Raw genomic sequence first — 102,911 nt, 5'->3', positions numbered from 1 at the left:
AACTCTTTTTTTTTTTTTAAATATCTATTTCCATTTTCGACTAACGGTGTTAACTGTTAATGCCTTTTTGCTGTAAAATATGATAGATGCTGGGGGTAATTTAGTAAAATCGGGGTTCACGGAGTTGCTCATCTCCCGCGCTGGGTGTTCCCGTAGTTACACGTCAGCAATTAGTCATTTTTTACATCAACATTCCATTCCTCTGAATCGAATTTCTCTCTCTCTCTCGCCGTCGCCATCTCTGTTTTTTCTTTTTCTTTTTTTAACAGAAATATATACTCTCTCTCTCTCTCTCTCTCTTTTTTTTTTGGTGGGGGCAAATGAAATAGAGGTCGAATATTTTGTTGATTACTTGGAATTTGGAAGTTTATTCTTGATTAACTGAGACAAGAGAAGAGAAGAGAAGAGAAGAATCAGATGCTTGAAGAGGAGCGAGAGAAGCGTCAATAGGAAGACGATTCGAACTCTCTGCAAATTTGGGAGTCCTTTCGTAGTTCTTGTTGTGCCTTCTTCTTGCTTTCCCAATGGGCAATTGCCTCGGAACTCGCTCCAAAGTTGATAACTCTCTTAGTTCCATGCCTAATTCTGGTAATTTCTCTTCGTCATTAATCCCATCTATTCTTCTTTTCCTTTCTCTCCAGCTCTTGGAATTTGGAAATGGTCGCTTTGTGGAAATTTTGATTTATTTGGGTGTTTCTGAATTGGGTTTTCTTAGATGCCTTCAAGGGATATTGTAGGGTTTTTTCCCCCTTGTTCGACATTTTGTAGCTTGGATTCTTTTTCTTTTTCAGTCTTTCCCTAACTTTAGATGAATAGTTTCTTTTAGCTTTTCGAGCTATATTATTGGATGTTGTAGAGCGTATTCGATAATATTTTAGCTTTTCGAATCGAGTAAACAACCCTTGGTACTGTGATCTCAGTGTTCCCTCTACTCGTAATGCCCATGCAACAGTTGAGTTCTGTTTAAGTATGAACTGTTCTGGTCTCTTGAATTTCATGTTAATAAAGATCACTGAAGAAGATTTTAGTTGTCATTGGAGCTGTGCAACATCGCGAGTTTATTACCATATAAATTGAATGATTATTCATGGAAACTATATAATTAAACACATTGAATTCTGTGTTGTAAGAGAATAGATGCATCTCCTGGCGGGTCAAGATTCTTTTTTTTTTTTTTTTTTTTTGAGAAAATAATATCAGTAGAAAAATGCGTTGGTGATATAATATTTCATTTTATGAATGTAATCTAAGGGAACATGGAACAAATACGCTTTAAGCACCTTGAGATTTCTTATTGATCATGAGCCTGATCTAGAGCGCCCTGGGTATAATGGTATGATGATTAAAATAGGGTGGAATAAATTGGGGATTGGGTTTGAAGATCATCATGAATATAGGAGGGTTGCCCGAGAGACAGGTAGATGGTGGCTGTTGGAGGTATCCCCTGTTTGTCTGGTGTATAAAATATATAGGAAATCATATTCCTTTCTTATCTATACGAAAATTTGCTAAACTTAGGGTTAATTACGGTAGGCTATGGAATGGACTTGTTTCACGTGTCTCAACTTCCACAGGGTCAACCTTAATTTGTTTAAATTTTGGCATGTTGTCAATATTCTGGAGTTTGAGGGATGAGCGAGTATATATTGACCTCTGTATGAATCTTTCATTAAACTAATGTGATATTGACCGTAATATACAGTATACTGCAAACATTCAAACCAAGTGGAATTGGACTGCATGATTGGTTGCAGAGTCCTGATGTCTGCAAGAGTGAATGGATCTAATTTTTTATTTTGAAAACTGAATGGGTCTAATTTGACTGCTTCCTTTTTCTCTGTTGTGGTGGCTTTGTGTTACAAAATACAATGTAATGATCACAAAAATAAAATTAAATGTACAAGATGTGCACAAGGAAACTATATGCTTGTAAACGAACTGCAGCTTAAATATCATTCTTTGAACTTCGGCCTTAATTGCTGCTTGTCAGCCTAAATAGGATTAGTTTGTTTCCTCACTCTTACTTTGTTATTAAGTCATTGTCACTCTCATCCTAGAAGAACCAAAAAAATCTGAGATGAAAGACCATTCATCGGCTACTTTGAAAGCTCCATCACTTGGGGTGAATGTTCCATCTAGAAGTCTTCAGGCTCATAGATCTGAAGGTGAAATATTGTTGTCCCCCAATCTGAAAGCCTTCACATTCAGTGAGCTTAAGAATGCCACTAAAAACTTCCGCCCTGACAGTCTCATTGGAGAGGGAGGTTTCGGTTATGTGTACAAAGGATGGATTGATGAACATACACTTGAAGCTGTGAGGCCTGGAGCTGGAATGGTTATTGCTGTCAAGAAGCTTAAACCTGAAGGTTTTCAAGGGCACAAGGAATGGCTGGTAGTTTTCTCTTTCTTTCTGATGCGTCCCTTTATCTTTCTGGCTTAATAGTTTGCTTTATAAATCGGGTTGCTATTGATTGCAGTCTGAAGTAAATTATCTCGGTCAGCTTCATCATTCAAATCTTGTGAAACTAATTGGATTCTGCCTTGATGGGGATAGCCGACTTTTGGTCTACGAGTACATGTCCAAAGGCAGCCTTGAAAACCATCTATTTAGAAGTAAGTCTAATGTTTTGGCTAACTGTAACTGAAAGCCTGCTGCAACCATTAACCATTTTGTGGAAATGTTACTGTAATTAAGTAGGCATGATAAATCCATTAAGTAATTAATTAGGTTCTGAACCTCTGTTCTTGGATGTGCAATGACATTGAATTCTTTTCTTAACCATATCTATTGTCACAATTTTGCAGGGGGTGCCCGACCACTTTCTTGGGCAATAAGGATTAAAGTTGCTATAGGTGCTGCTCGAGGGCTTTCCTTTCTGCATAACTCTGAAGAACCAGTTATCTATCGCGATTTTAAGGCATCAAACATCCTTCTAGATTCTGTATGTCAATTAAGTCCTTCACATCAAAGACTTCTGTAAACTCTTTTAACTAGATCTTATGGAAAACAAAATAGATGCAAGTAAATAAAGTACTAATGGAAAAAGTGAAGTAATAGCAAGGAGAGAGGAGATAAAACACTTTTCCCCCGTTGTCCTTCCTTTTATTATTAAATACAAAGAATCAAGAATTTAGGTCCACAAGCACTGTATAATTAAAACTCGCCTGTCTGACTAAGTATGAAATTATTTTGTACGCAGGAATTCAACGCAAAACTTTCAGATTTTGGCTTGGCAAAAGCTGGCCCAACTGGTGATCGGACTCATGTGTCCACTCAAGTCATGGGTACTCAAGGCTATGCTGCTCCAGAATATATTGCCACTGGTTTGTTTTCTGCTCCATTTTGAGAATCTTCGTTTTTCTGTCAGTAATTAGTAGAACAAACGTGAATTTCATGTTTTCCAACCATGAACGACATAGGAGAAGCATCCCTGAAATCTGAAGATGACCTCTAGAGGGAAGAAAAGGTTAAATTTTGCGTAGATATATTCCAAGTTTATTTTTTTATATCAGTCTGATGTGTGGAATTAGTGTAGGGCTATTACATAACAATAAATGCAACTTGAAGTTTAAAATAGTCAGTGATGGGCATTCTAGATCATGGGATGTCCACTATCCATTCCCTTTGCCCAAATATTTATTCTCAAATCTCAAATCGGCCAGTTTGTCTGGTAACATCTAATTTCCGTAAATTCTATTAATTGGTATCTATATTACCTTTTCTTTTGATGTGAACTGGTTGGCAAATCCTTGAGAAGTTTTCCAGTTACTAGAATAAGATTAAAACTACTGAACTTGTAAGCTGGCATGGCTAGAGATTTCTAAATGTCTGTGTTTTAGAGATGAGGCAAAATGTCTAATATTAATAAATAATTAAATGTATCATAACTAATCAACTTAAACTTTTTAGTTGAGTAATGATTTAACACAAAACATCTACATTTCAGAACTTCCCATTAGAAATTACATTTCTAAAATCATATTGTAGTAGTTGATAGATATATCTCTACCTTTGCAATTGCAGGTAGGCTAACGGCCAGGTGTGATGTGTATAGCTTTGGGGTTGTGCTGCTGGAGCTCCTCTCAGGACGCCGTGCAGTCGATAAAACTAAAGTTGGCGTGGAGCAGCATCTTGTGGATTGGGCGAAACCTTACTTGGCTGATAAGCGCAAGTTATTTCGGATAATGGACACCAAGTTAGAGGGTCAATACCCTCAAAGAGCTGCTTACATGACTACGATTCTTGCATTACAGTGCATTAGGGAGGCTAAATTCCGACCACAGATGTCCGAAGTCTTATCCGCTCTCGAGCAGCTCCCCCTCGTTAAGCATGCCGATAATCAAAGAGAAAGAGAAAGAGCCCCCAGTCCAGGGCCGAAGTCCCCGTTAAGACACAAGTACCCTTCACCTGTAAATTCCACTGCATCTAAAGGAGGAGGCTCTCCATTACCATCATCCAAATGAAAATGAAGACCCTAGAGAGGGACATGTTCTTTTAACAATGACCCAAGTAAATATTCTTGACTCTCTCGTTTGGCCTGGTAGATTCTAGTCGAAAATTTCGCCCGCCCCTCGGTGTTCGGTCTTCGGTCTTCGGTCTGCATATGAAGAGGAATTGCTGTTGGATGTGGAGTTCTTGTTAACAGCACAGCACAGCAGAGCAGTAGATGAAATGGAGCTGATTTTTGTTTGGGAGGTGGGAAGATGTTGGGTAGAGAGGAGCCACAATAATTTTGCAGAGAATATTACCTTTAGCTGTAAGGGATGGAAATATATATGATGAGTAGCGTCAATATCATTATAAAGTGAGTTGCTTTACCCTGAGGGATTGTATTCAGAATTTGAGATTGAGAACCAAACCTTCAAAAAAATATTTATATTACGGAAGCTTTCTTTTGGTTTTTGGCTGTCCTTTACTCATAGGGACAGATACAAAAGAAAAAGGTAATCACAATTCACAATGATTTTAGGAGATTGTGACATCTGATCTAAAGTTGTTTATTAATTTGTATAAATTTAAAGTATTTTCTACTTTTTTTCTTTTTTACTTTTAAAATGTAGGTTAAATTAATATTTTTAGTTTTTATGGTTTAAGTTGGGGTTGATTTTGTTTCTTCAACTATACTTGTTTTAATTTGGTTAAATTTTCTGAAATATTTAGATGTTTATAAAGATAGTTGTGTTTTTGGGTAAAAGGATAAAGGAAAAAAATGGGCTTAGGGTTTAGGAAGACGTGCAATAAGAACCTATGGGGTTAGAATTCGAACTCACGACCTCTCACTCAAAAAAACCTAACAATTAAATTTCAATAATTTGCAACAAATACAAACATAATTTAAAGCTATTATTGTATTGAAAAAATAAAGCGTCAACTTTCATTTTTAAATACTTTTTTTTTCTTTTGTTGGGTTTATATCTTTTGATGGGAGATATATACCTTGGATTAAATATAATTATAAAATTTACCATAAAAATACAACATTTTAAACACAAATAAATCCAAATATGAAAGTATATAAATCAGAATCAAAGGCAAGCATATTTTGATTAGTTAAGCCATATAAGGTAAAAAAAATTGTTTTGGTCCCTTGATTTTATTTTTCTCATTTTTTTCAATCACAATTTTAATACAATACTATACTTAATATAATTATTGAAATGTAGTCATCATAACTTTATATTAAAATATTTCCATTGTGTATAAAATTTGTGTTAATTTTTGTAAATAAAGATCAAAAAAGTAATTTTTAAAAAATACCAAAACTAAGACAAATGAAAATTAAAAGTACATGAACCAAAATAAGATAAGAGTCGAAATTAATAGGGATCAAAATAATATTTTAATATTTATGGGAAAAAAAAAACATACCTCGTTTAATCAAGTTAGTTGGGGAGAGGGGGAGAGGGAGAGGGAGACAAAATCCAAATCCAACAAAGAAAAGGACATGGAAAGTGAAATTTGAACAAAACAAAAAAAGAAAATTATATATAATTATATCCGAATTGCGTTGATTTCTTAGCTTCAAAGGCACGCCATTGGCTTCCCTAATACTCCAATCCCCCGATTCCATTCCTCTACATCATCTTCTTCTTCAGCTTCTTCTCAGGAATTACAGATTCAAGATGTCGGCCGCCGGCCTCCACTGCGAGGTGTGGCAGCCCCAAGAGTGGGCCGAATCAGACTGCTCCTCCTCCTCTTCCGAACCCCCCGAATTCTTCATCGATCTGTACGTCTCCTCCTACGCAAATCAAGGGGGCGAAACAATCAGCAGTCTCCGATACAAGAATTTCCGCCGGCGACGCGACGTTTTCACCCAAGATTCCTTGTCCTGGTCCGCAATTTCCACCATGCTCTCCGAAACCAGCGTGCCCTACCATCTCCAGCCCTTCTTCATCCAACACATTTCCCTTAGGGCTCGCCGAATCGCCGCCCAGCCCACCAACGCCCTCTCCCGCACCATCCCCATCGTCGTCGAGCTCGTCCTGCCACTGCCGGAGGAGGAGGAATCCGGTTCCGGGTCGGATCCCCGGGTTCCGAACGGGCCGGGCCGGGCGAGTAGGGCTTCGATTGAGGAGATGGAGAGGGCGGAAATCGAATTGGGGATTTGTGGCGGTGATTGCGCCATCTGTTTGGATGAGATTGAATGTGGCGCCGTTGGGATGCCCTGTTCGCATATTTACCATCGGAATTGCATTGTGAAATGGCTGCAGCAGAACAATCTTTGCCCCTTGTGTCGGTTTCAGATGCCACTGGAAATGGAAGAACAAGAAGAACAATAAATTTAAAGGTTTGGGTTTCGGGTCTTTTCTTCATTGGATTTTATATGGAATGACTTTACAAGTTCAAACCTTGTGGCTTTGCGAGGGTTATGAAACCGACTTTCAGAAGATTTGTAAAGTAAAATACTTTTTCTTTATGGGTTAATGCAATGGAACTGGGTTTCTTTTTCTTTTTCTTTAATGGAGATGCAAGAACATGAGTAAAATCTTACTTGTACATATATGAATATGACTAAAGTAATTTCTTCCCATTTTTCTTTTTCCTTCTCTCTTTCACCCACTAATCTTTTATAATTTCTAGAGAGAATATTGAGAGTGTAGAAAAAAGTAAAATTATATTTTCCTTTTTTTTTTCTCAATGGGTGAAGAGGCTCCTCGCCCCTATCAAGAAATTCAAAAAAGGAAGAAAAAAAATCATGTACAAAAAGGGGGTGGGGTCGGGGAAATCATTTATATTTTCAAAATATCAATTTTAAATGTATACCATTTTATGAAAAATTGTTTTAGCAAATAACATGCTCTTGAGTTTTGAATATAATAACAATAATCCAATCATTGAAATTTCTCATAACTTTATTATAAGACAAGTCAAAGAACAAGTAAACAAACAATAATTACGACAGACATACGACAAAACCTACCTTTTGATTCTGTTAATATTAATATGTTTAAATATTACATAGTATAAACCTTGTATCAATTAGACAATATAATAGTTATTTTCAATATGTTAATCTTAGCATAACTCATCAATTGATCAAAGCATAGATTCCAGACCAAAATAAAAGGCAATTCATTTTCTTTTTCAGGAAAAAAAAAAGGTTTAATCCTACAATTTTCAGAGAGAAGATTAAAAAGAGTACAGTGAGGGAAGGCAGAAAATTTTGACTCTAGGAAAAGGATGCTGAAGTATAAAGTTTAAACTAAGGCAGTAAACAACATTAGCAAAATCATATACTAATAAGAAATATCCATGAGACGAACGTAATTAAGCTGTCATTGAACATGATAATCACAATCAGATACAGTATAAACAACCTGTATTAGAAACACAGAGTACCTTAAATAATGTGTAATTGCACCACAGAAAACTGAAGAAGAAGAAGAAGAAAAAGAAAGAAAAAACTTGAAACCTATGATGTACATGCACTCAAAACAACCCAGATGAAAGGATAATCAGATAAGACCATATTGGCCTCAGCAGCCAGCCCCTCTTCAAGAAGATGGACCCAGTCACTTGAATAGGTGATGCTTTATCACAAATGTATGAATCAAAAAAAGCCTTTAGATGAAGAAAATCACCCCCTCAATAGTTGACATCTGGCAACGCGATTTTTTCTACCTTCTCCAGTCTGCTTGGATTACCTTACCTGCAAAACATATGGTGTTCCAGCAGACAAATTAACTTGGATTCTAAATGTTCTTTTCAAAATGACAGAGATGTAATAAATATCTTATCTACCGTGCTATGATTGGATCGGATCAAAATGATGCAAAGGGTTAGTGTGAGAAAAATATCCTTATGTTCTAGTTTGGAGGAAATTCAACAGCCATATTAATGCTAATGCTTTCATGTCATATGAATTTCTAAGATGAGCATGAATATTGTATCATTGGAATAAGTTAATTGATCTCTATGGGAACACACTCGGTCATTAAAATCATGATGCTCAAAGCTGTCAGGCTAATAATTCTAAGGAAGGTATGAAAAATTCTCTCTTAATTGAACAGTATGCTTACCATTTCCATCTTTTGATGCCAGAAGTGCCTTGTCATTTTTATTTCCTCCTTTCCCACCTGATTGAACAAATCTTTGTGTCCGTGGCGACTGCGAGCTAATTTTCGCATTAGTGGATGATGGTAAAGAATGTCGTCGATTGAGGTTATTTCTTTCACTATCCTGTCCAAGTCTTGGAGATCCTTGTGCTCTCAGTTTTGCCTTTGCAGATTCGGTTGCTGCCATGTAGCTAGGTATGGTTGGACTGTGTTGCAACCCATTCTCGACTCGCTCTTGCTTCGCTGGAGTAGAGGCTTTTCTGCCAGATTTCGGGTTCTCAATGCTACTGTAATCTTCCTTGTGGTTCAGTTCCCCATTTGATAATGGGTTAATTTCATCTTTAGTGTAGCTCTCAGTCAAAGGCTTGGTCTCCATAGCAGCCTCATCACCAACTATGCTTTTATCTTTGTCACTGCTCTCAATCAAAGGCTGTGGATCTACAACTGAATCACCATTAGATACATTAAGTACCTCTTTTATCGGTACTGGCTCAGGAGTTGTTTCCAAATCAGGCTGGACGGGTATTAATAAGAGTGTCGTCTCTTTTTTCATCTTCTCAGAAGAATTACTAGTACCTCTTGCCAAAAGGTCGCGGCCTAGACCATTAGAAGCCTTGTCCAAACTTTCCTTGGGCTTCTCAGCAGCATCCACTTCGGTTTGGGCAGAATTCTCAAGGACAGGGTTGTGGACCTTTCTCAGACTGCGCTTGACCTTTTCGAGTTCCATCTGGGGATTCTCCTGAACCTGTTCTGCTGCTGAATGACTTGAGACTTTCCTAAAATTGCGTTTGGGTTTCTCAATTTCCGTAGATGTTTGGACCATGGCACTGTCATTGTTTACAGTAGGAACTCTCCTTGTGCGTTTCGATCTAACGGTATGTGCCTCTCCAGATTGACCGGTGCTCACCTTTCTTTGAGATTTTGACTCTGGAACTTTCTTTGTTTGAGGAATTGGTTTCCAAAATCTTGAATTTGACCAGCGTTCTAACCACCTCAGGACTGAATTATCTTCCCCGTTATCAAAATGGATTTGCAGAGGTTTTGCAGTAGTAGACGAAGCAAGCTACAAAAACAAATCACATAAGGGAGAAAAAAAACCGTGTGAAATCATACTTTAAATTTTGCCATAATTAGTTAATATGCCTTGGATAAGAAATGAATAAATTCTTGAACTATTCATATTGAAAAGAATGAACATATAAAAAAAATATGGCTTCCAGGAAGTATATTCATGGGCTTCAGAAAGAGAGAGAAGGTAAAAGTATAACAAGCCATACATTTCTTACATTCTAATGGCAATCATAATGGTCATTTAGAAAAGAGAAGAAAAATGCGGAGATGGGTACTAGGAAGATCCCCCCATCGGGCAAGAGTTCTACTCATTGCCAATTTAGCTGATGAACATAAATGGAACCACAGTCAGGAGAAAGATGTGATGGTAAACTTACCTTGATGATGAAAGTATTTGCTGAAAGCTTTGCCATTCGTGTAGAGAGATTTACTGCAGCAGGATCCACTAAAGGTTGCTCCTGATGTGAAAGAAAAATTGAAAATCATTAGAAAGATAGATTTGATAACTATTCTTCCATGTAATAACAATTCTGACATGCAAAAGAGAATCATAGGGCATCTCCCTTTTCAAATATACAAATACTAGATTGTTCTACAGTCACTTGGGAAGTTAATTTCCCAATGAAGTCCATAGACATAGCTAGGAAACATGTAAAGCGCATCAAATCTGGGATCAAGATGATTTTTAACACAATACGAAAATTTAAACAACAATGCGCTGGATAAAGGTGTATGTCCAACCTATATGACATATCAAGTTCATTACAAAGGTATTGGAGAAAAAGTAAAAGAAATTGCAGAGGGCATACAAAATAATTTCGTCAAACCGTACACAAAAAGAATGTCGATAACGATAACAGTGTACTTTTCTGAATTACCTGTGGCTTTATTAATCTACATTTGTTTTGCACTTCAAACCCTACATCAGAAAGCCTCACTTTTCTTCCCCTAGCAATAGCCTGAAACTTAACAATTCCAAGCATACAACATAGAGTAGCAACAGCCTGTCTCCTTACCAAGTGACCACGAATGAGTGCCTGCAACCTAATAATACCTTTGAGGGCCCGGAATGCTCGGCGAGCCTTCAAACAAAATTTGTGTCAGTAAAAAAAGTTTACCAAATAACTCCTAAAAGCAGCTTGAACCTCAGTTTCACCCTCCTCTTTACTTACCAAATAGCCCCTAAATGCAGCTTGAGCCTTAGTTGCAGCCTCCTCTCTACGCATTCTCTCGGGATCAGATGGTGCATCTGGGCAGATAGATCCTTGAATTTCTGCATCTTGGTTTCCTGGAATTGACGTTGATCTTTCATGCAACACATTAGCTGCCTCGTTTTTAACTTTTGACGGCCCTTCATTTGCATCAATGGTATTTGGGGTTTGATGTGAAGTCACAGCCACAGGATGACTAATGGCTGAACTAGGCTCTGATGCCTTGGCAGAAACCAACACTTCTTTCTCGTTTCCATTTTTCTACACAGTATCCAAGAGAGAGGTATTCAACATTTGACACTTCAGATCTTACATTGAAGCGTTAGCTCCGTTCAATTTTCTAAAGACAGGATCAACAATCGAGAGTTGAATGTTCAAATCTGCAGCCTTGAAAGTTCAACTCGTTTACTTCAAGTCAGCGACTCAGCATGTAGCAAACAGCTACTGATTTAACTTTTAATATTTTCATGTACACATTCACATAATGATTTAGGTGTTCAAGTTTCTAGGTTCTTAAAATGAGGAAGTGATTAAATGGGTGGATGCTAGATTTCCTTTTTATACTTCAGAATTAAGATATAGACTCAGCGCACATACAGCTCACAGAGCATAGAGTAAGATCTAAAATGTGCACTGCACAAAAGTACATAGAGGAGGCGAAACAAGAAAAAGAACAGATGGATCTAAAACTCAAGCCATAAAAGAAAATTGGCGGTCAGAACCTACATTAAAGGAAACGTTTATACGATAAAGATCACTATTACCTCTCTGCCTTTGGAAAGATTTGATTTGGAAGACTTCTTCCCGAACAAGATGGTCTTAATCCATTTAGCTGGCGACTTCCCCATTGCTGAAAGCTTAAAAGCCCTGCAAACATAAAATCTTTGTGAACAATGACAATAAAGAACTCTCAGTAGTAAATATGTGGAGAGATTTTATAAATATATATATACGGGCTACAACGACTACTGACTGCTTGCCCGACTTTGTAGAAAGAGACATCTTAAGACTGTTTCTCAAAGAGGAAAGTTTCCTAGACTAAAGTTATAGCCTTCAAACTTCCTCCAACAAAAATTTGAAAATGCTACAAGTCTACAAGAAGAATATCTATCTGGATATGAGAAGTACGTTGCCAACTTGTCCACTACAATATTTTCAACCCTCCAGTCATTCCTTCATGTTTTCCACATAAACATCAAAAACTTCAAGCATTTATTCCAAACAAGAAAATTTCAATTACTCACTCGAACTTCACCACATCAAATCAAACATAATCAGGTAGGCATTACAGTTGATATACAGTAGATATTCTACTAGATCATCCCTTAAAACAACATTATACAGTAGATGTTTTCCTTTCACGAGATACCAAATTGAAAGTAGAACTAGTTGTTCAATCCTCTCACATTCCTACTTAGTGGTCTCATTTTACTTTCCTGACCCAGCAACGAATACGAAAGTGACTTCAAGCATTTCCCAGCACACGGATCAAACCATCCAAATCCAAAGTCTCGGCGGGTCCAAATGCTCAAGGACCCATCACAGAACAAAACGAGTTGTCGGGAAAAGAGAACAGAATATCAAAACTCCACAAATCACATCAGAAATGAGCGTATCAAACAAAACCCAATTCATATGGATCATGACCAATGGAAGAAGAACAACAAAAACAGAAACCCAAAATACAACATTCTAATTTAACCCATGAAGAGAATAAACTAAACTAAGAATCAAAGAAACCCTACCGACAAAATCTCCAGTTTCAGTAATCACTACATTAAAAAGAAGAACACAAAGCAAAAAAAAACACAACCCAGGAAGCAAACGAACTTCCACATCCACGGCATCAGATCTGAAACTTACCCACCAACCACACTCAATGTACCCACTTCAAAAACCCCTATTCCACCATTCCTGAGAAAACCAAAACCCCAGAAGAACAAGATCACCTTACCCTGCAAACTAAGCTTGCAGACTGCTGTAAGAAGCAGCTGGAGAAAGAGAGAAAGAGATAGAGATCTACGCAGTAGCCAAGGAAGTAGAGAAAGAAAAAAATTTGAAAAAACCAAAAAAAAAAAAAGAGAGAGAGAGAGAGAGCAATAAAGGAAAGAAAGCGCGAGAATGAAAAATGGGATGGAGAAAACGGAGCTTACAAACTAGGAAAAACGTGAACTTGAAAGCTCCATCAATTTTTCCTTTGCTGCCCTGGATTAGCTTCCGTTGCTTTACTCTGCTCCCTCACTCTGTCATTGGTGAGCCCAAAAATTGAAATTTTTACCCAACCCTGAAAAACCCCCCTGATAAACAAAAATTAAATAAATAGAACCGCCACGGTGCGGTGTCGTGTACTGTAATACGGTGGGGGCTACGTTTGGAGCCGTTGGATTGGAATATTTTGAGAGTCAACTTGATCGGACGGATGGAAGTGGAGGATCGGGTGGGAAAGAACAGTTGCGTTAATTAAAGGGGGGTGTGGTGAGTGGTCCCCGGGGCAGTTACTTCGGAACCAAGTGTCCGGCTTCTTTATTCCGAAGCATGGTGAAATTACGACTCTAGCCTTGGAGCGGTGGTTTGGAGTTGACGCGCGGGAGAATCGCGTGGAAGAGTAGGTGGCGGTAGTGACCGTGAGTCACAGACATCGTACCCACGACGCGCGTGAGATTGGCGGGAGGATGTCGGGTAGCGCACGTGGAAGTTGGAGATGGTTGCATGCGGGTCACGCTGGAAGGAGCTCGTACGGTCATTCGGGCAATGCCCACTATTCTCCTTTTTTCTTTTCTTTTTTTTTAAATCTTCTCGTTCGTTTCTAATTTTAGTGGGGCGTCGCATTCACCAATCAAAAATTTTTTTCTTTATCATCTAATATGTTTTGATATTTTCAAACGATAGATTTAAATTTTATGTTGTCCTTTCGTTTAACATTTTGCTTTCGAGTGTACGTATTAATATATTAGCATTGACAATATACATTAATTGAGATGATCAAAACGAACATAGCTCAGCGATAATTGGTATATATCTCCAACCAAAAAGTCGATAATTTTTAAAAATTCATATGACAAAATAATTAAAATGTTAAAATCTAGCACCCGAAATACACCTATCAAAAATTACAAAACCAAAACTATTAAATTTTTTAACCAAACTTTATTTTGGGCAAAGCACACTTTAGACTTTTAATATTGTGTCTATTTGGTTGATGAAATTTTTAAAAATAATATTTCTGATCTAAAATAATTCTAAAAGGTCTGTTATATACTTTGATCATTAGGTGACTAAAATTAAAGTATGACTGCTAAGTTGCTAGACTGTATATTGTTGATTTCCCATAATATTTTAATTTAATAGTTTTTTTTTAATTGGATCTTTGTCAAACGAGCAATATATAGTACTAGTCTAGTTCCTTTTGAAATTATAGAGACCAAATAGACATAATTCTTATGGACCAAAAGTGTATTTTACTCTATGTATTGCCTTTATTTATGTTCTTCTTCAATATCCTGTTAAATCACAAACAAAATTAAACTTTGTATGAGTTGGGTGTGTATATACTATTAACAAAATTATCATTTTAGGGATCAAACTTCCTTTTACTACAAATGTACTTTTTTGTGTTGCTTGGTTTTTAGAAAATATGATGTAATTTGCCAATTGTGGGGGCAAAGATTCTATCATAAAGATTGAACCATTCAAAAAAACCTAATTGGTATGGGTAAGGTGTTGGTTGCAAGTCAATAATGCAAATAAGAGGAAGAATAAACAATTTGGTTGTTTTGGTTGGTGAATAGATTTCTATATTATTCATAAAATGAAGCGTTAATTATACTGTTTGCATGGGTCCTAATTTTATTACGTGTTTCTTAATGCCAAAATGAGAGAGTTTATGGTTGAAAGAATTCATTATATAAAACCACAACTCTTAAAGTTTGGAGATAAGTAGATATATATTTAGTTGTGAACCTAAAATATCTTGTTGGGAGGAAGTTTGTTGATGAAAATGACATGTTTCGAGAAGATAGATGTGTTTATTGCTTGTTACGCTTTAAGCCCATTAAAAACACATTTAAAAACGCTCATGATGTTATGTTAGATAGTCAAAACACTTAATCCATGCTTCCTTAAGCGCGAACTCGATACAACTTTTGAAATGATTTTTTAGCTCCGTACAAATAAAATAAAATAACTTAAAGTGTTCTTAGCGTTTCTCGAAGGGTGTGTATATTTGGATGCTAAAAAATGATTCGAAAAATTGTTAAATCACTTAAGCTACTTTTGGATGGAATAGGTCGAAAAGTCCTCAGCTTGACCACCTAATTAATATTTAATTTCTTATGTGTTTTTTTACAACCAAATGTAACAAGGAAGTCGAGCGAGATAAAAAAAAATCACTCAAAGCTACTTTTAAGAGAATTCATTTAGTTAGAATTTCTTTTTCTTTTATTTTTTTTATATAGTGGAAAGCATTTTTGTGTTTAAATTAAAGATTATCCAAAACTTAAACGTAAATTTATAAGTTAGAGTGGAGTGTGCAACTGCAGATTGCAGAAGCAGAACGTGGAGTGTCAGTTTTGTGTCGGCGAGCTCTCCTTTGGGCCTACTCACTAGGCCCATAATCCCAGCGCGTGTCCCTCACGTGCTCCATTTATTTCCCAACATCAATTCTCGTGACATTATCAAACTTTGCAAATAAAAGAAAAATACTTATACACCTTTAATTATCGTTTTTATTCCTTATTTTCCAGTACATGCAAATAAAATTGCATTTGATAATTTTTTTTCTTAAATAGAAATAATTTGGTAACTATTTATTTATTTTTTGTTATCTAAATTCGTTTATAAAAATTATTTTTTTAAAATTAAATATTCCAATTTTTTATAAGTCAAAATGATAAAGTAATAATTTTAAGTTTATTTTATTATTTTCAAAATTCATATACAATGTTAGAAATAATTTTTTAAAAAGTAAAAAATGATAAACATAAATAGTTACAAAATACTTGTGTTTCTAAAGAAAAAACGATAAATAAAGAACACGAAAGGTGAACATTATCAAAAAAAACTCTTAGGTACATATTTTCCTACTAATTATCTTATATTTTTTTTCTAGTTTTTCTAAAGATAAAAATTATATTTCTTTTGCCAACTTGAACTTAATTCAATCCTCTGCTCTTAGTATAAATAAATACATTTCTCTCCCTAAAATTTTTCCTAAAAAAAATATGAGTTGTGACAAGTAAATTTACCTTTAAATATTATTACAAAAAAATCTATGGGAATAACCAATTTGAGGTGCGGCCAATATCAGATGTCCAAATTCAATGCCGACACTTTGGAACTATACTTTATAACTACTTCAATAAAAAACAAAGTATATGTAAATTTTAATTTAACGATATAGAAATTAAACATATGCTTGTAATGGAAACAATAAAGTTGGATGAGATGTCACTGTCCACAAAATTTTGTGAATTCAGCAATTTATTTGTATCGGACAACCAAACCTCCTGGGGAGAGGGAGCTATACTATGAATCCAAAACGTTACTTTTTCAACTCCACTCAACGTCAATATGCCAAACAATTAATAATTATAATAGGTTCAAATTTTCACTTTCTAATTATCTCAACGTTTTTTTTAATGTAATTATAAGAGTAAATGGGAACCAAATCCGTTGGAATGAGAATATTATTTATTTGATGAAATTTCTATAACCAAAATAAAAAATTATTTTATTTGTTGTTTACTAAAACGGTCTGAAATCTTAATAAATGTACTTTTTTATATCATCCATAGCTAATTACAATACATTATTGAAAATAAATAATAAAAAGAACCTGAGAAAAGTAAAATCATTATTGGATATTGTAAATTTAAAGATTGTAGTTAATTTTTAGTAATAATTAATGTTTTTCTGTGTACAACATGGTAAGAGTAAGAGTAAAGATTCAAACTCATAGATTTTTTGATCAGACATTGATGCCTTAATTATCGGTGGAACTATACTAATGAAGTTGGTGTAATAATTAATTAACATGTTAACTTTTCAGATTTTTTTTAGTATAAGCTTCCATGAATTTTATGTTTCATTTTATTTTAACTTTGATTTGGATTTTAATGTCCTTGTAAAATTTTAAACCTTCTACTATATTTGATAATACATCATTATTTTGGTAAATGTCTCTAATATTAATTGATTAACAAAATTATTACTATCCTTCATGTAATTTATCTTTTACATTATAATTATTTATATTTTTAAAATAAAAACACGTAATAATAGTAAAGTGAAAAAGAAAAAAAAAAGATAACAAATGTTTCTAATATTTTAAAAAAATCAATGAAAAGATATTTTTAGTAATCCAATTAAAAAAAAAAAGTTTAGTTTGATCCTGGAATATTCCTCAATTCGATCAAATCCAACTTATACGAATAAAACTATTTTAGTGATATTTATAAACTAAAATGGTGCCATTCTATAATATTTCTCATTTCAATCAAATCCAACCTATGAATACCCAAACAAATACTTTAAAATATATATATATATATCAAAAGGAAACAGTGGCATTAAGAAAAAAAAAAAGTGCAAATTATCATGAATTTACATTTTCCAAAGACTTTGGAATTACAATTAAGGATCATTCCCAAATCCCAATCTCTAAATCTATCAACAAATTCGAAAATGTCAAGAAAAACTACAAAACAAAAACAAAAGGGGAAAAAACTACATACAGCTAATTAATTTACAGTTATCTTCAAATCCAACGAGCCGATCAAGCAATTAATTAATTTAATTAATCTCTCTCAAAGGTTTAAATACGTCGCGAGATCCTCGTCAATTGGTGAGGTCTATGTGGTCACCTGGAGACGCCGACGCGCTCTTCGGACTCGAAAACGGCAACGTCGAATTCGCCGGAACAAACACCATATTCCCCGCCGGCGGCGAACTGCTCGGCGCCCCCGCCGCCGCGATATTGCTCAAAAAGCTGCTCCCACATCCATTCCCTTTCGCCGCACTACTCGACAACTGAAACGCCGGCTGATGATTCGCCGACGAAGACGACTTGATCAAACCGCCGCCGCCGCCGTTACCGATGATCGAAGTGAGAGCCGCGGCCAAAACGGACTGGAAGCTCGGGTCGGCCGTGATGGCCTTGGTGGCGGCGGCGATGGTGTCCGGCAGAGGAGCCGGCGCCGGTAACGACCCGACGGAGTTGGATCTCTGGATGTAATTATGAAAAATATTATTGGGCGCGATCGCGGTGGAATTATTACCATGATTATTTCTGTTATTGTAACCGCCTTGATTGGCGTAGCTCAGGAGGCCGTTACTCCACGACAGTACATTATTCCGCGAAGATCCGAAATCCAGCTGGCTCGTAAAAGGGTACCTGGAATTTGCGAAATTGGAAGCGAATTTACCGAAATGGGCCTGGGAATTGTTAGCGGAAGAGGAAGGATTTGAGGTGAGGTCAAGAGTGATGGTGGGGTGAGTTGGGGAAGTGGAGGGATTATTTGGTAAATAAAAGTGTTTGGAATTTGAATTGTTATTGGAGGAGAGGTGGAAGTTGAGGCCGTGGAGATTGGCGGAGGTGGAGGAGCAGGAGCCGGAGAGGAGCATGGAGGCTGCCGCGGAGGTGGTGGAAGCCATGGCGGTGGCGGAAACCGGTAGTGGGTGGTTGTGGTTGCCTTCGTAGGTGGAGATGAGGATCGACATGTCGTCGGCGCATCGCTGGACTTGTTTTCTAACGGGACATGTCTGGGAGCCTGTGCAACGGTAGTACGCCCGTGGACATGGGTTTCCTTTGGCGATCTTTTGCCCATATTTCCGCCATTGACACCCGTCGTTCATCTGCATCCAAAATTCATTTCAGATTCGAAAGAAAAAAAATTGTAATATAAAATTATAATTAATAGTAGGGAGAAATACTCGTCCTTTTAATACGTGGAGGAAGAATTTTATTTTTGCCGAGAAAGAAATGCAAACTAGCGACTTTTTGTCAAAATAATTTCAATGGTCGTCGTGACAAGATTTGGTGTCGAAGAACTCAGTATTTTGCTTATAATAATACTAACCGTTGCAGTGTCGCAGCGGGCTCTAACACAAACCCTAGCTCGCTTGGGCGGATTTTGTGGCGTAACATCATTATCATCTCCACTTCGCGCGGTCTTGGACCCTTTACTCGCCGGCCATGTCGTCTCTCCAGCCTCCTCCTTGTCCTGATCACGATCGGAGCTATTCGCCGGAGAATTATTAGCACCACCTAGTTCTAGTTTGGGCGTGGATTCGTGATCTAATTCTTGGAATTTGGTGGAGCTCAAAGCAAGGGATAGGGTTTTTTTTACGGCCTGTTGATGGTGTTCGTTAGCCGCCCTGATCTTCTTCTCCGCCGGCGCCGGAAACCTGCCGAGCGTCAGCGACACCAGTTCCGTTTCCTCCGTCGTTGTTGTTTGGTGACATAATTTCTTCCCCATGAATTGCATCCGAAGGGCCTCGTAATCCTTCATCATCCGACTGAGACTCATCTTCAGCCTCTCGTTTTCTTCTCTCACTTCTCCCATTTCCGCTCGCGCACATTCCAGTTCATCTTCCTGCAATTAATTAAACAGATGTAATCATCTTATTTACTTTCATAATTAAATACATTCTTTTCTTTGAAATTTTATTAATTAATTTTTTGTTTATGATCCTTAATTGTGTTTATTTATGCATAAATATGGTTGATTTATTTTGGGTAAAATGCATTTTGCTCCTTAAATTTGAAATTATAATTTCTGTTTGGTTTCTAATTAGTTTAAAAGGTCGTTATTTTGGTGTCTGAGATTTCAATTTAGTTTCATTTTTATCATTCAATTTCAAAAGTGATATATTTGGTATTTGGAGTTTGAATTAAAACATGGTTGAGGTTTGAGTTTGATTTCTAGTTGAAATTTGAGCTGTATGGTTTTTCTACTTGTCCCTAAATTGAATCGATGGATGGTTAGTTGACCTAATAGAATTATGATGTACAATTAACATATGTTAAGTATATATTTTTTATTTTGACAAAAAGAGAAAGCTGAAAAATACTATTACATCAACTAATGGTCAACATAACTTGAGAACCAATCGGAAACAAAATTCAAATTTTAGGAACCAATTAAAAACTAAATTCATTAACTTCAACCACCAAACATATCACATTTGAAACTCCTACGATTGAATTGAAACTAAATTTAGATCGTCTCAAGGGATCAAAAATGATGGTTTTTTTAAACTCAAAGACGAAATAGAAACTAAGTCTAAATCTTAAAGATCAAAAATATATATTACCCTTTATTTTGTCATGTTACCATAGTTAAGTCAACCTCAATATAATTCAAGTAGTACAACTGGTTAAGATATATTTTTTCGTCGAAAAATTGTGAGAAAAAATGTTACACATGGTTAAGGGATTTTAGTTTCTCAATAGTTTAATAATTATTAATGGTAGAAATAATGGAATCCTATTGCCAATACAACCTGATTAATAAAATGAACAGAGATCCCCAAATCTAGGAACTTCAAACTTTTTATTTGTTCTTGATTTCTGATGGTTGCCATATGAAGAACATGTCTTCATAATAAACATGGATTGAACTAAATAAACCATAATCAGAACAAATCATAATTAAGACAAAAAAAAGGGTACCTGAAGTTTTGTGCAGGTTAAATCTTTTTGTTCAGATGAGCTGCGTGTCTTATCTTCTGCTTCATGTTGATCTTGCTTCCCATAATTCTCCATCTGATAGTTAATTAACCACCCAAAAATATAAATCATAGGTATAATTACAATATTTTGAACTCAAAACTTAATCCAATTAAAAATCATGTATAGAAACAAAAAATTAGAGATGTGCAAGATTTTACCAGTATAACTCCTTATGAAAACTGATAAAATTCTAGATCTTATGGGAAAGGAGAGAGGGGATTGATATTTAATTACCTTAAGGAGGAGACGTTGTTTAGAGGACGGAGAATTGGCTTCACCGTCGCGGTCGGGGTCATGGTCAGGTTTCTCGGTCTTGAGCACAGGCCTCAAACGGCCAATTAAAGCAGCAGCAGCAGGAGGCTCCATTAAAGAACAACGGCGAAGCTCTTCTTCTTAATAAAATTGCAAGCTTTTGTGGGAGTGGTAATGGAGATATATATAATGAAAGAGCAGAGAATTGAAGAGGGTGGCTGTAAAATTTAGGCTACCAAAATTCAACGCACCCCCACTTGCTAAATATTTTTCTTATTATCGGACGTAGAGAGGAGACTTTATTTTAATTTTGCTGAATTTTATTTATTTAAAATTTGAAGAACTGCCCTGGATCCTAAGAATTCAAACGTCAACTCTTTGGATAATATGTGCCCAACAACGACTCTCTTAAATTCAACCTTTTCTTCTCCTTTCTTTTTCTATTCTAATAATCCACATATATATCTCCAAAACTAATCTTTTTATTTTATTTTTTTTCCTTTTTCTTCTCCGACAAGTAAAGACGGGCATTTTGAACAAATCCATCCGCTGATCAGTTGTTGAATTGTAATTTTTGTTCGGATGCGAATATAATCTCACATATTGGTGATGATATAGACGACGTTTTTCATTGGTCACATGTTCAAAAGTAAAACTATACGGAGTTAGATAAGTATTGTTGTTATATAAAAGATTATATGTACGAATAAAATTGGGTTAAAAAAGAATTTAGTTGGTAACGATTTAACTAGTATTTGTATTTTTAAATTAATAACAATTAATTAGTTATTGAAAAACAATTTAGTCCAGGTAGTGTTTTAGGCATAATCCATATAGTATATGGTTTATAAACGATTTAGTCAATAAATTGATGAGAGACTAAATGTGTTTGTAAATTACAAATACTAAATTGTTACATAATAATAAGCAATACTTAGTTTTGATGCAGTAGGGATTAAATTGTTACAATTTTTAAAACTACTTGAACTAAATTGAATGTTCCTTGTTAACAATTTAAAACAACATGACTAACTCTCTATTGGGGAGGAGAAATGAATTTGCCACGTGAAGAGCTAGAAAATATCAGTATATTAAGATACCCTTCTTCCTCGAAACCTCTAAGGCACAATGGCCAACCTTGAAGCTCAACCATAAGATGATCGATAAGCTCTCGGTAAAACTCTATACTTTGTTGAAGGCAACATCATGTTCCGACTTTAGAGACCTGTGCAACTAATTTTCCGACAGCACGCAACTGAACAGTTCAGACGTCATTATCACCTAACTCCCTATAAATAGAAGTATCATTATCCTTACTTCATGTAAGGCAATCCAACCTCGATTTGTAACATTAGATTGACCATCTTACTAACTTGAATGTCCGGGTATCTTTCTTTATGTCACCCAGTTTAGTCCTAACTAAATCTTCTCTCACTTCTCAAGCTAAGTCAAAAATCACTATGAACAACTCATTACGGACTAAATTCAAAAACTAAATCGTTATTTCAACAAAAGTACGGAACAAAATAACCATAACAAAATGTAACCATATAATATATTAGAAAATGAAAGTTGAAGAGAGAGAGAGAGTTAGGTTTAATAAGCCGCAAGATTAGGGAACAGAGGGAGGGTGGAAGTTTCATATGTGAAAAAATGCAATAAATTAAATTAGAAGTGGATTATTTTAAATTTGAAGGGTCAAAATTCTCAGATTAAGCCACCGGCGTGCCACCGCCGTCGACCTATTTTTCTCCTCCCCGTCTCTCTCCCTCTCTCTCTACCAATTTTAATAACGGTGAGGTCAAATTTTCAGTATTGGGAACCCTACTGATTGGTCCATGCATTTGACTTTTATTTATTTCTAAAACAATAATAATAAACAACACATCAAACTTAAAATAATATAATGCCTTTAAATTCTATCTTTAATCCTTTTATTTTCCAAAAACAACTATTCTTATTTTAAAGCCCAACTAATTAATTTTATTTAATCGTTAGAGTGGAAATCATTAATCAGTTCCGATTTTTAAGTACTTTTTTTTCTTTTTTAGGTACGATTTATAATTAATTTCGGTAGCTATTTTCAGGAAATATTTTTCCTCGTGTGTATACTTCAAATTTCAAATTTCAACGTAGAATCGTATATGCGTACACACGAGTTATACAAGAGAGAGTATATATCCATGCAAAATATGAAAATAAATAAAAATAATTTTATTATGAGAATTAAAGTGTTATTCAACTTAAAGCCACTGTATATATGTATATTTAAAATAAAGTCAATATATATCATTATAACATTATTTTATTTTAGCTTAAAGTTTGGGATTTTGACTTTAAAGCCAACTTGCCCAACATTTACCTTTTTTTTTTCTTTTAATAGCAAAGTAGCAAGTGAATTGAGAAGACTTTTAATTAATCAACGTACATATATGTATGAGTTGTATATATTAATCATATAGTTATTCCATCCCCATAAAGTTGAATTTATTTAACACTGTTAATTAGGATTCATTCAAATCCCTCCCACTTTCAATTTTTAATTAAGTTGTGAATTGTATTATTTAGTAGTAAATTTCTTTCCATTATAGGATTATAGTTGAAAACAATTTATATGCTCGCGTGTCAATTAAACTAATGTTAAATCATACCCTTTTGTCTCTATATTTTCATATATTTCAAATTTTTATCAATAAATTTGCGAGCTTTTTTGGGTGGGAATTCAAATCCATACTAAAAGTAAAGGAAAATTTTATCAATAAATTCGATTATATTTTTCAAAGGTTGGAAAATAATAAGAAATTTGTTGAACAAAATGCAGATGATCTTGATTTTCGTGTGTTCAAATTACCAAAACACATGGAAAACAAAATAATATAGAAAATTGAAGTCGGCTGTCAAAGTTCAATGATTTAGGTCAAATTCATACACTGAGAGAGACTTTTGGGAGAACTTATGGTATAGTTTTTATGAAACCATATGGCCCAATTTCAAATAAATTTTAAATTTTAAAATGAAACGACATGCCCCAATTTTTCATAATGTAGGGAAAATAAAAATCAACGGCTCGGTCCCATTAAACTAAGGTTAAAATTAATCAAATTTAAATTATTTGGATGTAACATGCATGTTCGTTGGTTCTAAATATTTTGATTAGGTCAATTTAATACGTATTATAGATCGGCTTGCTTTCAATTATTGATTAATATAATACTCATTAGGTTGACATGGTAATATGAAAAATAAATCGTGTGGTAAATCATCCTAAAAAATGGGTAAAAGTGATGATGAAGTAATTTTTTGCTTGAACTATTCAAATTCTTTAATTTTACTTCAAATCAATTAAACATCAAAATATACTTTATTTATTTGACATAAAATTAATACGTATTTTAAAATTTTAAAAAATATTCATTTTTAAAGAGCATAAATGTGACTTTTATTAATGAGTTAGTGAATTTTAGTTTTGAGTTTTATTTAGATTATACTACTTTGATAAAACGAAAGTAGATCTTGCCAAACAGAGAAAAAAAGTGTCAAGAACTTTTTGATCTAGCCAAAATTTATGGAGCTCCCAATATTAGTATAAATTAATTGTTTTATCACAAAGTTTTTAATTTAGAGGGAGGGAGAGAGTTGAAGGTTTTCACAAGGCACCCTACTTAGGTCAATGTAATATAATAAATAATTTAATGTCAATGATGTTATTGCTACCATCATCTTTGATCTCTTAGATTGTCTTACTTTAGCAAATTGTTTAGTTTAATAAGAACATGATCTATACAAATTAATTAAAATAATAAGTGGTCAATAGCCTTCAATTTCATTACCAATCAGTCATGCAAACTACAAACTTTATATTATATATATAAATTACTTTAATACTAATGAATCAATCAACTGTATTTCAAAGTCACTGCATTAAATATTCACAACAAAATATTAAAGTTGAAATCGTACACCTAAATACCTTTAATATTAAATACTGTTTCTCCTTTTAGGATTTTATTTTATTAATTGTTGTTTAATTAAATAATTAATTGATCGCTAGTTGTCATTAACATTACATTTTCTTTCGTTTGTTAAAATAACGAAAATGGACGATTTCATTTAATCGGTAATTTGTTTGAGTTGATTTAAATTTATTACCGAGGACATTTGTATAACATATGGGAGTGATAATTAAATTGGTAATAATCATCCTTTGGACTTTGGATTAATTTACTCCATCTTAATTAAGGTTGATCACACTAACAATTTCATCATTTTTGACTTTGATTAAGTAATTATTTAACTATAAACCTTAAATATATCTAACAAAAGTTTTACTTAATTGTCGTTTAAAGAACCAGAATGGATAATTTTCAAAGGAGACAGATTCTATGTTATGACTTTTTTTAGATTAGTAGCCATCACATTCCCACGTCATAAATTCGATTAAAAAAATTAATGACAAATCAGACTGGTAAGCCAATGCAAATAAAATAATTACTACAGAAAAAAAATTCAAACTTCCTTCATCAACTTGGTATTTATTAGACTCGTTTGTCTCAAGACTGACCTGACCCCTTGGAGGGGGTTTTAAGCCACTCAAATTATTGACAAAAATAAATAGTTGTATTTTATTAACATTAACGTAGTGGAAAAAATATTGCTCATAACAAAAAAAGAATAATTTTCTTATAAGTACGGCTGGAACCTCGACCCCTTGAGAATTGGTCTCGGAATATTCTGAGACAATTAACAACTTGATATTTTTATTGTATGAAAATAATAAACGGATGGTTGTTGATTACGTATATTCTTTACGCGTGAAATAAATTATAGATAATTAGTTTGAGCTTGTTTCAATAAATTTGACGAATAATTTAAATATGTCAAAATTAGTATGATCGAGGGGGTATAAATTGATACTAAAGTATAAAATTTTGAGTTTTAATGTGAAAATAAATGTTAAGAATAAATTCACCAAGTAAAACTAATGTATGGAGTGGACAAGTCGATGAGATAGGGTTAATAATTAGCTTTATAGAGATGATGGGCATTTTAAAATAAAGAAAAATAAAAAGTCAGAGATAGCCAATTTGCTTAATTTTATAATTTTAATTTTTAGACAGTTTGGAAATAAAATAAATTTTTTAACTCTTGTTTTCTTCAGAATATATATTTGGGTTGGTTTCAAGTGGAATAAAAACAGAAACAATTAATTATATGAGATTATTGGAAAAAGGGAATGGGAAGGGAAATGGGGGAAGGTTGTCGTTGAAAAGGTGAATTGATATATTATTTTATTTCTGGAATGATGAAAAATATCAGTCAAAATTGTTTTCTTTTTAGAATAATTTAATACTCGATAGAAAATTGGAAAAATATAAATATAATTATAGACCTGGTTTAGATTTTGGTACAGTGAAGAAACTGGATTTGTTTTTAATTAATATTAACTGTCAATTAAAAAAATTGTTGAATTATTTGTGTTATTTATGTTTTTGGGAACAGTGCTAAATTTAGAATGCCTAGGGGCATTACACAATTCTACATAAAAAAAATTAATGCTATTTTCTAAAATAAATCGTTAAAATAATGGATATTTAATACTTAATTGTAAATTGAAACAAAATTAGAATCACAAACATTCTTTTTTCATTTTCCTTATTTTTGTTTCCATTTTTTCTTTTTTCTTGATTTAGACAACATTGTTCTCTAATATGACATTTATTTCATTACTATAATTTATGTTACGCTTTTGTGGTTAGCTTATCAATAAAAAGTTAAATATAAGATTGACTATTAATGCTAACAAATAAATAGCAGCTATGTTATTTGTATTTTATCTATTTTGACATGTACATATATAAATTTAATATTTTTATTAAAATTTTAATTAATTTATTATCAAATAAAATAAATAAAAACAAATAGTGTTGTTTCATATGGAACCACTGCATAACGCCATCATTCCCCCAGCCCATTCACTACTGGCCCAAGTTTGAGGAAGTCCAACTTTAGAGGCCCATAAACCAATTTAACATTCTAATACTTTTATTATCGATATTTTGAACAAATAAATAGCAACTAAAGTCCATTTTTTCTTTTTTTCCTTTTGAAATTAAAAAATTTAAACAAATTTGTTGTCTTGATGCGATCTTGTTCTCTAATATGACATAACATTTATTTAATTACTATAATTTATGTTATGTTTTTGTCAATAAATATAAGATTGACCATGAATACTAACAAATAAATAGCAGCCACGTTCTTTGTATTTTATATATTTATTTTGCATGTAGATATATAAATTTAATATTTTTAATTAATTTATTATCAAATAAAAAAAATAAAAAGAAATAGTGGTCCAGTCCATTATAATGCCATCCTTACTCCAGCCCACCCAAACTTGAGGAAGTCCAACATAGAAGGGTCATCAACCAATTTAACATTTTTTAATGCTTCTATTGTCCGTATGGAAATGGAGGCAGTTTTCTCTGTGGCAATACAAAAATCAATCAACATATGCCACACAAGTCTTGGTAATTGACATGTTCTTTTTTCCTCGATAAGGGATAGAGATGAGGTTAATTGATTGGAGCGTTGATGTGGTATTGTTGGAGTGGATGTAGATGTGGACATGAGGAATTCTTCGATATACATCATTGGACTACAAAGACTGTTCTGATACCAATAAAATATTTAGGTTAAAACTCAAAACTGGGCAACAATTATTTTCGAGCGGTAAGTCTGGAATGTTTACTAAAAAAACCAATAAAATAAATGAAAATTTTCCACCTACACCCAATATCATTTTTGTAGTAAGTTTTTTAAACCTTGTTTCTAATCACCACTAATCTTATGAATTCAAAATGCTTAATTTTCTACCCATTTTAAACTTGATTAAAATCAAACCTTAATCAGATGTGCATGAATAAGGTCCGGACTAGGCTTAGGTTGTAAAATCTATGGAATGAATTGCAAAATTTAGTTCATTAAAATATAAATCTAGGGTTTCACACTTAAAATTCAAAACTATCAACTATTACAAATAATTAAATAGTAATTTATTTAAGTTATATAATCCAGATTATATAAAAATCAACACATGTTACATTTTTTCTTTAAATTTAAATATGATCTGACACAACCTTCTATTAGGTGATTTTAAATCAAATAATAATTCACAGATTAATGGAAATTGCAACCCGTGATTGAATCCCAATTATAATAGTTTCAAGAATTTTATTTATTTATTTAATATTTTAATTCAAATTTGGAAAGTGAAAAAAAAAATATACCTAAACAAAATTGGGAGTAGTAGTGGGAGTGGCCTCCATTTCTGTCAAGTTGGAAGTCAGAATCCCTATTTCTCTTTTTTCCATCGAACAAAACTCTCCATTTTGCTGCGATCTCTCAATCTCAATCTCTCAGGATGCGGATAACTTCGCCAGGTTTATCTCAGTTTTTGTATCGACAGACACGATTTTTCCGCACATCCGCCAGCCTCCGGTAAAGATCTATCATGATTCACCCATCCAATCTCCAATTGTTTTTGCCCAAAATGGTGGGGATTTCATTGTGCCTTTTATTAAGAACTGATTGAATCTAATCGAATCGAATCGCTCCCATTTTCTGGTGATTTTTCTGTTGATAGCCACATGCAAAGTACTGTCTGTATAAATTCAATCAATTTTTGTAATCCAATTTCAAAACAGTTCCCAAAACATCTATCCATTTATAAGTGGGATGGGTTTAGAATAAATATTCAGTTTTTGAAAAAGCAAGAGATCCAAGCATGCATGAAGCAGAATTGGTACTCTTATTTTATTATTTTTTTTTGTGTAGAGTTCATTTGCTGCTTTTTTTGTTTATGGCATCAGATTGTTTTTTTTTTTTTTAACTCCATTTTTATTCTTGAAGCTGTGAATTTCCTTGGGAACGTCCTTTTGATTTTTCAACGGTAGAAGCAGTAGATAAAATTTCAGGCTCTAAGCCAGCAGAAGTGTCCAACTTGGGTGGGTAATGTTACTGTTATCATTTCTCCCATTAGTATATGGATTTGATATGATAAGATTGTAATGCTCAAGAGTTATTTTTTAGCCGTTTTCTTTGTTTTCGTTGACCCGTTTTTTAATTTTTAAATACTCAGTTCATGTTAACTCACAATGTATCATGAATTTCAAGCACAATAACAGGAATGTTGATACAATATATGTTAATTTTAGTGCAGGGTAGATGGATTGGATCTTCAAGTTGGAATACTATTCTGGATCCTTTAAATGGAGAACCATTCATCAAAGTTGCCGACGTGAATGAAACAGAAATTGATGTACGACATTTATGTCCTGTGTTTCAGTCTACCAACCATTTATTTATTTTTTTTCTTAAAACAACTTATTCTTGGTGTACTACCCCTGCTTCTTTCCTTAAAAATCTGCTTGCTTTAACTTTGTCTATTGCTTTTGCAGCCATTTGTGGACAGCCTGTCCAAATGCCCAAAGCATGGCTTACACAATCCTTTCAAATCGCCTGAGAGGTCTTTATAAATAAATCGTTCTTATTCAGTTTATTTTTAATTGTTCCCTCGTTGCCTCTTTGGTTGTGCTAAATTGTCATTCAATATTATGTTTTGTACGGATTAATGTAAATACTTTATTTCATTTGTTAAAAAAGATGTAGTAACTGCCATTTTTGCAGATATCTTTTGTATGGAGATGTATCTTCTCGGGCTGCTACATTGCTCTCCATGACTGGGGTGAGATAATTTTTTTTAAGGATTTTTATTCTTGCTTTTTTTTTTTTTTTTTTCTCTCTTGCTTTCTGGACATAAATGACATTCCATGGTTTGCAGGTGTCTGACTTCTTCGCTAGGTTGATTCAAAGAGTTTCTCCGAAAAGTTATCAACAAGCTCTTGCTGAAGTAAAGGTTACTGCAAAGTTTCTAAAGAACTTCTCTGGCGATCAGGTAAGGTTCAAAATGTTCCGGCCATATTTTCAAACATAATGTGCGGGAAACTTGAATAGAGACTCTTCAAAGACTTCTCTAGAGGATAAAATATTTAGGATATTTTCCACTTGTTTTTTTCATTTTTTCTATGGAAGTTATTATTATTATTATTTTTTTTTTAAGCTCCTTAGCTTTATTAGTGTTGAATCCTTATTACATGTGTTGCAGTTGTTTTTATATACATCTATTATTATATAATTTATATATAGTAGCAAATAAATAAGGCGACTATGACTAATAAAATTATTGTAGTTTACTTTTCACAAATATGATTTTAGGCATCCATTCGATAGCTACCAATATTTTATTGCTTCTATCATAATGGATGAAATGTACTCAACCAAACGAGTTCAGATGACAAATGTCATCAACTAGGAATTTGTCACATAGAATGCTTGATTAGTGAGGTATTATGGTGAAGGTTTGCTGTTCCTGTTTCATTTATTTGCAGGTTCGCTTCTTGGCAAGGTCTTTTGCAGTACCTGGAGATCATCTTGGACAACAAAGTCATGGTTTTCGTTGGCCCTATGGTCCTGTAAGGAAGCATTTTTAGACATCTCTTACATAAAAAGTTGAAAATTTAGATCAATATATTGGACTTCCTTTTATTTATTTCATTTGATGCATTATGTTGTTGTATGATGATTAATATTTAAGAAGGTTCACTTTAATTTTTTCAATAAAAAAAATTAAAAAAAGTTATTTCAACAAACTAAAACATACATGGGGATATATATATATATTCTTTTTGGAGAAAAAATGATACTTTCATTAGAAAACCGAAAATCAACTGTTGTACCTTTGTATCATCCACGTGAGAAAGCAGCAATATCTTGATCGTATACTTTAGGCTGCCCAAAATATAAATACTATTGTTTAACCAATGAGAGGGTTTACTCCGTGGCGTTTTATGTTATAGACAAATGAGGCAAGACCTTATAATTTTATAGGATCCATTATCTACCAAAGCTCCAAATTGGTTTAGGCCAGTCCTTTATATAATAAAATTGGTAGTAAACTGTAAAAGTTTACTAACGGAAAATAAATATAGATGAATATAAAATGACAAGGACACATGGTTAAGAGATATAAAATTAAAGTAAATATAAATTTTGTTTAAAATATTAAAGCTAAATATAGATTTCGCATAAGGTCTTAGGCCGGCCTTGAGTTTATTTATATTTATAGCAATTATGTTTAATTTTAGAGGTTGATGGTAAACTCTTGATTCATGTTCGTATTTCTCTAGATTGTGTGTTGTTTTTCCAATGTTATTATTTTCACTTACAATTTGTGATCTCGCCTATAATTGGAAGATATTTTTGTAATCCAGCCTCTGGAACTTTCTGTAAATCTCATTATCATCAATGAAATAGAGGTATCTTACAGAAAAAAATTTGTAATCATTTGCAGGTTGCAATCATCACTCCTTTTAACTTCCCCCTAGAAATTCCACTACTTCAGCTGATGGGTGCACTTTACATGGGCAACAAACCCGTTTTGAAAGTTGATAGCAAGGTACAATTGCAACATTAACTATATCTGCAGAATAAGAAAATAACATTATGCTTGTGTAAGAGAGGTATATAGATTAAGAATTGTATAGTTTGAACATATAAAATAAAGTAATTACGAAAGGAAATATTAATATTTTGTAGGTGAGCATAGTTATGGAGCAAATGATTCGATTGCTTCACCATTGTGGCCTACCTCTGGAAGACTTAGATTTTATAAATTGTGATGGGAAGACAATGAACAAGTTACTGATTGAGGTAAATTTTTAAGCTTACACCAAACATTGTCACGAAATATTTTATAGTTCGATGCAGAACTTTGTTGCTGGGTTCTATGGTTTGAAAGTTTTATTGGCTAATATGGTTTGAAGGTTTTATTTTCTCTAACCATATTCGACCACCCTAGATGAAATTTTCTTTTATATAAATTTTACATTTTTCCATCGTTAAAGATGGTTTAGACATATTAGATTTATGGCCTGGCCTGAGTGATCCTAAAAATTCTTTAGGCAAATCCATCGATGACTCTTTTCACTGGTAGCTCAAGGGTGGCAGATAAGTTGGCCGTTGACTTGAAGGGCCGCATTAAATTGGAAGATGCAGGATTTGACTGGAAAATCTTAGGGCCAGACGTTCAAGAGGTCATTAGCTATACGGTTTGCGATAGTTTTTCCTGCATCCGTGTAAAACATCAATTTTATTTCTTACTTTTTTTGGTTTTGAACTGCAGGAGGATTATGTTGCATGGGTTTGTGATCAAGATGCATATGCTTGTAGCGGTCAGAAGTGCTCGGCACAATCAATACTGTTCATGCATGAGGTTTGATGCTTTGTTTTAGTATTTATTTCGAATACTAAATTTCATATTCTTTTTCTTATTCCATCTATCGGTGTAGATCTTTAGTTTTTGCCCATGATTTTAAGTCTTTCAATTTCAATATATTTTTTTTTTGATGACATCATTTTTTTCACCATTGCACAGAACTGGTCTACAACTTCACTTATTTCAAAGATAAAGAATCTTGCAGAGAGAAGGAAATTGACAGATTTGACAATTGGCCCAGTTCTTACGGTATAAATGCTACTCTCATTGTTTCTATGCGGATGATATTATGATCACATGCAATGAGCAGAATAAAAGTCCTTGTCCTTTGCTTCATTATTTTTTGGTTGTTGCAGGTTACTAACGAAGTGATGTTGGATCACATGAATAAATTGCTCAAGATACCTGGGTCAAAGTTACTCTTTGGAGGTGAACCTCTTAAAAATCATTCCATTCCACCTATATATGGTGCTCTGAAACCCACCGCAGTGTATATTCCACTAGAAGAGATGATGAAAGATGGCAATTCCGAGCTTGTGACTAAAGAAATTTTTGGACCATTCCAGGTAAACGGGAAGAAAAAATAAATTATGTTGAAAGTTTTTCAACATTGGAAGTCAAATTTTTGTAGCTAAGGGTGTCTACGATGTTCATAAACATATTTTAAGAATCATAGATCTATGGATGGAAGCAAAATTTGAGGCAGTTGACTTGGTGCGAACACTTTTAGAATCAGTTTGTTGCCAATGTTTGCAGATTATTACTGAATATAAGAGAAATCAACTTTCAGTAGTGTTGGATGCTCTTGAGCGGATGCATGCTCATCTAACGGCAGCTGTTGTTTCAAATGACCCTCTTTTTCTGCAGGTACGTTTGATGATTCCCTATTTCTTACTTCCATTTTAACATGAGTCTACTGACTGACCTGACTCGACAAAACAAAACTATAATCATTGTTTTCTGATGGTCGTTCATATTAATCTACCATTTGGTACCATATTTTCTGTTATAAATTGATAGAAATATTCCTTGAAAATGGTCTAAACTCCATCATAATTCTTACTGCTACCCAATTAACATGGCATTCGAGTTGAAAGACCGAGAAGATTCTCCCCTGTTAAATTCATATATGCTAGTGGAGATATGGTTGCGACCATGAACTTGCTGCTGTTGTTGCTTTCAAGCATGATATACTATAGCAACTTGTTAACTGTGCAGGAAGTTATCGGAAATACTGTGAATGGAACGACATATGCTGGTTTGCGAGCGAGAACAACTGGAGCTCCGCAGAACCACTGGTAAGTTTGATCAGCTCTCCCTAACTACTAGTAGTTGATAGTAGTGGCTAAGAAAGTTTTTTTGTTTAGGTTTGGACCAGCTGGAGACCCCAGAGGTGCAGGTATCGGGACTCCAGAAGCGATCAAACTCGTTTGGTCTTGCCATAGGGAGATCATATATGACATTGGCCGCTTGCCATTGAATTGGGCAACCCCACAAGCAACTTAAAATGTGAGTGAAGTAGGCCCTGATGGCCCGTCTCCCGCCTGTCCCTACTAGAAGCAGCGGAGTCCATGACAGTTTTGTAGCTGCAGATAAATAAAAAGGCCTTCATCAAAGAGATTGGTATGATTCACCCGTTGAAGATGCTGTAAATAAGTCCTTTTTCCACTAGGTATCGAGTTTTCCTGTCCCACCCAATAATATTGGGGAGACAATCAAGGGTAGTGTCCCTTCAAGTTCCCAAACTGCCATGAAAGTGTGTTGTTTGAAGGGCAAAGACAATTTAAATCATTCAAAATTTCTCTTCTTGGCTTTTATCTGCTTTTAAGAAACAACATCGAACTTTATTCAATTAAATATCTTGCTTTGTTACTCAAATATATAAAAGGAGTAAATCAACCGATTTTAATGTTAGGAATTACATTACTAGTCATATATTTTTGCTATCGATACTATGTTTTAATAATACTAGTTCGTGATGTCAAAAAAAAAAAAAGAAAAAAAAAGAACTAGTTCATTATTCATTAGTTATTTGATAATTTGAAACTATAGTTCTTACTGTTTTTATGATTTATGAATTTAGCTCTTGTACATTAAAGCTTCTATGAAAAATCTTACATTTTTTAAAGTGGTCTAGAAATATACTAGGATCCCAAACACTTGGGAACAATGAGGAATTTGAAAAGAAAAATAAAAAAAAAGGAAAAAAATCTGTTTTTACAGAAAATGACAATTTTATAATTAGTTATATTATATTATATATATATATATATATATATATATATATATATATTGTGCTTTCTTAGGGTTTTAAAAACTGTACTTAATATCACAATAATTTACCATTTTAAATCAGTCAATTATTAAAAGTCCTTGTTGATAATAATTAATAATTTCCTATATTTAAATTTATTATATTTTTAGGATATTATTGTTACCATTTAGGGTGAGAATTTGAAATTGACTTTGATATTTTCTGATAATAATTAATTATTTATAAAGTTTTATTTCTTTATAATTAAAACATTCCATATAAATGTATTATTTTTATAATTTTTCCTTTTTATCTGTTCGAATCTACGTCTTAATTTATACATGATTGTACAAGACACACAGAAAAACCATTTTTCAGTCGATTTTTTTTTAATTAATATGGGTCGATTTAATTTGATAACCGCGAAATCCATATCAATGTATTCATTTTTATATAGTATTACAAAATCTATTTAATTTTTCATTCACTGATTCGATCATGGAGAGTATATATATAGATCTTAATGATCTCCCGCTAACAGTGGCACCGATTTTGTCTTCCCAAATTTTCTCGTCTGAGCTCAGGTCGCATGGCCGTGGCTTCTTGTGGCAGGCCAGCAGCTGCCTCTTCTTCATCTTCTTCACTCGAATCATTAAAATCTAGGGTTTAAAACCCTAATTTTCACTGGGGTTATCTGACTTATTATTATCTTTTTTTTTTCTTTCTAAATTTGTTCGCAAGATTGAGTTTGAGAATGGATCAAAACCTCCACCATCCGCAACAATGGCATCCCAGGCCAATTCAAGGCACTGTCTGTCCAGTTTGTGCGATGCCCCACTTCCCCTTTTGCCCTCCCCATCCATCTTTCAACCAAAACCCTAGGTATCCGTTGGGGCCCGATCCCTCTTTCCAAAGACCCGGTTTCGACCCGCATCGTTTACCCATGGGAATGCCGCGCCCGTCCATGGGAAATCCTGACGATGGTTTCGCAGATCAGAGGCCGTGGTTTAGGAATTCTTACGGGCATGTCCCGTTTCATCCTCATAGAGAAGGCTTTTTGCCGCCACCTTATGATTACGGCGGCAATGAGTTTATAAACGACGCTGAAAGAAGCTACAAGAGACCGAGGGTTGATGATGTGGGCTCGGACGGGGTTGTTCATGAACTTGGTCGGAAGAGCTCCAGGAGTTCGTTCGAGGACGAGCGCAGGTTGAAGTTGATTCGAGACCATGGGTCTGCATCGAATGGGCCGCTTGAAGGTGGTTCTAGTTCCTTGCCCAGAACGAATTTGGGTTCTAATTGCGAGAGTTCAGCGCTCGAGGGCAATTTCAGCAAGTCTGGATCTGGGGACCCGGAGGAAGTCGGCCGCTTCCTTGGTGGCAAAAGTGATTCGGATAATGGGATTAATGATGGAAGAAGTCAGTACTTTCACGAGGAAGGTAATTTGGCTCCTGCAAGACAATTCCAGAATGGTGGGGAAGGTCTTTGGTCCGAATTGAATCATTCGGCAGCAGCATCTGGAAACAGAATTGACGCACGGCGATCCACCCAAAATGAAGAATTTTCACATTCTCGATATGATCACGTTGGAGGCCATTGGGGTGCTCAGCATATGCCACACCCTGTTCCTCCTGAAGCCACCGAAGACAGCTATCTCACTATCAGAGACGAATCGCACTATTCTGATAATCGGCATGCATTTCTCTGGATGGATGATACAAATAACAGCAAAATGAACGTTCTTGATCGTGACCATCGGCTGCCCCATCGCTTTGAGATGAACCCAATTCATACGAGGCAGTTTCCGTCGCAGGGATGTGAGGTTTTCGAAGGAAATGCTCATCATGGAACTCGAAACTTCAATTTTGGTGCAGGATACGTTCGGCGGCTTTCTGGGGGTGGTAGGTTTTTGGAAAATGGAAGCGCAATTGAAGATTCTCGCTTCTTTGATGAGCAACCCCCTCTTCCTGCTTCCCCACCACCACCTATGCCTTGGGACGCACACTCTTCTCAGGCAAAATCTTCATCTCTGTTTCCTGTTCCTGTTAGTAGCTCAGTAGTAACGTCATCCACATATTCTTCAGTTCCTGAACTACGCTCCTTTCACCACAATAAACCAGTGCCTCATGTTTCTTCGAGCCCTATGATGGAGGTGCGAAGAAGTTGATATGTATTTTTTTTATCATGCATTGCTTTTTTGGTGCATTTGTAACTTTTATGGAGATAGTTCATGGAACTCTTCGCTTAATTTTTTTTAGGATGCTCTGGCAGTGCACCCCTCGTTTTATAAGAAGTTTGCTGCAGATGGCAAACCTTTTGGATTGAAGCAATTTCCTCCGCTTAAACCCAAAGTTATTGATGCTTCGCATTTATTCAAGCTACCTCATCGATCGACTCGTCCCGATCACATTGTGGTTATCCTCCGAGGGCTTCCAGGTATATTTTTCTTTTCTTGCACCTGATTACTCAGAACTGAACGATCAAAGCCAGGCATTTTGCCGTATTTGTGAAGAAAAGAAAAACGATAGCTTTATTTTTCTTCATGCTTAATTTCCTACATCTATAGCTTCTTTTCTTATTATCATTTGCCTTAGTTGCTCTGGTGAAAATCAAAAAGTTCACTAAAATTATTTTCTTGGTTTCATATAAAAAAAAATTATTTTCTTGGTAGGAACTTAATTGTGATGAGATGGCTTATCTAAATCAAATTGTGCACTTAATGAGTCATTATATCTTTTGCTGATAAGGATAGGAAAAAGTCTCTGAACATATTGAATTCAAGAACGAACCTTAAGAATTGCTGTTGTTTTCAGGTAGTGGAAAAAGCTATTTGGCGAAGATGTTGCGTGACGTTGAAGTTGAAAATGGTGGTGATGCTCCTCGTATACATTCTATGGATGATTACTTCATGACAGAAGTGGAAAAGGCAGGCCTGATTTTCATCCTAATTAGTAATTAGTCTTTTGACACTGGTTATTATTAATTAATTTTTATTATTACTAAACTTTATGTGGCACTGCCTTTTGTTTTTCCTGACAGGTTGAGGAAGGTGATGCCAATCCATCAAATTCAGTTAAAGGCAAGAAGTCGATTGTGAAGAAGGTCATGGAATATTGTTATGAACCTGAAATGGAAGAGGTATGTAAATATGTAACTGATGATATAGGGAATGCCATTTTATGCATATGCTCCTGTATGTTCTTTATGCCTATATTTGACTTATTTATTTACGGAGCCAATTATCAGTTGTATTTTGGTCAAGACCGTATATTCCTTGTGTTTTGTGGTGGAACCTATTTGGCATGATGTATGGTGCATGTAGCATTTTCTCCATATTTTCTTTGGCTGCTAGGTAGTTGCATTTTATAGCTGTTGCTTCAAACGTTAGTTGCAAATATGGTTTCATTATCATTTTCGGTGTGACATGATAGCTAACAGACCAATGCAATAATAATGTGAACCATTGATATTGGTACATTACAGCTGTAATATGCCTATTTCCCATAAGATACTAAACTTATGAATCATGATCTGTTATATTCATTAGGAGATAGCTTTTAAGTGCTGCAAAACATTACGTTTTTAAACATCTTTCTGAGACGATATCTGATAATGGTATATTTTTGTCAGGCTTATCGGTCAAGCATGTTGAAAGCATTCAAGAAGACCCTTGAGGAGGGGGTATTCACCTTTGTAATTGGTATGAACTCTCCTCCCGTTAGAATCTCACAATAATTGTATACAATCCTACTCTTTTTCTATCATTCTAACTTTATTTCTGAACCATTTTTAAGTTTGAGGTATTTCAAAGTGAAGCCAGTGACCCTTTATTGTGAATTTTGTACTTAATGTGGTGACTTGACTTTTTTTGTGAATTCCTGTTTCGAAATTGTTGGTGCATAGTTTAGTATTCAGCTCATCATTTCCCATGCCTGTAGTAGCATAAAAAGTGGTGGCATGGTTTACCAGATAAACTATACCTTAGGCACCTAAAATGGTTAAAAAATGTAAACAATTCTCCTAGTCTCGATGGCTTCTTAAGACATGCATTAGTTAAGTAATCCAAGTTTGATTTTAGATTTAGTGGTGATGCAGTGCCAACGCCACTGCATTCCTTTTCACTAACTACACATGCAGTTTGTTCGGCAATTGATCCTTTTGTTGGTGGTATGTGTGCCTCGTCTTAGTGGATGACCGCAATCTGCGGGTAGCTGATTTTGCTCAGTTTTGGGCAATTGGAAAGGTATATTCTCAATTCTCTCTTTCTTACAACCCTAGCCGTCGTGTACTGAAGTGGCGACTTAAATGTGGGTGGCAACGTCATTTATTTAAGTTTTAAGTTATGCAATGGGATTGTGCATGGTGACTTTAGTAATTAGTTTGGAATATGTAGGGCTCAGGTTGACAGCATAAAAGGCCGAGATGATTGTTTCAAAACCGATGTTGATGTAGGCTATATTTTATTCTATCTACATTTGAGTCCTGGTCACAATATTTTTCATGCTGCTGAGACAACTTGAAGCTGTAGGAATTTTTTTTTCTGCATATTGAATCTACTTCTCACGTGGATTTTGCTTTGGACTCAATCCAAGGGCTTATAGCCCATCGCCTGAAAATATTCATTTTTAATTTTAGATGTCCATACGGGTTAAAAATGCTTTATGTGCTTTTGTTGTTGCATTTTGTAGTGTCATTCTGGATGCTCGCAATTGATTTCATGTATCTTCCTGGAGTATTTTATCTAAGCTCATTTTGTATTTATTCTCCACTTGCAATGAATTCCAATAGGGAACTTTTACATACACTCCGTAGGAGTGGATTTGGATTTTTTTATAACTTGTCAATATATCGAAAAGCGTTCTCCAGTTCCAAAAATAATTATGATTTTATTTTTTAATGTGATTTTATGTAATGTTTCAATATACTTGGATGCTTATGGTTCTTGGCCTGCAGTGTTAATGGTACTTTCATTGCTTCCTTTTGATAGACCAAATCTTGTCAATTGTGTAATACTCAATGCTAGAGCACTTCTTTTTTGCCTTGCAAGTCCTTAATATTTGGGATTTGTTTTGGTAGTTTCCAAATCGCGTCATGTTTTTTTAATTATAAAAAGGTCGCAGGAGACCAAGGAAGATCGTAGTTTCCTTTTTCTACGTGACTTTGCTGCTCCATACAAGGAGATATGGCCACTTTCAGATTATAATATGTGAATTATATTTGTCCTTGTTTATTCCAAGGAAAATAAACCATCATATTTAATCATTTGGATGATCAATAAGAAACTAATATGTGAAATGTAGACTTTGCTGTCTACTGTTTGTTTTCTTATTATTTCTTGATCTCTTGCCAGAATTCGGGCTATGAAGTTTACATTTTGGAAGCTACGTATAGGGACCCTGCAGTAAGTCTCTCTCCTTCTATCTGCTGTTATTTATTGGTGTTCATGGACTTTCCCCTTTCTATCTACTGAATTGAACTTTGAAACTTAGTTTCAGTGGAGGGAGGGTACAAAAGTAGTATTGGAGAACCACGGTCTAACAAAGTGTGATGATTTAAAGAAACTATTATAAGTAGTACTTCGGCTTTTTTTTAGATACAGGGGACTTATCAAAAGGAGTGTTAACTTCAAAATTATATTTCCTTTCCAGTTTCTGTCTCCATTATGTACGGTTATGGTGCAATAACTATGCCTCCGTTCTTTAATTACTGATAATTTCTAATTAATTTAATTCAGTCCCACATCCTGGTAACAAATTAAAATTATTTTTTATGATTCCACGTGTTCTGTTATACTAGAATTGAGGTCATATCAATCGAAAACCAGGGACAATCTTTCTTAAGATGTTTTCTTTTATGGGAACTTAGGGCTGTGCAGCAAGGAACGTGCATGGATTTAACCTTGATGATATACAAAAGATGGCTAGCCAATGGGAAGAAGCTCCGCCTTTATACTTACAATTGGACATCAAGGTTTGTTTAAATAAAGTACAAGGTTTTGTCATCTGTTTTGAACCTACTTGTGTTGTTTCCCCCTCAATTTCTCGAGATGCGTTGGATGATGAGGGCATTAAAGGTTATGGTCAGTTTTTTGGTGCAATAATTTAAAAAGTCAGAAAGCATGCAAATTTCATTCTGATGCACTAATGACAAGAACTTTGGGAAAGGAATGAAATTATCAATTTGATAGTTCGATAGACAGGAAGGCAACTTCTTACCTGTAATGAAAGTTCTTTTTTGAATTGTGACGACTTGCAGTCTTTGTGCCATGGGGATGACCTTAATGAAAGTGGAATACAGGAGGTAATTGTATTATTCTTTTTTGTAATAAAGTTATGAAATAATCTTGTACTATATAGTTCCGAGTTCTAGAAAAATTTATGTCTGTCATGTCTGTCTGCCAGGTGGACATGGACATGGAAGATGGAGATGATGATAGTCTGCCTAGTTTTCAAGAAACGAAGTCCGAGAAGACAGCGTCACCTCCACTAAGAGATGATGCTTCTGAAGGTATAGTAGCATTTCATGAAAAAAATAATATATGCGTTTATCTGAAGTTCATCTGGTATTTTAAATTTGTTCATCAATTAGCCTAGGCTAACAGCACATCATCACAGGTTTGACTCATAAGTAGTGTCTTCTCTCATCTCATTTACTTTTGTATTTTGTTTTTTGATCTGCAGATGATGGGAAGAGATGGGATGCAGAACCAGACCATGTGAGAGAGGAAGTAAAAGAGTTAGGTAGGAGTAAATGGTCAAATGATTTGGATGAAGATGATACAGAGAGAACTGATGGCCTGAATGGTCATGCAAATGCTCTCTCTGGCCTCATTCAAGCATATGCCAAAGAAGGAAAATCCGTGCGCTGGATGGACCAGGTTTGTGTTCTGTCACATCTTATTCATTTCATTAGTGGTTGTAGTTGCTCAAAGAAGTATACAAACTTTGCTATTTTTGCTTACTGTGAGAGTTGAACGGTGTATCTGTGGATCAATCTGGATTTTCTTTAATATAAGACTGCACAGAATGTACAAAAATTACCAGTGTCATATTCCCTAAAAAACTTCCTCTTCTTTTCCAGGTTGGTAACACTGGATTTTCAATAGGTGCTGCAAAAAAGGCAAACAGATTATCTTTAGTTATTGGTCCTGGTGCTGGATATAATCTGGTTAGTGACTCACACTGCATTCTGATGAAAATATTTGTCAAACTCAGTCTTTTGAGTCGTGGAGCTCAAGAACTTGTGATTTTTTTTTTAATAGTTGACTAAAGTAACCTGTTAAATTGCAGAAATCGAACCCATTAGCAGTAGAAGAATACGTGGGGGGCACAGCCCAAAACAGCAGTGAGTCAAAGAGACACAGCAGATTCGAGGAGCGATTGCGTGCAGAAAGTGAATCCTTTAAGGTGGTTTTTGACAAAAGGCGACAGAGAATAGGAATTGATTGGGACGATGAATAGGGAATGGGATGAAGAACATGAACAAGCAAAGCAAAAAAATGTTTGCCCATTTTTTTTGACATTTTGTCCCCTTGAATTGAAATATGGTGGCTCAGTGTCAGTGTGTAGGGCAGCGCAGTGGGAGATGTTTGAATTGATGAAGATGGTAACTTTTTTCTACTCCCATCTTATGGTTTGATCGCCATTTTTGCTGGTCAGAGTTCGTGTAACCAATAACAATGCTTTTTCGTTCCATTTATTTGTCTCCTAAAACTGCTTCATTCATCATTGTAAATTACATCCGCCAAATGATATTTGCATAATTATCCCAATTTTAGTGATTTTCATTCTTATTGTCTTCCCCAACCCCGCCCTCACCTATTTCGTTGCCCGTCCCTGCAAAATTGTCGATAAAATTTTACAGGGATTGGAGCGAGATTTCTCTCGGTAGTTTTCCATGGAAAGTTTCTAGGGAAATTCTCTTTTAATGATGATTTTTTTTTTAATTTTGAATAATCACAAATGTAATAAAGCCTAAATATCTTGTAAGAAAAATGTGTCCAAGAAAATTAAAAGGCATAAAGGTTAGGTTTATAATATTTTTTTGTTTTAACATGTATTTAAAAAGATTAAATTGGGGCTTAGTTAAGAGGGTTAAAACATGAGTCACACCATGTTTTTTTAGTACAACATGTAGAGTGGGAGATCGAACACACAACTCATGGTTGGAGTATATGTCAATTACTGCTGAATATTTTAAGTCACAGCATGTATAAATTTAACCTATACCTAACCGTTTTTTTCCCAAAATTAATATCGACTTTTAGACAATTAAATTGACTCTTGTTGAATTGATCGGTGTGTGGTCAAATCGTATAATATGTATACTTCAAGTTTAAACCAAATAAACTAATTTTATTTGATCAATTTCATAGATTTTTTTCTATTTCAACTTGCATTTTTTTTTTCAGTACGCTTGAACGCCTACTTAATACACTTACTTTTTTTTTCTTTTTCTTTTTCCCTTAATTTTTTGAAAATTCGCTTACCCTCTTTACACATAGGTTAATGTATAATTTTATTATTTTCACATCATGAAGAATCATTAGATTACTCTTTCTCCCAAAAAAAAAAACACATTAGATTACATTTTGCAACAAATGGGTCAAGTGACTCTGAATCTTTATCTCCTTGACCATCAATTTCAATTACCTCTCTTAGTTTCCTTTCATATTTAGTTTTGAATGCATGTTGCTAAAATTATATACGCTATCATCTCTTAATGAAGTTCAGTAAAACAATGGTGGAAAAGAAAAGTAACTTTTTAGAAGATGGATCACCATAGCCAAGAATATTACAATGTACATAACATCGCATAAATGATTCACAAAACTTTGTAATGGCAAAAGCTGCCATAGTTCTGTATGTTTCTTTAGCTTCTATCTAAAATCTTTACTATACTACAACCTCTGTTGATCACAGGGTACATATTCAGTATTCACAATTGAAAGTTGTGCACAAATTTCACTAACAGGGCCGGTTATTTCTGCATTTCAAAGGCCCCGAGAATCGTGTAAGCCTGGTCACGAAGCTCCCTGGTTTTGCAGTGATAACATCTTTCTTGGAGTACTTTCTGATGGGGCTCCCCGATTCGATGAAAAATGCTCCATTCATCATTAGATCTCCTTCTGATCTCCAGTTCCATGACTTCCACTCGCTCTCCGATGCGTATGCCCTTTTTGTCACCTGAACGAACCCAACAACGATACGAGAGAAATGCTATTAATATTCATGGCATTCTATCTTAAAATCAATTGGTAATGAGATGATTGCTCATGAGGAGTCCATTTTCTTTTCAACGTGGGATCCTTAATAAGTGCAACATGATAGTCAGTTACTTGTCTAATATGTCTAATGTTTGTTCTTTATACCTCTTTGCAGTTTGGGTCTGGCGGGGCAATGAAGCGGTTGCCCTGGCTGATGATGGTGGGATTGTGGCTACCGCCGATGGCATACATGAGCCAGTGAGTGTAGTCATTATTGACTACATGGACGAACCCCCATCGGCATCTTGGCATCCTTTGCACCAACCCTTTACCAAAGTGATTAAATGCAAGAGTTACCTGCATAATCTGATCATTTGAGTAGCTATCACTTGCACCCAATAACATCACCTTCAAGCACAACAGGAAAGTTGTCAGTTATAAACATCAGTATATAGAAACTCAGAATCACTGTTTTTTTTTCTCTATGGTATGAGGAGTATACATCGTTATGTCGGGTGAAGTGACAGTTGGAGATTGTAATGCCAGTAGATGCCATGACGGCATCTATAAGTCCATCTTGACAATTCGACATTGAAACGTGATCTATCCAAATCTTTGTGGCTCCAAACATTGAGATGCCATCACCATCGCTCGGTGTTCGTAAACCATAGTGGCTCACCGAGTCTCTTATAAGGCCTCCATGGCCATTCTTGATATCATGGATGTGCAGATTACTGATGATTATATTCTTCACAAATTGTAGAGTAATTTGACCGCCATTGGCGATGTGCACGTTGGCACCGCGTCCATCTATTGTCTTGTTATCGGTTATTATAAGCTCTTCACTTAGCCTAATAACCATGTCGTGTGCAAATACAATCCAAAGTGGTTTTTCCTGTATCACACCGTAGCGCAGGGTTCCTGGTTTAGGATTGAGCAAGTCGTTATCGCTCGAATCTCGAACCACGTAATACCTTCCATCTTTGCCTCCAGTTGTTCCACGGCCGAAGCCAAGTGCACATTCAGCTAGCTTCTTGCGGTTTTTAGCCCAGTGTTTGTCACATCTCCAACATCGGTCGATGGGGTTCGTAGCTAAGCATGGACCACCACTGTAATGCTTCAAATGTCTCCTTGTGTTATTTGCACCATCTAAGGATCTGTGTCTCACAATAAAAGACAGAATTATTCACCATCAGACACAATATAGGCAAAACCACATAAACATAAGCATTGTATATATACTTTTTGAACTAGACCAAATTAAGAATTTAATGTTCAAATTAACAGAAAACTGATTTATTTGGTAGTGAGGAAATGGTGTTACTTGTGAACTTGCTGGTTGAAATTACTAGTGACTTCTTCTGGATGGGGTTGATAGGCCTCAATGGCAGCCTTCTTGGCTTCTTGAGCTCTTTTCTGCCATACCTCATCAAAATCTGCAATATTAGCCTTCAGGGTTGGAAATATCATCACACAAGAAAGTATCATTAGTAGCTTAAGCCCAATAATGGTGGTTTCTGTCTCTCTCATCTTCATCTCTTTCAGCTTTCTTAATCTTTTGGAGGAATTTTTTTTTCTTTGTAAGCTTTGGTTAATGCTCAATAATCTACTTGAATTTGGGAACTAAAATGTTGAGCATTATAAATACAGAGCTTCACTAAATAAGAGAATGAGAAATGGAGAGGAAATGAAGGGGAGCCATCCCCTTCAATGGTCAACTTCTTATTTGCTTTCTTTATCCATTTCCATGGAACTGTGGTCTTGGGGACCTTTCATTTACTTGTGCAAATATGTGGATTATAAGATCTTGGGTTGTTTGAAATAATAATTAAATTAATAAATAAATTTTATTCCTAAAACTAGGGAATTGGATGCATGGAATGGCATACAATATCATCTATTCTTCTTCCACATTTTTTTTATTAAAAAAAAAAATTCTTTCAGTCTCTCCTAAATTTTTTGATATTCTAAATCCAATGTCAATCAAGGTCAAATGGTCAGAAAATATCTCTAACAAGAATATTAAAAACTATTTTAAGTAAACGATGTTTCTGAATAATAATAAAATCAAATTTAACTATTTACCTTTAAAACCTTCATCATTTCAATCCAGAGTTAGACTATTTATGGTCAATTGTGACCTACTTCAAAATTCCAGATTTTGAAGATATCACAAGAAAATTGATTATCAAAAACATTGTTCTATTTAGTATTTGGAGCCAAGAAAGAGCATAATTTTACTATTGAAAAGAATTTTGTTTAAAGGCTATTAAACAGCAACTGTATACATACAAGTAAAAAGAAAGGAATAAAATAAAGCAGAGATAGCCTTCTCATCTTGTCTCAAACACTCTGGAAACAAAATCAATGTTAATTTGGAGTGTTTTTTTTTTCCAAACAATGGCATAAATCTGCCATTTTCTCCAAAAGGGTTTTTTTTTTTTTAAATACAAGAAGATAATATGATGGTGAAGAAAAATTATGATAAAGGTTACTGAAGTATAAACCGATATGGGAATCAAGTCCAGCATCACCAAGGCAAAATGTAAACAGAAATGAAAATGCTTGATGGGATTTCTATTTAGGGTCAGGGGAAAATGAATGGATTAATTACTTTCCATAATCTAATAATAATAACAATAAAGAATCTCAACTTACTTTAACGAAGAAAGACACAAAATTCTTTGCGTGAAACAAGTGACAATCTTATTCAAATAAGTCTGTCCAATGGGAGCAGGCTCAAATTGATGGTGAAGTGAATGAATCTTATCTTCTTAAAGAACAGAGAACATAATCAAACAATCAGCAGAAATGATAAAAAAATTGTGGGTTTGATGCACTTGATCACCACCCCCATTTCGAATTTGCAACTTTATGGAATCCAGCCTTCTTTTTTACAGACATAAGCTTGAGATATGGATTAGAGCCCTAAAGTAAAACAACTGTTGGAGGGTCAGAGAATGGAGAAAGTCGAAGTGGAACAATAAACATATCTTTCTTTCTTTCTTCTTTTAAAAACCCTAGTCATCATATTATGCATTGATATGATGTGATGAAGAGAAAAATACGCCAAAGGACAGCAGAAGAAGAATCAGTAAGAAAATTACTTTTATGAGATGGGGGATCAGATTCTCGCAACAAAGTCCACCCATTCAGAAAGTGCAGAAAAGGAGATGGGGCGGTGTTGGTGAAGCTTCTTCGACATGCGACCCACTGAAGTTCAGCAAATTCTCTGGCGGATGGTGGCGTCTCCATTGAAGGAGCACAGAGAAAATGAATTGAAGAAATCGAGAAAAGGGGGGCAAGGATTTGGTGGGGAGGCTGTACTTTTTGGGCAATTTCAAGTAATTGATGATGGTTATGTGAGAGAACATTTTGAGAAGATTTAATATGAAAGGGCGATGGAATGGAAGAAAAATTATGTGGGAATCGAAACAGTGGTGTGCAGGATTGGTTTCTGTTTTTGAAGAATTTTGGAATATATTATTGGGAAAGAGAGAGGATAAAAACAAGAGGGAAACCAAAAAGGGGATTCAAAAACTTCACAAGAGAGAATGGAATCTAATCTCTCTCTCTCTCTCTCTCCCACTCACATAACATTCTCTATTTCTTTTCTTTTCTCCCTTCTGTCCCCACCGAATCCTTCGCTTTGAGATGCTAATAAATATTTTAGCTACTAAAATGTAATTCCACCGTTATCGTTAGATTTGCTAATTCAAACGTAATTGAGTTGATGAGACATTTCTTATCACCTTAAAAAGTAAACGGGATTATCTTATAATTTCACTGGTAAAAGTCAATTGCTATCATTTTTTATATATTCAGGACAAAATTTATGTGGTCGCAAAATGCCTTGAATAAATTAATTTTTTTATAAATTTGCTAAGCGATTGTAACTTTTTTTTACAAACAAAATATTGATTGCAAGGTGAATAAATTAATTTTTTATTACATATTATATATAAAATGATAGCGTACCCAATGAATTTTGATGAAACGACAAAAAGGTACGAAATAAGCCCGGTGTATTTTTAGTTTGATTACAATTGTTAAATAAAAAAGAAAGATGTGGCACATTGTAGATGAATGGGAATCATTCCCAGCCTTGAACTAAAAAAGAAAAATATTATTAGTTTAAAGAAAATAACATGTTAAAATTCAGCATAAATGGATTAAAAATAGTAATTTAATATATATTTGAACAAATAGAATTTGGGAAAAGAAAAAAAGAAAACAAAAAGGAGAAAGCAAACGCCATCAATATTCAATAGAATACGTTCTTCAATCTTCAATCTTCAATCTTCAATCTTCAATCTTGGGCATTGTGCTGTGGAGTTCAGCTCTCTATTTCTCCGCCATCAGCGCCTTCTCTTCTTTTTCTTTTCGTCTTTCTCATTATTAATTATTGTATTTATTTTTGGGCTTTGGCTTTATACGAAGATGAGACCATGACGACGCCGCCACAGCCGCCGCCACCGTCACCGTCGCCACCCAAGACCGTCAGGAAGCTCGTCGTCGAAATCGCCGATGCACGCAACCTTCTTCCTAAAGACGGCCAAGGAAGCTCCAGCCCCTACGTCGTCGCCGACTTCGATGGCCAGAGGAAGCGGACCGCCACTAGGTTTCGCGAGCTCAACCCTATCTGGAACGAGCCGCTCGAATTCGTCGTCTCCGATCCTGATAATATGGACTACGAGGAGCTCGACATCGAGGTTTTCAACGATAAGAGGTACGGCAATGGCAGTGGCCGCAAGAATCACTTCTTGGGGAGGGTGAAGCTGTACGGAAGCCAGTTTGCCAGGAGAGGAGACGAGGGTTTGGTTTATTATCCGTTGGAGAAGAAGAGCGTCTTCAGCTGGGTTAGGGGCGAAATTGGACTTAGGATTTGTTACTACGACGAGATGGTCGACGAAGCTCCGCCGCCGCCTCCGCCGCAGGAGGAGCAACCGGCTCCTCCTCCTGATACTGAGAAGCCGAAAACTCCGGAGGGTGTGGTAGAGGGAGTGAGGATGTTCGAGCTTCCGATGCAGGGGGAGGTCGGTCGTGACGATTCGAACTTGCCGCCGGTTGTGGTTATCGAGGAGTCCCCCCGGCAGGAGATGCCCGTACATTCTGAGCCACCGCAACCGCAACAGCAACCGCCACCGGCTGCGGAAGTAAATGCTCCTCCACCTGCGGAGCCGCAATTTGCACCGGAAATGAGAAAGATGCAGAGTAACAAAACTGGATTTGGGGAAGGGGTTAGGGTTTTGAGAAGGCCTAATGGGGATTACTCTCCGAGAGTGATCAACAAGAAATTCATGGCGGAGACGGAGAGGATTCATCCCTACGATCTCGTGGAACCGATGCAGTACCTCTTCATCCGAATTGTGAAAGCCAGAAATGTCGCTCCCAATGAGAGCCCCTACTTGAAGATTCGTACATCAGGCCATTTTGAGAAATCGAAGCCGGCGAGTCATCGACCTGGCGAGCCGACCGATTCGCCGGAATGGAACCAGGTGTTTGCTCTCCGGCACAACAAACCTGATACGGCGAATTCGACGCTGGAGATTACTGTCTGGGATACGCCATCGGAGCAGTTCCTAGGCGGCGTTTGCTTCGATCTCTCTGATGTACCTGTGCGAGATCCGCCCGACAGTCCTCTGGCCCCTCAGTGGTACCGCCTCGAAGGCGGTGCCGCAGATCAACAAACCTCCAAAATATCCGGCGACATTCAGCTCTCTGTTTGGATCGGAACTCAAGCCGACGACGCATTTCCCGAAGCTTGGTGCTCCGACGCTCCACACGTAGCTCATACACGCTCCAAAGTTTATCAATCCCCCAAGCTGTGGTACTTGAGAGTTACAGTCATTGAAGCGCAGGACCTTCACATCGCTCCAAATCTTCCTCCATTGACGGCACCGGAGATTAGAGTCAAAGCACAGCTAAGTTATCAGTCGGCAAGGACCAGGCGAGGGTCCATGAACAACCACAGCGCCTCATTTCACTGGAACGAGGATCTCGTCTTCGTCGCCGGCGAGCCTCTCGAAGACTCCCTGATCTTGCTCGTCGAAGACCGAACAAGCAAGGAAGCCGTACTCCTCGGCCACGTCATGATTCCGGTGGACGCAATCGAACAGCGGTTCGACGAGCGGTACGTGGCGGCGAAGTGGTACCCCTTAGAAGGCGGAAACGGCGGCGACACATACAGCGGCAGAATCTATCTACGCCTCTGCTTAGAGGGCGGATATCACGTGCTGGACGAGGCGGCTCACGTGTGCAGCGACTTCCGGCCGACGGCGAAGCAGCTGTGGAAGCCGGCCGTCGGAATTCTGGAGCTCGGGATCCTCGGAGCCCGCGGGCTGCTTCCGATGAAAACCAAAGATCCGGGCAAGGGGTCCACCGACGCTTACTGTGTCGCGAAGTACGGGAAAAAGTGGGTCCGGACGAGAACGATGACTGACAGCTTTGATCCACGTTGGAACGAACAGTACACGTGGCAAGTCTTCGACCCCTGCACCGTCCTCACCGTCGGCGTATTCGACAACTGGCGAATGTATTCCGACGCGTCGGAGGAGAAGCCCGATTACCATATCGGAAAAGTAAGGATTCGGGTTTCAACCCTCGAGAGCAACAAAATCTACACAAATTCCTACCCGCTCATGGTGCTGCAGAAAACCGGGTTGAAGAAAATGGGCGAGATCGAGCTGGCCGTCCGGTTCGCCTGTCCGGCATTGTTACCGGAGACGTGTGCGGTTTACGGCCAGCCCCTACTTCCACGAATGCACTATCTCCGCCCATTGGGGGTGGCCCAGCAGGAGGCGTTACGCAGAGCCGCCACCAAAATGGTGGCGACTTGGCTGGGCCGGTCGGAGCCGCCGCTGGGTTCGGAGGTGGTTCGTTACATGTTGGATGCAGATTCACACGCGTGGAGTATGAGAAAAAGCAAGGCGAATTGGTTCAGGATCGTGGCGGTTCTGGCGTGGGCGGTGGGATTGGCCAAATGGTTGGATGATATCCGGAGATGGAGGAACCCGATTACCACGATGCTTGTTCATATACTGTATCTAGTTCTTGTTTGGTACCCGGATTTGATTGTCCCAACTGGGTTTCTGTATGTGTTCTTAATCGGAGTATGGTACTACCGGTTCAGGCCGAAGATACCCGCCGGAATGGACACACGGCTGTCCCACGCCGAGGCGGTGGACCCAGATGAACTTGATGAGGAATTCGACACGATTCCAAGCTCGAAGTCGCCGGAAGTTATCCGGGTTAGGTACGACCGGCTGAGGATACTGGCTGCCAGAGTCCAAACAGTATTGGGAGATCTTGCGACCCAAGGGGAGAGGGTACAGGCATTGGTGAGCTGGAGGGACCCACGAGCCACGAAGCTGTTTATTGGGGTATGTTTCGCCATCACTGTGATCCTCTACGCCGTGCCGCCGAAAATGGTGGCGGTGGCGCTTGGATTTTACTACCTGCGCCACCCCATGTTCCGGGACCCTATGCCGTCGGCGAGTTTGAACTTTTTCCGGCGACTTCCGAGCCTATCGGATCGGTTAATGTAGAGTAGAGTAGTAGGTAATTAGAAAGATGTGTATTCTTTTTACCCCTTTTGTGGGGTTTTTCATAATTAGAAGTACCCCAAATTGATGGGGGTTGAAAAAAAAAACTGGTTGAGTTGAAAAAGATGCCCCCAAAATAACATAGTAAAGTGTGAAAAGGGAGGTGGGAAAAAGCAGTGAGCTGTCATCATGTTCTTTCGTTCTTTGCCTTTTGAATTCGATTGACTAATTATTTCAGTATTTGAAATAAAAGAGAGAGAGAAGACAGAAATGGAGGGAAAATAGAGAAATTAATCGGCTAGCAGAGTCGATAGTTTGCTGTAATTGTGTCCCGAAAAGTTGGAACATGAAATTATTTCCTAACATATCAGATTTGATTTGAGAAATTGAATAATACAGACACAGCCTTTATTCCTCCGTTTGATTTTCTGACGGGTCTTGATTGTTTTTTGGAGTGGAAAATGTCTTAAAGAATCCAGGACCACCAGAAATGAAATGGGAGAGAGAATTTACCAAGTCGTGTGGCTGAATTCTCGGCAACCCACATTACATTTCTGGCCCATGGGTTGCCATATTTATGGAGGTGAGTTGCAGGCCCAGTAATCCATTCACTTTTGCCTTCAATTCATTAACTGAACCGATTCTGGTCTGTGAATCTTTGTTTTATAGTGGAATTGTGCAGATTTAAACATGGGAGAGCCGTCGGAAGAGAAGCACGAGGGGGAGGAGGTTGAGAAGAAGGAGAAGAAAGAGAAGAAGGATAAAGAGAAACATGAAGAAGGAGAAGGAGGAGAAGGGGAGAAGAAAAAGGAGAAGAAAGAGAAGAAGAAAAAGAATCCTGAGGACAAGAAAGACCCAACCAAACTGAGACAGAAGCTGGAGAAGCTTGAAACCAAGATGAAGGATTTGGCTCTCAAGAAAGAAGAGGTCTTGAAACTCCTCCAAGAAGCTGAACAAAATGCTGCAGCAGACCCTCCACCGCCTTCCTCTTGAACCTTGTTTTCTTCTTATAAATATAAGAGGTAACAATAAAATGCTGTGAACTAGATCCTCTCTCACTGAAGAGACCTCTTTAGGGTAACAAAGTTTTCAATTTTCTAGACTATATCATATATTTTTGCTCTCAAATTTGATGGTTCATCTTGTTTTGAACCCTATAGAATGACATGCGAAAGTTCAATTTAAGGAGTCTTATTCGTTGGTAATTTGTTAGTCACATCATTTTCTTTTTATGTCTTTTACCATTTGAGATTTGTGTTAATTTGATTACTGTATTGTCATCCCAATAAAAAAAAAAATCGTTATTGAATCGGTTGGAGAAGACTACTAAAAAGATACAATGCTCAAACACTGTGTTGGGCAACATAAAACGATCTTCTATGTGACATAAGAAGAGAAGGGAGGCTCTTGAAATTCGAGGTGTAAAGCTTCGTATTTCAAAGTTCATGAATCATCTTTCAAACCTCACTTAGACTCCAGCTTTAGTAAATGTTGAGTCGAGGTATTAAGTAGAATCGCTTTTCAATCACTCATCCACCACCATAGATCTTACACCAGAAATCTCATGGTTGGTGAATAGAACCATTGTCAACTCAACACATTACTCAGTACTGTCTCGAAATTTACTGACTCAAGCTTTAGAATGCTTATGAACACCATATAGAATTGGACAATTTAATGAAGTCTTAATCGTTTGTAGTTTGTTAGTCACTTTTTTTTTAATGTCTTTTACCATTTGAGATTTGTGTTAATTTGATTCCTGACGTGAGAAGAGAGACTATTGAAATTCAAGGTAGAAAATCTCGTACCTCTAAGTCAACGAATAATACTTCCAAACCTCGTTGGGACTCCAATTTATTTGTGTTAATTCGCAAATGTTGAGTTGTGGCATTATATGAAACTGCTTTTCATCCCGCCATCCACCACCACAGATCTCATATCATGAATCTCATGGTCGGTGAATGGAATCCGTATTAACTCAACACATTACTTTGTATTCAAACAATAGGTCGAATTTTACTAACTCGAGCGATGTTTTAATCTTTTTGGTTCTCTTGGCTACCAAGTTCCACCATAATCACTAATAAAATATTATGAATATTACTTTAGATGAGAGAGAGAGAGTATTGAGAATTTTAGATAAAGCAATGGAGGGTACGAATTTGATTGGTGGACATGAATGGAAATGAGATTACAGTGGGATCTCCCGTTGTACGTGGCAAAACCATAGCTCCTCTCCCAGTAATTCTTGGCTGAAGGAGCAGCAGAGAAAATCCTTGAGAAGCTTCCCTTCACCCTCAAAAATGGCGGTCGCTTCCCCATCTTCCGCCGCTGCCGCTGCCACTGCTGCTCCCTCTCATCTTCCCAACAAATTCTTCAGTTCCAAATTCCGCCACGCCTTTAACCATGCCCGCGCGCTTCCTTCCAGATCCAATTCCCTCACCATTGTCGCCATGGCTCCCAAGAAAAAGGTACTGAACCTCTTTTTTTCTTCCCCTGTTTCGAGAGACCGATAAAATCGACCATGATTTTCAATTTGGTGCTAGTGACGGAAATTGATGGATCCAGGTGAACAAGTACGACGACGGTTGGCAGAAGAAATGGTTCGGCGCCGGAATTTTCTACGAGAGCTCCGAGGACGTGGAGGTGGACGTGTTCAAGAAGCTGGAGACGAAGAAAGTGCTGAGCAATGTCGAAAAAGCGGGGCTGCTATCCAAAGCAGAGGAGCTAGGGTTTACGCTCTCTTCCATCGAGAAATTGGGGGTTTTTTCCAAAGCCGAGGAATTAGGGCTTCTGAGCTTGCTGGAGAAGGTCGCCAGCTCGTCTCCGTCCGCGTTGGCCTCTCTTGCCCTGCCCATTCTGGTGGCGGCGCTGGCGGCGATTGTTCTGATTCCGGACGACTCGGCGGCGCTGGTGGCCTTGCAGGCGGTGGTCGGTGGCGGACTTGCTCTCGGCGCCGCCGGTTTGTTGGTCGGCTCAGTCGTGCTGGGTGGATTACAGGAAGCTGATTGACTGAACAGAAGAAATCTGCAGGTGAATAGTTCTTTTGAAATAGTTTAATTTGTTGTATAATTAAGAACCAGAATTTCTTAAAGAGTAAAAGATAACAACTCTTTTCTCTTGGTTTCAAAATGTGAATTACTATTTTTTATTTCTGTTCAAAATATTCAATTAATTAAAGAGAAGCACCTCAACAGAAATAGAACAATTTCATATGATTTTCCTTTTTCTGTTCCCTTAATACCATAACTCTTCAATTTCCAACAACTACAGAAGACAATTGAGTAAATTGGTTAATTTCATGTTTATAAAATAAGAACTCATGAGTCTGTGTATTGGCTTGATTTCAAAGATGAATAGACAACTATTTTAGTAAATATGTTAGAACTTGTATCTCTTTTTTTGAGGAAAGATCAAGTTCACATATCTCTATAGATATGCATTTACGTCTAATGCTCTGATTAATCATTTAATTTCGTGGTGGTATTTGAACGTAATACTTATTATTATTTTTTTTAAAGAATACTTTGAAAATCTTTAACAAAGCCCATGAATATTAGCTAATTTGTGAACAAAAAAAACACAACCTCTTAGGTGGAGATATATGTCAATTACCGCTGAGCTACGCTCGCTTTGGCATGATTTTTCAGATGAATAGTTTATATTGCACGATGATTTTAGCAAATACATTTTTTGGACTAGAGATCAAGTGTAACATATCTTTACACATAACCGTCCACCACTCCAATTAATTCTTTACCCATTTATATTAACAGTAATAGTAATACTGTAAAAATATTTAACATAGCAAAAATATTTCGCCTAAGTTAAACTAGTGAAGAAAAAGAGTCATACTTTAAATTTTAATTAAAAAGAAAAAAAAAAAAGAGAGACTGTCCACGGCCAAATTGGCTCAACATTTCGTTTGTAAAGGGCTCACGAAAAGAAAAGGCCCAATAATTATGGGCCGATGACAAAAAGCCCTGGCCTGTCAGTACGTACGGCCCATGCTTAAACCACCTATTGTTTTAAAAGAAATTGTAAATATTTTACATAATTATCACATATTAAATATTTTCAGAACTACACTATTTGATACGTGCTCATACATCTAACAAATATCTTACAAATAAAATTCATGTTTGAATTCTCATTATGATATTTGTCGTATCTATTTTTATTTTTAGAAAAAAAAAACAAACAAAACAATATGATAAATATGAAAAATAAAATCATTTTAGGATAAATAAAAAATCCGGATCATTATTGTAATTTTCTTTTCAACAATTGATGCTGAAAAAAAAGTCTCTAGCTCTAAAAACTTATTTTTTGGGTTAAATAACATGTTTTAAGTTATTGACTGAATTTAAAAAGGTGTCTAATAGATCTGTAAAATTTCAATTTTATGTCTAATAAATCTATAAATTTTAAAATATCGATTAAATATAAAATTTAATTTTGAGTTTCTAATAGATTTGTTAATTTTTCTTTGAAATGTAAAATAGACCAGTGTTCTATTAGGTACAATAGACACCAAAATTGAAAGTTAAAAACCACCTAGATACAGACATAAAAATTAAAGAACTAAACTTTTAATTACACATTTTCCGAGAATTAGGGTTTTGTGAGTGAGTCTCTATTATTTGAATTTAAGCTAACTGATTAATGTATGTATCATTGACCAAACAATCGGAGACTCGAATCTCCACCATCGCTAGTTAAATGAACTAAAAACAATTAATCATAATTTTTAGCTTTTGAAAAAAATAAAGGCAAGAAAGGGATAGAGTGAACCTCAACTAGGAAGCAGTTGCCAAATTGTGAGAATTTTTTTAAATACAATTATCTGTCATTGTTGAATAAGCTCACATTGCAATTGCATAAATGTGGTCCTCATCCTTTTTTCTTCTTTAGCAACTTTGGGTACTTGCTACAAAATTTTCCATTTATTGCTTAAATACAATTATCTTTTTATTATTTAATTGTTTATATTTTTTATTTAACAAAGAAGGTCATTGTGGGTTCGATATGAGTTTTAAAGTGGGTTTAACATGATTTAAATAGTAAAATATATTTTAACTAATTAAATAATTATGCAATAAAAAAATCGAATTTGAAAACAAAAATTAAGAGTAAAATTTTTCAAGGAAAGTACGTATTTATAAACAAATTACAAATTGATGAATGAAGTGTCTTATTTATGAATAGTTAAAAGTGGTTTAAAATTTTTAGCCATTATAATTGTGTTGCTTCACCTAAAAAAGTTCCTATTATCTAATAACTTTACCAAAAAAAATTATATTTACTTTTGATCTATCATAAATTTCTGTTCTTTTTTAAAGAAATAAATTTGAGTTTAATTATTGAAATATTTAACATGATCAATTTCATATAAATTGGGCTAGGGACATATAAATATATAATATGGTGAGGGGAAGGGGAAAAAACTTAGGGTAAGGGTAATTGAAAAAGTCTAGAACCTTTTTTCCTTGAGACAAGAAAATGACTAAAATAAATGAAAAAGACTAGTTTTCTCATTTTAATAACACAAATTAAAATTACAATTTAAAAAAAGAATTATAGTTATACTGCCATCTATAACATATTAATGATGTAACTCAAACATTTGTACTAATATGAATATATATCGATAAGAATATTAGTTGTATGTATCAATACGTTAGTATACGTATTCGAAATCCTATCATATTATTTATAGGTTAAAAATGGATGGCAAAATAACAGCAACACTAGAATAATAATTTTAAGCATGAAAAGATAAATATATATATTTTTAATTATTATTTATTTATTTATTCCAATGTGATGTTGGGAGAGGGCCCAGTGAGCCAACGTGGAGAGATGCTGCCAATTTAAAATGTGAAGGAAGGGACACGTGGACCCACAGGCACATGACGTGGCCCAATGGTGGGCCCAGCCGAAGCGGATGAGCAAGTGACATGTGCCAGCGACTCGGCCTTAATTTCGATGAACTCGGCCCCACGACTCAGTCCGCCAAATCATGGAAAGCGACTGATTGGACAGGATTCCTTTGTTTTCTGCCTTACCGTTCCCTCGTTTGCCTCGTTGTCATCTCCATCTTCTCTCCCTCTCACCTTATTCCCCCTCTTCCCATTTTACCCCTCTTTTACCTTCCTGATCATTTTCTCGAACAAAAATCTCATGAAAGTTGGAGATTCGAACTTAGTAAGGATATAAATATCTTAACCAGTCGAACTACTAGTTGAGCTACAGTGGAAGAAGGGTGGATAATACACAACAAGTACCACGAACTATCCTATGAGCCTATCCACACATCTGTTCAAATGTAAGCATACAGTTTACTAAACCCACAAAAGTAAACACTTCTATCTCTCGATATAGATTGTTATTATGTTAAAGCATTCCAAAATTTTCAAGAAGAAAAATAATCTGTACTGGTTAATCTGAATTTTATTGTCTTTTGTTTGATCATAGATCGGTAAAGTCAGCCAATATCTTTTCATTGGAGTTAGGGAAAAGGATAATAATCAAATAAGCAAAACTTTTTAAAACAACTTTCATTACAATGGCTCGTGTTCTTTATTTGAGTGTAAACTTTGAATTTGAAAATAAGAAAAGTATTGCATAGAAAAGGATAAAAGAAAATTTCTCACAAAATGCCATTGGGAAGGGAGTAGAAGATGACAATAAAGTTTTTTCATGGTGTGTCACATGCAATTATTTTCTAGTTGTGTATATTAAACACTTGTACTTGCATCTTGAATTTTATAGAGTAGATACAAATAGATATTTAATGTGCATATGCAGTATAGAAAAAAATCTTCCCAAAGACTGGATGCAATTTATTGATATCATGACTTATAATAAAATAAGCTAATAGCTCATTCCTAAATTCAAAATGAGAAATAAAAGAAAGGTTGGCCTGGTAAAAATAATATTTACCTGTAAGTAAAAACGAAAACTCTCTTTTGCTTAAAGAAATATTATTTACAAATCAAGAGAATGGTTTTTTTTTTTTTTTTTTTTTTTTTTTTTTGTGGGTAGTCTACCTCAATAATTACTTTCATATTTATAGTCATGCTTTAATGTTATTTTGATAGTCTAGCTTAGGTTCTTACTTTCTTTAAGGATTTGTTGGGGGCTATTTTGTCATTATTTTTATGTGTTTGCTCTATTTTCAGAGGGTGCTCTCTCTCTTTTCTTTTTTTTTTTGATTAAATGAAGTTTTTTTTATTATTATTTTAATTCCACGATCTATAGAAATGAAAAATTTTAATATTCGACATTTTAATGAATATATATATTTTTAATCAGTTGAACTATCTCATATTAACATTACATCTTTAGAGTTGGGATGATCAACATTTTCATTTATTCTAATAATTTTGCTGGAATGTTTGGTTGGCCAAACATATGATTGAGGAAACATTTCACTCAAGTTCATGTTAGTTTCTTTGACATCAACATTAAACTTTAAGCAAATGTTCATATTTATTTCTCAAATACAATTATATAGTCATTCAAATTTTAAGATAACAACTATGCAACTTTGATCTATGTATGTGTAATAACTAATAAATTCTATATTCCTACTGAGGTAATTAGATCGAAATTGACTCGAATTCTATAATAGTCATCTTATTAAGATATTAAAATCCTATGAGCATTGATAACTAAACGTCGTAGGGTGAGATAGTTAAGAAATTAATTGAAATGAATAGGTTTTATTTTGTTTGATTTCTCACAATTTCTTAGATATACTGCTCACATTCGCTAAAAACGTATGTATAGGCGGAGATTCGAATTTACTCACAATATTTTGATCGAAATTAGACCCTTTAACTAGTTTAAGTTAGGCTATTGCTCTCGTTGGCTCAATAAAAATACTTATGCTCTGTTTGGTACTTGATATTTTAAAGGATTTCAAAAGAATTTCGTTGTTTTCTACCCATGATTTTAAATAATTGATTCTAAATCCTGTTTTCACCTCAAGAATTTTTGGTCATACTTTAATTTTTAATTAATAAATTTAGATTAAAAGATTAAATTAGTGAAATTTGTATTTTAACGAACATGCAAATAAAAAGAATTAATTAATTAATTAATTAATTAATTTAAAATTATTTCTTCAATCTCCGGTCACGAAATTTAAAATCATTTATGGAATTTTCTTGAACTGGGTTATAAAAGTTGTTATTAAGCCACAGTGACAGTGGCACCCAGCAAAGGGTATTGTGGTAACTACGAATTTATCAGAAGCTTTCTGCTGCTGCCAGCGCCATTATAAGCCCACCAAGTTCTTCCTCCTCCGAAGAGAGGGAAGAAGAAAGAAGAAGAATTCTTCTTTACATCAGTAGGCTCAAAACCCAGAAACCATTTCTTCTCAATCTCAGGGGGGAAAAAAATCAGAGAAAAAGCCCATCTCCTAATTTCTCTTCTTCTGAGTGATGGGTGTGAGCTGCCGTTGTTCCCACACTTCACACATCACCGAAATCATCATCACCAGTTTCTTCCGCCATAAGCCCTAGATCAACCCCCGCAAAAATTACACACCCACTGGTTAATCTTGTCCGTTTGATGGTCAGTTTAAAAGGAGGGAAATCATTTCTGCGTCTTTAGGGATATGGCGGGTCGGAGGATCTACGGCGGCGGCGGCAGTGATGACGGTAGTTTGAGCGGTGGTTCTTCCAACCATAGTGTTTTGCTTCAGAATCGTAGTGGTTCTTTTGCGTCTGAGCCTCTTAATGCTCTGTTCCTTTCTGGGTCGTCTTCTTCTTCTTCTACTTCTCCCTCTCCCTCTCCCCTCGGTAACTCCCTCTTCTTCATCTTTTCACTTCTTTGAGATTTCTGATTCTGTTGATTTTGTTGTAAAGTAGTTTCGCATCTGCTGAATTTTGAATTCTTAATCGCCGTTTAGATTGGATCATTGATCTCTGATTCTCGTAAGTGAATGTAAATGCCTTTTGGCTGAGTTTGCTCTCTGATTTTAGTTGTTCTCTGCTTGTTTGCTGAGTCTGATGCTTCTGGTAAACTTTAGCTTATAAATTTCTTGCAGTTCAATTGTGAAGAAGATTGTATGACTGGTTTTACTCGAGATATATCACTTGGGGAGTAAAACTTGCTAGTTGCTACATGTTTCAAGAAAACATTTTATAATCATTTAGTGTTCTGTGGTTAATGGCACAGAATATGTTTTAAGAGTGGTATGAATGGCACATTAAATGGCTTTGTGATTATATGTGTTGCCCAACTTGATCTTCATAACAGAATTTTCTGGTGTGTAGGTTCAAGATCCATGATGAGTTTCGAAGATATCCGAAACGGATCGAATAGACCCTTTTTTTGCCCGTTCGATAGTGAAGACAATGGGGACGAAGACTTGGATGATTATTTCCACCATCCGGAGAAAAAGAGGCGTCTGAATGCTGATCAGGTCCGGTTCCTCGAGAAGAGTTTCGAAATTGAGAACAAGCTCGAACCAGAAAGGAAAGTTCAATTGGCAAAGGACCTCGGGCTGCAGCCTCGTCAGGTTGCTATATGGTTTCAGAATCGCCGGGCACGGTGGAAGACCAAACAGCTGGAGAAGGATTATGAGGCTCTTCAATCCAGCTATGGAAGCCTCAAGGTTGAATATGAAAACCTACTCAAAAGCTGAGGTAAAGTAAATGTTCTTAAAATTCAATTCCATTGCTGCTTAACCTCTGTTGGGTTTCCACAGTTACTAAGAAACAAAACTTGGATATTACAGGTTCTTCTCCTAACGGACAAATTGCTACACAAAGAAAAAGAAAGTGGAAACTCTGTGCTGTCTGAAGCTGACAAATTTGCTGAAGAACCACCACATAATCTGGTTGCTGATTCACATTTGGAAGATGAAGACTCGAAATCTTCAAAGCTAGCTTGTAAGCAGGAGGATATCAGTTCAGTCAAAAGTGATATATTTGATTCAGATAGCCCACACTACACCGATGGGGTTCACTCTTCACTCCTGGAGGCCGGAGATTCTTCCTATATCTTCGATCCCGATCAGTCCGACTTATCCCAAGACGAAGAAGATAACTTGGGAAAGAATCTATTGCCTCATTACATCTTCCCGAAGCTGGAAGATGTCGATTACTCTGACCCGCCCACAAGTACCTGTAATTTTGTATTCCCCATTGAAGACAATGCCCTTTGGTCCTGGTCTTAGTGAGTCCTTTTCTGTGTTGTGTGTCTTCTTCCTGTAAAAGCATGTTTTCGTGGTAATTTTAAGCAATAAATCCAAGCAATGGCAGCCCAATCCCATGTGTCGAGCCTAGGTGAGTTTAGGTTCTGTCGACCTCGATCCATCCTGTAATCTTGTTCTTGAGTTTGGGTTGAGGGTGGTGGTTTTTATTGTTGAATAATCCTCTGTTTTCCTTTGAATGTGATTAAATAATATCTTGTTCTCAATTATGTTGCCTCCTAAAGGATGCATTACTTTCATACTTTTGAAGAGAATAAGGTTTTCCAACACATGTCTCTGCAAACTGAATGCCATTTCTTTTCACTCTTTCTTGACCATAAAACTGTTGCCTTTATTTCTTCACAATTGTTGGAAACCAGAAGAAGAAGGAAATGGGTGAGAAGGCAAAATGATGAGAAGAAAAAGGCTTCTTTTTTTGGAGTAGCTTTGTGGAGCAGTGGTTCCACAAACAAAATGAGGGTAATCCTTGTGCCATTTGATTTGTTTTTGAAGCAATCTGTTGAAGCAAAGCCAGTTGACTTTGCCATATGCCATTAATGGGTAGCTTTGGGAATCATGTCACTAATAAAGTTTCTTGTTCTGGTGGGGATTCTTCTTTTCTATGAGGGTGTTTGGCAGTCAACTTCAGGATCCTACCCTTTCTTTTGAATAGTGCACTCCATCGAAGTCTAGCGATACAGCTTTGTAACTTGGAGTTATTACCGAACTCGAGAGGAGAGAGAAGAAAGGAAGAGTGGATGGGGGACAGGGCACATGGTGATTTGGTAGAGTTGATGAAGAATGCAGGATCAGAGGGCATTATTTGAAGTGGGAGGCGCTGTGTTCAAAAGAGGAGTGGTTTGATTTCCTTGGCAAGACAAAATTTTCATTAAGAAAATGACTTGTAAATACAATGGATCAAGATGTAATCAAATCAATGGATCTTTCTTAATGATAATTCTAAACCTTGAATTTTTTTTTTTAAAAAAATTAAATTAATGGTGTCCATTGATGCTGATTTCCCACTTACACCCCCACATAAAACTTTTGAGTTTAGTCAAATTATCCCATCCAAATCAAAAACCTTTCTCCTAAAATGTAACCCATACATTTTTTCAAACATATCCCTGTCTTCTTTTTTATACTTTGTCCGATATATACGTGTCAATTTCACCTCAAAATCAAGGAATTATAATTACGGAGAATTTATCATCTTCCATTACCTATAAAAAGATTGAAGTTAAACTATTCAAAAAAATTTTAGTTTACATTTTTATTAAATTCATTTTTTTAGAATGATTCATTAGACACAGGGAAAAAAATAATTTTAAATTTGTATCTAAAAAGAATATATTAATGTTTCGTATTTGAATTATGTTTAAATTAACAGTAAATTCTTAGTCTTAGCAGGGTTGGTCCATGTCTAAGGCGTATTATTTATGAAAATACAAGGGTGGCAAAGAAAATAGATTTCAATATATTTTTTCAAAGATTTTTATTTACACCAAGTTTAGATGATATATTATAAAATTATAAGAAAAAATAATAATAAAGAAGGAAAATAAGGGGTACGTGGCGGCGATATATTGGGTATTGTAAAAGATGAGGGAAACGCAGGGGCTGCCTTATCCGTTGACTGTAGCAAGGGCAAAATAAGCTCCAATGAAGAGGCGACGCGTGTCCGGTAATTTACCGGCCGCAGCCGGTTTAGATCTACCGACCATGAAAGCACGGAAGTGAGGGGATTGGATAGATTAGAGCCACGTGTGCATATGATGGGCATAATCTTGTCAGAGTATGAGTTACAGAGGGCAGTTTTATTAAAACGACAGAGCGGTCACCATCAAAGTGGGGACAGTCACAGCACTAATGTTAAAATAATCCCAAAGCCTCGTCTTGGAATCTCCATCGTGACGGGGCCCACTGACGTGGACATGATTGACCACCTGGCAATCGATCCGTGACCCGATCCAGTCACAAACACGACCCGGGCCCCACCACTTCCACCCCCACCCCCACCCCCGTTTCCCGTTTTGTTTATTTATTCATTAAAAGGTTTTAAATTTTTAAGTTAAAATTATTAATTTCCAACTTTTAACAGGTATTTCAATTCAAGTTTAACAAAAATTTAATAAATTAGTCTCTAAAATTTTGAAAGTGTCTAATACATTTTCAAAATTTTAATCTTATTTTATATTTGAAATTTTAGATATAAATGGGAAAGTATCCTAGCCATCTTGAATTGTAAACCTTGTAAAATGTTGAATATGACAATCACTTATCACCGGAGATAAGAAGAGTATATTAATAGGGAGGAAGTAGGAGGTGGGGTTGAGGGGAACGGTGTCTACGACGGTGATTGAATGACGGGATGCACCCTTTGATTTTGGGTGTCACACGGGTACCCGATTTTTGTGGGTTCCACTCCACGTCATATCCATAGCTTACTCCACTCATGCTTTACTTTCCACCTTTAAATATTTTGAGGTTAAAAATTTCAGATAAAAATACTATTCTTTAAAATTGATTTAGTACGATGCGATAGCTATATGTAAATGAAGTGTTAAGCATTTAAATACTATTGTTTCTAGTTAAACAACATGTGGAAACATAATTGAAAGCAGTAATAAAATAAATTATATCTTAAATTGACATGCAAATACTATAGTCTGATTTCATCATAGTCACTTTTGTCCATCATTTATTTGTCATTATGGAGTCAACGTACTCCTATTTATTAATGGGTATGCACAAGAAGTTTTTATCTAATAAAAATGTTTGGAGGGTTTTTTCTTTCAATTTCATTAATTTTTTTTTTAAATTAAACATGTTTATGTCTTTTTAAAATATTGTTGAAATATTAGCAGTATTCTAAAAACAAAAACAAAAACAACTTTGTTTCTATTTATCTTTCAACATACAGTTTTTTGAAAGTTAAACTAAGATTTCAAAATATTTCCTCAGCAAAATGGTAAACTGAAATAATGAAGATGTCATGCAAAAAAACTCAATATTAAAACAAAAATGCTAATGAAAGAAACGCACTGCATAAGTTAGTTTTGTAGAATTCATACTTTCAAAAATTAAAAAATTATGTCACATCGACGTTTTATAATTTCATGTTTATAGACATAATTGAAACTTTGAAATGTTCACGAAAAAAATGAAGGGACAATTGGGTGTGGGGTTGAATTTGTGATGATAAGAATTAAATATTTGTTGGGAAATGAATTATTTCCATAAGATCATAAGGCCGTCCCTTGAATCAAAACCCACAGCATCATCACCTTCAATAATGGCTGCTCTCTTTCTTCCACACTTCAAAATTTGAACTTCTCCTTCAAGTATACAACTATCTCTTGCTGCAACCCAAAAAAATTTGAAGAATTATAATTGAGAGTGTATTTAGTATAACTATCTAACTAGTTTTAGAAAACTAGAAATTTATAGTAAATAAAAAATATTTTTTTTAAAAGGAAAAAACTCATTGAGTTAATAAGAGGTAATTTAAACTCAGTGAATTGTAATTAATCTTTTCAATTTACAATATATTAATTAGATCCTCAACATAAATATTAATTTCTTTTGAAAATACAGTATATGTGAACTTCAACTTTCACACATTGCATTAATTATGTATATATATCTAAAAATTATTGACAATAGGATTTTTCTATAGTAAAAAATTTTATCATAAATAAGAGAAAGAGCCTTAAATTACCCCAACAAATATAAATTCAACTCACTTGAATCCATACTAAAACAAAAACTTGTCAAGTTAATCAAATTACAAAAGCAACACATTAAGGAAGAGTTTGAATTAAGTTTTAAAATACAAAAAGTAATCTTAACCAATTAAAATTTCACTCAAAAGTATATTCTGGAGAAACACCTCATTGGTTTTTTTTCCTTCAAAAAATACAAACATATATAATATATATATTTCAACTTCAAAGTCATCCCATATCAAATGCTTAATTATGTATGTCTTGTTAAAAAGAATTAAATAAGTAGTCATTTTCAAGTAAGCTGAACTTTTTTGCTTTCATTAAGTTTTATTTAATAACTATTTCGTGTTTAGTTTTTTAATTTAAAAATATATTTATTCTCTAGCCAAATTCAAAAACAAAAACTTCAAAAATTTATTTTAAAACTTAGGCACACAAAATAAGAAAACATGGAATCCAAATCCGAGCGAGAGACAACTCACAATCAAACAAAGCAGAATACAGCCAGCAGCTCCCGGAAACAGAGCGTACCAGAAATTCAGATGCTGCAACTTCGCTCCATCGATGAACAGAATCGGCAAGCTCGCAGCTGTAAATCAACACAATCAACATCCAACATTCAAATGAATTTGATGATGGGTTTCGTAATTTTACCAGGTGGGTGGGTGGAACCAGTACAGATCATGAACGCCATGGATGCGGCAAGAGCAGAGCTTCGAGCCAGCCATCCAGGCCCCAACAGAGTAAACGCCGCAACCCCAATTGCCGCACACCCAATCTGGGCCATGAATATATTGTACTTTCGAGCGGCCGGCGCCGACGGAGTCGCGAACAGGACGGCGCAGACGGCGCCCAATGGCGCGATTGTCATAGACAGCCCCTTTTGCGCTAGAATCTGATCCATTTTCCCCAGCATTGCCATTGCTGCGAATGCCCCTGTTTCGTTTCATCAACAACAACATTACCCATCTCCCAATTTCTCTTCAAGTTTCACTTCAGGCCAATTTTCTAGGGTTTTCGGACTAACCTGCAGAAGGCCAGAGGATGTCGCTGAGGGAAGGAGAGGCAGAGCCCTTTTCTGGTTTCGCGCCATCTGAAACCGCCGTACCAACAATGCCGGACGCCGCAATTTTCCGGTGACCGCTTCGTCTTCTCCGATCGCCAAATAATCTCATCCCTCGATTTACGTTCCATAAATGGAAATTCGGCAGCAGAGAAACGAACGATTGGTTCGGCGGCGGAGATGCCGATGAAGCTTGTAATCGTACATTGGAACTGGCTTGATCATATTGCTGCTGATGGTGGGAATGGCGGCGGCCACGGTGGCGGAGATGGTGGTGAATTGGCTTCAGTTGCAGGCTCATACCGGAATCCACCCTTCACCCACCTCCACACTTCTGTTTCTCTATCTCAACCACAATTTGTTTTGGATATTTGGTGACAAAATAGAGGAAGATCAAGTGGAACAGAGAGAGAGTACGGGGAAAGCCGCAAAACAAAGTAAATGATATAAAAAAGATAGAATATTTTGTCAATACATTGAATGGCATGGCACGAAATGTAAAATACTGAACACAAAATGTGAATCTGACAAAGACACCATCTGAAGGGAAATAAAAACTCCAAACTAATTGCGGTTTGGCCTTTGATGAGGTCCAAAGGTCAGCCATGGCCACATAAAGAGACACTTTTCAGTGTTATTCAAAAGCCAAATCATATTAATAATGACAAAAAAGTATGACTAATAGAAACCTCTCTCCCCATGCTTGTTCTGTTCCAGAATTACGAGAAAGATCACAAGTAGCCAATCAGAGAGATGGGATTTCACTCTTTTTTCTACGGTAAAAATTAGTTCAGAAACAGAGCCATTGACAGTTTTCAACCTGTCCAGTAATCAGCAATGTCTACAAATTTTACAGTTTTCGTTATTTGCAGAGGGAAAAGACAAAATGAAGTTAATAAAGAATTGGAATAAATTTATGGCAAAGGTCAGTGGCAGTAGGTGGCAAAGTTTGGAGTTGAAACTTAGAAACCATTTGGCCAAAACCTCGACATTCAAAAATAAAATAATCATTATGATACACAATTTTCTTTCTGCAAAACCATATATTATCTGTAACTTACCAGTCAAGACAGAGCTATGCAACCTATCAAACTCCGTGATCTGCATATTTCACTGAGAGAGATGAAATGTTCATGGACTGCAACTGAGCTGCAGACCATTCACAGATCTGGGGTCAGTCAATAAGCATTTCCTATCTGTTTACATAATGTTTCAAGAATAATCAGAATGTGACTCGTAGAAATCGCTAGGACATGGGGACATGACTTCTTGCTCTAGAAACTGCAACACTTGACTCATTGACGGCCTATTGTCGGGGTCGGCATCTGTGCACTTGGCTGCTATTTCAAGAATTGCTTCTACAGTGTCTGCATCGACGTCCTTGCACCTTTTGTCAACTATATCATCCATTTTGTTCTCTCCCAATAATGCGTGCATCTGAAAAGGATCATGTTGTAGCAGTGATGTGAAACTTTTAACAGCATGAATTGAGTTAAACAAAACCAATTTTCTTGAACAAAATTGAGTGAAACATCATTTACTTCATCTATCCTCGACCCTAATACCGTGATTTTATTCATTGTTTAACCAGATTTCTGCTAAAGAGGTTCCAATTAAAGTTTTCTGAACCATGCAAAGTCATGGTTTGGCAGAAAGCAAGAAGATTTTTGACACATACCCAGCCAACAACATTTAAGCCTCTCTTTACAAATTCTGGATCAGTTGGTCTCTTCCCAGTCACCAGCTCCAGTAATAAAACTCCAAAGCTATAAACATCGGATTTTTCAGTTGCCCTCCCACTTTGCAGGTATTCTGCTTCGTAATGGTGAAGTTAGCCATATAACAGAGTAGGGGAAATTTTTAAATCATTCTTGAAATATCCTATCAAACGTAGCTTTCAAATGGAGAAGTCTGAGTGCGTACACAAGGAATAAGCAATGAGTACCTGGAGCCAAATATCCAAATGTTCCAGCAACAACAGTTGTGACATGGGCATCGTCATCAACCAAAAGCTTGGCCAGTCCAAAGTCAGAAACATGGGGCTCCAAGTTTTCATCAAGTAGAATATTACTCGATTTAATATCACGATGCACGATCTTAGGACTACAATCATGATGCAAGTATGAAATCCCCCTAGCAGAGCCCAAGGCTATCCTTATACGAGCTCTCCAATCCAAAGGTTGTTTTTCTGGTCCCTGTTCTGCACGAGATACAATAATATTCTCTTCACATTTTTAACCCATATTCACAGAATCACAGGGGCAAAAAAAGAAAAAAAAAACTAAGAGAAAGATGGAAAAATTAATGAGGCACAAAATCTTTCAGAATCACTGGATGGACCCATGTTAATGCCATACCATGCAAGAAATCATCTAAGCTACCCATTGCTAGAAAGTCATAGATCAGAAGCTTTGAAGCCGGGAGACTACAATATCCCCGCAAGTTGACCAAGTTTATATGTTTAATGCAACCCAAGATCTCCAACTCTCTCTCAAACACTTGGTCTGAACCTTTTCTGCTTCCATCAATCTTTTTAACAGCATAAGTTCCACAATCATTCATCACCATTCGGTATACAGTACCAAATCCGCCTGAACCGACAACATCTTCTTCATCCAGTGACTCCAGCTTTTCTATGATCTCACATGATGGGTATGGAAGGTCACCATGAAAAGTAATGAGTTTTGTGCCTGTTATACAATGAGGTTTAACATAAATTAGATAATGTGAAAGACAAAACGAAATTTGTAATATGAGAACCAAGGATTACTTGATTCATGAACCACTTGCTTCTTGACTTCTGTGTATTTCTTGGCCGCTCTTTCCTTCTTTGAAAGCCAACGGATCCACAAGAATGGAACAAGTACTATAAGTGCAACACCCATTGTGGACATTGCACCAATTATTACCCCTTTGATATAGTGTGAAGGCCTTTTCAAAGGAACTACAGAAAATCATGAGAAATTTAAGTTTTACAAGGCGATACAAGTTGTTCAATTTGAATGTTGTTTTCCAGCAAACAAACCAGTAGCTTCGTCACTTTCAGCATGAGGCAACACTGCAGGGAATCCCATTGAGGTTCGGCAGGGCTTGTTAATTTGATGACCACAGAGATCTAGATTGCCAATGAACCTGCAGTTACACACTTTACTATCAATCTGACAATCTCCAAAGAAAGAATCCAACAGTAACAGATGTTATGTTCTCCAAACTAAACCTGTTTTCTATTTTAAAATCATTCAGAGGAAATGAAGCTTAAACAATAAATCATAGGGTTTATGTTACATGTTCAGGACCATGGTAGTTAAGTTGGCTGAAATCATATACATTAGTCAGCAAGGTGCAAGGTGCAAGACACATGAATTGACCAAAAAAAAAAAACTGGAATGTACCCCTTAAATGATTTTAAACCATATATATAGGGTGAGTTTGGTATCGCTTTTAGTTTAAGCACTTTTTTCCCCTTTTTTTAGTAATCATCTTTTCAAGTGCTTAAACTAAAAGAGTGTTAGTCGCTTTTTCGATAACTATCTCTCAAGTTTTTGTTGTTTAAAGGTTTTAAAAGCAATTCAATTTTATAAAAAATGATTTTTATTTATTACCATACATCATGGATTTTTTTCAAACACACTTTTATTTATTCAAAATCACTTAGGAAGCTATATTAAATATACTATAAATTAATAATTTTTCAAAAAGTTCCGATACAAAATGTGTTTTTATTTAAAAAGCATTTTTTCTAAAAGTCATCCCAAACATACTAATCGAAGAGTTAAAAACATATAACCAAGATGCATAGCCATAGCTATTCACAACTTAAGTTTTAACCCTCTAGGAGGTTCAAATTTTCAGGCACAGGATGTCACATTTTCATATATGATTCAACAACTTAGTATGAATGTAAATTAGGAAAATATGTGTGATTTGACTACTCACGAATTTCTTCCAAAGGTGCTAAGAATTCCAAAATCTGGTATTTCCCCAGTAAAAAAGTTGGTGGACAAATTCCTGCAAATGAAATGAAAAAGGTAACATAAAAACGATAATATCACCACTGCTAAATTGCTACCTGAACTCTTGTTGTATACCACAGCTAAAAGTGCCATTCTACTTACAAAAGGCGCAGAAGTGAGAGACGGCCAATGGATGATGGAATAACACCCTTCAACGAATTGCTTGATAAATCCCTAAATTTGAACCTCAATATTAGGAAAATACATAATAATGAAACAAACAGAAAAACCCCAATCTGTAAAAGAATTTCAACATCAACAAATTGGCCCCAAGTCAATTACATGTTTTATATCAACTAAAGCAAAATCTCAAATATCCTAAAACAGAGGCAAACTCAAAATTGCCAAAGCATTCAGGAAAACTTACAGTATTGTAAGGGCAGATAGGCTTCCGATATCCGATGGTATGCCACCTTGGAGATAATTAGACCTCAAATACCTAATCAGATGGTCAAAATGTGCATGTGGATGAATGTTTGTGTATTATATGGAAATAGTAGCCGCAACACTCTTCACTTACAGGGCTCTGAGCTGAGTACAATTAGCGATTTCATGAGGAATATATCCATGTAAGCTATTTTGGTGAAGTGCCCTGTTGTATATTCAAAAGATAATGAGGGAGAAGTAAAATGGAATCTCTTTAAAACATAAAAGAGATTCTTGTTGAGAGGAGGGGAAGCGTGGGGGAAGAAATGGCTGCAGGACTTACAGTCTCTGTAATCTACTGAGTTTACCAATGCTGGGAGAAATAATCCCTCCTAGTTGCATGTAAGGTAAGTTACTGAAAACATCCCAAATCAAAAAATCAAAAGACCAATTTATAGAAGATGCAGTACAATCTTGAAATAGAGGAAGAAGGCAATCATGGAATGTGACATACATTGAACTGACCCGTTGGTCCTCGGGGTGACAAGAGATTCCAATCCACTTGCAGGGAGACTCATCAGAAGCTTCCCAATCACCAAGGAGATTTCTACTATCATTAAAAGCGGTTCTAAGTTCCAACAACGTCAGGCCTATGAAATGGAGAATCAGAAAACTGTGAGATTGAATAAGGTGAAATCTGATCGAATCATTCACATGAAACAGAAAATAAGCTTCAAGCTACAGCTATTGGTACTCATTTTATTTGATTGGTTCAATCAAAAGCATCAACTCAGAATCATTCTTCAGCATACCAAAACAGGTTAAAGAGTCCGAAATGGGAAAAATCGAAAAATGGGATTTACCATCTTGAGTAAGAGCAAGAGAGCAAGGGCTGAAAAGGGTCGATAATAAAAGCGAGGAGAAGATCAAAATCAACATGCCCATTTGATTTTTTTCCTGCGGAAACGTTTTTCACTGCTTTCAGTGAATGCCCATTGAGGCTGCTGAGCTTCAGCTGGACAAGATAGAAGAGGAGGGTTTCATTGTGATGATAAAAAGAGAAGGGGTGGAGTGCGAAGGAAGGTTGAGGTGGTGTGGTAAATGGAAATGAGAGGAGGATTGTCATTATTAAACTGAATAATCATTTGAAGAGGTGAGAGAGAGAGACAGATTACTTTTCTTTGCTGCAATTCATGAGCAGAGTGGGCAGTGGGCAGGCTTTTTTCAAAGTGGGCATTGAGAATTGTGCAAATGAAACGCAACGAGAAATTCAAAAGTGGATTTTGGGACTTTTCCCTCGATCTTCATTCTTGAGTTCGTTCGCTCCAAACATGGGACACGTATTTGACGGAAATTGCTTCAATTAGGTGTATGAAAGGGAAACATCTAGTAAAATTCTTTTTTATTTTCACAGATTATAGAAATATAATAAATGATTAGAAAATACTGTCATATTAAAGAAATATCAACTCCCTTTGTTCACATATATTTTATAAATAATTTTTTAATGCTTATTATTCTAGATAGAATAAGGGTTATGTAATGGAGAATAAATGCACCAAATTTCACTTTAAAATATCCTTTACTTGTCTCTATTTCAAAACAAATATTTTCATAATCAAGTTGTACTTAATTTCGTCTAGTTTAGTGTATGTTGTACTAAAAAAATTTACACTCACGATTTTTTAATCAATACCTTAATTAATTGAGAAGTTGACAATATTTACTTTAATGGTTAAACTATCAAAATATTTATTCTACCATTCTAAATTTTAACCCTTTTTATCTTTGATATTATTTTTCCACCTTACTATTCTATAGTATATTTTAGGTCATTAAACACTCAAAATACCTACACCAGCAAAGTAATACACATCAAAAATTATATTGCCCATTTGACTAAAATGATTTATTTATTTTTTTTAAGTTTAGAAACTGAATTAAAAGGTGAAAATCAAATGAGAAGTCTAAAAATTTTAAAACCAAAGTAAGATTTAACTTTTATTTAAACAATTAAAAATACTCTTTAGATTTTTAACATTTAAATACTTTAAATGTTTTAATATTATATCTTATACACTAAACTATACTCTTATTTTTTCTAGTAGAATTTGGGGATTTGAACTTTCTCTTAATAAAAAACAAGCATCAATTCATGTTGACCACTAAATTATACTCCAATTAACCATGATTAATGTTTTTTTTTCACTTGTATCTATTTCTTTTTTTTTTTTCACTTGTATCTATTTCTCTTTTTTTCTTTTGGAATAAACTTGTATCTCATTAATATTACTTAAATGAGAAATTGTCGTGCTTAGTCTACTCTATCATACCACTTGTCATATGTCACTTATTATCATACCACTTGTCATATGTCACTTATTAATATAATTAATGTCACGCAAATATCTAACTTAAGAACGGGTTTAAACTATGGTAACCACTTACTTACAATTTAATATTCTAGAAATTATCTTAACAATCAAAATGTAATAAAGTGTACTATTGTCCCAGACTAACCTGGACACTCACAAAAATCTAAAAAATAATAATAAAAGTTGAGAAAAATGAGCATGCAGGTAGTGTGGGAGAAAGAAGAATTGGTACAGTTGAGGTGGGGGCGGAAAACGGGAAAATAGGATCAAATTCAGCACAAAACCAAACTGATGAGGAAAAGAAAAATCTCATCTTTAACAGTTTCAATTTGGACCATTTCCAACGCTGCTTTCCAACTCCTCCTTTAAGAATTCTCTTCCAATTTCCAACCTCATCGAACTCTCACTCACACAGCAGCCGCCATGGAGTTGGAATCTGCAGCTCCCTCTTCTCCTCCTCCCTTACAGCCGCCTCGCCGCAAACCAGGAGGATGGCGTGCCGTCAAATACATTATCGGTAACACAAACAATACATTACAATACCAATGAATGAATGGTTGGAGTTTCTGTTGACTTGTTTTCACTTACCTTCTTCATCTGTTTGAAGGGAACGAGGCGTTTGAGAAGCTCTCGTCCATGAGTCTCATGTCCAACATCACAGTGTATCTGAGCACACAGTACAATCTCAACGGCATTTTTGTGGTCAATGTTGTTAACATTTGGAGTGGTGCTTCCAACATCGCCACTTTAGCTGGTGCTTTCATTGCCGATTCTTATCTCGGCCGCTACCGCACCCTCCTCTACGGCTCCATTGCATCTTTCTTGGTAAACTTCCCCCTTCTCCCATTCATCACCATTTCTCCATTTTCTTTCCATTGTTTAGTTTTGATTCTCAGAATTACTCTTGAAGGGAACGGGGGCTGTTGCTCTCACAGCAGCTCTCCACCAGCTCAGACCACCTTCTTGCGACATTGAGAAATCCCACCATTGCCCACAGCCACATTTCTGGCAGCTCCTCGTACTATTCACCGGTCTCGGGTTGTTGTCGATTGGAGCTGGCGGGATCCGCCCCTGCAGCGTTGCCTTCGGCGCGGACCAATTTGACGCCCGCACGGAAAAGGGGAGGTCTCAATTAGAGAGCTTCTTCAATTGGTGGTACCTTTCTTTCACCATGGCCCTTCTCATAGCCCTCACCGGCGTTGTTTATGTTCAGACTAACGTAAGTTGGGCCATCGGATTTGTCATCCCCACCATCTGTTTCTTCTTCTCCATCTTGTTTTTCTTGTGGGGCCGCCATACTTACATCCTCGCCGAGCCCAGAGGAAGCATTTTTTCCGATATGGTCAGGGTCATAACCGCTGCCTGTAGGAAACGAAGACACTCTGTTTCGTCTCACTCGTTTTATGACCCCCCAATGGCGGATTCTTTAGATGGAGAGAAGATGGCTCATACAGATAGGTACAAATGGCTGGATAAAGCTGCGATTATAGTGAACCCAGATGAGGAATTGGATGAACAGGGGAAACCAAAGAATCCATGGCGATTGTGCAGTTTACAGCAAGTGGAAGGACTCAAATGTCTGGTCGCGATCATTCCCGTTTGGGTATCAGGAATGGGGTGTTTCATAGTCTTCGATCAACCCAACACATTGGGGATTCTTCAGGCTATGCAGACGAACAGATCAATCGGATCCCATTTCAAATTCCCACCCGCCTGGGTGAAAATGGGCTCGCTGCTTGCGCTGTCTATATGGATCATAATCTACGAGAGGGTTTTTATCAAAATGGCAAAGAAAATCACCGGAAAAGAGAGAAGACTCACAGTGAAGCAGAGAATCACCATAGGGATTTTCTTGTCGATCATGTGTATGGTCGTCTCTGGGGTAGTTGAGAAATATCGAAGAGAATCTGCTCTGAAAAATGGCTCGTTCAATTCAACGACGAGCTTCGCATTCATGTTGCCGCAGCATGCCCTTTCTGGGTTAATGGAAGCTTTTGCAACGATAGCGGTAATGGAGTTCTTCAATATGAATATGCCAGAACACATGAGAACTGTTGCAGGAGCCATCTTCTTCCTCACGCTCTCGGTTTCGAGCTTCGTGAGCTCTCTAATAGTGAATCTGGTACACGCTGTGACCTCAAAAACCGGAAAAATTCCATGGGTAGGGGGCCACGACCTGAACCAAACTAGGCTGGATTACTACTATTACTTAATCGCCATTATCGCAACTCTGAATCTACTGTACTTCGTCTTCTTCGCAAGCCGGTTTGTGACGAGTTACGATGAAAATACTAAACTGAAAAGGGAAGTTCCGGCGGAGAAGTCGACGGAAAACGAGCATCAGATTGATTTGCCTGAGAAGGAGACGAAGGAAGCAGCTGCAGAATGTTGATGAATGCGTGAGAAGATTAGGGTTTTTGTTTTTGGTTGCAGAGATTTCTGTCATTAGCCTTAGCGCTTTGTAAAGTGAAATTAGAGTTTTGATTTCAGGAACGAGTTTGTTAAACCAATAAAATTGATTGAAGAATGTTTTATTTCCTTCTATTTCTTTTTAACTTGTTCATATTTGGAAAAAAAAAATAAAACGAAACGAAATATAGCAAAAATAGCTTATTAATATTAAATATAAATTTTATTTTACATTTTTTTAGTATAACAAATTCCAACGACCTTAAATAACTATATATAAAATTTATAGAGGCAGTTGTAAATATATAAAAACATTTAAAAAAACGAAAGTCCACTACAATTTCTCAAATTTATAAAACAACATAACTAGATTAGTCAAAATATTATATGCGAATCAAAATTTAGTGGATAAAATAGTCCTTTTGAGTCAAGTGTATAGCTTTAAACTTTCAATTTTATATTTAATTATAATGCCTCAACACACCCTTGATTTTGCCTCTACTCCCTCTTTAACCTTCTAACAATTTTTTTTAGTTCAATGAAAGGTGTGGATTCGAAACTCTGATCTTTTGATCGAAAATATCTTAACTAATTGAATTATATTTAGATTGACTATTAAATCCAAAGTTGCTAATAACTCGACTCGCTCACTTAGGTTTAAAGGTAAAAATTTAACTTGTTATTGTATACAATCTTTTAATTCTAAAAATTTGGAGGGAAAATTTTTTAAATGTTAACACCTTTGACCACTTAAAAATTTTAACCCAACGGTACCATTCGGCAGTCCTTTGACAAGTGTAAGGTTTAAGAAGCCATCCAACTCCATTAATTCCAAACTTTACCACAGCGGTCAGTTCATGTAATGAAAAGCTTTTTGAAATATATTCTTTGTATTTTAAATATTTTTTTACCTAACTTCCTTATCTAATAAGTTCTTTGTCTTAGTTTAGAGTTGGCCAAATGTGCTGACTGTATTATTTAAGATTTACGCTTGAAATTAACCTATTACATGATTCTTAAATAATACATATTTACTCTACCATATAAGTGTGGTTCGAATTAATGACAAAGATAGATTAAACACAAAATTATAAGTTTAGGACTAAGTGATGTCATTGACGAGTGGGGTAAGATTAGCAACGATGATGGTGAGTGGATGAAGAGGAGATGTTGACGAAGGGGTTAACAAGGGGGTGGTGGTTCTCGGCAAGGATGCAGCAAAGGTGGAGGTAGACATATTTGGAACATTTAAAGTATTGCTGACAATCCTAAAAGTTTAAAACAACCTATTAGAAACTTTTTAAAATCCAATGACTAAATCAACACAATCTCTAGAAGCTAATAACCAAACTCGTTATTTAACCAAAATAATAACTAACTAACCCATTTTGATTTCAGAAGCAACATCCCTTCACATTATTGTCCTTGACAAGGCTGCAATCCTAACCCCTGGAGACCAAATCAATTCTGCTGGATCAGCAGCTCATCCATGGCGGCTTTGCAGCATTCAGCAAGTTGAAGAACTGAAATGCCTATAAGGATAATTCCCATATGGTCTACAAGTATCATTTACTACATCCCGATAGTCCATCAAACCAATGGAGTGTTTCAAGCTCTTCATTCTGATCGCCATCTCGACCACACCAGTTTCAAGATTCCGGCCACCTCCTTCTACATCTCAACAGTGATCCACGTCACCATTTGAGTACCGATCTACGACTGAATCCTCATACCAATTCTCCTAAAGATGAGTGTTGGCCTGACACTCAACATTGCTACCCTGGTTCTCTCTGCTTTTGTTGAGAACAAGAGAGCTCTTGAGAAACCAATAGGGGCTGAGTTTGGAAGAAGAGCCATTTCTTCAATGTCTGCTTTGTGGTTGATACCTCAGTTCATCTTGATAGGCATTTCTGAAGCTTTCACATCTATTGGTTATATTGAGTTCTATTACAAGCAAGTCCCAGAGAACATGAGAAGCATTGGAGAGTCTTTTCTGTTTGTTGGGTATGTAATATCCAGCTATTTGAGTAGTTTCTTGATTTCAATGGATCATGAGAAGACAATGGGTAGTGCCAATGGAGATTGGTTGGCTGAAGATCTTAACAAAGGAAGATTAGATAATTCTAGCTGCTGCATTGCAATTGTAGAATTTGGTCTATTTCTAGTTTGTGCAAAGTGGAATAGGTAAAAAGAATTTGGTAGCAAAGATCTTGATGAAAGTAGCCTGAGTTGGTGTAATTTAGAAGATAGAAACCAGTATGTGGTACTTACTAGTCAAATTATAATCTTCTGAATTTTAAATGTCTCTCTTAATTTGATTGTTTATTGATGTCTAACTTGACCAAAGATGCTTAGTACTCGTCATCTCAGGGATGCAGCGTTCTAGAAGAAAGCTGTGCAAGTCACGATTGCAATCTCAAGCTGCATTAGTCACGTGGAGCATGATATGTGATCACTAATTGAAAAGCTGGTTAGTGTATGATGTAACTACACCCGGTCTCGTGTCTTATGACCTAATTTAAGCTTGTTAAATTGTCCTTAGTGTCTTATCGGGTTTTGGCTTTCGTTAGTTAAGTGTCAGTGTCACACTAGTGAACATAAAGAGTGCAGGAAATGAGAGATTTGAGAGACTGGGAACATGTTTTGTTTGGTTCAGCTGCAGTGGGAACTGAGAAAAGAAAAACACCATGAGAATCCAGTAGAGTTTGGAATGAACATAAATGGCATCATTTCCTAAGAACTTCCTCTTGGGGGTGCATTACAGGATACGTCAAATCCAGCAATAGAAAGAAAGACTACTACAACACAGAAAAGTGTCGAAAACGACATAGTCCTCTAACGTGCTAAAAAACTGAAAGCCAAGTACAGGTGTAAAAATGTTGTTTCATCCTTGTTTAACTTGCAAATAGCACATGCCATCCAATTGCATTTCTAAATACCAGCAGTCCGTACACTACTACAAGACAGAATTTTAATTTTTACAGTATTGAGCATCCACTCACACGGTGTACGCTTGTTGAATCGTTTCAATGTCGAGGCCTTTCAATCTCACCACTGATTCTACATGACCTTTCAGTGTATGGAGTTCCCTCAATCTGCAAGATATATGAAATCAAACCAAATTCACGGTTGCAGAACGAATGATAACTTAGACTAGCTCACACTTTTAAATTGCAGATAAAATGTCAGACCTAGGACGACGTTCGAGTTTCCAAGAATATGATAAAAGTAACAAACTACCAACTCATGAGCACTTCAGCATACCTAGCGATTTCAGCTCTCCTTTTGGCTTCTTCAGCCATGTGATTGAGTTCTGTGAAATGAGTCCGCTCGGTGAACATCTTGGTATCAGGCGGTTGCAACCCGTGCAATGTTCTTTGTGCATGTGCCCATTGCAGCTCACGTTGTTCCTTACCGAAATCCTTCTGTCTTGTGAAAGCAACCTATACAAAATTCAAGTAAAGAAACCAATTGTTACAACATACCAACAAAAATATGCTTTTATAAGGTAAATGCAAAACAGTTCAAATTAGTACCCTTTGCTCAAGCATGAGCTCCCAAGCCTTCCCACTCAAAGCATATCTGATAGCAAACTTTATGGGATCAAGAGGAATATAAAAGATGATGTTATAAAGCCAAATTACACCAGCCCAACCCCAACCGATTCCTTCAATGGCAGCAAAACTCCAATTAGCATAGACAGCAATCAGAGTGGCAACCTGTTCATTGATAGATCCAAACTTAGTGTTAGTGTTGTCTTCCAATATACTTGAAAGACAGGAGAAACAATCGAAACAGATGTCGCCTCACCAGTTGAGCGAGCACAAAAGCCACCACGAGAAACAACCCAGGTCGCTCTATGTAGGACCAACTCCGAGACCGTGTAACAAAAATGAGAGCCTGACTGATAGTGCTGACTTGCAGATATATAGCTGAGGCTAGCTTTCGGAAGTCATCATGAGCTGTTTTTTCGAGGGTTGGCACCCCAAAGATGCGCTGCTCACAAAATGAGACAAATACATCATCTACAGATAATAGAACTCAAAAAAGGAGCAGGATTATGAATCTATAGTTCTGTAACACTTGACGGGTTAATCCCATTTAACATGGCCTATAAGTAGTAGTATTAAGGAAGTTGGATTATCTTACAGGGAAAAAGTTAGTTTTATATGATGCCCAAAAAAAGATGACCGTCATCATTGCCAAGTAACTACCAAGTACAATGCCAGTAGTAAAAATCTCAGCCAGCTTCCAACTATCTGGTAGAGGAGATGGTTTCACCCTGTCCTTTGATATTGTCATGATAGTACCTACATGTAAATAACAGTCGAAAGAGTGAAGAAATATATGAAAAAATAATCAGCAGATCAACTAGAAGAATTTTGAACGAACCATCATTAAGGATAGCGATGATAAGCACCATAAATGGTGGAAAATCAAATTTCCAAATGAGGGCCAGCAACATGAATCCAAGCTGCAGCAAACAAAATCAACCACACGTGTTAGAAACATTATATGTACTTATGATTATAAAAATAACACAATTTGTCATTCAGTATATATTCAATATACATCTTAATGATGAACCACTAACTTACCACAATACGTATTGTGATCGAAACTGCATAAATCTGACATGGACAAAAATTAAACGATTATGTACTGACAAATTAGATCTCACATCCAACACAAATTAGAACTTTAAAAAAAGGAAAAGAGAGGGTAGCAGTAATGTAATCTCACATGATTCAACCTGAAAATCCAACTACTAAATCAAGAAATATATTTGGGTGAAACCAAAGGTTACCGTGTAATTCTTCATCCTCTGAAATATTGCTCGACTGGTCAAGACGGCGCTGATTATAACACTGAGACCAGGTTCGGTAAGAACAATATCAGAAGCACTCCGAGCTGCATCAGTTGCATCTGCAACAGCTATACCTATGTCTGCTTTCTTAAGTGCAGGAGCATCATTCACTCCATCACCGGTCATCCCACAGATATGTTTCATAGCTTGCAAGCGTTTTACAATCTCGTATTTGTGCTCTGAACCAACAAAATATCATGTTGATGCAGTAAGCAAGGAAAAGAACCAACTTCCCAAACTGACACTTTGAGACAATTACTGAAGAAAAAAATTACCAGGAAATACACCAGCAAAACCATCTGCTTTTTCTATGAGGTCATCAACAGGTAAAGCAGCAATGGACTCATCCTTTTCCTGTCCTAGCAAAGCAGATGATGGATACATATTGGTTCCCATACCCAGTCGACGCCCTGTTTCCTTTCCAATAGCCAGTTGATCTCCTAATAAAAGAAGCAAGGTAAAGAAACGAAGAAGTTAGATAAATTCAATGAACTTATGAGGGAATGTTTAGCAATTCCCAGTCAGAAGCACATGAGAAGACCAGTGACGTTCAATGCATGATAAGCATTTTTATCAGGAAAAGTGTACTTTACAAGCAGGGTAAAATGTAAAACTTACCAGTAATCATTTTCACATTTACGCCAAGATTTAAAGCTCTCCTTATTGTCTCTGCACTATCATGCCTTGGTGGGTCGAACAAAGGCAAGAGCCCCATGAATTGCCAAGGACCTCCAGCGCTCTCCTTCCTTCCATCTGGAACTTCCTGATATAAATCAAATAGAAGACATAACCAACAAAAAGTTAACCGCTGGGCCGAAAAAGATCCATAGTGGTTTTCATAAGAAAGGGATCGACAAATCTGAAAGAAGCTGTTCGCTGACCTGGTACGCTACAGCAAGTGAACGTAAACCGCGTTCAGCAAATTTATCAATCACTGCATGAACTTTTCTCTCAATCTCTGACTTGTTGTATGCAAGATTTAGAATCTAAAAGAGAGAGTTAGAACAGGAACCCAAATTCAGTAATCTTCTCTCAGTTAAAATAGAGACTATACCTGCACAAGTAAAGATAGAGTAGCCATATTACCTGTTCAGGAGCACCTTTACTGACTCTGTGCATCTTGCCCTCATGGTCAATATAAGTCAATGCAGTTCGCTTATCGGTAGGATTGAAAGGAAGGAAATGAATTTCCTGAATGCCAGCACGTGCCTTTGGAAGAAAGAAAGATGAAACGAACATTTAAGAATTTTCATAGCCGGTTCCAAAGGGTAGAGAAATTCAGATATTGATGAGATTTACCTCCTTTGGATCAGCTAGCATCCCAACAATAGCAGTATCTATAGCATCTTGATTTTCAGTTCTTGATGCTCGAGCAGCCATTAGAACTACAGTGTCTGCATCTACCCCTTTACTGAAAACCTAAAGTAATATTTAGACACAAAATTATAAAAGAACAACATAAGTGATCCTGGTAGGAAGAAATCCCCCATTAAGCACCAAACAGCAAGTCCCTGCTAACCTCAACAAGATTTTTGTCAACAGTTAACTTGTTCAATGTCAGGGTTCCTGTCTTATCACTGCAAAGTACATCCATGCCAGCCATCTCTTCAATTGCGGTCATCCTCTTTGTGATAGCACCCTGAAATCAACATCGGATGATCCAATTGGTTATTCGATAACTCGTGCCATACAACATTCAAAGGAAAGCCTTCAGAAGGACTAAGCCAACCTGTTCAGATAGCCTATGAGAACCAATAGCCATTGTCACAGAGAGAACTGTAGGCATGGCTATGGGAATTCCTCCTATAAGTAGCACAAGGAGGTTGTCAATTCCAGGACGATACTCACGGTCCTGAATTGGGTACATGACAATAATCTCTATTATCATTCCCACACCAATTGAACATATGCAGAAGTTCCCTATGGCAGTCAAGACCTACAAAGAGAACAACAAGAATGAAAATAAGATAGCTAATAGAAAGAAATCAAATGAACCGAAGATCAAGTAATACAATGTTTCATCTTCTTGCCTTTTGGAAGTGGCCCACTTGGTTGGTGGTGTCAACAAGGTGAGCAGCTTTCCCAAAAAAGGTATGGACACCAGTAGCAATGACCACAGCCTCTATCTCTCCTTGCTTGCAAGTAGAGCCAGAGTACACACCATCACCAGGACCTTTCGTTACGGGGAGAGATTCACCTGTAAGCGCAGACTAGAAAGCCCAAAGCCAAACTTAGTACTTAGACAGTTACGACCAGTCGAATCGAGTGCAGGGTAATGAGGCGTGCAAGAAATCAGGGTATAATCTCCAAATATCAAGGTTGCTTACGAACCTGGTCAATTTTTAGAGGATCCCCATCTAGAAGACGTGCATCTGCTGGAATAATGTCCCCAAGTTTAACACTGACTACGTCACCAGGAACTAAAATTGAAGCATCTTGCTCGATCCACCTTCCATCTCGAAGAACCTTCCACAGAAAATTGAATACCAAACACAGAAACTCAGGTACACATCACATCAAATTGTGGTACCACTACGTTAGTTGAAATTTAAGCCTCTCCGGAAACAAAGACTAATCAAGCCAACAAGATAAACTTTCCAGCAAACATGTACTTGTAGCACGCTCAAGAATCCATCTCTGATACCTTGGCTTTGGGAGCAAGGCTAGCCATGAGAGCAGCTGCGGCATTTCCCGCATTGTTTTCCTCGATGAAACTGATCGTCGAGTTGATGATAAGCAAGGTAATGATACCCACAAAATCTTGCCAGTCGGGGGGCTTTCCCTACGAGAGTAAACAATACTCAGAACATTTTGAACAGAAAAGGAGACGTGAAAGAAACAGAAATAATAATCCATGTAGCCGAGCATTTACTCCTCCATTTGCAAGTGCAATAGCCATAATTGCAGCAGCTTCCATAACCCATGATAGAGGATTCCACATAAACCCCAAAAACTTCAAGATTTTGCTTTCCTGAAATCATACAATAAAGAGCAAACTAACTCAGTTAACCTCCAAATTACCCAATAAACGCAATGCTCAATGTAGGTGAAGCATTACCTTCTTCTCCTCTAGCTTGTTGTGGCCAAAAATTCTCAGCCTCTCCTCAGCAGCCTCGCTGGTAAGACCCTCTTTGCTACATCTCAGGTTCTCAAAAACCTCATCAATGGGAATATTTTCCTGCAGTTAAGAAAATGAGAAGATGGCAACCTAAGAAAACAGCCAAATACCAAAAGGGCTTCAAAATGCTCAGATCTGTTACCAAATCCACAGCTTCCTTCAACACGGCCTCCAACACTTCTGGCTTGTCCCCCATAGCTACCCTTTACTCGTAACCCCTCCCTCTCTCTCTCTCTAAATATATTTATATATGCCTCTCTCACTTAGTCTCTGTCTAAGGACATACAAATCCTAACTCATCCAGAAAATCCCAAGAACGGGCTCCAAGAAAAATGCACAAAACTGAGCATAAACTGAAACAAAACCGTACACCCAAATGCCAAAAGAGTTTATTTTGATCAGAGGATAGCACTAGGAAGCGAAAATGAGGACGACCCACCAACGTCAAGTTCACAACGAAGCACAGAAAATGAAGGAAGAAGAGCGTTTTTTGTTTTTGGAGCAGTGGGAGAGTCAGTTACAGTCCGAAACCTTTCAATTTGTCTCTGCGCCAAAAAGAAAAAGAAAAAAACTCGAAAAGCTTACCCAATAAAATAATACACATTACTTGCTTTAAGGGTCCGCTTTTGGATATTTACCATGAAAAGGAATTCCCACTGTTTAGAAAGTGGAAGATTTGAGACTTGATAAACCTTACACTGCGAAATACCATAAAAAGTTTTGCTCATGGATCAAAGAAAATTCAACTTCTATTACGAAATTCTATCAAACTCATGACTCAGAACTAATTGAAACGTCGAAATCAATATTAATTAATACTAATAGTACGTCGTGGCTATTTTTCCTTTGCCATTTACGGATAAAGATCCTCCTAACCAAAGTTAGTTGAGGAATAGAATCTCCTCACTCCTCACCTCACTACCATGATTCTGATTTGTAATGTTTTTACGACAGACAAATCTCATAAATTTTGCCCAACTTGAGGTTTGAAATCTCATCGTAATTGTATTAAAAAAAATCTGGTAATTTTTTTATATAATTAATTTATCGTTATTACATTAATATAACAATATATGGAGATAGAGATAGAGATTCGAATCCATGACATTGAGATATATACCTTAACTAGTTGAATTATGTTCTTGTTTGACAGTTTTTTTTATCGAGACAAATTTCAATTTTTAATAAATATTATTTAGTAATTGTTTGGTTTTTAATAATTTGATGTACTATTGTTTTTTAGCTTTATTTAGTAATTTTATGTACTATTGTTGTGAAAAAAAAAATAATGTACTACTACTCGTTCCTTTGTTTCGTTATCTCATTTTTAAAACAATTTCACGATTTAAGCCAACTTTTGTAGTTTTTAAAATTTTGTTTTTTATGTGAAATTTTGCTAGCTTTCAAATGTGTTTTTTAATAATTTTCTAAAAATTCGTGAAAAAATTAAAAAAAATAAAAAACGAAATAATTATTAAAAACTTGAAGTTTTCCATGATAGACTTTCTATGTACCTCGGAAAATTATAAAAAAGTAAAAACTTTTTTTTTTAAGCCAAAAGTAAAAAGTAAGGACATTTTAGAGAAACACGACAGGAAAATTCCGTTTTTTTTTTTTAAGTTAACTTCGCATTTTTTTTCTTTTTTTTACTAAAAACAAACTTTACATATTTTTCCTCTTTTTTTTTTTTGTGGGTTAAAAAACGAAAGATATTTGGTGGATTAAACTAAACACGTGAATTAAAAATACATTCCCTTCCACGGAGTGGTTCTCTCGTACTTTGATTTTAATATCTACTTCTTATTTAATTTTTTAAAAATTAATATTTTATTAAACCTTTAAATATTTATTGCTTCATTATCTCAAAAATATATATATATTTATTGCTTCAAACAAAATTAGTTGCGTTAGGCCGACGTGTCGGTCTAATTAATTTATTTATTAGAAAAAAAAAAGGAAAATCAAGAACAAGACGTGCTGACTGCAAAATCTTCACAAATCACACATCTGCCCCAAAAATATCTCATTAATAAGTTTTTATGCCACAACCTTTTGAAATTAATTTGTTGTAACGTTGAGAAATTAAATAAAAAATCAAAATAAATGTGCTTACCACACAGATACGACAATTTGTTCTTATGAATTTTATGCAACAAAAAAAAAGTTTTAAAACTATAAAAAACAATGTAATTATTTTCATGTTATTTGAAAAAAAAAGTGTGCTCATATAGTTAATATTCCGAAACTGATATGTAAAAAGTAAATAAAACACTATTGAAAAAATAATTTTATGATTTTTTTTATTTAAAATTGTTCATTAGCTCTACTAAATAAATAAAAAAATTTAATCAACTAAATAAAATTATTAAATACATATCAAAATGAAATTGCCATGTCAATTGATATGATTTGATATAATTAGAAATTAATAAAAATAAGAATTATGTTAGTATTAAGTAATCTGAGTTTTATTGGCAACATGAGCTTAGTATAGCGATCTATCTTTGACCCGAGCTTAGTCCAATAGTAATTGTCACATATCTCTGACCAAGAAGTCATGAGTTCGAATCTACATTCGACAATGTTAAGAATATTATTAAAATTTTAACCCGTTGAACTATACCTTGACAATATCATATATATTAGATACCCATAAAAAAAAGTTTCGTTAACTTAAATTAAGGATGAAAATCTCTTACTTTGAAGAGGATGTAACCAAGTATTTTAATTAGATTATTTTTGGGATGTAAAAAAATGTTATATAAGAAAAAAGAATATTGAAAAATAATGAAATTAGAAGATATATATACCACGTATAAAATTTGGCAGTGTCTGGGGATGAAAAAACGACGGGCTCCAATCAAAGATGGATCACGTGAGGGTAACTCCTATTTTACTATATCCACCGCTTTTCAATTTGTTATATACACTTCCGAGGGGTCGAACATAAACAACCAACGGCTAAAATGGAGTGCCCGTATCAGTTTCAAGGCAAGACATTTCTCAAAATATTTGTCACCTATTGCATTTATATATTGTGGGCCACAATAATTTGACATTCTTCTCAACTCTGCCCCTTAAATATTTGATTTTTAAAATATTATTACACTAACATATAATTGTAAATAAATTGGATTCGAACTCGTAATTTTTACTAAAAGCAATATATTTATATAGTTCAACTAGTTACGATAAAAAGTAGAACATTTGAATTTTCGTCCCTACAAGTTGTTTAACTAAAAAGGAAAAAAAATCTTACTAAAATCAGTATATTGAATTACATCTTTCAATATTAAAAAACTTATAAGATTTTAGATTGACGTAACCTCGGGGAGGAGATAAGAGATTTTTTTCAAAACAAATTATATAAAATGTTGGGGCTGATTTATTATTTTATAGTTTTATAGATTTAAAAAATGGGTTACTTATAAATGTAAATATTAATTTATTATGTTATTTATGTAATTACATTTTATTTTTCAAATTTGAACTATGTTAGAAGATGAAGCCAACGTGGTTGGTTGTTTGGAAAAATTTGATTGGCGGAAAACCACGATGCCATGTTGTCTTTAGTTCCTTGTCATCATTTAATTATAAAATAAAGACTACATATTTCATATTTGTGAGTGATAGATAATATATTCATAGGAAATTTACAATGTATAGCAAATTTTGTTGCTATATTTAGAAGCTCATTACATAAAACAATAATTTCCAAATATGAAAAAAAAATCCTCACATTTCAACTATATATAAGTTTTTTTTTGTTAAATAAAGGTTGATGTATTAGATGATTTTTTGATTGACTTGATGTATCATTTTTTATTGTAGATAAAGTATATAGTTCATATACTTAATATAAAGTATATCATTGATATATATATAAAAGTTCTTACAATTGTCTTTTTTGCAAAATATTTTATCATAGGGCAAATTTACTTTATTATTCCAAGCATATAAAAACTCCTTAAACTAATTATATTAATTTATATGATTAGTACCTTAAATTGATTATAAACTTAGTCCCTAAAATTTGATGGATGCCACATTTATTTAGAAAATAAAGTATCGTCGTTGGACATGGAATATTTGTATGATCTAATATATACTTTGGTAAAAGGTTCAGATATCAAATACCTTTAAATGGGCTTTTGAAAATAATAATAAAAAAAATATTATTATAGGAATAATAAATGGGTGTAGGATTCTTCTTAGATTGTTTTATTATTATTCTTTTTGTTATACTAAAAATGACAGCAAAATTGGAATAATAATATAGGAAACGTGATGGGATTTGTATAAAATTTTTTCCCCAAAACATTAATTTCTTCTCATCGAGGCTTCCTTTTTCTTTTTATTAAAAAATTAGATTAGGTACAGATCAGTAAGGAGGGAGCCAAGGCAGCGAGTAAAAAGAGAAAATAAACCTTTAATTTTTAAAATGTTCCGAAGATATTTTATTTAAAAAACACATTGCCCTCCCGGACAGAGGAAAATGCAAAAACATATATTTTTTAGTACAATAAGGATGAAGAATTCGAACTCGTGATCTCATGGTCAGAGATATATAACAATTATTGTTGAGTTAAGTTCACTTAGCAATAAAGTGTAATTTTAATTTGTATAGTTTAACTTCAATTTAATGCTTATATAAAAGTCTCTCATAGTCCTTACATTTACATTAAAGCATAGAAATAAATCCCTGCAATGAGTAAAGAGTTACAAAATTCCAACACAACGAGAGATATTTTCAAATACAGTAAACGGGCTTCTTAATGCGACATCTTGGTTTAAGACATATGGGTTTGATGCACAATATAACATTAGTTGAAAAATACAAATTTATTCATGACTTCCATCCTTTTAGAGTTCACTCGTAAATAAACTAATTGTATTCGAATCGTATTAACAAAGACGTCAGATAAGATACAAATAATAGTAAAGCTCGGAAAAGCTGGGTAGAAAAAGGTTAAAACAAAAGAGAGACACATAAAAGAGAGAGAGATTTGATGATTTGATGGGATGGGATTAAGGTGTAAAGGGAGCAAAAGGGAAGAAAGGTGGAAAAAGTAGGGGATATAAAGGGGAAAGGACATGAGCATGTGGGCAAAGTAAATGAAGGGGGAATCATAAGGTGATTATGTGTGTTGGTTTGGTCTTGGTTTTGGTATCTGGGGTATGAAATATTTGCAAAAGGATGAATATTGACAACCAAAAAGGCCAAAAAGTACCTAAGGTTTCTTTCCACATGCACATTGGTCATATACTCGACCATGATTCCTTTTCCTTTCTTCTCTCGGGAGTCGGAGAGAAGAGACGTGAAGAAAATGACTCGTTTAGTAACATTCTCGATTTTTAAAAGAAAAATATAAACAATTGTTAATTATTCATGTTTCTCGTTTCTTATTTTCTAAAAATCTTTCTAAGACTTTGGAAACAATAAAATTAAGAACCCGTTTAGTAACGTTCTTATTTATTGTTTTTGCTTTCTCATTTTTTAATAAAGAAAAATAGAATTGCATGTCCTCTAATACCCATAGATCCAAAAATGATAAAATAATATTTTTATTTATGCTTTGAAACAATTTGAAAATGGAAACAAAAAATTTATTTTAAAGATTTTTGTACATAATATATTTTAAAAATGAAAAACAAGAAACATAAATAGTCGTCAAATACTTAGATTTTTTAATAAAATTTGAAAAGAAAGGAGCAACGACATTATTTACCATTCTCGATTAATAAAATCAACAATAAAATAGAACCAATGCAACGCAATTCTACTTTTTATTTTATCAAAATAGAGAAAACAATAAACAAAAAATAACAAATGAAATACGAAAAAAAGAAAAAATATTACGAGACGGGTCCCACCCTCCCTCTAAAACCAAATCCCCTTTCCCCTCTTTTGCCAATCTCATCAACTTCCACTCATATTAATCAATGCTTCTTTTCCTGTCTAAAATTACCACAATATCCCTCCCCCATGTTTGGCTATTCTTAGTGTTATGCAAAATAGATGGTTGATTAGAGTTTACTCACTAACTTACTTTGACTATATAGCTTTTTCTATTTAGTCTATTACACTCTGAAAAGATTTGGTTGCTCGTTTGAATTTTGAGGTGTGATTCTACGTTGTTTAATATTGCAAACTAAATGATGACATGACATATTTATTATATAAATATTAGATTATTTAACATAATGTAATAAATACATGTCAAACAAAAGTCGACAACTAGACATTTAAAGCATGTGCAACAAATTCTCTTTTCGAACTATCAATTTCAATTCATTTTATAAACCGTACGACATATTTTTTTGTTATTGTCAATCTCATTAATTCCCACTTAATTTACTAAAACCGCGCACCTAAAAGATCCCGTTTTGAATAAATTAATATATTTTCTATTATAAGTTGGGATCATGGAGAAACTAATGAAGTTCCAACCTGCAACTTCCATATATATATTATATGCATTTTGGAAGGCTTTCGTGATGAATATGACAGCAAGAAAAAGAAAATGACTGAGGCCTTTTGAGATTCATTCACCAAAAGGAAATGCAAAAACCAACATAGGGGGAAGAGTCTAATAAAACAATCATTTTGTTTCCAATAAATGAATGAATATGCAACACATAATTAATATATATCACATATGTTTGAAATTGAAGACAGGTAATGAATCAAAATTGAGTGAAGAAGATGATAAACACACGAAACAAAAGTGAAATTAATTGAAAAAGCTTGTACACAACATCTTGAGTGGGAATTAAAAGACTGCTAAATTTAGAGTGAAAATTTCATTACAGATTTAGAGCATTACATCATCAAACAGTTGGTGGGGGGCATGGGCCTGTTCAATCTGTGGATGCCAATGCTCTTATCCCATTATTGACAGGTATCTTTCAAAGGCTTTAGAGAGAGAGAGAGAGATTGAATTTGTATAGAGATCGTGGCTAGGCTGGGGGTGGGCAGCTCACATGTGCTGTTTTCATAGCATGGTCTCAACACCAATAGGAGAAAGAGAAGAGAGAGATGGGTCCCCCGAAGAAAATATTATTCAATGTGACTGTTCTCCGCTAACTGTTTGATGCATATATATAATTTCTAAATTTTCTCCCATACAAGATACATCCAATGGCATAGAAGCACCAACCCAACCATGTTATTCTGGCCTCAGTAGACAATTTATCTCCGGTCAAATTAAAGTTTTGGCTTCTAAACTTTCATAATTGTGTCTCATAGGTTCACGGACTCTTTTGAAATTTAAAGCTTAATGCTTTTGGCTGCAGCAGCAACACATGAGTGCAGAGGCATTTGGCAATCCAATGGCATTGGGATTGGCAGCCATTCTGATCACCTGATCTTCTTGTATGGTGAAGCACTGTTTTGTGTTGCAGCAAAGTATGAGGGGAGCACATGAACTGATCAGATGGATATGCCAAATCTCAAAGAAGTAGAAGAAGAAGAAGAAGAAGAAGAAAAATAAACAGCTTTTTCTTCTTTTCTTCTGGCAACAATCCCAGTTTTGGTAACATTATTACTGGTGAAAGCTGCAAGTGCAGGCTTTTTTGACTGCTTCCTACTGCCCTATCTATAATGTCAATGCTTTCTTACAATGGCTGTAACTCACCCAGGAAAGCAATCCAGGTTGGACTTTGCCTAACCTAAGAAGACAAAGATTCTGTTTTGAAGCTGTTTTTGACCCACTGGTTTTCAAAATATGTCTTGGTAAAAAATGTTCTTTGAAATGAGGAAGATAATGAATTGATTTGAGTGTCATCAATGAATTTTGGTAAAGTAAAACAATAAAAAAAAAAAAGTTTGTCTAGTACACATTCTAACTCCCGTGAGCTTTGACAATCCATATTTGACACTTATTGACCTGGACATTTCTTGACTATGCTCGCATCATCTCAAGATCCTTTGTGTTCAAATGTTCAGATCATTCATATATCTCTCTCGTACTCAAGTGTCACAGTTCAGTACGGCACAATATAAATAAATTGCATAAAGAGTTTCTTTTGGCATGTTTTATCCAAAAGAAACATCATATCATATATAATATAAGTGTGAGGATGAGGATGATAAGTGACTGATTGACCTAAGAAATGATTCTATATTCACATTAGTTTTAATGTGAAGCTCATACCATCCTGCCACATTCATCCTACAAAATATCTAAAGATGGCAATTTCTTAAAATTTCACCTGTCCAATATAGCATTTAATAATTAAGAGTTGTTATGTGAATCCTCTAAAAAAACAGAAGAGCTTTTTACGAGTAGAAGTGGTCCTCCAATTGGGGACCAAAACAAGTCATTAATGGATGTTTTATGATCCTCCAAAAAACACACAGAAATTTATTGCCCTGAACAGACACAACAGTGTTGATAGTAATACCAATTCATTACTTCCCACCAAATAAAAAAATAAATAAATAAAAAGGACACCAATGGCCTTCCTATCATATTTTTTTTATACCAAATTTCATAAGAAAAATACGGGCAGTGGAAAATTAAATTTGGGCGATAAGAAAAATATAGAGAGAAAGAACACCTCCCAGGATTTAAATGGGGAGAAGTTTTAAACACTACAATAAATTATTATTATTTATATTTTATACATAATTAGTTTAATCTCTAATAAACTATTATAATGCAGATCCTAGGCTTCATTATTACATAATTGAAATTGAAGTGCCCAGTTCAACAACATTTTAATTGAATCAAACCATGGTTTAACAAATATATATGTGCATAAATATAAATAAAAAGAATCCTTATAAAGTTCAGCCCAAATTCTTTTCAGTTTTTTAAGTAGTTAGTTCAGGAGAGAAAGCTGAGATGGTCATCGAAGTCCATCAACTTGTCCTATATAAATATATCATGGAGTTAGTAACTTGATTCATTTAAGAGAAAAGAATGCTGACAGAGACCTGATGATATTGAAAATGACAAAATAAAAATATACAAAGTGGAATAATGATGAGATAATTGAAATCATTCAGCATCAAGTATATGAACAACAATTCAATTATACTTCATATTGGATATCTTCTGCATTCCAAAAAAAAAATAACTCAAAAGGACCACTATTCTGAAAATTAAAAGAGGACTATTTAACTTTCAATTTTCAATTTCATCAAATTCAACCTTAAGATTGAATAAGTGGTGAAATCAACCTCTTGAAAACCAAGTAAGAGAATTAACAATAAATCACCTAAAAATTTGATCAATAAAACATAAAAAAATCAGGCTATAAAACACACAAATCCCAAAAGAAATCCAAACTCTAATAAATCAATCAACCAAAATAAAAAGAAAAAAGAAATGCTGACCACAACCACACTCATAAAGATGACTTTTCAAGGATAGTAATTTCACCACTTATTCGCGTTTAAAGTTCAATTTAATGAAATTAAAATTCTAAAGTTAAAAATTGTCTCACTTGACTACCAAGTACAGAGTACAAACATATTACCCCCCAAGAATTAACAATGCAGAGGGGAAGGGAAAATACTACTCTGTCAAAACTCGCAGTTGATGCACCCCATAAATAATATATACTGATCTAATGCCTCCCATATGCCTGCCTGTTACCAAAAATTGCATTCGCAAGCAAATGTCACACCCCCTCCTCCCCCCAAAACAAAGGAAAAACTTACCAGCATTTCATATTCTTCAAGATCGTGCAGAGTTTATATTTACAGGAAATAATAAGCTATCTATGTGTTAATATGGGCAGCTCTTATTTCCCAAGTGAGTGTTATGCTATGAAACTACACCAAGAACTTTGATCAGATCAGACTTCTGTTCTGTCGTAAGCCTTGATGGATACTTGACCTCAAACTTGATTCTCAAATTTCCCCTCTTCCCAGGTTCCTTTGAGATTGGCATCCCTTCATTTGCCACAACCATCTCATCACCAGGTTTGACAATATCTGTTATAGGGATCACGAGATTCCTTCCATCCAGAGAAGTAAGTTCGAGAGTTTTACCTGTGAGTGATTCCAGGAGTGTTATTTCGTGGTTCACCAATAAATCATTCCCATCCCTCTTGTACATAGCATGTGGTTTCTCATCCACTACAAATATAAGATCTGCTGGAATAATGCCAGGCTCCTGATTTCCCTTCTGTGGAAAAGTGATCTTCGTCCCTTTCTTCCACCCCGGTTTTATATCAATTGTCAATATCTCTTCAACTGTCCGAAACTTCCTGCAAGAGAATTGATCAACCTCAAGTCAGATATAAACCATGAGGCAAATTCTTTCACAGCAGGATAAATATCACATTTAAGCCTAAAAAACATAACTACTAAAACCAAACCATCATCATCCATCCAAGTATTAGTTTCAATCATAACCATCTACGTTTCAAATTAACAACATTAGAATGTATCTGAAGATAAGTTTGACATTTCTAAACCTAGCTGTTGTAGAAGGGAGAAGCCAACCGATTACCTTTCCTGAAGCATGCATGGGATACAACTTAAAGTGTATCAGCATTACATACAAAGTGAATTTATATGCTTTTAGGAATAGGTAGTAACTTAACATTACAACCATTATATGAGGCGTACAAATCCAAACTTCCAAGCTTCAGTGTGTTCTCATGGAGGCACAAACCTCTTCCACAAGAGGCTATGATCCAAAGAAGGCATAAGCTTCAAGGCTAAAAATTTGAGTCTTTTTCCAAAGAGTGGTGTAAACCTCAAAAACTTTATAAAACATTGTTATGGTCCTGAAATCTATTAGATTCAAGAGTTACATGGTGATGTATGCATTGAAAATCGCATTTGAAACCAAGCAAAACCTTCTTGATGGGGTAAACAGGATACAAATTATAAAACCGAACAATCCTTATAACCAAAATGCTTCTTAGTCAACCAAATACTCAATGCAAAAGGCCTGTCGGTCTACCGATAACTCGACTACATTTGCTTAAATCACTTAATTCTAACAGAACGGAAAGGAGGCAGAAGGACAATCAGAAGGAGACATTCTTAATCGTAATTCCATCTCATTGGCATACAAATTGTTCAACCTTCATGGTGATAGAATTCCTTAGAAAAGGGAAGGAAAAGGGGACCAACGTCAATACAGAGGCCCCAATCCAAACAATTCATTTACCATAAACAATCCACAAGGGAAGGCATGCAATGAAGAATAACCCAAATACCGAATTAAACATGCAAACTCGATTTTGTTCCGTAAGAACCAAAAGAATACAACATTCAATTGAAATTTGATGGAGGGGAACGTAAAAGTCACATACCCAGAAGCATCGTACACATTCCTCGAAATCTTCATCTTCTTTTTGGCGCCTTTATAGAGCTCCTCCAAGCTGCAAGGCAATGTATTCTCAACAGCTGCAGCCTTCCTACCGCGGGCACCACCCCCATTTTCCGTCCCATTATGAACCCTAAAAAACGCATCATTAACCCCTCTGCTCCTCCCTCCACCATCACTATTGCTAGTGCCGCCGCCGCCGCCTTCCGATCCGAAAAATTCCGCGTATATATCATCCGCGTTCCTAGGTTTGAACTTGAACGTGGAAGTATTGGGATGCTGGCGCTGATATTGTTGGTAGACCGGGGAATAGGCGGAGGACGACGTAGCTTGAGGGTTGGGCGGAGGAATTTTGCCGGACTTGAGGGTTTCCTCGCCGTAGAGGTCGTAGATCTGACGCTTCTGAGGATCGCTAAGAACGTCATATGCCTCTGAAATTTGCTTGAACTTGGCCTCCGCCTCCTGTTTGTTAGCCGGATTCTTGTCTGGATGCCAAAACAGCGCCAATCTCTTGTAAGCCCTCTTCAAATCGTCGTCGCTCGCGCTTCTGCTCACCTTCAGAATGTTGTAGTAATCCTTCCCCATCGCTATGTCTCTGTAAAATCTCTCCCTCTCTATCTCTCTCTGTAAAATCTCTCCCTCTCTATCTCTCCGCTCGTTCTCCACGGCTTTTGTTTTCTCGCCGGAGATTGGGAAGAAGAAAAAGTGACCGTCGGATGAGTAACGGAAAAGAGAATCCAGCTGCGAATCTGACGGTTATTTGGAAGAATTCATTGAAGGAAGGAATATTGCGTCGTGGGACCCATTACAATGTGGGCTCGGGTTCTAACAGTCACCCGAATCCGACTTATATGTGGAGTCGGAAACCCGACCCGGATCCGGTTGCTTACTTTTATTAGTTAACAAATATTTACCTTATGAAGCTCTAGATTAGTTGGGATTTGAAATTATTTTGGAATACACATAAAATTCCAAATTTCAAATCCAATTTTCGTTTTAAATATTTTCTATCTCAAAGGTTAGATTTGCTAGGATTTTAGTTTTAGAATTATATGATACCAAATATATTTCAAATGCATCCATCATAAAAATTACTGCTGACTTGTTTTTGTTCTTTTTTTTCTTTAAAATTTTGAAATTTGAATACAAGTCTGATTTAGTAAAAGTAATTTTGTTTTTAGATTTGAAATCATCATGACTTTAATATTTATAATTTGAATGGTGATATTTACAAGCTTTTTTACAATATGAAATTTTAAATTTTAATTTCTTACGTTGATTTGATTTGACTAAAAGATTTGCTTTCTTTCTTTATTATATATAATTTATATTTTTTAAAATAAATAATTACTATTAAAATATGTTATTATTATAAAATTATAAGAACATAACAATATACTTTATTTTTATTTCTCTTAAATGTCCAAATAATATATTTTAATTTCAACGGCTTAAAATCAAAATAGTTTGGAATTTGAAATCATTTCAATCCTTTAAATTGAAATTATTTTTGACTAATTCCAAAAGCTAAATTAAAGATGTGGATTTAAAGCTCCAACTTTTCAGCGAGGATTCGTCAGTTTAGTTAGATTGAGTTTGACGTTTTAATTATTAAAAAGAAAAATTATTTGGCATCCACGAAGTAGTACAGTAAAATAAATAATCATAATAACAAACAAAATGGAAAGCGATTTTAAATGTTAAATAAGTTTTTTTTAATTCATATTAAATGAGTTTATACTTTTACATTTTATTGTACAAATCTTTAAAATGAGAAATAAATGTCAACCCGAGTTTAGGTAGCATCTGTATCGGATCAATAGATTTTGAATTTTCCACCTTTATTTATTGTATTAAAAATAAATAAATAAAAAGATAAATAAATTCATAAGACGAGATTCAAGAATGCCTTGAAAGAAACACCATAAAAAAATGATGATAGACAAACACAAACAAACAATAGCACAGTAAAACTTACAACTTGGACGATTCAAATAAAACTAAAATTATTCATGAAAATAAGATTTGACATTATCTAATCCAACAAAATCATACATAATCTGATTATAAAATTGTAAATCAAAAGTTATATATATATATATATATATATATATATATATATTTATTTATTTTCCCCACATGTCAATGTTATTTGGAAAATACATCCAACCTATAGTCATTATAATATGAAAACACGTCTCACCTAACCTTAGATAACTTTATGTAAAAGGAATGCACCAATTAGATTTAGTTGATTTTTGTTCTATAAAATGGCAATCAATTTATAACTTGAAATTCTCCTACTTTGAAGAAATATCACGAGAAGTACTTTCAAATTTCCATCAAGATTTGAGATACTGCAAAATTGAAAAAAAAAATCATTCATTATTTGCGAGGAAAATTTATGGTCCAAAGTAGGAAGTGAGAAAAATCCACAGGTTTCAGTCGGTGATTTTACTCAACATTATGGACATTAACTTACCTAATATTAGCCACTTGGATTTGATTTGATATTATTTAGCAAGTTATATGATCAGAAAGACAATTACTTTATCCCTTTTATATCCAGACAAAGAACCATTTGAGTTCAATGAACTGTGACATTCTATTTTCTGAACAAAGTTCCAAACTTTGATTTCGAATGCCCAAAAATCCCAGTACGGAAAAATACATGAATCCAAGGCTTTCATCCAAAAGAGCAGAAATTTGGACTGTTTCCAATCTGTACAATCTGAAACCATTAATTTCCTCAAACTCAAATCCCAACAAGCAATTCCATTATCATCATCTTCTTCCTTCTTCTTCCCAGTAAATCACCACAAGCAAATAATGTAAGAAAAATATACAGATAAAAGAGGATTTCAGGGATAAAATGCCTATTTACTATACCTCCATGAGATCCAGGAGAAGCTGCAAGTTCTTGTTCCAATGGTGGTGTGCTTCTCTGCACCTCATTGAGGGAGCTGATCCTGGTACACAAATCTTGCCGTTTGAAACCTCTCATGCTATTCTACAGCAGGTGCGTCTGGGATAAAAATGGAATGCAAACACTACACACTCAGCAGGATAAACAAAAGCAACATCAGGAAATGAATTCACTTCACACGACCACGGCTTGTCCGGTGACCCCGTCGTGAAGTTGCAACGATCCGTCTTTCATCAGGTTAAGGCTCAAACTCTTGAACCTCTCTCTAGAATACTGCCTTGACGCCTTTCGCCAATCGGTTCCAGTTTTCATCATAGCAACAAACTCGTCATAGCTGATTTGTCCGTCCTGAAAATTATTGTTTTTCCAAGAAACAGAAACGAGTCTATTAGGAAAAACAGTAGAAGTAAATACTACACCCACACATGAGAGGAGATAGCAAATGGACCACACTTCAAAATGTTCAAAACAACACAACAATTCATCCCTTCTTGAGCTTTTGAAACAATTACAATATTAATCAAGTTGTGCAGTAGTCTCTAAGTTGATATTACTAAAGCAGAGCTAGTCAAGTAGAAAATGAGTGGACTAGAAAGTCTCACCTTGTCTGTGTCGACCTCACGCATGATCTCATTCAGTACATCACTGTCTGTTTCACCTGCTTCGTCTGCTAAGGCTTCCCGTAGCTCATCTAATTCAATGAACCCAGTTCCATTTTTATCGAAAAACATGAATGCTCTGCGAAAATGCTCGTCATTTTCCATCCTCTGCAAGTGTATTGTTACTGCTACAAACTCCCCATAATCCAGTACACCATTACCATCAACATCAGCCTGTAGAAGACAAAAGATCAACAGCACAGTTCACGATATGGAATACCAGACTTGGTGAATTGAAACTCTTCAACTTCCATCCGCACAGAAGGAAAATTTCCTCAAACGTGTAAAAGAAAAAATGGTTGGCAAATGAAGTTACAATTCATATTCCAACTGTTTATTAGGAAGTAACATGGGGAAGAGCATTGCAATTTGGAAACACAAGATCAAGAAGAAGGCTTACAATGCTCACAAATCATTCAAGTAAAAAGAGTAATCATATTCAGGGGTAAACTTGGAACCATAAAGCAAATTTTCAGTCTGAATTTGAGAACATAGAAATTTACCACTTCCATGAGCATTTTCATCTCTGGCTCAGCCAATTGTGAGCCCACCTTTTTTAGCCCCGCCTTCAGTTCCTCAAAAGATACTTTCCCATCATTGTCAGTGTCCATCAAAGAAAACATATCTCTGATCACTTCAACTTCTTCAACAGATAAGTGCTCTGCTATCACCTACACATTTTAGGTGATCAGTTGTCTCCTAATTATCATGAATTTCCATCTCTGTAATACCATTCAATAATTCAGAGGACAATTATAGATGATGTTTAAGGCTTACCCTCAGGGCTTTCTTTTTGAACCTATTCATAACTGAGAACTGCTTGAGCCTCATCCTTACAATATCCCCAAGTGGAACATTTGGAGCTTTCTTTGCATTTTGTAACCAAGGATGATCTGCAATTAATGATGAGAGAGTAGAAGATGGTGCTAAGTTGCATTATTTTGATAAATGACATGTAATGGTGTTGGATAATTCAGTCATGAGGCAAACATCCAACTTCAATGGAAAAAATTAGTTATAGGTACCATCATTGTAGGGGAGAAAAAGGGGGGAAAAAGGGGGATATTGATCAAGATGAAAAAGCAAAATTAAAATAAACAAATCAGAATCATGAAGCAAACATTTATCTCCACAAAAAATACATCGAAACAGGTTCTCTTATTTCCAAATAATAGAGATGTCCAATATGACATCAAAGGAAGCCAAAAGTATCATGTTCAAGAAAATACGGACTAGACAGGTGCCAGAATGATTCATAGCTCCACCACTAAATAAACATTGCTTTCTAGTTTCTGCTCGTAAATTTCACTGTGGCACATAAACATCAAACCCACTTTTATTTACTCACCAAGTCAAACAATACCTAAAGTTGAACAAGTAGCCCTTAACAGCACCCGTCAACAACTAATTTAAACGAGAAGCTTTTCACGAATCAAGAATCAACCCAAGACAGAAACTTATCATTGAAAAGAGAAGCAGTAATTTATCCCTAAATTACCTTACTATTTATATTTGACCCAATGCGTTAATTTTGTCGATAAAGTCAAGGACCGTATCTAACTATACTCTTCAATTTCATATTTACAACACATATGTCAAAGAATAGTTAATAAAAAGAAACGATTAGATTTCATGGCAATTTAGAGAAGTATAATTTACCATGTTGTCTAAATGTTGTTCCACGTCCCTAGAAGTACCAACCAACATCTTCGCAATGCTTTTTCTACTAAATGTAACTATAATGGTAAAATTGCAAAACTTCGGTCCTTCAAGCACTAAATAAAACTGACCAATAGCTCAATAATGATACTGAAATTTGACTGGTAATTGAAACCAATGATAGTTTAGCCAAGAGAAAAAGTAATTATAGGATTCAACTATCTGGGAGTCCACCTCTCTCGTACAGATTTGTACCCACGTTCTACCTTTTCCACTCTTTCAATGGAAATTTGTGTAGTACTCCATAGGGATCTTTTATTTAAGCTGATGGCTTCAATGCCATGCAATTCAGTAAGCTATATGCTTAAAATACGACCTTGTGATAGAATTGGGAATATTATTAGGTTATTATTGGCATATTAGTAATTATGCCAACGAGTTTGTTATTAGGAGTTGATTATAAATTGAGTGAAGGGGAACGAGCCCTTGAGGGGCAGCCCAGTTGGCAAGGACTTGGGGTCTTTTGGTCATACCGACTTAGAGGTCTCAAGTTCGCTCCTTCCGAAGGAGCGTAATATAAAAAACCCTTGATGTATCCCAAGTCCACAAAAAAAATAGAGTGAGGGGGAAGGGAAGAAGGTAGACCGTTATTAGTGTGGTCTGAATTACTTGGTAGTTATTGTAATTCTAATATCTTTTATATTTCAATATATTTCTAGTTGTTTGGTTCTATCACAAAGATGCTATGAAATAGACTCAGTACCCAAAATCAACTTTTTGTTGGAAAAGAGGATGGAAAATCAGACATTTACCATTTGATCTAGGGATCTAGCTGATTGCAGCTATACTCCGTCATTAGAACTCAATCTAATGAAAGATCACCACATATTTTTCAGTTTCAGGCACTCAACTAAATTGTAAATATCCAGAATGAAATAATACACTAAACCCTGATTCAAGATTCAGTTGCAGAGAGAGAAAGAGAGAGAGAGAGAATTGCAACTTCGTAGTAATAACTCATAAGCTTCTAGCTAAAAGTCTGAATAGAAACAGCCGAGCTACTTACCAAGCACCTGCTGAGCAGTCAAGCGCTTTTTAGGATCTGGCTCCAACATCTGCCGGACAAGGCTTTTAGCACTCTCCGAAATCTGTGGCCATGGTTCCCTCTTAAAATCAAGTACGCCCCTCAAAATTGCAAGAGCTACTCCTTGTTCAGTCTCTGTTAACAGATTCCCAAAATAGTAACAGATAAATAACTCTACCATTTAACTGATCCTGAAATCAAATTAGCTGAGATTTGGAGAGGTCTAAGTTCTAAAAATAGCAATGAAAACCATATTACCTGCCCAGAATGGAGGAACCCCGCACAATAAAATATATAATATCACACCGGCGCTCCAAATATCAACCTCTGGTCCATAATTTCTTTTCAATACTTCTGGCGCCATGTAGTATGGACTCCCCACTATCTCCGTAAACTTCTCCCCTAAAATCTCGTTAAGAAAAAGGACTTTAAAATTCAACTACAAAATCAATCAAACAACCACGAAATCGATCGCCATAGCTTCCAACCGACAGAGGAAAATGGAAACAAAGGAATTTAAAATGAAATCGAATTAAGCTACACTGTACTCCACGAAGAGGAATCAAAGTCCAACGGAACTTACCAGGCTTGAAAAACACAGAAAGACCAAAATCAATCGCTTTGAGCGGCGAATGCTCCTTCTTGTTCGCAAACAAAAAATTCTCAGGCTTCAGGTCTCTGTGCACAACTCCATTAGCGTGGCACATCCTAACCACTTCAGCGATTGTCCTCGCGACGTTCGCCGCAGCGCGCTCGGTGTAGTGTCCTCTAGCTACAATCCGATCGAAAAGCTCACCTCCCTCACAAAGCTCCATGACTAGGTGAACATTCTCGTTGTCCTCGTAGGTCGCCTTGAGCTTCACTATATTCGGATGCTCAGGCAAATTCGACATTATCGCAACCTCTCGCCTCACATCCTCTATGTCCACTGCGGTCCTCAGCTTCCTCTTCGATATCGATTTACAAGCCAAAGCCTGCTTCGTCTCCCTGTCGGTACACAGGTACGTGATCCCAAACTCTCCACGACCGAGCTCGAGCCCGAGTATATACTTGTCGCTGATTCGCGTTCGGTGACTCAGCGGCATCACATCTTTCAGAACCCTAAGCGGAGCAGGCGACCGAGCAACAGAATCCCGATTATACGGATTCGATTTCCGCTCTTTATCATTCTTCTTCCGATTCTCCGGCTTCTCGTCCTCTGTAGTCTCCGGCCTCACACACGCGTTGCAGTTTCCCATACTCCAACAAGATTCACAAGCAAAATTACCTCGTCCTTGATCCTAAGAAGAACCTCGAGTCCCCGGTGGTCGTGGCAGTGAAGATACAGTCGCCGCCGGCGAGGCAGGTAGTTATCGGCGAGGAGAGGTCTGCAGGAGAAAAATGAAAACGCGGGGTCGGTTGAGAAAAAAAAAGAAGGTATTTTGAAAAATCATGGTAATGATCCCTAATTATTATAATATTGGTTGAAAAGGGTAAATTAGGAAGACGACGAATTATTATTTGGAGTAATTAAGTAATATAATTGAGTTTTCCAATCATAAGAATCGATTAAATTAATACCATCTCCGCTACTAAATTCCTCCCATTTACAGATATCTTTATCCATTTCCAATTTTGTATTTTAGAAAAAAAAAGGTATGGTTGTAGCATTTAATTCTTTTTTTCATACACAATGCCTTTTCTCTTTCTTTCTATTTTCTTTTAAATTAATCCAATTTTTGAATTATTCGTATAAAATTTGTATATTTATTTAACAAAATTAAATTGCAGATAAAGATCACAAGATTTGAACGTACCATATGCTTCTTATATGTAGGACCAGAGTCTGTTATGTGATCCTCTAGTCTGAAAACACGTGTCCTCAGCTCGAATACACAAAATACGAAACAGACTAGGTAAAGTCACGTCTAACTGACTCAATAAAAGGCCACCTCGACACGATTGATGACTTGAAAATACAAAGGCCAACATAAAATCCGTTGACA

At 35.6% G+C, this 102,911-nt stretch overlaps 15 protein-coding genes and 1 pseudogene across 24 annotated transcripts; 8 read left to right on the top strand and 8 right to left on the bottom strand.

Moving 5' to 3' along the window:
- Positions 1-292: 292 nt before the first annotated feature.
- Positions 293-4,897, top strand: LOC111008885 (putative serine/threonine-protein kinase PBL3). 2 transcript variants are annotated; one of them, XM_088121343.1, is made up of 6 exons: positions 293-588; positions 2,061-2,392; positions 2,478-2,613; positions 2,806-2,942; positions 3,201-3,324; positions 4,025-4,897. In XM_088121343.1, the coding sequence occupies exons 1-6, from the start codon at positions 525-527 to the stop codon at positions 4,462-4,464; spliced, it is 1,233 nt and encodes a 410-aa protein (XP_087977469.1). In that variant the 5' UTR covers positions 293-524; the 3' UTR covers positions 4,465-4,897. The 2 variants fall into 2 exon arrangements, with proteins under 2 accessions (XP_087977469.1, XP_087977468.1); XM_088121342.1 differs by having other exon boundaries at positions 2,058-2,392.
- A 2,857-nt stretch (positions 4,898-7,754) lies between these two features.
- Positions 7,755-13,140, bottom strand: IQD31 (IQ-domain 31). 3 transcript variants are annotated; one of them, XM_022281459.2, is made up of 7 exons: positions 12,992-13,140; positions 11,603-11,705; positions 10,800-11,099; positions 10,506-10,709; positions 10,005-10,085; positions 8,521-9,619; positions 7,755-8,150 (listed from the first exon to the last, which is right to left on the bottom strand). In XM_022281459.2, exons 2-7 carry the CDS (start codon positions 11,684-11,686, stop codon positions 8,119-8,121), a joined length of 1,800 nt encoding a protein of 599 aa, XP_022137151.1. In that variant the 5' UTR covers positions 11,687-11,705; positions 12,992-13,140; the 3' UTR covers positions 7,755-8,118. The 3 variants fall into 3 exon arrangements, with proteins under 3 accessions (XP_022137151.1, XP_022137150.1, XP_022137152.1); XM_022281458.2 differs by lacking the exon at positions 12,992-13,140 and adding an exon at positions 12,702-12,954; XM_022281460.2 differs by lacking the exon at positions 12,992-13,140 and adding an exon at positions 12,793-12,952.
- Positions 13,141-17,410: 4,270 nt separating this feature from the next.
- On the bottom strand, positions 17,411-21,001 carry LOC111008796 (WRKY transcription factor 72A-like). The gene is made up of 4 exons (XM_088121401.1): positions 20,803-21,001; positions 20,509-20,601; positions 18,914-19,429; positions 17,411-18,689 (listed from the first exon to the last, which is right to left on the bottom strand). Exons 1-4 carry the CDS (start codon positions 20,932-20,934, stop codon positions 17,673-17,675), a joined length of 1,758 nt encoding a protein of 585 aa, XP_087977527.1. The 5' UTR covers positions 20,935-21,001; the 3' UTR covers positions 17,411-17,672.
- A 7,129-nt stretch (positions 21,002-28,130) lies between these two features.
- On the top strand, positions 28,131-34,069 carry ALDH12A1 (aldehyde dehydrogenase 12A1). The gene is made up of 16 exons (XM_088121948.1): positions 28,131-28,320; positions 28,732-28,826; positions 29,037-29,140; positions 29,280-29,347; positions 29,509-29,566; positions 29,663-29,776; positions 30,270-30,353; positions 31,232-31,336; positions 31,477-31,590; positions 31,842-31,973; positions 32,063-32,152; positions 32,315-32,404; positions 32,512-32,721; positions 32,912-33,022; positions 33,374-33,453; positions 33,523-34,069. The coding sequence occupies exons 1-16, from the start codon at positions 28,244-28,246 to the stop codon at positions 33,659-33,661; spliced, it is 1,671 nt and encodes a 556-aa protein (XP_087978074.1). The 5' UTR covers positions 28,131-28,243; the 3' UTR covers positions 33,662-34,069.
- An 840-nt stretch (positions 34,070-34,909) lies between these two features.
- On the top strand, positions 34,910-42,195 carry LOC111009066 (P-loop containing nucleoside triphosphate hydrolases superfamily protein). The gene is made up of 13 exons (XM_022281998.2): positions 34,910-36,561; positions 36,668-36,845; positions 37,223-37,335; positions 37,449-37,547; positions 38,040-38,109; positions 38,597-38,652; positions 39,760-39,810; positions 40,275-40,379; positions 40,665-40,709; positions 40,811-40,916; positions 41,090-41,286; positions 41,490-41,576; positions 41,699-42,195. The coding sequence occupies exons 1-13, from the start codon at positions 35,164-35,166 to the stop codon at positions 41,867-41,869; spliced, it is 2,676 nt and encodes an 891-aa protein (XP_022137690.1). The 5' UTR covers positions 34,910-35,163; the 3' UTR covers positions 41,870-42,195.
- A 995-nt stretch (positions 42,196-43,190) lies between these two features.
- On the bottom strand, positions 43,191-47,194 carry LOC111009024 (pectate lyase). 4 transcript variants are annotated; one of them, XM_022281933.2, is made up of 5 exons: positions 46,722-47,194; positions 44,939-45,050; positions 44,117-44,771; positions 43,780-44,022; positions 43,191-43,594 (listed from the first exon to the last, which is right to left on the bottom strand). In XM_022281933.2, exons 1-5 carry the CDS (start codon positions 46,867-46,869, stop codon positions 43,376-43,378), a joined length of 1,377 nt encoding a protein of 458 aa, XP_022137625.1. In that variant the 5' UTR covers positions 46,870-47,194; the 3' UTR covers positions 43,191-43,375. The 4 variants fall into 4 exon arrangements, with proteins under 4 accessions (XP_022137625.1, XP_022137626.1, XP_087977859.1 ...); XM_022281934.2 differs by having other exon boundaries at positions 44,939-45,030; positions 46,722-47,193; XM_088121733.1 differs by lacking the exon at positions 46,722-47,194 and adding an exon at positions 45,700-46,256 and having other exon boundaries at positions 44,939-45,030.
- Positions 47,195-47,797: 603 nt separating this feature from the next.
- QKY (C2 calcium/lipid-binding plant phosphoribosyltransferase family protein) lies at positions 47,798-51,575 on the top strand. The gene has a single exon (XM_088121438.1). It carries the CDS (start codon positions 48,063-48,065, stop codon positions 51,159-51,161), a length of 3,099 nt encoding a protein of 1,032 aa, XP_087977564.1. The 5' UTR covers positions 47,798-48,062; the 3' UTR covers positions 51,162-51,575.
- Positions 51,576-53,248: 1,673 nt separating this feature from the next.
- LOC111008941 (transmembrane protein, putative (DUF1118)) lies at positions 53,249-54,309 on the top strand. Its single transcript, XM_088121439.1, has 2 exons — positions 53,249-53,629; positions 53,727-54,309. The coding sequence occupies exons 1-2, from the start codon at positions 53,462-53,464 to the stop codon at positions 54,168-54,170; spliced, it is 612 nt and encodes a 203-aa protein (XP_087977565.1). The 5' UTR covers positions 53,249-53,461; the 3' UTR covers positions 54,171-54,309.
- Positions 54,310-59,415: 5,106 nt separating this feature from the next.
- LOC111009023 (homeobox-leucine zipper protein HAT5-like) lies at positions 59,416-61,592 on the top strand (annotated as a pseudogene). Its single transcript, XR_015789632.1, has 3 exons — positions 59,416-59,968; positions 60,446-60,828; positions 60,910-61,592. The product of XR_015789632.1 is annotated as a homeobox-leucine zipper protein HAT5-like (transcript).
- Positions 61,593-64,448: 2,856 nt separating this feature from the next.
- On the bottom strand, positions 64,449-66,802 carry LOC111008888 (Integral membrane HPP family protein). Of its 2 annotated transcripts, none has more exons than XM_022281754.2 (4): positions 66,121-66,802; positions 65,748-66,029; positions 65,576-65,682; positions 64,449-64,727 (listed from the first exon to the last, which is right to left on the bottom strand). In XM_022281754.2, the coding sequence occupies exons 1-4, from the start codon at positions 66,455-66,457 to the stop codon at positions 64,686-64,688; spliced, it is 768 nt and encodes a 255-aa protein (XP_022137446.1). In that variant the 5' UTR covers positions 66,458-66,802; the 3' UTR covers positions 64,449-64,685. The 2 variants fall into 2 exon arrangements, with proteins under 2 accessions (XP_022137446.1, XP_087977953.1); XM_088121827.1 differs by having other exon boundaries at positions 65,625-65,682.
- Positions 66,803-66,945: 143 nt separating this feature from the next.
- LOC111008887 (Leucine-rich repeat protein kinase family protein) lies at positions 66,946-71,864 on the bottom strand. Of its 2 annotated transcripts, none has more exons than XM_022281752.2 (13): positions 71,399-71,864; positions 71,050-71,185; positions 70,879-70,950; positions 70,690-70,761; positions 70,537-70,608; positions 70,272-70,343; positions 70,093-70,164; positions 69,182-69,288; positions 68,927-69,100; positions 68,514-68,846; positions 68,102-68,356; positions 67,835-67,968; positions 66,946-67,593 (listed from the first exon to the last, which is right to left on the bottom strand). In XM_022281752.2, the coding sequence occupies exons 1-13, from the start codon at positions 71,478-71,480 to the stop codon at positions 67,369-67,371; spliced, it is 1,806 nt and encodes a 601-aa protein (XP_022137444.1). In that variant the 5' UTR covers positions 71,481-71,864; the 3' UTR covers positions 66,946-67,368. The 2 variants fall into 2 exon arrangements, with proteins under 2 accessions (XP_022137444.1, XP_022137445.1); XM_022281753.2 differs by having other exon boundaries at positions 71,061-71,185.
- A 1,428-nt stretch (positions 71,865-73,292) lies between these two features.
- On the top strand, positions 73,293-75,302 carry LOC111009018 (Major facilitator superfamily protein). The gene is made up of 3 exons (XM_022281927.2): positions 73,293-73,427; positions 73,518-73,735; positions 73,821-75,302. The coding sequence occupies exons 1-3, from the start codon at positions 73,334-73,336 to the stop codon at positions 75,300-75,302; spliced, it is 1,794 nt and encodes a 597-aa protein (XP_022137619.1). The 5' UTR covers positions 73,293-73,333.
- A 1,764-nt stretch (positions 75,303-77,066) lies between these two features.
- GTR2 (Major facilitator superfamily protein) lies at positions 77,067-77,507 on the top strand. Its single transcript, XM_088122251.1, has one exon. The coding sequence runs from the start codon at positions 77,067-77,069 to the stop codon at positions 77,505-77,507; it is 441 nt and encodes a 146-aa protein (XP_087978377.1).
- A 523-nt stretch (positions 77,508-78,030) lies between these two features.
- Positions 78,031-83,880, bottom strand: HA11 (H[+]-ATPase 11). Its single transcript, XM_022281473.2, has 21 exons — positions 83,447-83,880; positions 83,245-83,364; positions 83,059-83,157; positions 82,831-82,968; positions 82,518-82,652; positions 82,217-82,396; positions 81,916-82,122; positions 81,706-81,825; positions 81,486-81,605; positions 81,273-81,395; positions 81,068-81,172; positions 80,805-80,949; positions 80,462-80,626; positions 80,127-80,365; positions 79,918-79,950; positions 79,712-79,793; positions 79,469-79,629; positions 79,130-79,315; positions 78,856-79,038; positions 78,584-78,762; positions 78,031-78,414 (listed from the first exon to the last, which is right to left on the bottom strand). Exons 1-21 carry the CDS (start codon positions 83,498-83,500, stop codon positions 78,318-78,320), a joined length of 2,871 nt encoding a protein of 956 aa, XP_022137165.1. The 5' UTR covers positions 83,501-83,880; the 3' UTR covers positions 78,031-78,317.
- Positions 83,881-92,324: 8,444 nt separating this feature from the next.
- On the bottom strand, positions 92,325-95,367 carry LOC111008559 (DNAJ heat shock family protein). Its single transcript, XM_022281294.2, has 2 exons — positions 94,585-95,367; positions 92,325-93,525 (listed from the first exon to the last, which is right to left on the bottom strand). The coding sequence occupies exons 1-2, from the start codon at positions 95,181-95,183 to the stop codon at positions 93,081-93,083; spliced, it is 1,044 nt and encodes a 347-aa protein (XP_022136986.1). The 5' UTR covers positions 95,184-95,367; the 3' UTR covers positions 92,325-93,080.
- Positions 95,368-97,266: 1,899 nt separating this feature from the next.
- On the bottom strand, positions 97,267-102,353 carry CPK30 (calcium-dependent protein kinase 30). The gene is made up of 7 exons (XM_022281721.2): positions 101,510-102,353; positions 101,185-101,328; positions 100,909-101,061; positions 98,961-99,076; positions 98,687-98,854; positions 98,127-98,357; positions 97,267-97,872 (listed from the first exon to the last, which is right to left on the bottom strand). The coding sequence occupies exons 1-7, from the start codon at positions 102,162-102,164 to the stop codon at positions 97,699-97,701; spliced, it is 1,641 nt and encodes a 546-aa protein (XP_022137413.1). The 5' UTR covers positions 102,165-102,353; the 3' UTR covers positions 97,267-97,698.
- Positions 102,354-102,911: the final 558 nt, after the last annotated feature.

This window comes from Momordica charantia (genome assembly GCF_013281855.1).
Source record: "Momordica charantia cultivar OHB3-1 chromosome 3 unlocalized genomic scaffold, Mcharantia_2.0 BLBB01000003.1, whole genome shotgun sequence".
In the NCBI taxonomy this organism is placed as follows: Eukaryota; Viridiplantae; Streptophyta; class Magnoliopsida; order Cucurbitales; family Cucurbitaceae; genus Momordica; species Momordica charantia.
This window is presented reverse-complemented; position numbering and strand designations above follow the sequence as displayed.

What these genes read in the sequence shown, in the direction of transcription:
- LOC111008885 (XM_088121342.1), top strand. Translation starts at nt 525, where the DNA reads ATGGGCAATTGCCTCGGAACTCGCTCCAAAGTTGATAACTCTCTTAGT. An exon ending in TAGTTCCATGCCTAATTCTG is followed by an intron (nt 589 to 2,057) that starts GTAATTTCTCTT and finishes CTCTCATCCTAG; the next exon opens with AAGAACCAAAAAAATCTGAG. An exon ending in TCCAGAATATATTGCCACTG is followed by an intron (nt 3,325 to 4,024) that starts GTTTGTTTTCTG and finishes TTGCAATTGCAG; the next exon opens with GTAGGCTAACGGCCAGGTGT.
- IQD31 (XM_022281459.2), bottom strand. Translation starts at nt 11,686, where the DNA reads ATGGGGAAGTCGCCAGCTAAATGGATTAAGACCATCTTGTTCGGGAAG. An exon ending in ATCTTTCCAAAGGCAGAGAG is followed by an intron (nt 11,100 to 11,602) that starts GTAATAGTGATC and finishes GATACTGTGTAG; the next exon opens with AAAAATGGAAACGAGAAAGA. An exon ending in GGCATCAAAAGATGGAAATG is followed by an intron (nt 8,151 to 8,520) that starts GTAAGCATACTG and finishes TATGTTTTGCAG; the next exon opens with GTAAGGTAATCCAAGCAGAC.
- LOC111008796 (XM_088121401.1), bottom strand. Translation starts at nt 20,934, where the DNA reads ATGGAGCCTCCTGCTGCTGCTGCTTTAATTGGCCGTTTGAGGCCTGTG. An exon ending in AACAACGTCTCCTCCTTAAG is followed by an intron (nt 20,602 to 20,802) that starts GTAATTAAATAT and finishes ATTAACTATCAG; the next exon opens with ATGGAGAATTATGGGAAGCA. An exon ending in TAACCTGCACAAAACTTCAG is followed by an intron (nt 19,430 to 20,508) that starts GTACCCTTTTTT and finishes AATTAATTGCAG; the next exon opens with GAAGATGAACTGGAATGTGC.
- ALDH12A1 (XM_088121948.1), top strand. Translation starts at nt 28,244, where the DNA reads ATGCGGATAACTTCGCCAGGTTTATCTCAGTTTTTGTATCGACAGACA. An exon ending in TGAATGAAACAGAAATTGAT is followed by an intron (nt 29,141 to 29,279) that starts GTACGACATTTA and finishes TTGCTTTTGCAG; the next exon opens with CCATTTGTGGACAGCCTGTC. An exon ending in AGAACTTCTCTGGCGATCAG is followed by an intron (nt 29,777 to 30,269) that starts GTAAGGTTCAAA and finishes ATTTATTTGCAG; the next exon opens with GTTCGCTTCTTGGCAAGGTC.
- LOC111009066 (XM_022281998.2), top strand. Translation starts at nt 35,164, where the DNA reads ATGGATCAAAACCTCCACCATCCGCAACAATGGCATCCCAGGCCAATT. An exon ending in ACTTACAATTGGACATCAAG is followed by an intron (nt 40,380 to 40,664) that starts GTTTGTTTAAAT and finishes GACGACTTGCAG; the next exon opens with TCTTTGTGCCATGGGGATGA. An exon ending in ATGAAAGTGGAATACAGGAG is followed by an intron (nt 40,710 to 40,810) that starts GTAATTGTATTA and finishes TCTGTCTGCCAG; the next exon opens with GTGGACATGGACATGGAAGA.
- LOC111009024 (XM_022281933.2), bottom strand. Translation starts at nt 46,869, where the DNA reads ATGGAGACGCCACCATCCGCCAGAGAATTTGCTGAACTTCAGTGGGTC. An exon ending in TTCAACCAGCAAGTTCACAA is followed by an intron (nt 44,772 to 44,938) that starts GTAACACCATTT and finishes TGTGAGACACAG; the next exon opens with ATCCTTAGATGGTGCAAATA. An exon ending in ACTTCACCCGACATAACGAT is followed by an intron (nt 44,023 to 44,116) that starts GTATACTCCTCA and finishes TTGTGCTTGAAG; the next exon opens with GTGATGTTATTGGGTGCAAG.
- QKY (XM_088121438.1), top strand. Translation starts at nt 48,063, where the DNA reads ATGACGACGCCGCCACAGCCGCCGCCACCGTCACCGTCGCCACCCAAG.
- LOC111008941 (XM_088121439.1), top strand. Translation starts at nt 53,462, where the DNA reads ATGGCGGTCGCTTCCCCATCTTCCGCCGCTGCCGCTGCCACTGCTGCT. An exon ending in CCATGGCTCCCAAGAAAAAG is followed by an intron (nt 53,630 to 53,726) that starts GTACTGAACCTC and finishes TGATGGATCCAG; the next exon opens with GTGAACAAGTACGACGACGG.
- LOC111008888 (XM_022281754.2), bottom strand. Translation starts at nt 66,457, where the DNA reads ATGAGCCTGCAACTGAAGCCAATTCACCACCATCTCCGCCACCGTGGC. An exon ending in CATCCTCTGGCCTTCTGCAG is followed by an intron (nt 66,030 to 66,120) that starts GTTAGTCCGAAA and finishes GAAACGAAACAG; the next exon opens with GGGCATTCGCAGCAATGGCA. An exon ending in TGGTTCCACCCACCCACCTG is followed by an intron (nt 65,683 to 65,747) that starts GTAAAATTACGA and finishes GTTGATTTACAG; the next exon opens with CTGCGAGCTTGCCGATTCTG.
- LOC111008887 (XM_022281752.2), bottom strand. Translation starts at nt 71,480, where the DNA reads ATGGGCATGTTGATTTTGATCTTCTCCTCGCTTTTATTATCGACCCTT. An exon ending in GACCAACGGGTCAGTTCAAT is followed by an intron (nt 70,951 to 71,049) that starts GTATGTCACATT and finishes GGATGTTTTCAG; the next exon opens with TAACTTACCTTACATGCAAC. An exon ending in CTCAGTAGATTACAGAGACT is followed by an intron (nt 70,762 to 70,878) that starts GTAAGTCCTGCA and finishes AATATACAACAG; the next exon opens with GGCACTTCACCAAAATAGCT.
- LOC111009018 (XM_022281927.2), top strand. Translation starts at nt 73,334, where the DNA reads ATGGAGTTGGAATCTGCAGCTCCCTCTTCTCCTCCTCCCTTACAGCCG. An exon ending in TGCCGTCAAATACATTATCG is followed by an intron (nt 73,428 to 73,517) that starts GTAACACAAACA and finishes ATCTGTTTGAAG; the next exon opens with GGAACGAGGCGTTTGAGAAG. An exon ending in GCTCCATTGCATCTTTCTTG is followed by an intron (nt 73,736 to 73,820) that starts GTAAACTTCCCC and finishes TTACTCTTGAAG; the next exon opens with GGAACGGGGGCTGTTGCTCT.
- GTR2 (XM_088122251.1), top strand. Translation starts at nt 77,067, where the DNA reads ATGAGTGTTGGCCTGACACTCAACATTGCTACCCTGGTTCTCTCTGCT.
- HA11 (XM_022281473.2), bottom strand. Translation starts at nt 83,500, where the DNA reads ATGGGGGACAAGCCAGAAGTGTTGGAGGCCGTGTTGAAGGAAGCTGTG. An exon ending in TTGCACTTGCAAATGGAGGA is followed by an intron (nt 82,969 to 83,058) that starts GTAAATGCTCGG and finishes TTACTCTCGTAG; the next exon opens with GGAAAGCCCCCCGACTGGCA. An exon ending in AGAGGATGAAGAATTACACG is followed by an intron (nt 79,951 to 80,126) that starts GTAACCTTTGGT and finishes TGTCCATGTCAG; the next exon opens with ATTTATGCAGTTTCGATCAC.
- LOC111008559 (XM_022281294.2), bottom strand. Translation starts at nt 95,183, where the DNA reads ATGGGGAAGGATTACTACAACATTCTGAAGGTGAGCAGAAGCGCGAGC. An exon ending in AATGTGTACGATGCTTCTGG is followed by an intron (nt 93,526 to 94,584) that starts GTATGTGACTTT and finishes ATTCTCTTGCAG; the next exon opens with GAAGTTTCGGACAGTTGAAG.
- CPK30 (XM_022281721.2), bottom strand. Translation starts at nt 102,164, where the DNA reads ATGGGAAACTGCAACGCGTGTGTGAGGCCGGAGACTACAGAGGACGAG. An exon ending in TCAAAAAGAAAGCCCTGAGG is followed by an intron (nt 98,855 to 98,960) that starts GTAAGCCTTAAA and finishes TAAAATGTGTAG; the next exon opens with GTGATAGCAGAGCACTTATC. An exon ending in TGAAAATGCTCATGGAAGTG is followed by an intron (nt 98,358 to 98,686) that starts GTAAATTTCTAT and finishes TGTCTTCTACAG; the next exon opens with GCTGATGTTGATGGTAATGG.